This window comes from Salmo salar, chromosome 12 (genome assembly GCF_965601325.2).
Source record: "Salmo salar chromosome 12, fSalSal1, whole genome shotgun sequence".
In the NCBI taxonomy this organism is placed as follows: Eukaryota; Metazoa; Chordata; class Actinopteri; order Salmoniformes; family Salmonidae; genus Salmo; species Salmo salar.
The window spans coordinates 92,508,835-92,635,750 of NC_138302.1; the positions used below are offsets into that span (position 1 = coordinate 92,508,835).

Below are 126,916 nucleotides of genomic sequence, written 5' to 3' on the forward strand. Positions count from 1 at the left end.
GAAGAAATGAGGAGCTACTCCAGAACATTATGGACACACTTACTCATTCAAGGTTTTTTCTTTATTTTTACTATTTTTCGACATTGTAGAATAATAGTGAAGAGATCCAAACTATGAAATAACACACATGGAATTATGTAGTAACCAAAAAAGTGTTTGATATTCTTCAAAGTAGCCACCCCTTGCCTTGATAACAGCTTTGCACACTCTTGACATTCTCTAAACCAGCTTCACCTGGAAAGATTTCGCACATATGCTGAGCACTTGTTGGCTGATGAACTTCACAGGGTGGTGAAAGTCCACTTGTATTCTTGATGCTTCATTCCAATAAATATCGAGGGTCTTATTCTGGTGACATGATGCCAAGACTAGCCTAGCCGCACAGTCTACCTGCACTGTATCTGCAAGCTGTTGGCTAGAGCTCACATGGCAAAACCAGAGTAGGCACATTTCCTATTTAACGCAACAGTTTTTGTGAGAAAACTATTGGTATAGTTGAAAACGTTATGGAAACACATTAAACTTGATATTTTTACTGAAGCAAAAAAGTACATTTTGTGTGCACTAAATCATCACGCACTGAGTTTTATCTGCAACAAGTCAGTTTGGTGGAAACACACCACTGGTGGGAAAATGCTCATATATATGCGGATTTTAGAATATTTGCATGAAAATCTGTCGCCATTTGTGTGGAAAACTATTTTAAGAGGTTGAAATAATACTGTGAAATTGTGAAAATTATGATAATGCCCTTTCAGTGTAAGAGGTGTTTGAAAATACATTTCAGCATGTTGTGGTGAGATGACATCATCAGGCAGTAAATTAGTTAATAGACCAATAAGAGAGTTCCAAATCTTTCTGCCATTAACAGCTAGTTTTCAGTTTTCACTCCCCACTCAGATGACTCCCAGACCGTCCTGTCAAAATTCCTGCTTGAGAAATTGCTCTTTGCTAAGAAGCAATTTATGTTTGTTTGACCATTCTTTTTGACCACAGTAAGATACTTAATTGTCACCCAGAAATGATTTATATTGAGATAAAAAATGGCTGCTTAATTGGACCTTCAAGAAAAGTGCAAGGGTGCCAGTATATTTGGCCAACTGTAGATGTCCCCCCCTGGCCCAGCGCCTCTTTAATACCGCTGTAGTGGTCTTCATATGAGCTTGACAGTGCTTGAGCATGGTAGAAATGGCTGCATGCCACTCCTTCCAATACCTGAGAGCTCACACATTTATCCATGGCTACTAATACCCACACCTTGTTTCCATAGGTTCTGTCCAAGTAGGACCAATCAGGCTCTGTCAGGGGAAAGTTCTACTGTTAGCATGATGATAATTACAGAAGGCCCAGTTCCCACACAATGTGACCTAATAAATACAATTAAATACAATTTTATTGGTCACATAAACATATTTAGCAGATGTTATTGTAGGTGTAGCGAAATGCTTGTGTTCTTAGCCACAACAGTGCAGTAGTATCTAACAATTCACAACAATACACAAATCTAAAAGTAAAAGAATGGAATTAAGAAATATATACAGTGCATTCGGAAAGTATTCAGACCCCTGGATTTTTCCCACATTTTGTTATGTTGCAGCATTATTCTGAAATGGATTAAATTGTTTTTTTCCCTAATCAATTTACAAACAATACCCATACTGAAAAAGCTAAACATTTTTGCAAATGTATAAAAAATAAAAAACTGAAATATTACATTTACATAAATATTCAGACCCTTCACTAAGTACTTTGTTGAAGCACCTTTGGCAGCGATTACAGCCTCGGCTCTTCTTGGGTATGACTCTACAAGCTTGGCACACCTGTATTTGGGGAGTTTCTCCCATTCTTCTCTGCAGATCCTCTGAAGCTCTGTCAGCTTGGATGGGAAGCATCGCTGCACAGATATTTTCAGGTCTATCTAGAGATATTTGATTGGGTTGAAGTCTAGGCTCAGGCTGGGTCACTCAAGGACATTCAGAGACCCCTGCGTTGTCTTGGATATAGTAATCCTTCTAACCCCCCCCCCCCCCCCCCCCCCCAAAAAAAGATATAGATGTACTATTGTAAAGTGGTTGTTCCACTGGATATCAGAAGGTGAATGCACCAATTTGTAAGTCGCTCTGGATAAGAGCGTCTGCTAAATGACGTAAATGTAAATGTAAAAATGCTTAGGATCATTGTTCTGTTGGAAGGTGACTCTTCGCCCCAGTCTGTGGTCCTGAGCACTCTGGAGCAGGTTTTCATCAAGAATCTCTCTGTACTTTGCTCTGCTCATCTTTCCGTCGATTCTGACTAGTCCCCCAGACCCTGCCGCTGAAAAATATCCCCACAGCATGATGCTGCCACCACGATGCTTCACCGTAGGGATGGTGCCAGGTTTCTTCCAGACATGACGCTTGGCATTCAGACCAAAGAGTTCGATCTTGGTTTCATCAGACCAGAGAATCTTGTTTCTCATGGTCTGAGAGTCTTTAGGTGCCTTTTGTCAAATTCCAAGTGGGCTGTAATGTGCATTTTGCTGAGGAGTGGCTTCTGTCTGGCCACTCTACCACAAAGGCCTGATTGGTGGAGTGCTGCAGAGATGGTTGTCCTTCTGGAAGGTTCTCCCATCTCCACAGAGGAACTCTGGAGCTCCATCAGATTGACCACTGTGTTCTTGGTCACCTCCCTGACCAAGGCCCTTCTCCCCCTATTGCTCAGTTTAGCCAGGTGCCCAGCTCTAGGACAAGTCTTGGTGGTTCCAAACTTCTTCCATTTAAGAACGATGGAGGCCACTGTGTTCTAGGGGATCTTCAATGATGCAGAAATGTTTTGGTACACTTTCCTAGATCTGTGCCTCGACACAATCCTGTCTTGGAGCTCTACGGACAATTCCTTCGACCTCATGGGACCTTATATAGACAGGTGTGTGCCTTCCCAAATCATGTCCAATCAATTGAATTTACCACAGGTGGACTCCAATCAAGTTGTAGAAACATCTCAATGATGATCAATGGAAACAGGATGCACCTGAGCTCAATTTTCGAATCTCATAGCAAAGGGTCTGAATACTTATGTAAATAATGTGGCAGACCAGGGGGTTTGGTCAAAATGTTTACACAGATCAGACACGGACAGAGTAGGATTAGCTCGGTTTCAAGGGTGTTTATTTGAATAACAAACCAAAATAAAAGAATAGGTCTCCCCCATGAGATCCTCTCCGGGATACCGTCTCTGGGCTCCGGGTCTTGCTGTATTCCGTGGGGAACAAAAACTGAACTCCCTCCTTTTACCTCTGGAACCGTCCCCAACTATACAGGAGTAACCTTTCTTCCCCCAATCCCTTCACCCGTGTGCTGCCCTTCTGGCAGCTTTATAGGACCCATCCAGCTGGTGAGCAATCAGCCCTTGATTACTCATGAACCATAATCAGCCCCAATTAGTCCTGGCCGGAGAGCCCATCGAGAGCTGGCATGTCTAGCAGAGGGAGCCATCGCCTCGTGATGTACCGGGCCTTTCCCAATCGATCAATGAGCTCGTCCAACCTCGGCATGAGGTAGGCGTCGAACAAGCTGATGTCGTTCACACCCCGGAAATCATTACAGAAGCACAGGCTATCGTCCAGTTTGGGCACCAACACGATGGGGCTGCACCATGCACTGTTGGACTCTTCAACAACCCCCATCCTCAGCATAGCCTCCACTTCCTGCTTCACGGCCTTCCTTCGGGCCTCAGGAATCCGATATGGCCTCTTTCGTACCGTTTCCCCGGGCCGGGTATGGATGTGGTGTTCAATGAGGGTCGTGCGGCATGACCCACCTGTAGTTCACTATGTAGTTCACCACCTCACCTCTGGGACTTGCTGATGGCATCGACTCCTCTCGAGCCGGGCAATTCCAGGCAATTTGCCCCCGGGCGTCACACCCAAAACACCTTCTTTGGTCTCTATCTACCTGGGGTCGTCGGTGGCGGGTCGGCCCTACCCCAGCCGTCTCTCCACGGGTTTGCGGTCCTTTGGCCCTGCTGACTGTTAGTTCAGGGTACACAGCAGTGGGGCTGTCCTTCCGTCCCCTCAAATGGGTCGCCGACTCGGCCTGGCTCCCACTCAGCAGGGCCTGAGTGTTCTGATGCATCTCCACTGCTTCCAGGAGGGCCTGCAAGGTCTGGGGCGCGCATAGACTCACTGCCCTCTTCATGTCGGGGGGTAGTGCACGCAAGAAGCAATCCAGGACCACTTTGTCTAGGATTAGAGAGGGTGGATACAACGGTTAGGAGCCATGCCGTCATAGTTATCCACCTGTTCATTGTTCAGGTCCCAATACACCTTTTGGGCATTCCCAGAGAGGAACGGGGCCAGCAGACTTTCCCACTTCTGCGATGGCCATCCTTCCCGTAGCGCTGTCCATTCAAACGTACAGAGGTATGTTTCGATGTTATCATCTTCCCTTAGCTTGATTAAAAACTGGTTTGAATGTGATTCAGTAGATGCTCCTCCTTGTAGCTTCCTGATTTCCTCAACGAGGCGGACATTTTGTAGCCGCTGTTCCTCCAGCGTTCTTTCCTGATCCGCCTGTTGTGCTTGTTGGGCCTGGACGAACTGAGCTATCTACTCGTCCATGATGATGCTACGTAAACGTCAACCCTGATCTGACCAAGTTATCAGATTGCCCGCATTCTCCACCACTTGTGGCAGACCAGGGGGTTTGATCAAAACGTTTACACAGATCAGACACGGACAGAGTAGGATTAGCTCGGTTTCAAGGGTGTTTATTTGAATAACAAAACAAAATAAAAGAATAGGTCTCCCCCATGAGACCCTCTCCGGGCTCTGGGCTCTGGGTCTTGCTGTATCCCGTGGGGAGCAAAAACTGAACTCCTTCCTTTTACCTCTGGAACCGTCCCCAACTTTACAGTAGTAACTTTTCTTTCCCCAGTCCCTTCTCCCGTGTGCTGCCCTTCTGGCCGCTTTATAGGACCCGTCCAGCTGGTGAGCAATCAGCCCTTGATTACTCACCAACCACAATCAGCCCCAATTAGTCCTGGCCGGAGAGCCCATCGAGACCTGGCACGTCCAGCAGAGGGAGTCATCACCTCGTGATGTATACTCCGTCTGTCACCAAGCCTTGACGAGTCTCCCCCTGGTGGCTGACCTGTTGTACGTTACAATAAGGTATTTCAGTTTTTTATTTTTAATACTCAAAAAATTCAAAAAAACTGTTTTCGCTTTGTCATTATGGGATATTGTGTGTAGATTGATGAGGATTTTTTATATTTTATTTACTCCATTTTAGAACAAGGCTGTAACGTAACAAAATGTAGAAAATGTAAAGGGATCTGAATACTTTCCGAATGCACTACATATATTAGGACGAGCAGTTGAAGTGACATTGACTAAAATAAAGTAGAAAAGAATACAGCATATACGTATGCAATGAGTAAAGCTAAATGTAAACATTATTAAAGTGACTAGTGTTCCATTATTAAAGTGGCCAGTGATTCCATGTCTATGTACATAGGACAGCAGCCTCTAAGGTGCAGGGTTGAGTAACCGGGTGGTAGCCGGCTAGTGATGGCTATTTAACAGTCTGATGGCCTTGAGATAGAAGCTGTTTTTCAGTCTCTCGGTCCTTGCTTTGATGCACCTGTACTGACCTCGCCTTCTAGATGGTAGCGGGGTGAACAGGCCGTGGCTCGGGTGGTTGATGTCCTTGATGATCTTTTTGGCCTTCCTGTGACACCGGGTGCTGTAGGTGTCCTGGAGGGCAGGCAGTGTGCCCCCGGTGATGCGTTGGGCAGACCAATAATAATAATGGCACAAACCAACCTCTGCTGGGATGTGTTCTGGAGAGTGCAATTCTATAGATATACATTTTATAGAACAGACATCACACTCTATCATGAAGAATAATGAATACTGTCAGCTCTATTCAACACAATGTCATTTCTGTCTTGCCAGAACGAGTGTCTGAGTAAAATAACTATTAAAAAGTCTCATGCTATTTCAAAATGTATTCCACAGGTCTCAAGATGAGTCCACTCCACAGAAGGTAAAAGTCCACCATAACAAAAACCACATCTAGGTAGCTGGGCGTGCCTTTTTTGTCCATTGTTAAGACACTAGCTGTCCATCTACATGTCTATTTGTGCCACTTTTTTTGGTCATGTGAGCATAAATTGTTGTATTCAAGACACAGTTGGTTGGTTATGAGTCACATCGACCATGACATCCAGGAGGGGGGTGTCAAGATGTATATAGTGGACCTGTGCTTGTCCTCTGTGTACTCGTAACACACTCCTCACCCCTAGTCCCACGCCATGTTGGTTCGTCCTGTTGACGTGTCTCTGAAGAACAGATGGCTTTACACATAAATCCTATTAGCAACTTTCTGCTGATGGTGAATCATTCAGTTCAAGGCTCCTCACTCTCTTAATTAACCTCCATTGTGTTGAATTGCCTCCTTTTGTGTTTCTTTTTACTAATAACGTTTTCGGTAAAGAGGAGTTTGTAGTTTATTAGAGCCGAAGTCACTGGCCACACCATGTCTGCAGAGAAGGTAACGTTATAGAAACTGAGTTTTGAAGAGCTTTTGTTGTTGAAAGGATGTGAGAGAAGGAATAATGGTGATGAGCATTTCTTTATGTAGCATTTTGATTCAGATATACCATCATGGTGTTTAGATCGTTAGACAATTCACTGGATATCAGACCAGTTGACCAGTAATCAGATTATTACAACAGAATGCTGCTGTGGTATTGTTACAGTTATTTTTTTATTTAAATGTTTTATTTAACCTTTATTTAACCAGGCAAGTTTATTTAACTAGGTATTGTTACAGTTGTACAGTTGTAGATGATTTCCCCCAGCCTGGCCTGTTGTGCATAGTAGTGCTGGTTATGTGGAATTAGCCACTGAGTTGTGTGGAGGTTCTGGGATAATTGTGCTGTAGTGTGGGAAAGACTTGGGAGGGGGTTCTATGTTGTCTGTCATTCACGAAACAACCAATCATGTCTCTCTTCCTATTTTATGGACATACTACCCAGATTTATTTCAGAAAAAGTGTTGTTAATGGACTGTGGTTGTCCTTGGCTATCACGTCATGTTGAAAAACCCACAGGTGGTAAGATGAGAGTGGATAATTTGCCTCTTCCTTCTCTGCCCCACTGTCAGAGGCCTCATGTCCATTAAAACTGAGGGGGAAGGATTTACCCATCTGAAGGATACAAAAATATGAAAAATATTGTTTCCTTAAACATTTTGATGCAGTTGATGCAATGATTTTGAATTCGGTCATCGGTTTCCCCCCTCACAATTGCCTGACGGCTTTGCCTATAGGCTGCCATTACTCAAGTGACAGCTTGTCTAAGGTGAGGACAGAAATAGAGCCACATCTTAATCGGATTACCATGGACATCCATCGCTGCACCCCGTCAGTCAGTGTTCAAATGACCAGCAGGATCACAGTGGCTGACATCCTTCTTATTCTCGGTGTCTTGGGATGCTGGGTTGTGGTGTGTTGTTTTGTGGTGTGTTGTGTTGAAAGGGATTTCTGGGAGGTTGTTTCACATAATACCAGATCAAGGCTCATGTAGTGGGACAACTGTCTGGTTACTGTGGGACATGGGACTAATTGGGAGAGAAGCTGTATGTGCTTGTGTTTGAATAGAGTTGGGTTGTCCAGTGCACTTCCAACTGCACAAGAGTGATTTTAAGAATGCAAGTAAAACATCTGCCCAATTTCAATTACATTTGTATTGATTTAAAAGTCCAGAGCCATTACTTTCTATACTTGTTTTCCAGAACAGCCTTGCGCAGTTGATATGTAAATCTCTAAAACACTATTACTACAACTAATATACAACTACATAACCTCTGTAACACTGGATGTGATGCAACATGTTCACGTGACTGAGGCAGCTGACTGTGATTTTCTCAGTCCTGACCAGTTTGTTAGGTCACTGTGTCATTAGGACAGGTTACATAAAATAAATGAACTTGAATATTCTAATGATTATTATCTGTTCCAAATGAAGATATTAATGGATTGATTACTATTTCCTTTTTGAAAGCAAATCAGTTTTAAGAGAATGTCTTGAAACTCTGTACTAAGAAAATATGCATTTTTGGATAATCAAGTGTACTGTATTTATAGTAGTGTGATTTGAAATGTACAGTGCTTGACTTGTTTCTGTCTCCATACCTTTCTGCTTGCACATTCCACTGTCTTTTGAATGGTAAGTCACTAAAATCATCATGCTCCTAAGCACACATTTCCAGTGGTGGGAAAAAGTACATGCATATGCAATAAGTGAAAACACATTATCTAACTGGGGACAGCTAGCTAACATAATGTCAGAAAGCATGATGCACTTGCCAGTTAACTTTCATCATATTTCTGAGTTAGTCAGATATTAGTTTAGAAAGACTTGAAATTGGCATGGGAGCTAACTAGCTAGCAAGCCACCAGCTAGCTGCTTATCAAAGGTAGATAGCTTGTTGGTTAATTTTACAAAAGAAATCGACCAATATACAGTACCAGTCAAAGGTTTGGACACACCTACCCATTCCAGCTTTTTTTGAATTTGTACTATTTTCTACATTGTAGAATAATAGTGAAGACATCAAAACTATGAAATAACACATATGGAATCATGTAGTAACCAAAATAAAAATGTATATTTGAGTTTCTTCAAAGTAGCCACCCTTTGCCTTGATGACAACTTTGCACACTCTTGACATTCTCTCAACCAGCTTCACCTGGAATGCTTTTCCAACAGTCTTGAAGTAGTTCCCACACATGCTGAGCACTTGTTGACTGCTTTTCCTTCACTCTGTGGTCCAATTCATCCCAAACCATCTCAATTGGGTTGAGGTCAGGTGACTGTGGAGGCCAGGTCTTCTGATGCAGCACTACATCACTCTCCTTCTTGGTCAAATAGCCCCTACACAGCCTGGAGGTGTGTTGGGTCATTGTCCTGTTGAAAAACAAATAATAGTCCCACTAAGCGCAAACCAGATGGGATGGCGTATCGCTGCAGAATGCTGTGGTAGCCATGCTGGTTAAGTGTGCCTTGAATACGAAATAAATCACAGACACCATTTTTTATTGTATTTTTTATTTTACGGATAGCCAGGGGCACACTCCAACAGTCAGACATAATTTACAAACAAAGCATGTGTGTTTAGTGAGTCTGCCAGATCAGAGGTAGTAGGGATGACCAGGGATGTTCTCTTGAATTGGACCATTTTCCTGTCATGCTAAGCATTCAAAATGTAACAATAACTTTTGGATGTCAGGGAAAATGTATGGAGTAAAAAGTACATTATTTTCTTGAGGAATTTAGTGAAGTAAAAGTACAGATAAAGTACAGATACCCCCAAAACTACTTAAGCAGTACTTTAAAGTATTTTTACTTAAGTACTTTACACCAGTGCCCATTGACATAAATGCATGCTTCATGCAAAAGGTAGAGTTACAGAGTTTAATGGTTGTGATAGGATGATTAAAAATATTGTAGTTATTCCACAATACTAACCTAATTGACAGAGTGATAAGAAGGAAGTAGTATATTTGTACAGAATACAAATATTCCAAAACATGCATCCTGTTTGCAACAAGGCGCTAATGTAATACTGCAAAAAATGTGGCAAAGCAATTAACTTTTTGTCCTGAATACAACGCGTTATGTTGGGGGCAAATCCAATACAGCACATTACTGAGTACCACACTCTATATTTTCAAGCATAGTGGTGGCTGCATCATGTTATGGGTATGCTTGTAATCGTGAAGGACTGGGGAGTTTTTCAGGATAAAAAAGAACCCGGAATGGAGCTAAGCACAGGCAAAATCCTAGAGGAAAACCTGTTCAGTCTGCTTTCCACCAGAGACTGGGAGATGAATTCACCGTTTAGTAGGACAATAACCTAAAACATAAGGCCAAATCTATACTTGAGTTGCTTACCAAGAAGGCGGGGAATGTTCCTGAGTGGCCGAGTTACAGTTTTGACTTAAATCAACTTGAAAATCTATGGCAAGACCTGAAAATGGTTGTTTAGCCATGATCAATAACCAATTTGACAGAGCTTGAATAACTTTGATAATTATAATGTGCAAATGTTGGAAAATCAAGGGACTAACCCAGAAAGACTCACAGCTGTAATCACTGCCAAAGGTTCTTCTACAAAGTATTGACTCATGGGTGTGAATATTTATGTAAATTAGATATGACTGTTTTTCTTTTTCAATAAATGTGCTTCATTTTCTAAAAACATGTTTTCACTATTTCATTATGGGGTATTGTGTATAGATGGTTGTGAAAAAACATATATTTAATCAATTTTGAATTCAGTCTGTAACACAACAAAATGTGGAATAAGTCAAGGGGTAAGTCAACACTTTCTGAAGGCAATGTAGATCTGAAATTAGGATTTTCTCCTTACTTCATATCTGTGTCATCTGTCTCTGGTGTCTGACCCTCTCTCCTCTCCTCATCTCATACCTGACTCTTCTTCCTATAGATAATGTTTTCTAGAAGCCAAAGAAGAAGAAGGCAGAGACAGCGAGCTCAGCCACCAATGGTGTCGACGCAAAGCCCAAAAAGACCAAGAGCAAGAAGAGCGATGACCTGTCTGAAGAGGAGAGTCCTGCAGTTCAAAGTACGGACAGTTCAGATGAGATATCTTCCAAAGAGATATATGGAAATTATTGTGTAAAAGATCACCAATATTTTGGCAGCAAACAGACTGTCCGAGAACCCAGGCGAAGTCAACTTGCTGCCAAAATGTTGATTCTTAAACAAATCATTTTTATCTGAGATAGAGTGAGCGGCTTAAAAATGTAAAGAATAAATATATCAAAACATTACATTTCTTTGGAGGTCATCCCTCTTTCAATCTTCTTAACGATGTTGTTTCTTTTCATTACGTTTGTCAAATAGATGGAAAAAAGGTAAAGAAAAAGAAAGCAGATGAAGAAAAAAATGAAAAAGAAAAAGACAAAGGGAAAGGGATAGAAAAAGAGAAAGACGAGCCAAAGAAGAAAACAAAAAGTGTGCCAAAGAAAAAGAAAGGTGAGCAGTCAGAAACATAACTGGTATTATGCTCAAGGTGAACTGCATGTTACAGCATCAAAACTTCTGCAAAACCCAATAAAATGTACTCTTCTTTTCTGCCCAAGGTTCAGATACAGAAGATGATGACGATGATGAGGAAGAGACTCCACAAAAGAAGACAAAAAAAAAGACCACAAAGGAAGGTTCTGACAAAGATGGCAAAGAGAAGAAATCCAAAGCTAAAGGTGGGCAGATGTATAGGAAAGCAATTTTCTTAAAGGAGTTAGTAGACAACAAGAATAAGACCTGTTTTAAGAGGATTAGGTAGGAGATTGAATTGTAATGTTGAGTGAAAGGAAACACTAGTCCTGCACACGAGGCGGAAGGCCACAGCCTTATGCTGTCATCACCTAACAAGCTGTTGCAGATTACACAACAAGACAGTGTGCAAAACATACAAACAAAATAGCATCACTAATAGAAGTATTTTCGTCTCACGTCTTTTTTCAGATGACAAAGAGTCTGACAAAAAAACAAAGAAAGACACCAAGAAAAAGGAACCAGCTTCTCTGTTCTCTGTAAATGGAGATAAGGATAAGTCAGACTCCAAGAGCAAGAAGAAAGGTACAGTAAGCCTTAACACTATAGCTTTAAGTACTCATTTTAAACTGCTGCAACTTTAGGGATAATGATTGACTTTGTGGTTGAGAATCAATAACCCATCGTCATGTATGATTTGTGTCTAAACATCTCCAACATCGGAAGTCTCACACCCCTTGTGACGTTTGGCGTAAGGAGTAGACCAAGGTGCAGCGTGTTGAGTGCTCGTGATAAATATTTATTATTATTATTATACTCAGAACACTATACAAAAATAATAAACAAAAAAACACGAACGTCACGTTCTGCAGGCTTCACTGAGCAATACAAAAACAAGATCCCACCACTGAAAGTGGAAAAAGGGCTGCCTAAGTATGATTCCTAATCAGAGACAACGATAAACAGCTGCCTCTGATTAGGAACCATACTTCGGCTCAACACAAAGAAATAGAAAACATAGAAATGAACTACAAAATCTAGAATGCCTACCCAAATCACACCCTGACTTAACCAAAATAGAGAAAACAAACGGCAATCTAAGGTCAGGGCGTGACACCCCTTTTGCAAGAGCACATACTGCAGTGTCACAGTACCATTGGTAAAGCACTGTAGGTGCACTGTGATACGATCATAACCTGAAGTGTATTCTCTTAAACCAGCCAAATCAGATAGTGAAGACAGCGAACCAGAAACCAAGTCCAGCAAGTCAAAATCAAAGAAGAAGGAGAACGCCAACCCAGCATCCATGTTCTCAGCAGGGGGGGAAAAGGACAAGGACAAAGACAAGGACAAAGACAAGGACAAGAAGAAGAAGAAGAAAGGCAAGTGTTTTCTGTTATAATTAAATACAGCTCCGATGTTTGACCGTATTCCTGCTGGTCAGTAAAATAAAGTTGTCTGATATTTCCCTAACGTTCTATTTTCTACCAGCCAAAGCATCAGACAGTGATGATTCTGACTCCGAGGCAGAAAAAGGAAAAAAGAAAAAGGGAAAAGGGAAGAAGAAAAAGGTTTGTGTCTGTTTAGTTAGCTAGGTCATAGTCTGTTTAGTTAGCTAGGTCATAGTCTGTTTAGTTAGCTAGGTCATAGTCTGTTTAGTTAGCTAGGTCATAGTCTGTTTAGTTAGCTAGGTCATAGTCTGTTTAGTTAGCTAGGTCATAGTCTGTTTAGTTAGCTAGGTCATAGACTGTTTAGTTAGCTAGGTCACAGTCTTGCCACAGTGATGGAGGGTGGGGTATACAATTCTGAAATCCTCTGATAAAGTATTATGTATAAATTAACCTAAAAGGTCCCCAAATGAACATTGGTTAAAGATGCTGATAAGCTTATAACCATATTCTTTCCAGGAGGAGAGGCCTCCGTCCCCGGACATTGAGTTTGACAGCCTGGAGGAGTTTGTTCTGCAGCCAGCCCAGCAGGGGGTGACTGTCAAATGCAAGGTGACCCGGGACCAGAGGGGCTTGGACAAAGGCCTATACCCCACATACTATCTCCACCTGGACAATGAAAAGAAGGTGAGGCACTCTCAGAGGACAGGTTTAGGGGGTTTACTGTCACACACAGCTTTAGAGATTTGAGATTCATTTTGAAACCAATCCGAGATGGAGCCAACGAGCATAAAACCAAGTTGTGGACTTGTGATACAGCATGATATTCATTTGAGGAATCATTGTCCAAGGGATTAATTATGTGTTTTTACAGGTCTTTCTACTGGCTGGGAGAAAACGAAAGAAAAGCACAACCTCCAATTACCTTATCTCCATAGACCCCACAGACTTGTCTCGGGGTGGAGAAAATTTCATTGGAAAGTTGAGGTATGCTGTAACCTACATTCATAGATCAAACTGTAACATTTCCATAAAACATGTTTTTTATTGCAACTGTAATCAGGCATTTCATAAACTTGTGTAATTCATGGAGCGATTCTTTAAGCTTGTGTAATTCACGGAGTGATTCTTTACACTCCATAGGTCCAACTACTTGGGCACGAAGTTCACAGTGTTTGATAATGCACTGCACCCAGACAGAGCTCTACCAGACATGTCCAACGCTCGCCAAGAATTAGCAGCCATTATTTACGTAAGGCTTTGAAATGTACATTAATGAACCATTTATAAAGGTTTTTCCACAGGGTTAATAAGTATTTTATAAACTGCTAATTATTATGGTATAGTAAAATGGGTTACAAGGTGTTTGTAAAGGGGCTATAAGTATACTGAACAAAAATATAAACGCAATATGCAACAATTTCAAAGATTTTACTGAGTTACAGTTCATATTAGGAAATCAGTCAATTGAAATAAATTCGTTAGGCCTTAATCTATGGATTTAACATGACTGGGAATACAGATATGCATCTTTTGGTCACAGATACCTTAAAAAAAAGGTAGGGGCCTGGATCAGAAAACCAGTGTGACCCCCATTTGCCTCATGCAGCGTGACACATCTCCTTCACATAGAGTTGATCAGGCTGTGGATTGTGGCCTGTGGAATGTTGTCTCACTCCTCTTCAATGGCTGTGTGAATATGCTGGATATTGGCGGGAACTGAAACACGCCGTTGTACACATTGATCCAGAGCATCCCAAACATGCTCAATTGGTGACATGTCTGGTAAGTATGCAGGCCATGGAAGACATGGGACATTTTCAGCTTCCAGGAATTGTGTACAGATCCTTGCGAAGTGGACCGTCCCTTATCATGCTGAAACATGAGCTGATGGCGGCAGATGAATGGCACGACAATGGGCCTCAGGATTTCGTCACGGTATCTCTGTGCAATCGATAAAATGCAATTGTGTTTGTTGTCTGTAGCTTATGCCTGCCCATACCAGAACCCCACAACCCACCATGGGGCACACTGTTCACAACGTTGATGTCAGCAAACCATTCGCCCACACAACGCCATACACGTGGTCGACGGTTGGACATACTCCCAAATTCTCTAAAACGATGTTGGAGGCAGCTTATGGTACAGGAATGAACACTAAATTCTCTGGCAACACCTCTGGTGAATATTCCATGAGCCAGCATGCCAATTGCACGCTCCCTCAAAACTGTGTTGTGTGACAAAACTGCACATTTTAGAGTGACCATTTATTGTCCCCATCACAAGGTGCACCTGTGTAATGATCATGCTGTTTAATCAGCTTCTTGGAATGTCACACCTGTCAGGTGGATGGATTATCTTGGTAAATGAAAAATTCTCACTAACAGGGATGTAAACAAATTTGTTCACAAAATCTGAGAGAAATAAGCTTTTAGTGCGTATGGAACATTTCTGGGATCTTTTATTTCAGCTCATGAAACATGGGACCAACACTTTACATGTTGCATTTATATTTTTTGTTCAATGGAGTTCATAGACTGTTCATTATTAGATTTTTATTACAAAATCTTTGTTTAAATTGATCTATGATGGAATCCAACTTCCCTAAAAATGTCATTCCTAATTCCGCTTCTTATCTCTCTGACCTTTGGGTATAGGAAACAAATGTCTTGGGAATGAAGGGTCCCAGAAGGTTGACCGTTATCATCCCAGGGATGGGCAAGAACAGTGAACGAGTACCCATCCGACCTCGCAGTGTAAGCAAACCGGTGTTATACAGATGTCATTCTGTCAGAGTTATGGATGAGGACAGAACAGCAGTGCTGTTCATCATGATTTCGTCTTTGTAGGACGTTACATGCTGTGTAAGCTACATACAATATGGTACAGTATATCTGATGATTTTATCACCTTATTCCTCATTATCCATATTGTTATTGTGACCAGCTGGGTCATTCCACCAATTTGGTGCTTTTTGAGATGTGTAACTTGGTAAAACAATTACTTGATGTCACCTAATTTTAACATTCTGTCATAAAGACCACATGTTCAACTTCATAAAATACATATTTTCCTATTTCAAGATGTTAAATAAAAATGTGACTATAGTAAGTGCTTAGTAATAAGTGCTAAATAAAGTAAAAGGGTTGACCGAAACAGGTTTGACCGAAACAGGGTTGACCGTAACAGTGTTGACCGTAACCTGGTTGACTGTAACAGGGTTGACCGTAACAGGGTTGATTATATCATCTTAAATCATCCATAAATCCCCTTGTGACATGGAGAATGGAAGCTTGTTGTGTACAAAAGGAAGAGGTAATTGAATTTAAGCGTCACAATTATGATTTTTTTTACATTCTAGCCTGTCTATGTAACAGTATTGCTTCCGTCCCTCTCCTCGCCCCTACCTGGGCTCGAACCAAGGACACTCTGCACACGTCAACAACTGACACCCACGAAGCATCGTTACCCATCACGCCACAAAAGCCGCGGCCCTTGCAGATCAAGGGGAACAACTACTTGAAGGTCTCAGAGAGAGTGACGTCACTGATTGAAACGCTATTAACGCGCACCACCGCTAACTAGCTAGCCATTTCACATCGGTTACATCTATCTATGGGTAACAGTGTTGACGTGTTATGCTCGACCCGCCCAGTTTTCCACCAGAAAATGGCCAAAAAGAGTACAACCAGCTCACCTGCTTTTACTCTATGATTTCACTATTAGATGATAAATGTTTCTTTTGAAAAAAAATATTTCAAAAGGAAGTTTCACCATGTTAAAATGGGAGCTCAGTTCACGTAACAGGGTTGACCTTAAAATGAGGGACAGACGTAAATAAATCACTAATCACGTGAAATAAATAATCTTCAGAAATGACTGTGTCAAAGCAACAAAATAACTCGGGCTTTAAACATTTTTGAATTTTGTGGTCTATATTAAAGGACACTTAACTGAATATAACAGGCTTTTGAAATTCTATATTTGTGCAAAATTTCTACTTAAAATATAAATGGGAGGCAAAAGGCACTAATTTCATGGAACGACCTAGCTAATGTTGCTGCGTTTATTCCACCCCCATTTCTTCAGGACAACGATGGTTTACTGATGAAGTTCCAGAATAGAAAGTTGGACAATCTAATCGAACTCCACAACAAGACCCCCACGTGGAATGAGGAGACGGCGTCCCATGTGCTGAACTTCAACGGCAGGGTCACACAGGCCTCCATCAAGAACTTTCAGATCGTCCACAGCAAGGATTGTGAGAAGAGACTCAAACCAAAAATTCTCATCCGCAATCATTACATTATTTACATATTGTTTATTTCTAGTACATATCATAAATAATACAGGTGAACAAAAGTCTAAGAATAAAACAAGTTGAATAAGGTTGAATAAAGTCACAAAACTCCCAAATACAGTATATTTTCTGAGAGTTTTTAGCTAAAATGTAATTTGCCATTTTCCTGTTAAAAATGTAAATGTTAAATGTTTTTTTGTGTGTTTAAAATATTTTCTTTATTTTCTTATTCTAGTGGACTATATTGTGATGCAGTTTGGACGAGTAGCAGACGATGCCTTCACTCTGGACTATAGCTACCCTATGTGTGCAGTGCAGGCCTTTGCCATCGCTCTATCAAGCTTCGATGGCAAAATAACCTGTGAATAAGAGGAAACCATTTAGGCTCTGGTGCCTCCTCAAGCTGCTGCAACTCGTTATTGGCATACAGATGTCAACTACCAGAAACAAGAATTTCCTTCACCATTACTCAACATCAGTGCAAGGCACATAAAAGAACGGAAGTCCTAGATGAGATGGGGGTCCAAGTGTATTTCATATCACATGGACTGCCTCGGGATTGTTTTGTTTGTTTGTGTCTCATTGCAATGATAATCATGAGCTTTTCAGGGAACAAGATTATTTTTGACCAATTGGTGATCCTTGAGTGCAGTGACGGACGTGAGGGGATGCTGATGCACCATGCAAGTCTGAGCACTGGAGCTTTGGTGCTTTGGCATTGGCATTACACCATTTCAGTGTAGGGGGATGTGGACCAATTGGGGGATGAAAGTGACATCTGAAGAGTGAAAGCCTATTTTCCACCTACATCAATGCTTTTATAGCATAGTACATGCCCATTATTCATTCATTCTGTTGCGTTTAATTTGGAATACAAATACAGTAATGTGTTGGTAAAAAATGAATCTATTTGTAAATTTTTTTATATATTGGTAAAACAAAACTGTGTCTACGTGGACTTATAGAAAATTAATTTCAAAATATGTCAAAGTATATTTATTTAGGCCTACTTGTTCTTATTATTTTTAGGGTTATGTTTGTTTCCATGCATTATTTGTGGTATTTCCAGATTATGAAATTGACTTAATTTGACAAATTAGAGGTTTCTTTGTGAACAGTTATGAGGCAGAGGTATAAAGGCAATATGCTTGTACCATGTGACTGTGGACAGTCACAAGTGTTTCTCTAATCATCTCATTTGCTGTTCACATTCCACTCAAGTGACAATTTTGTTGTTGTTCTGATACCTGCCTTTTTAAGTTATATGTTCTCTCTTAGGCTAGATTCTGTCTTGTAAGAATCATGTGGACAAGAGCCTTATATTGACAGATATTGACAAATATAAGGCACTGATGTGGACCATTGTTGTTTTGATAAGGATAGTTAATATATGTTCCAAAGGTAAACAATGCATTTCAGTCTCTTGTGAACTTCTCTTGAATGAAAGTCAAAGTGCAGAATTGAAGATAACATGCTCAATAATGAATTCATCTGCAAATAAAGTATGACATGTTTAAAATGAATTCTTACAGGATAAATGTATATTGCATACAGTAAACACCCAACATTATGCTGTATAGTTTACTGTGCATTTGACACAGTACTATATTAGTGTTAACTTGATAGATAATTGGCAACTCAATGCTCCCTGGGAACCTGCATTGATTCGACCTCTTTCATTTGAATGACAATGCTTTATGACACAATGTCAGCAGTTATGATGAGAACATTGGTTTCAAATTAATCAGTTGTTCGTTTTCTAGTTTTCTGAGACAGTCGTACTGTTCTGCAGATGTTGTTGCCTTACAAAATGTGGAGTGAGAGAAGAAACTTCAATTTAGGATGAAAAACCTGTTTGGGCTGACAGCTGAGGATCCTGAGAGCAAGTGGAAGGTGTGTTCTCTGCCCGAACCTGCTCCGGCAGTTGTCCAAACTCGCAGAGGCAATGAAGCTAATCACAGACAAGGTTTTTGGACAGATGCAGTGCAATGATGTGCACACTTCCTCAGAGTTGACTTAACAGAAAGTTGTCTTCTTGAAGTGTCCATGTTTAGTTAACAGAGCGAGTTATAACTATTAAGCTGTTATTTTACCCACACGTTTTCTTTGCCGTCTACATTTCTCTGGAGGAATGCTACTTTTTTAAAACATATTTTCAGCAGCAACCAATTCTATTAGCCCCGTAGGCCTACTTACAATGCCAACAATCGAAATCATTATTTTTACCAACAGAGGGAGCTATTCTATTGTCAGATGTGAATAGGCCTACATGTTCAAATGAAAGCTTCTAAAACATTTAATGAATTCGAACCTGAAAGGGTTACATCATGGAGTTTGACACTCTTGACATGCATAATGACATTTTCGACCTATATTCGACCTTACTTCAGTGGAATGTGTAAATTCTTCGGCAGGAAACATACACTAATATAATAATAATAATAAGGATACAGTTTAATGTTTGTGTAGACTAAATGTTAACAAGGATATTATTATTGTTGTTGTTGTTGTGTAATTATTAATATTGTTGTTGTAATTATTATTACTTTATTAATTGTAGCCTACAGGTCTCATATAACACACTTCATTTTGTATGCATTATCTATTCCACCGGATTTGTAGCAAAGTAGTCTAATAATAGACATAGAAAGTTTCACACTGAGCAAAACAAGTCATGTGATATTTACTGATACTATAAACATGTTACTGCATAGCTCATGTTGTCATTTTATGTGGCACGGCCAGAGAACAAAAGGCAACTTCAAAGAATAATTATATATTGATAAAGACTTCTCTGGAATATCCTGCAGTAAAAGTCATGGGGGTGGAGATTTGAGTGGAGGCACTGCCCCCAAGTATTTTGATTGACGGTACCCAATGGCTCCTCCTTGAAAGTTTTTTTCTTCGTTTTCCAGTGTAGTGCGTTCATTGATTTCATACCAAAGTCATACTTAACATTCCACTTACACTGTCAAACCAGGAGAAATATTACTGAAAACTATAAGGCGCCAAAAAAATATATAGTATAAAAATAAGTAAGTTATCTTCGCTTTTGTCAGGAGGGGTGACTTCAAAAAAAAGGTGAGTAAGCATGAATTTGTTCCCTTTGTTTAAGAGCTTTCGGTGAAGTTTTCATGCTCTCATGGTGAAGTTTTTAGATCATTGTCATTTTTTGCATTTTTCCATGGAACTCCTTGCCTTTGGGAGGGAAGAAAATGACGGATTCATCGGCTATATAAATTGTGTGTGACTTTTTTTGTGTGCAGGACATCTTTGCTAAGATTTAACTTTATTGACTCTACTCATTGACAATCATAAGACGTTAGTAGGCTATTGCTTTCTTTGTCATAACTATGGGACAACAAGCATGTTTCCTTTCTTTTTCATACAGCTGCTTGGATCCTGATCACTTTCCTCCTAACTTGTTCTCCAGAAGAATCAAGTCTTTACATACCCGAGGATTGACAGACAGAAAAAGGCAAATTGGAGGAATACATAACTCGATATTTTACGCGCTGTTTTACTGCACCCCATAGGTAAGTGAATCACCCAATTTGGTAACATTGTGTCGAAGAGAAGAGGCCATATACGAGCCCCCCAACCAATTCATATTGCTAGCTGCTGTTGCATTTTTAGAAGTTGACATTTCAGTAACCAAAAACATATTGTGTCAATTAACCAAAAACATATACGCGCTACAAGGCCTAGGTCAAAAATACACATTTATTTCGTCGTATTCTTCATCTTATTACAGTAATCTATTATGTTATGTTCAATACAGGTTTACAGTTGTTTTTTTTTCTTCAGAAAATGGAAACACTGACAAAACGAATCTGTTTCACGCAACACATATATACTGCTGATCTGGCTACATTTTGACATGGTTATTTATCCATGTTAATAATATATGTAAATATACAACAGAGACTAAATATAGCAATCATATCATAACGTATCATAGCTTTAGGACACACACCAGAACACACTCTACACGCACTGTTGTCTACAAACTTTCAGATTTACTTAGGACACTTGGAAAGTATTTCCTGTTCTTGTCCAAAACACATTAAATGTCTGTTTTTATTTTTATTTAGTATTCATTTGTATTTGGATGTGCCTTAATGAATGATTTATTATTAAGTTATGTGTATCCCTTACTGACTTTGATGAGAAGGATTCTAGTATGTTACATGTATTTTCAAGACACTACTCCACAGTCTAAACAGTCTGACAAATAGACAGTAGTATTTTTATTAATACTTGTGAAATGATATCATCCAATAGTTTAGAGTCTCAGGTAACAACCCTATTACAGCTGTGTCAATGCTCAATACATGTATGCTACATGACAATTAGATGCATCATCATCTCACTTGTAATAAGAGTTTGGACAGCCAAATTAGTGCAGATTTCTAATCAAAACATTTCGCGGTAGCCTACTGACGGTATTTGAAGAAAACCGGATTCTTTCCAACAGTTTCTTTCAACCATCCTTTCTGTTGTATGGGTAAATAATGTTTAAGTAAGGGGTTTGTATTTTAGAGTTGTGGATCTTTCTTGATCTCTTCCACAGGGACCAGTGACGTTTCACTGGACATTTTTATATTAGGATTTTCAATGCATGGAAATTGTTTGTAATTATAATTGTATGACTGTATAAATACCTCTTCAAGCATCACACATTCATGGTGTACTATTGGTTAAGATTGGGTAAACAGACTTTTCCTTTTTCGCTTATTAGAAATCCAAAAATCTGTGAGATCCTTTACTTAGGATTTATTATTGTTGTTCTTTCTTAACAATCGTGTAAACAGGTGCACACAACAATGCTACAGTACAATCAGTGTCATTCAACAGGTTTGGCCAAAAAATAGAATGTTGTCTTTCAGGTTTCTCGCTACGTCATTTTAATAGCCTGTTAACATTTACGGTTGACATTATAGGCACGTTCTGTGTCTTTGTAATATCTCAGACTTTCCTCTGTTACATTCAAATGGTAAATAAGCCATTCACTCTGAAACGAGAACAGATTATTACAAAATATTTGACACGAAAGATGCAGCCAGTCAGTCACCATTTGGTGAAACGATATGAAGCAATCACACCAAATCACAATTTAGGGCTTGCTTATAATTGACATACGAACACAGTTGACATAATGGATCCATACAAAGTTACAAACACTAGTTCCAGGTCATCTGCATCCTGTATGCCCAACTGTAAATCTTTCAGATGGACTGAGTAGTCTAGCTAAGTTGTTGAAGCACTGCAGGCACTCCCAGTCACAGTTACATGTTCTCTGACTCTCGAGGAGATAGACCAGTGTTTGCCTATACAGTCTCCAGTACAGATTGAAGTTGACATACAGTATTTGGTTGAGATTGTGATAAAAGTGTTGCCTAATAGAACTAGTACTCCAGCTACAATATAGTAAGTGTAGTGTGTGATATCTGTTGGAGCATTGTGGCAATATGAGTTTCAGTATAGGGAAACAGTATTTATTCTGACAGAGGGTCATAGAGTCAGGTTGAAGGGACATTTTTGGAATTGTTTTTATTAAAAAAATATATATATTTAACTAGGCAAGTCAGTTAATGACAGTCTACACCGGCCAAACCCAGACGATGCTGTGCCAATTGTGCGCCGCCCTATGGGATTCTCAATCACAGCCGGTTGTGAAACAGCCTGGATTCGAACCAGGATGTCTGTAGTGACACCTCTAGCACTGAGATGCAGTGCCTTAGACCGCTGTGCCACTCTGGAGTTCATACCCTAAAACAGGGGAGTATGTCTTCCTCTGGTGAATCACACTGAACAAAAATATAAATGCAACATGTAAAGTGTTGGTCTCATGTTTCATGTTTCATGAGCTAAAATAAAAGATACCAGAAATTTTACATACGCAAAAAAATTGTATTTCTCTCAAATTTTGTGCACAAATTTGTTTATGTCTCTGTTAGTCAAATAAAATAAAATAAAATGTGTTTATATAGCCCTTCTTACATCAGCTGATATCTCAAAGTGCTGTACAGAAACCCAGCCTAAAACCCCAAACAGCAAGCAATGCAGGTGTAGTGAGCATTTCTCCTTTGCCAAGATAATCTATCCAACTGAGAGGTGTGGGATATCAAGAAGCTGATTAAACAGAATTATCATTACACAGGTGAACCTTGTGCTGGGGGACAATAAAAAGCCACACTAAAATGTGTAGTTTTGTCACATAACACAATGCCATAGATGTCTCATGTTTTGATGGAACATGCAATTGGCATGCTGACTGCAGGAATGTCCACCAGAGCTGTTGCCAAATAATTAAATGTTAATTTCTCTACCATACACTGCCTCCCAACGTCGTTTTAGAGAATTTGGCAGTACGTCCAACCGGCCTCACAACAACAACAACAACACGTGAATGGCGTCGTGTGGATGAGTCGTTTGCTGATGTCAGTGTTGTGAACAGAGTGCCCCGTGGCAGTGGTGGGGTTATGGTATGGGCAGGCATAAGCTATGTACAAAGAACACAATCGATGACAATTTGAATGCACAGAGATACTGTGATGCAATCCTAAGGTCCATTGTCGTGCCATTTATCCACTGCCATCACCTCATGTTTCAGCATTATAATGCACGGCCCCATGTCGCAAGGATCTGTACACAATTCCTGGATGCTGAAAATGTCCCAGTTCTTCCATGGCCTGAATACTCACCAAACATGTCACCCATTGAGCATGGGGATTGGGATGCTCTGGATCGACGTGTACGACAGCGTGTTCCAGTTCTCGCCAATATCCAGTAACTTCTCACAGCCATTGAAGAGGAGTGGGACAACAGGCCACAATAAACAGCCTGATCAACTCTATGCGAAGGAGATGTGTTGCTTTGCACGAGGCAAATGGTGGTCACACCAGATACTGACTGGTTTTCTGATCCACACCCTTACTTTTTTTACGGTATCTGTGACTAACAGATGCATATCTGTATTTCCTTATATAAACTGTTGCATGTTGTGTTCGTACTTTTGTTCAGTATACTTCCATATATTAGAGGTGATGCCTTACATGCTGACTACACCGCTCGCGTCGCGTGTCTGAGCGATATATACATTTACACATACATGTTATTCAGTCATTGCACCCACACTGCTCGCGCGCGTCAACGAGCGTCTGCATAGCCAGTCACTAAAATAGAACTTGGTTTGATTTGTGAGGCTTGACACGCTGTGAATCACGCCTCTGCCATCTCCTCATTGTTTTTTAGGAGCATATACCCATGTGCCATCTCCTCATTGGTTTTTAGGAGCATATACCCACATGGGTGATTGAAAGATGAACTGAGGTCCACAGTCCAGGCCAGTTGGTAGTGGTAATGCACCTTAAAGTTGGTTGCCAACCGCCATATAAAGTCCAAAGAAGAAGAAGCCTGAAGGAGGAGAGGTGACTAGAAACTAACCCTTTTATCTGTGGATTAATTGTCGGAGTAGAGGACCTTGTGCATTTCAGGTAAAATAACAACCCAATGTTTATATCCCAGGACAAATTAGTGAGCAACAGCAAGCTAGATAGCTAATATAGTTGGAATTTCAACCTGGTTGTCCTGATCGCGTCTGGTGTTCGTGGATAAATTCAACATGTGCTGGATGGTAGACACCAGGGCGCGAGCTGTCTGGCCCACATGTTATAGTGCAGCCTGCTTTGTATCATAGTAGTGCAACCAATAGTGCAACCAAACAAAAAAACAATCAGGCATATTTTACCCTACACTCTTAGAAAAAAAGGTGCTATCTAGAACCTAAAAGGGTTATTCGGCAGTCCCCATAGGAGAACCCTTTGAAGAACCCTTTTGAGTTCTAGTAGAACCCTTTTGGTTCCTGGCAGAACCCTTTTTGGTTCCATGTACAACCCTTTCAATATAGAGTTCTATATGGAACCCAAAAGGGTTCTACCTAGAACCGTAAAGGGTTATACCTGCAACCAAAAAGGGTTCTCCTATGGGGACAGCCGAATAACCCTTTTGGAACCCTTTTTTTCTAAGAGGGTAGATAGTATTTGGGATTTTTTGCGGCTTGACAGTGAAGTAATTGGAGCTACATGCACAAACAAGTAAAATACAGTTTTGTGAACGTTATTAATAATTTATACACTTTACTGGCAAAACATGGTGAAATGAAACTAGGGGAATCAACAATTGTCTTAACCTATTTTGGGTGGTCCGTTACAAAACAGAACCCATCAGACCATAATTTGAAGTTACATATTGTTGATTTCAGTTTCCTGTGTTAGAATTGTTTACTGTACTGTTGGAACTAGGAACACAAGCACTTCGCTACACCCGCAATAACATCTGCTAAATATGTGTATGGGACCAATAACATTTGATTTGAAGTGAAATCCAACGAAGTGAAATCCAACGAGGACTTGGGTGAACGTTGAGATTGAAGATTGATCACACTTAATACCCTTTAATATCTACAAAGCTGGACCAAAATACTTTCTCTCTGAACATGTGGAAATAGAAGAAAGCAATTGAAGCATCCTTGGTGAATGAAGGTGTGATATTTTAGATGGTGATCGAGGATGGACAAGAGGAGGGTAAATCTGCTGCTCTAACAGATCCCTTGTTCTCAGTGTGTTTATGCAATATGCATGTAGTGGGCTAGTGCTCTTGCTCTGCTCTCAGTCCCAACACAATCAGCTCTTCTCAAACAAACTGCAACACTGCAACTCACTCTGAATCTAGTCCATGGGCTAAGTAATTTTTTTTTAACGTCTTGCAGCTTTACTTTTAAGGCAAAAGGCCATAGCTGCCTGTCTGCTTTAAGGCTCCTGGTCAATTATTAGATTATTTGAACAATATCCTGTTAAAGTGTCTCGTTTCTTTGTTGGTCTTCCTTTCTGTAGTTCCTCAGGCCATCGGTTGAAGCAATAATTTAATTAACCTGTTCCATCCCAGGTTAGTGAACAAGCACTGAGCAGGGGCTTTTGTTTCAAGACAGAATGGTGGTAAGACTGTTAAGTGCAGATATTAAAAATACAGTTAGATCTCGAGATATTATTTTTGACGAGATATCGTATCGTTTTGTCAATATCGCAATATTATTTTTACTCTAGTTGGCTGTACCTGCACCATACTGCAGTATTATTCCTTCATAGCTTGTTCTCCCATGTTATTTTTAAATTGGGAGCCAATTTGTCTTTAGCATTTTTATTTCCATGACTGATCAAAACTTGTTTTCTCATGGCTCCCTCTTGGCCTTCTGCAGCAGACATACTTGGAACATCGAATCGCAGAAAACCACAGTATCGAATTGCAATTAATATAGAATTGTAAGAATCGTGAGAATCGCAATACATATCAAAGTGGCACATAAGTATCGTTATAAAATCGTATCGTGATGTCCCTGATAATTCCCAGCCCTACTTACAACATGTCCTTTTCCAATGCAAAAGCTGATAATATACAGTACCAGTCAAAAGGTTGGACACACCTACTCATTTAAGGGTTTTTCTTTATTTGTACTATTTTCTACATTGTAGAGTAATAGTGAGGAGATCAAAACTATGAAATAACACATGGAATCATGTACGAACCAAAAAAGTGTTAAACAAATCAAAATATATTTTATATTTGAGATTCTTCAAAGTAGCCACCCTTTGCCTTGAAGAGAGCTTTGCACACTCTTGGCATTCTATAGCTTCACCTGGAATGCTTTTCCAACAATCTTGAAGGAGGTCCCACATATGCTGAGCACTTGTTGGCTGCTTTTCCTTCACTCTGCGGTCCAACTCATCTCATACCGTCTCAATTGGGTTGAGGTCGGGTGATTGTGGAGGCCAGGTCATCTGATGCAGTACTCCATCACTCTCCTTCTTGGTCAAATAGCCCTTTGGGGGGTGATGATGTGGCTATTTCATATTAAATTAGAACACAGTTACCGTAATTTCCGGACTATTGAGCGCACCTGAATATAAGCCGCACCCACTGAATAAAAAAAAAATACAAATATTTTGAACATAAATAAGCCGCACATGTCTATAAGCCGCAGGTGCCTACCGGTACATTGAAACAAATTAACTTTACACAGGCTTTAACAAAACATGGCTTGTAACAAAAATAAATAAGCTTTAACGAAACACGGCTTGTAACAAAAATAAATAGGCTTTAACGAAACACGGCTTGTAACAAAAATAAATAAGCTTTAACGAAACACGGCTTGTAACAAAAATAAATAGGCTTTAACGAAACACGGCTTGTAACAAAAAATGTAAAATTAGCAGTAAACAGTAGCCTACCAAGAAAGTCATTGGTCACTATCTTCCTCCTCCTGTACACTGAAACCACTGAAGTCATCTCCTTCGGTGTCGGAGTTGAATAGCCTCAGAATTATTATTATCATTATCATCAACTCATTAAGACCAAGCTCCCGTGCAGCAGCTCTATTTCCTTTTCCAACAGCCAGATCAATCGCCTTCAACTTGAAAGCTGCATCATATGCATTTCTCCGTGTCTTTGCCATGATGAGGGTGACAAAATGACTACCGTAATCAGAAGGATGGGAAGTTTGAGAGCGCTCGATTTAATCTAAACACTAAACAAAAAAGTTGTTTGACCTTAACCTGTTCGGAAATTTCATTGGTCTAATGAAAGCTTCATTCCACCAAAAAACTGAGCACGTCACAGAATGTGTTTTATTGAAAGCGGGAAAAATCCATATATTGTTTAAGCCGCGAGGTTCAAAGCGTGGTAAAAAAGTTGCGGCTTATAGTCCGGAATTTACGGTACTGTCCAGGCATTCACTCAGATCTTCATGCATTTTGCATTGGCATGGGTATGCTGTGTCACTCTCTTGGGTAATTTAACAATGTAATCAGAGAAATCTTTTTTATGTTGCCACAACTGTGGTTTTAATGGTCATGAATAAAATGGGCTATTTTCTGTACTGCAATATAAACAGAGTCTATAATATTTGTGTTTTTTAAATCAACTTGCTCAGACAGCATATAATTTGAACATTTTATATTTTTTGTACTACTGTTCATCTCCTATATTCATCTACTATTTTGAAATGTACCTTCCTTGAAAATACAGTAGGTAGTTGTTTGTAACAGAGATTCTGGGCTGTTTCTAGGTCTATCTTTGGTTATTTGAGAGCAACTTCACTGTAGGGCTGACCCCATTTAGTCGACTGGTCGATTGTTTGGTCGATAGGCTGTTGGTCGACCGAGATATTTTTAGTCGAGCAGTCACAAATATATATATAAAAAATAATATATATATATATATATATATATATATTATTTTTTATGGCAAACGAGACACCTGTCTGATTCATGCCTGTCTGAGTGGACTAATCCATTGAGGAGGCCACGGAGATGGCACACCAGTATCACCAGTAGTACATTTACCATTAATTACCACCATTTCTAATCTACAATGTTCGTTTGGTTAAGGTCATTTATGTTAATGCATTCAATATATTACTATTAAAGTCTTCTACCGTTCTCATTGTCGGAGTGGACACGTTATTTGCGGACTGCACAACCAAGGCTACACTTGTGAGGAACACGTTTTGGTTTATTTCATTCCATTTACGAGTTGTCAATTTATTCATTGTCTTTTGTTTGTAGTGCTCCTGTCAATGTTGAGTAAGGACGCGCACCTGAATTATACATAGAAGTAGGCCTAGGCTACCTGGCAAATGTAGGCCTATAAATGTGCCCGTTTGGCAGTGGTGGAATTTGTACTCAATTGTCATTCTTGAGTAAAAGTAAAGATACCTTAATAGAAAATAAAAGTAAAAGTGAATGTCACCCTGTAAAATAGATACCCCAAAAACTACTTAAGTAGTACTTTAAAGTATTTTTACTTAAGTACTTTACACCACTGCCATTTGAGGTTCTGATAGTATTTCTGATTGTCTTAACTCACCACCACTGTGGAGCTTCTTTTCTTCACCTCAAACAGCAAGTAAACAAAGCCTGTTTTTACATATGTTGAGAATGACAATAGTTCCTCAAGTTCCTTGCAGACAGGCCATGCATAGCCAATGTGATTTATAGTCTATTTATTTTTATCAGGATATTTTCTACTTACAGGCAGCAATGCTTTTATTTGTTAGCTTTATGTAGGCTATTTTTACATAGTTGGTAATGGCAATATACGTTACTTTTAGAATTTTGATTAACCATATGATAAGGATTTTGAGATACAAAGATTTTATTGTAAATGAAATGAAACTGTTCCACGAAAGTGTGCATACTGTTGCAAAATCATAACTGGCACGCAGATCGGTAGAAATGGCAAGGTAAAGTGGCCTATTATCTACCGGCAACTTCAGGAGTGTAACAGCAGAATCTGCGAAGGCCAGCAGCAGCGGGAGGAGGAGGGTCGGGAACTGTTTTTTTTCTTCTGGTTAGGCTATCTTGATTTCTGGTTCCATCTTGAGTCATTTGTGTGTCTTAATTATTTAATCACTGTATGCTTAAAGCATCAGACAAGCTCAGTAGCATACATATAGTTGATTTTATTAAAACACATAGGGTGTGTCGAAAGAACACAGGTCAACCAAGTTTTTTTTTCTTCGGGACAACCCTACTTCACTGGTTTGTGTTGAAGCCATAGAAGAATGACTAATGAGCTCTGCCCATTTGTGCAGATGTTGGTTGCCTTTTAGCACCATCCCCAGAAGTGGTCTTCCAAATGGTGGCACTTACCCTTCTGTCAACAGAGGTCTGAACAAATACCACTTGTGACTGTTGCAAACACACAGAGAGAGCCTCAGAGCAAACTGGCCTTTACAACATAGTATAACATCTAACTTAGGCCTCAAGAGTGCAAATTAGTTGTATCATTAAGAATATTAATTTGGGAAACTTAATCTAACCTTTTACTGCAATGGGCTAAATCAGGATAACACAGTGTTTGTTTGTAGTCTTAAACAAATCTACTTTGAAACAAAAGTATACACCTCACACACATGGTTATGGGCTTAAAAAAGACACCTGTACCATGTGAGGTATAGAGTTTAAATGTATTACATTCTAAGTTTGCATCCCAATATTACAACGGAAGTTTACACACACTTAGGTTGGAGTCATTAAAAATTGTTTTTTAACCACTCCACAAATTTCTTGTTAAAAAACTATAGTTTTGGCAAGTCGGTTAGGACATCTACTTTGTGCATGACACAAGTAATTTTGCCAACAATTGTTTACAGACAGATTATTTCACTTATAATTCACTGTATCACAATTCCAGGGGGTCAGAAGTTTACATACACTAAGTTGACTGTGCCTTTAAACAGCTTGGACAATTCCAGAAAATGATGTCATGGCTTTAGAAGCTTCTGATGGGCTAATTGACATAATTTGAGTCAATTGGAGGTGTACCTGTGGATGTATTTCAAGGACTACCTTCAAACTCAGTGCCTCTTTGCTTGATATCATGCAAAAATCAAAAGAAATTAGCCAAGACCTCAGAAAAAAATTGTAGACCTCCACAAGTCTGGTTCATCCTTGGGAGAAATTTCCAAACGCCTGAAGGTACCATGTTCATCTGTACAAACAATAGTGTGCAAGTATAAACACCATGGGACCACGCAGCCGTCATACCGCTCAGGAAGGAGACGCGTTCTGTCTCCTAGAGATGAACGTACTTTGGTGCGAAAACTGCAAATCAATCCCAGAACATAAGCAAAGACCTTGTGAAGATGCTGGAAAAAACAGGTACAAAAGTATCTATATCCACAGTAAAACGAGTCCTATATTGGCAAATCCTGAAAGGCAGCTCAGCAAGGAAGAAGCCACTGCTCCAAAACTGCCATAAAAAAGCCAGACTACGGTTTGCAACTGCACATGGGGACAAAGATCATACTTTTTGGAGAAATGTCCTCTGGTTTGATGAAACAAAAATAGAACTGTTTGTCCATAATGACCATTGTTATGTTTAGAGGAAAAAGGGGGAGGCTTGCAAGCTGAAGAACACCATCCCAACCGTGAAGCACGGGGGTGGCAGCATCATGTTGTGGTGGTGCTTTGTTGCAGGAGGGACTGGTGCACTTCACAAAATAGATGACATCATGAGGATGAAAAAGGATGTGGATGTATTGAAGCAACATCTCAAGACATCAATCAGGAAATTAAAGCTTGGTCGCAAATGGGTCTTCCAAATGGACAATGACCCCAAGCATACTTTCAAAGTTGTGGCAAAATGGCTTAAGGACAGTAAAGTCAAGGTATTGGAGTGGCCATCACAAAGCCCTGACCTCAATCCTATAGAAAAATGTGTCGGCAGAACTGAAAAAGCGTGTGCATGCAAGGAGGCCAACAAACCTGACTTACACCAGCTCTGTCAGGAGGAATGGGACAAAATTCACCCAACTTATTGTGGGAAGCTTGTGGAAGGCTACCCGAAACATTTGACCCAAGTTAAACAATTTAAAGGCAATGCTACCAAATACTAATTGAGTGTATGTAAACTTTTGACCCACTGGGAATGTGATAAAAGAACTAAAAGCTGAAATAAATCATTCTCTATGCTATTATTCTGACATTTCACATTCTTAAAATAAAGTGGTGATCCTAACTGACCTAAAATAGGGAATTTTTACTAGGATTAAATGTCAGGAATTGTGAAAAACTGAGTTTAAATGTATTTGACTAAGGTGTATGTAAACTTCTGACTTCAACTGTATACTATATATGCAAAATTACGTGGACACCCCTTCAAATTAGTAGATTTAACGTCATTTTGTACACCTGTCAGCAACAGGTATGGCTAAAATAGATGAATCCATACATTTGAAGGGGTGTACACATACTTTTGTATAAATAGTGTATGACAAAACTGTTTGACATAGAAACACAGGATTTTCGTCGGGTTGAATTATTTTGTTTTATTCATTATGACAAATATGAATAATATTCCACCCATGAGGCCACGAGGTCATTTGCCTGCAGGAACGGGCTACAGCCCAGTTCAATCCTCTATGATTCGGTTATAAACATACCGTAAATGATGCTATCCTTTTTTCCATGGTCCAATAAATGTACCCCTCAGCAATTTCTGTGTCTTAGTAGCCTAATTAAAATACCATTAATCAACATTTGATTAAAGTTAATGCATTGAGTGCATGGGCTTGTTTACATATTCTCCAAATTCAGCCAAGGTCCTATCTAACAGATAAGACTTCTGGCCTCCCCGACTACTCAATGGAGGCGCTTGGGAGTGACCTAGAACAGGAAAGTCTTTGTGTCCGTTTGTCCCAAATGGCTAAAAATTTCAGTTGCTCTTGTTGCGACCAGCTCCAACCCTCTAATGTACGTATCCAGAAAATGACAACAGAACTCTGTGGGCCCAGTGACCCATGCTTCATACAGCAGTAAACAGGAGAGTATGCATCTGTTTGTTAGTTTGGGTTTCTAGCTGGTGTCCATTATAAATGACGGGGGCAACAAACTGGTCCTGGCTATCTGGGATCTAGTCCTATGCCTGATGTGTGTGGCCATTGTGTTGGAGTGGTTCTCCATTGACTTTAAGGGGCACTCACTCATACGAAGCCTTGCTCTTAATCCCTACCTCCAGAGTGTGGATTTGGAGGACGACCCCTTTAAAACCAAACCACACACTTACTGAACAATTTAGACTATACTAAGCATACTTGTCCAGAAGTGTTGTTTAAAGGATCAACATGATTTGTCTGTTAAAAGAGTTCTAGGCTACACAAAGGCTGTGAAGTCATTTTAAAATGATGATCACCTCTGGGTTTGGGTTTGAAAGTTTGTTCCTTTATTTATAAAAAACCCCTCTCTCTTCTCAACCTCCTTATTGTTCTTGCGAGGCAAGTACCACATCTTAGCTATGTAGCAGGACTCCATAATTGATATGGGTAGATGAGTGGCTTTATTAGCGTGTATACTTGTGCATAAATTACGCATGTCGTAAAAGTTTCACAGATTAAGCCACCAAACCGCTGGTCTCACCACAGAATGACCAACTTAGGCTAGGAGGAGAGGATGACTGCGCTGCAACGCTCCCTGGAAAATGTAAGATTAAACTGCTGAATCAGGCTGTAAAAGAAGCAGTCTGGCGCTCTCTCTGCTTTGTCAGTCTTTCCTCTGTTTGTGGGCCAGATTAAGGCTTTACTCCATGGGGCCCGTAGGTAGCCTAGCGGTTAAGAGGGGGCAGTAACCGAAAGGTCGCTGGTTTGAATCCCCGTGCCGACTAGGTGAAACATCTGTAGATGTGCCCTTGAGCAAGGCACTTAACCCTAATTGCTCCTTTACGTTGCTCTGGATATGTGTGTCTGCTAAATGACTAAAATAAAATAAAAAGACACTGAGGTAGACCCTAGTCTGTGTTGTACTAGGAAAGGGGTATACCTAGTCAGTTACACATCTGAATACGTTCAACCAATCTCTGAATCAGAGAGTTGCCTTAATTGACGTCCACTTCATCAGTGCCCAGGGAGCAGTTGTTGTTGGGGGTTAACTGTCTTGCCCATGGGCAGAACGGCAGGTTTTTATACCTTGCTGGCTTGGGGATTCAAACCAGCGACTTTTCGCTCTCAATGCTCTTAACCGCTAGGCTACCTGCTGCTATTAGTCAATTACTGCCCCATTCAGGCCCTGGGTTGATGTTTTGTACTTCAAGGAATACTTTTTTTTATGTGTCAAGGAAGATTGTGAAAGATAGAAATGTTATATCTCCTTCTGTCAGACTTGGAAATATGTTGTTTGATTTCAGACTTTTCCAACTCAAACATGCCTTTTTGGGGGAATTCGAAATGGTATCAAGCTGTGAACTGCCTTACTGACTGTAAATATAAGCCCCTCTACCCTCTCTCTCTTTCTGCCTCACTCTCTCTTTTCCCTACTCTCTCTCTCTCTCTCTCTGTCTCTCCTTCTCTCTCCCCTTCCCTCCCTCTGCCTCTTACCGTGTGAGCTGTTGGTCGTCCAGCCCTCCTCTCACCCTCAGCTCTGATTGTTTCCTGAGAGCTGTGCCAAAGAGGAAGTAGGAGGAAGTTATTGGAGGAGCTGGAGAGAATTTATTAGGGCCAAACACAGACAGGGGAGGGAAGAGGAGGGGGAGGGGGAGCTCCTCTAGTGCTCTGAGATGGGGCTCTCATACTCTTGGGAGTCTAGGAGGGGAGGGAGTTAGGGAGGGAGGGTTGGCAGGGTCTTGGCCCTCTCTCCGTCTCTTTCCTCTCAGAGGCAAGACTCGACTAGGCTACTCAATAGGCAGCTCACTTTCCTTTTCAACTGTTGAAATGGAACATTTTTAAATGGATTTAAACCTGTGTGTGTACTGTAACCCAGTGGTAAAATAAGCTGCCTTTGAGTAGAGAGAGGAAGAGCAAGAGTGTGTGTCTGTGTGTGTCTGTGTGTGTGGGCTGGTCAAGGGTAAGGCAGTGTCTCCAGTCCTGTCAAGAGAGTCAAAAATGTTTACTGTAACTGTAATCTGACCTAAGAGAGCAGCTGCTCCTTCAATCGCCAAGTCCTGTTGTTCTCTTCGTCAAGTGTGTGTTTGTGAGGCCCGGAGTGTGTGGGTGTCTCCGAGAAAGAGAGAGAATGCGCATCTGTGTGTAATTGTGTTTGAGAATATGCCCTTCAGCCATGAGAATGGGATTTATTTTCTGGGATTGTGTGCAGAAAGAGAGAAAAATCTGGTCTGTCTGTCTGTCTGTCTGTCTGTCTGTCTGTCTGTCTGTCTGTCTGTCTGTCTGTCTGTCTGTCTGTCTGTCTGTCTGTCTGTCTGTCTGTCTGTGTGTGTGTGTGTGTGTGTGTGTGTGAGTGTGTGTGTCTAGTATTGGTGAAAAATGGGTGTGTGCAGGGCTTGGGGTCTGACCTCAGGGGTCATCTCTCCCTCACCAGCAAGTGTCCCAGCTGCAACAGCAGTCCTAACAAAGCCTGCATTCTGACAGACAGGAACAATCTGACTAAAAGCATTATGAATAAATGGGAGGGAAGACCATGCAGTCCATCAACATGTACCATTTTTAAGTTGTTTAGTAGACACTCTTATCCAGGGCAACTAGGGTTATGTGCCTTGCTCAAGGGCACAGCCACAGATTGTCCACCTTGTCAGCTCCAGATTCAAACCAGCAACCACACAGTTACTGGCCCAACACTCTAAACCACTAGACTACCTGCCGCCCTTTTTCCCTGCAAACAATAATGTGTCGTTAGGACATCACGAAATGGTCATCTAAAGCCATCAGGACATTGTGTCATTGTCCTCTGGAGGTTTTAGTCTAGTTCCCGGTTTGTCCCAGAGACATCACCAGATGGTCACAAAGAACCCCCCCCCCCCAAAAAAAATATATGTTTTACCCAATGCATGCGCACCCTAGTTTCATTACACATCACACCATGCGGAGCTTGTCATCCAAGATGGCGTAGCAGTTCAGACGTCTTCGTCTTGTCGTGTCCCGTGTATATATGTTTTTTTTCCCTTCGTATATATATTTCGGATATATTTTTTTATATTTTTAACCTCAGTTTCAACATACTCTCCTGCAACCCGCCTCACCCAATGTGGTATGGATCTGCTATTTTCTATACTTTAGAACCGGAACCCCCAACAGAAGCTAGCCAGCTAACTAGCTACCAGCTAATAGTCAGTTAGCCACTGCTAGCGGTCATTAGCTAACCTTAGCCTGGTCAACTCCTGCCAGTCTGCACAGCACAATTCAACCCAGAGCATACCGGACTGCTTTTTCTCCACATCTCCGGTTTCCTACCGCAAGCTCTGAACCTTTTCACCTGGATCGTCGCAGCTAGCTAGCTGCTATCCAAGTGGCTACCCCCTGGCTAAAGTCTCTGTCCCGAAGCAAGCACCAGTGAGCCTGGAACTAGCCTTATGCTAGGCCCATCTCCCGGCTAGCTGAAGAGGTCCATCAGCCACTCCTTGGGCTGCAATAAAAAAAATTGCCAATTGGCCTGGACCACTCTTACTGCCGACATCGAGACCCGCCGATCCATCACGACTGGTCTACCGACGTTATCCGCCTGAGGGGTTTCAACAGGCTCCGCCGTCGCGACGTCCCCTGAAGGCCCATCCGCTAGCCTGCTAACCGCAGCCCGCAAGCTGTCTAGAGCATATTGGACTGTTAGCTGAAGAGGACATTCAGACAATTTCTTGGTCTACAATACCTATTTTGCCAATTGGCCTGGACCCTTTTACTGCCTACACGGAGCCCTGCCAATCCAACACAACTGATCTGCCGACGTAACCGTCCGAGGGGGCTACAACAGACTTCTTCCATCACGACGTCCCCCTAAGGCCCTTCTGCTAGCCTGCTAGCCCCGGGCTGCTAGCTGTCTGAATAGCTGTGTTTCCAGCTCGCATAGCCTCCCACTGGTCCCTATAATCACTCGGCTACGCATGCCTCTCCCTAATGTCAGTATGTCTTGTCCATTGCTGTTTTGGTTAGTGATTATTGTCTTATTTCACTGTAGAGACTCCAGCCCTGTTCAGTATGCCTTAGTTAGCCCTTTTGTTTCACCTCCCACACATGCGGTGACCTCACCTGGTCTAAATGATGTCTCTAAAGACAAAACCTCTCTCATCGTCACTCAATGCCTAGGTTTACCTCCACTGTATTCACATCCTACCATACCCTTGTCTGTACATTATGCCTTGAATCTATTCTTCCGCGCCCAGAAACCTGTTCCTTTTACTCTCTGTTCCGAACGCACTGTAACCGTAAAAGCCTTGGTTTCATGCATGTTAACATTAGAAGCCTCCCCCGTAAGTTTGTTTTAGTCACTGCTTTAGCACACTCTGCCAACCCGGATTTCCTAGCCGTGTCTGAATCCTGGCTTAGGAAGGCCACCAAAAATCCTGACATTTCCATCCCTAACTATAACATTTTCTGACATGATAGAACTGCCAAAGGGGGCGGAGTTGCAATCTACTGCAGAGACAGCCTGCAGAGTTCTGTCATACTATCCAGGTCTGTGCCCAAACAATTCGAGCTTCTACTTCTAAAAATCCACCTTTCTAGAAACAAGTTTCTCACCGTTGTCGCTTGTTATAGACCACCTTCTGCCCCCAGCTGTGCCCTGGAAACCATATGTGAATTGATTGCCCCCATCTATCTTCAGAGCTCGTACTGTTAGGTGACCTAAACTGGGACATGCTCAATCTCACACAAATTATCAATAAACCTACCAGGTACAACCCCAAATCTGTAAATACGGGCACCCTCATAGATATCATCCTGACCAACCTGCCCTCTAAATACACCTCTGCTGTCTTCAACCAGGATCTCAGCGATCACTGCCACATTGCCTGCGTCCTTTATGGGTCTGCGGTCAAATGACCACCCCTCATCACTGTCAAACGCTCCCTAAAACACTTCAGCGAGCAGGCCTTTCTAATCAACCTGTCCCGGGTATCCTGGAAGGATACTGACCTCATTCCATCAGTAGAGGATGCCTGGTTATTCTTTAAAAGTGCTTTCCTCACAATCTTAAATAACCATGCCCTATTTAAAAAATGTAGAACCAAGAACAGATATAGCCCTTGGTTCACTCCTGGCCTGACTGACCTTGACCAGCACAAAAACATCCTGTAGCGTACTGCATTAGCCCCTGCGATATGAAACTTTTGCCGCGGCCACCCCCTCTTCAAAGGAGGAGACACTCTAGACCCAAACTGTTACAGACCTATATCTATCCTACCCTGCCTTTCTAAGGTCTTCGAAAGCCAAGTTAACAAACAGATCACCGACCATTTCGAATCCCACCGTACATTCTCCGCTATGCAATCTAGTTTCCGAGCTGGTCATGGGTGCACCTCAGCCACGCTCAAGTTCCTAAACAATATCATAACCGTCATCGATAAAAGACAATACTGTGCAGCCGTATTCATCGACCTGGCCAAGGCTTTCGACTCTGTCAATCACCACATTCTTATCGACAGACTCAACAGCCTTGGTTTCTCAAATGACTGCCTCGCCTGGTTCACCAACTACTTCTCAGACAGAGTTCAGTGTGTCAAATCGTTGGCCTGTTGTCCGGACCTCTGGCAGTCTCTATGGGGGTGGCACAGGGTTCAATTCTCGGACCGACTCTTTTCTCTGTATAGATCAATGATGTCGCTCTTGCTGCTGGTGATTCTCTGATCCACCTCTACGCAGACGACACCATTCTGTATACTTCTGGCCCTTCTTTGGACACTGTGTTAACTAACCCCCAGACGAGCTTCAATGCCATACAACTCTCCTTCCGTGGCCTCCAACTGCTCTTAAATGCAAGTAAAACTAAATGCTGCCCGGCCGTCCAGCATCACTACTCTGGACGGTTCTGACTTAGAATATGTGGACAATTACAAATACCTAGGTGTTTAGTTAGACTGTAAACTCTCTTTCCAGACTCACATTAAGGGCATCTCCAATCCAAAATTAAATCTAGAATCGGCTTCCTATTTCGCAACAAAGCATCCTTCACTCATGCTGCCAAACATACCCTCGGAAAACTGACTATCCTACCGATCCTTGACTTCGGCGATGTCATTTATAAAATAGCCTCCAACACCCTACTCACCAAATTGGATGCAGTCTATCACAGTGCCATCCGTTTCATTAGCAAAGCCCCATATACTGCGACCTGTATGCTCTCGTTGGCTGGCCCTTGCTTCATATTCATCGCCAAACCCACTGGCTCCAGGTTAAGTCTTTGCTAGGTAAAGGCCCGCCTTATCTCAGCTCACTGGTCACCATAGCAGCACCCACCTGTAGCACGCACTCCAGCAGGTATATCTCACTGGTCACCCCCAAAGCCTATTCCTCCTTTGGCCGCCTTTCCTTCCATTTCTCTGCTGCCAATGACTGGAACAAATTGCAATGATCACTGAAGCTGGAGACTCATATCTCCCTCACTAACTTTAACTTCTTACGGCTGAAATCCCGTTAACCTCTCTGGGAAATGTGGGATGCTTGCGTCCCCGCCAACAGCCAGTGAAATAGCAGAGCGCCAAATTCAAAACAACAAAAATCACATAATTCAAATTTCTCACACATACAAGTATTATACACCATTTTAAAGATAATCTTCTCGTTAATCCAACCGGAGTGTCCGATTTCAAAAAGGCTTTACGGCGAAAGCATAGCATTAGATTATGTTAGGACAGCACCTAGACAAGAAAAACCACCCAGCCATTTTCCAAGCAAGGAGAGGCGTCACAAAAACCAGAAATACAGCTAAGATTAATCATTAACCTTTGATGATCTTCATCAGATGGCACTCATAGGAATTCATGTTACACAATACATGTATGTTTGTTCGATAAAGTTCATATTTATATCCAAAAATCTCAGTTTACATTGGCGCATTATGTTCAGTAATGTTTTGCCTCCAAAACTTTCAGTGACTTTGCAGAGAGCCACATCAATTTACAGAAATACTTATCATAAACTTTGATAAAATATACAAGTGTTTTGCACAGAATTAAATATACACTTCTCCTTAATGCAACCAGTGTCAGATTTCAAAAAAGCTTTACGGCGAAAGCAAACTTTGCAATAATCTGAGTACAGCGCTCAGACATCAAAACAATCCATACAGATACCCGCCATTTTCGAGTCAACAGAAGTCACAAATATCATTATAAATATTCACTTACCTTTGATGATCTTCATCGGAATGCACTCTCAGGAATCCCAGTTCCACAATAAATGTTTTTTTTTGTTCGATAAAGTCCATGCTTTATGTCCAAATACCTCCTTTTTGTTTGCGCGTTCCGTCGAGTAATCTAAATGCACTGTGCTCGCGCAGTAAGTTCAGACGAAAAGTCAAAAAAGTTATATTACAGTTCGTAGAAACATGTCAGACGATGTATAGAATCAATCTTTAGGATGTTTTTATCATAAATATTCCATAATATTCCAACCGGATGATTCCTTTGTCTTCAGAAATGAAAAGGAACACACCTAACTCTCACGGCAGCGTGCACGATTGAGCTCATGTCATTTTCTCAGTCATCTGATTCCAATGGCTCTTCTTCTCTCTCCATTCACAGTAGAAGCATGAAACAGCGTTCTAAAGACTGTTGACATCTAGTGGAAGCCTTAGGAAGTGCAAAATGACCCCACAGACACTGTATACTGGATAGGCAATCACTTGAAAACTACAAACCTCAGATTTCCACACTTCCTGGTTTGATTTTTTTCTCAGGTTTTTGCCTGCCATATGAGTTCTGTTATACTCAAAGACATCATTCAAACAGTTTTGGAAACTTCAGAGTGTTTTCTATCCAAATCTATTAATAATATGCATATCTTAGCTTCTGGGACTGAGTAGCAGGCAGTTTACGCTGGGCACCTTCTTCATCCAAGCTACTCAATACTACCACCCATCCATAAGAAGTTAAGCATCAGCTGTCAGAGCAGCTCACAGCTCACAGATCACTGCACCTGTACATAGCCCATATGTAAATAGCCCATCCAACTACCTCATCCCCATATTTTGATTTTTGATTTTTTTCTCCTTTGCAACCCAGTATCTCTACTTGCACATTCATCTTCTGCACATCTATCACTCCAGTGTTTAATTGCTAAATTTTAATTACTTCGCCACTACGGCCTATTTATTGTCTTACCTCCCTAATCTTACCTCATTTGCACACACTGTATATAGATTTTTTCTATTGTGTTATTGACTGTACATTTGTTTATTCCATGTGTAACTCTGTCTTGTTGTTTGTGTCGTACTGCTTTGCTTTATCTTGGCCAGGTCGCAGTTGTAAATGAGAACTTGTTCTCAACTGGCCTACCTGCTTAACTTCATATGGAACAGTGGGCTAGCGTCCCACCTCGACAACTTCCGGTGAAATTGCAGAGCGCCAAATTCAAATTAATTTACTATAAATATTTAACTTTCATGAAATCACAAGTGCAATACATCAAAATAAAGCTTAACTTGTTGTTAATCCAGCCGCCGTGTCAGATTTCAAAAAGGCTTTATGGCAAAAGCAAACCATGCGATTATCTGAGGACAGCGCTCAGCACACAAAACATTACAAACAGTTAGCAGCCAAGTAGATAAGTCACGAAAGTCAGAAATAGCAATAGAATTAATCACTTACCTTTGATGTTCTTTGTATGGTTGCACTCACAAGACTCCCAGTTGCACAATAAATGTTTGTTTTGTTCGATAAAGTCCATGCTTTATGTCCAAATACCTCCTTTTTGTTTGCGCGTTCCGTCGAGTAATCTAAATGCACTGTGCTCGCGCAGTAAGTTCAGACGAAAAGTCAAAAAAGTTATATTACAGTTCGTAGAAACATGTCAGACGATGTATAGAATCAATCTTTAGGATGTTTTTATCATAAATATTCCATAATATTCCAACCGGATGATTCCTTTGTCTTCAGAAATGAAAAGGAACACACCTAACTCTCACGGCAGCGTGCACGATTGAGCTCATGTCATTTTCTCAGTCATCTGATTCCAATGGCTCTTCTTCTCTCTCCATTCACAGTAGAAGCATGAAACAGCGTTCTAAAGACTGTTGACATCTAGTGGAAGCCTTAGGAAGTGCAAAATGACCCCACAGACACTATATACTGGATAGGCAATCACTTGAAAACTACAAACCTCAGATTTCCACACTTCCTGGTTTGATTTTTTTCTCAGGTTTTTGCCTGCCATATGAGTTCTGTTATACTCAAAGACATCATTCAAACAGTTTTGGAAACTTCAGAGTGTTTTCTATCCAAATCTATTAATAATATGCATATCTTAGCTTCTGGGACTGAGTAGCAGGCAGTTTACGCTGGGCACCTTCTTCATCCAAGCTACTCAATACTACCACCCATCCATAAGAAGTTAAGCATCAGCTGTCAGAGCAGCTCACAGCTCACAGATCACTGCACCTGTACATAGCCCATATGTAAATAGCCCATCCAACTACCTCATCCCCATATTTTGATTTTTGATTTTTTTCTCCTTTGCAACCCAGTATCTCTACTTGCACATTCATCTTCTGCACATCTATCACTCCAGTGTTTAATTGCTAAATTTTAATTACTTCGCCACTACGGCCTATTTATTGTCTTACCTCCCTAATCTTACCTCATTTGCACACACTGTATATAGATTTTTTCTATTGTGTTATTGACTGTACATTTGTTTATTCCATGTGTAACTCTGTCTTGTTGTTTGTGTCGTACTGCTTTGCTTTATCTTGGCCAGGTCGCAGTTGTAAATGAGAACTTGTTCTCAACTGGCCTACCTGCTTAACTTCATATGGAACAGTGGGCTAGCGTCCCACCTCGACAACTTCCGGTGAAATTGCAGAGCGCCAAATTCAAATTAATTTACTATAAATATTTAACTTTCATGAAATCACAAGTGCAATACATCAAAATAAAGCTTAACTTGTTGTTAATCCAGCCGCCGTGTCAGATTTCAAAAAGGCTTTATGGCAAAAGCAAACCATGCGATTATCTGAGGACAGCGCTCAGCACACAAAACATTACAAACAGTTAGCAGCCAAGTAGATAAGTCACGAAAGTCAGAAATAGCAATAGAATTAATCACTTACCTTTGATGTTCTTTGTATGGTTGCACTCACAAGACTCCCAGTTGCACAATAAATGTTTGTTTTGTTCGATAAAGTCCCTCTTTATATCCAAAAACCTCATTTTTGTTGGCGCTTTTTGTTCAGTAATCCAATGGCTCAAATGCGGTCACAACGGGCAGATGAAAATTCCAAATAGTATCCGTAAAGTTCGTAGAAACATGTCAAACGATGTTTATAATCAATCCTCAGGTTGTTTTTAGCCTAAATAATCGATAATATTTCAACCGGACAATAACGTCGTCAATATAAAATAAAAACAAGAAAGGTGCGCTCTCGGTCCCGCGCAGTAACCAGCTCTGGGGACATCCCAGGGTCCACTCACTCAATGTTGTCATTCTCCCTCATTTTTCAGAATAAAAGCCTGAAACAATGTCTAAAGACTGTTCACAACTAGTAGAAGCCATAGGGAATGCAATCTGGGTCATAACCATTTATTTGGTGGACAGGCTTTCAATGGAAAAACACCCATTTCAAAAATAATGGCACTTCCTGATGGATTTTCCTCCGGTTTTCACCTGCCATATCAGTTCTGTTATACTCACAGACATTAATTTAACAGTTTTGGAAACTTTAGAGTGTTTTCTATCCAAATCTACAAATGCATATCCTAGTTTCTGGGCCTGAGTAGCAGGCAGTTTACTTTGGGCACGCTTTTCATCCAAAATTCCGAATGCTACCCCCTATCCTAGTGAGATTAAATAAAGGTGAAATAAACATTTTTAATAAAAATGTTACTCTTACAAAGCCCCTCTAGGCCCAGATTGGTGAACCGCAAAGCCAGCTGACGAAAACCCTGCTGTAGGACTATTTACACTTTGCACTTCAAAGTAAATCTCACCTTTGTTAAAAATACACTGAAGAAAGACTATTATATTTATCATTGTGATTCAGGAGTAACATTAAAACAGAATAATATACCCCACCAACATTAACAACTACACTGAAAACCCAAACTCAAATTGCTCAAATGAATAAATGAAATCAATGAGTGAATAGTCAGATTAACTGATATCTAAAATGACTTTTTCCAAACACCCCAGTATACAGTATTTGCGGTATACCGCCCAAGCCTAGCAGATTGCACTCTTTCGCTAAATGCAGAGAGGTATTATAGGTAATGAATGTGTAGGGCACTTCTGAAGTTCTGCAGGCTTTGTGGCACAGCAGAAAGGTCAGCCTACCCCAAATCCAGAGGTTGTGAGTTCAAATCCCAGGTGTGGTCATATTGAGAAGTTAGTACTAAGTGATAATTTCAAATAAAGTCATTGATTAAAGATTTGTACACTATTTTAGCTGAACAGTGTACCACTTACTTTAAAAACCCACACCATTTCATTACTTTACTTATAATGGTTTGGGACACTTGGCACCATCACGTGACAAAAACCTTCAGGGGACCATGACACAACGTCCTAGAACGTCCACAGGACAAACCAGGAACTATAAAAAGGTCCACCATCACACGACGTCCTAAGGACTAGTAAAATTAAAGTCCTGAGTACGTCCTGATATGGTCCTCAGTGACGTCCTAGTAACTTACGGGGAACTTCACAAATGTCCCCTGAGAATGTTCCCTTGGGACCATCACGAAACCTTTAAGGGGCTTAATGTCACTGTTGACTATGTGAGATACAATTTCATGGCCTTTGTATCTATCTCTAAAAATACAATTATTTTATTGTTTATGGGCATGACGTTGAGCAAATGCATATCACTTCAGTATTATTATCCCATTCAAGTTCAATTTGTAGTGTCACAGTTGAGCGTTGTGTGTTTGTCGAGCGCATTTTACACATTAACTTGAAGTGACTTCATGGTAAGATGACTTCATTTGATTGACAGCGTTGGTTGGCTGTCCAGTCCTTATCTACCTTGTGAGGATGGTGTCTGTCTGACGCTGGTTTCCTCATCAGTTACACTATTGTCCCAGCTCAAAAGGCAGACTTCTTCCTCTCAGGGTATGTTTAGTCTCTGTAAAACTATGATTTATTTCTGAAATAAATCATGTTTGTTTCAAAGTGCAGCGTATGAATGAAACGTGACTCTTCCACCACTTTTGGAATGGAGCAAGGACAGTCCCCATGTCATAATGTTACAGCCCTCTTTAGAGTCAGGTTTGTCTGTTCCTTTTCATCCCCCTTTCTCCCAACAAAAACAACCAACAACAAACGGATCATATTTTGAATGTATCAGCATGATCTCATCTACATGCACTGTGTGAGTGAATAAATCACTGGTTATCCATTTACAATCCTCCACCCACAGCCAAAACACACACAACCTCTATTTGTTTTACTGTCTGTGGCTGACTGTGGGGGTTTTCCCACGTTGACTGTGGACAGTAATACACATGTTATAACACGCATATTTTCAGGACTCTCATGGAATCACTTCCTGTGTTTATACCTACAACTTTCCATAGAAGAAAGACATATCAATAACATATCAAGAATTACATGGGATGTATGAGTGGAATTATGCAGTTTAGGAAGAAAAGGATACCAAACTTGCTGAGGCTTTGTAGAAGAGGCCTGTGCAAAGATATACCAGATTGCTGAGGCTTTGTAGAAGAGGCCTGTGCAAAGATATACCAGATTGCTGAGGCTTTGTAGAAGAGGCCTGTGCAAAGATATACCAGATTGCTGAGGCTTTGTAGAAGAGGCCTGTGCAAAGATGTACCAGATTGCTGAGGCTTTGTAGAAGAGGCCTGTGCAAAGATATACCAGATTGCTGAGGCTTTGTAGAAGAGGCCTGTGCAAAGATATACCAGATTGCTGAAAACGAAGTGCAACGTGATAGCTCTATGAGGCCTGGGAAAACAGGATTTTTGGGCTGTGAATGGTGGAGTTTGAATGAATGTGCGAGGTGCATAGCTTTCCATTGGTATTTACATTCCTGCTGCACATTGGAATTCTGTAGCATGATGGTCTCAGTCAGGTCTGTGGCTGGACACACTCCCAGAGAGTGTAGGAGGGGAAGTGTGTGCATGCGTGCTTGTGTGTGTCTCATCTGACTTTGTGCTCAATCTGAGCGTACCATGTCATTCAATCAAGGCGCCTAATATCCCATCTGGCAACAGGCGAAAGACTCCATTCATGGAAAGTATTCTAGAAGAGTTTATGTGTGATGTTTGTAAGTGTGTGCTCATATTTGTGTCCGGATCAGTGTGCCTCCCATCACAGGACTGTTGTGTGTCACCCATAAGGAGTCAAAGGGCCTTTCATCTGTGTGAGGAACAGCCGATTTGATATACAGCCTGTGTCTTCTAAAGGGTTTTGAGGGATTTACATTTTCAAAGGCCCACATGGTCATGGAGTGCCGAGGCACTGATTTACAGTGTTCTTCCAATACTGTTGCTATGTTGGCATTCCAGGTCAAAGTCATATTGTAGTCTCCTTCCGCCTAATGTAACCTTATGTTACAAAACTCCTTATAATCCCTATGAATGGTTGGGTGTTTTAATAACGGTAACACTGCCTAATTACGGTAACATTGGCTGATAACGTTAACATTGTCTAATAACGTTAACACTGTCTAATAACATTAACACTGTCTAAGAACGTTAACACTGTCTAATAATGTCACTGTCTAATAACGGTAACATTGTCTAATAATGGTAACATTGTCTAATAACGTTAACACTATCTAATAACGTTAACACTGTCTAATAATGTTAACACTGTCTAATAATATTAACACTGTCTAGTAATGTTAACATTGTCTAATAACATTAAAACTGTCTAATAATGTTAACACTGTCTAGTAATGTTAACATTGTCTAATAACATTAAAACTGTCTAATAACATTAAAACTGTCTAATAATGTTAACACTGTCTAATAACGTTAACACTGTCTAATAACGGTAACACTGTCTAATAACGGTAACATTGTCTAATAACATTAAAACTGTCTAATAACATTAACACTGTCTAATAACGTTAACACTGCCTAATAATGTTAACACCTAATAATGTCACTGTCTATTAATGTTAACACTGTCTTAATAACGTTAACACTGTCTTAATAACGTTAACACTGTCTAATACCGTTAACACTGTCTAATAACGTTAACACTGTCTTAATAACTTAACACTGTCTAATAACGTTAACACTGTCTAATAATTTCACTGTCTAATAACGTTAACACTGTCTAATAATGTTAACACTGTCTAATACCGTTAAGTTTTTAGGGTATGGGGGCAGTAATTTCGATTTCGGATGAAAAGCATGCCCAGAGTAAACTGCCTAATACTCGGGGCCAGAGTCAAATATTTGCATATTATTAGTAGATTTGGATAGAAAACACTCTGAAGTTTCTAAAACTGTTTGAATGATGTCTGTGAGTATAACGGAACTCATATGGCAGGCAAAAACCTGAGAAAAATCCAACCAGGAAGTGTGGAAATCTGAGAATTGTATTTCTTCTTTTGAATCCCTATCGAAACTACAGTGTCTGTGGGGTCACGTTGCACTTCCTAAGGCTTCCATTGGCTGTCAACAGCCTTCAGAAAGTTTTTCCATCTTTCTCCTGTTACTGGGCAGAGAATAGTAGCTCAGTCAATGAGTGGACTGCCTATGGACAAAGGACTTGGGGATGCGTGATCCCGCGAGTGCGCCCCTCCTTCTTTTTCTTCTGTAATGAATACACTATTGTCCGGTTGGAATATTATCGACGTTTTATGTTAAAAATACCCTAAGGATTGATTGTAAACAACGTTTGACATGTTTCTATGACCGGTAATGGAACATTTTGACTTTTCATCTCTGGTACTGCGCCCGTGCGTTATGCCTTTGGATAGTGATCTGAATGCACGAACAAAACGGAGGTATTTGGACATAAATATGGAGTATTACGAACAAAACGAACATTTTTTGTGGAAGTAGGAGTCCTCGGAGTGCATTCTGACAAAGATCGCAAAGGTAAGAGAATATTTATAATACTAATTCAGAGTTTTGTTAATGCCAGAACTTGGCGGGTAGCTGTATAGCTTGCTTCGATGGCTGAGCTATGTACTCAGAATATTGAACAATGTGCTTTCTCCGTAAAGTTATTTTGAAATCTGACAAAGCGGTTGCGTCAAGGAGTAGTGTATCTATAATTCTTTCAATAACTGTTGTAAATTTTATCAATGTTTATGATGAGTATTTTTGTAAATTGATGTGCACATTCACCGGGGGGTTTTGGTGGGAATACATTTTCTGAACATCACGCGCCAATGTAAAATGCTGTTTTTGGATATAAATATGAACTTTATCGAGCAAAACATACATGTATTGTATAACATGAAGTCCTATGAGTGCCATCTGATGAAGATCATCAAAGGTTAGTGAATATTTTAGCTGTACTTTTGGTTTTTATGATGCATGTCCTTGCTTGGAAAATGGCTGTGTGGATTTTCTTGTGAAGTTTATGTCCTAACATAATCTAATTTTATGCTTTCGCCGTAAAGCCTTTTTGAAATCGGACAATGTGGTTAGATTAACGAGAGTCTTATCTTTAAAATGGTGTAAAATAGTTGATTGTTTGAGAAAATGAAATGATGAGATTTTTGCTGTTTTGTATTTCGCGCCATGCTATTTCACTGGCAGTTGAATAGTGTGGGACGGTCACGTCCCACCTAGCCCAGAGAAGTTAATACTGTCTAATAACGTTAACACTGTCCAATAACGTTAACACCTAATAATGTCACTGTCTAATAACATTAACACTGTCTAATAATGTCACTGTCTAATAATGTTAACACTGTCAAATAACATTAACACTGTCTAGTAATGTTAACACTGTCTAGTAATGTTAACACTGTCTAATAATATTAACACTGTCTAATAATGTCACTGTCTATTAATGTTAAACCTGTCTAGTAATGTTAACACTGTGTAATAATGTTAACACTGTCTAATAACGTTAACACTGTCTAATAATGTTAACACTGTCTAATAATGTTAACACTGTCTAACGTTAACACTGTCTAATAACGTTAACACTGTCTAATAACATTAACACTGTCTAATAATGTTAACACTGTCTAGTAATGTTAACACTGTGTAATAATGTTAACACTGTCTAATAACGTTAACACTGTCTAGTAATGTTAACACTGTCTAGTAATGTTAACACTGTCTAATACTGTTAACACTGTCTAATAACGTTAACACTGTCTAATAATGTCACAGTCTAATAACATTAACTGTCTAATAATGTCACTGTCTAATAACGTTAACACTGTCTAATAACTTTAACACCGTCTAATAATGTTAACACTGTCTAATAGCGGTAATACTGTCTAATAATGTTAACACTGAAATTGTTGATTGCCTTGGTCCCAGGAGTTCCCAATTTTCGTAGTAGGCTAATTGAAATAGGTATATTGTAGCATTTGATCTGATTTGTAAAACCTTTGTTGATAGTTAAATACACAATCACACAGTTAAATGCAGCTCTCTCAGTTTCCTTTGTTGTGTCTATTCTTCACTGTTCTACTGCATCAAATTGAATTACCCAGTAATATAGTGAAACATTCTATATGGGCATAGCGTTGACAACGCCTTCTCTCTCTCTCTCTCTCTCTCTCTATCTCTCTCTCTCTCTGCTAGTTAACGTCAGGCAGTGTCATGGAGAGGCTGTGAGTGTGGTTGTGTCTCTCTCTGTCTCTCTCTGCTGATGTTGCATTCCAGCAGAAACAATCCTACTGTTTTCCAGACCCTGAAGTGGACGCCTAAATTGGACAATCCGCCCCCCTCCCCTCTTTCCCCTCCTCTCCCTCCCCCTTACATGTATCCCCTGGTCTCCCGTCCTTATTTGGGCAGAGACGTTCTGAGCGCTGGGCGGAGGGGTGGAGTGGGGGAGGGGATGGAGGGCGTCGGGTTGACACAAGGGAGGCAGAAGGAGAAACAGTGAACGCTCACAGCCCTTTCTTAATAAGGACATGTCTGGAATTTAAGCCTCGCTCTCCATGATAGCTCTTTCACACACAGCACAGCAGCACCCCACTAAACTCATGTACTACTATAGCCCACTACCCAGGGATTCTGATCAGTATTGTCAAATCCCCATAACAAATCCCTCTCACTATTCCACAAGTTAGTCCCTGTTAGCTAGGAGACTCTTACTCAATACCTATACGTCTATGATCCTACACCTCGTGTGTGTCGGAGAGAAACAGCTTAGTTAATATCTTAATATCTAATATCTTTACACATTCTAAATGTGTCTTAACACATAGTGAGTGGTCTTGCTGACCACCCGGACAGTGTTAAAGAAGGGTGGGTTTGTGTGTCTTCACTACCAACAAAAAAAATGGGACTGCCACCAAATAAGAACACACAATTGGACACATTTGACACAACATTTCTGGTCTTAATAGACCTGACATGCAATGGATTCTTCTAGACCAGTGCATGTGCATTATGCTATAAGCACCCACACTTTTCTTCCACAGTGGATGTTTACTGTAGTGATTGTGGATGTTTCTGGTAATTGGATCTGCTCATCTTGAGTTTTGTTGGGGTAGATGTCTAGCTGCAGCCTGATCTCTGTGGACTTTTAGCTTTGAATACTTGAGCTGCTGACCTACCTGCTGACTGCTGGGCGAGAGATTCTCGAATTTTGCCGTGATCTCCACATTCAGTCATTGGGTTTAAGACCAACCCTGGTCCTGAGGGGCCCAAAGCTCTCAGCTTTACCTCAAAATCTCATACTGTCCCTCAACCAGACTTTCCCTCAACCAGACTTAGGCACTAGACTTAGTGGTGGTGCTAGGTTTGTGTCTAGCCTACTGCGTTACATTCAGGCCTAGTCAGACTGGAGGGTTTTCCTTCAGGAGGTAGAACTGGTTTTCCTGCCTTTGATCTGATGTAATTTGAAGTGCTAGACTGTCATATACACTGAGTGTACCAAACATTAGCAACGTTCCATGACATAGACTGACCAGGTGAATCCAGGTGAAAGCTAGGATCCCTTATTGATGTCACTTGTTAAATCCACTTCACTCAGTGTAGATGAAGTGGAGGAGAGGGGATAAAAAAATATTTTCACGCCTTGAGATAATTGAGACATAGATTGTTTGTGCCATTCAGAAGATGAATGGGCGAAACAAAATATTTAAGAGCCTTTGAACGAGGTATGGTAGTAGGTGCCAGGCGCACCGGTTTGTGTCAAGAACTGCAATGCTCCTGGATTTTTCACGCCAACAGTTTCCCGTGTATATCAAGAATGGTCCACCACCCAAATGGTCCACCACCCAAAGGACATCCAGCCAACCTGACACAGCTGAAGCATTAGAGTCAACATGGGCCAGAATCCCTGTGGAACGCTTTCGACACCTTGTAGTGTCCATGCCCAGATGAAAAAGCATATAAATATGTCTGGATTGGATTAGAGCTTTGATTGGCATGGAAATTCAAGCCTGATGAGCCATAAATTAAAGACATTTAATGAGCCAAGCCCAAAAAAGCCCAAATTATTGTACCGTTATCCAATACATAGCCTATGATATATAGACTACCGCACATTACACACGACAGAAAAACACAAAAGCCCATAAATGTAGCTCTCTATTTTTGGGTAAATAACTGAAACAAGCTCCAGTAGGCTAATCTTTTTGAGTGTAGACTGTATTACTGTACTGTATTGTATGGACTGAATTACACACCACGTTCAAACCATGAAGCTGGGAGACAACATACAATGCTGGTGCAGGACATGCAGCCTACAACGTTACAATTATAGGCTAGTGAATTTGATTTTAATTTTGAAATGTAATAGTGCCTATTTAAAATGTTCATAATTAGTAGGCTGACACATTAATACCTTTCATAATATTTGCCCTAATGTTGCCCTAATGTTGTGTGACGGATGTATTAGCCTACCTCCTCTTTCTCTCTCAATTGTTGCTTCATTCCTTCCTCACTTTCAACAACATTGTAATGACATGCCTGAATAATAGAAGAATAAGATGCAGCAGGCTTTCACTTCTCTTCAGTAGACTGAATGGTTACGGGTCTGAATAAATACGCACTGCTGATACGCCTAGCCGGCCATCTGAATGGTGATGGGTCTGAATAAATAACTGCTATAGCCTAGCGCCATCTGAATGGTGATGGGTCTGAATAAATAACTGCAATAGCCTAGCGCCATCTGAATGGTTATGGGTCTGAATAAATAACTGCTATAGCCTAGCGCCATCTGAATGGTGATGGGTCTGAATAAATAACTGCAATAGCCTAATGCCATCTGAATGGTTATGGGTCTGAATAAATAACTGCTATAGCCTAGCGCCATCTGAATGGTGATGGGTCTGAATAAATAACTGCTATAGCCTAATGCCATCTGAATGGTTATGGGTCTGAATAAATAACTGCTATAGCCTAATGCCATCTGAATGGTGATGGGTCTGAATAAATAACTGCTATAGCTTAGCGCCATCTGAATGGTTATGGGTCTGAATAAATAACTGCTATAGCCTAATGCCATCTGAATGGTTATGGGTCTGAATAAATAACTGCTATAGCCTAGCGCCATCTGAATGGTTATGGGTCTGAATAAATAACTGCTATAGCCTAATGCCATCTGAATGGTGATGGGTCTGAATAAATAACTGCTATAGCCTAGCGCCATCTGAATGGTTATGGGTCTGAATAAATAACTGCTATAGCCTAGCGCCATCTGAATGGTGATGGGTCTGAATAAATAACTGCTATTGCCTAATGCCATCTGAATGGTTATGGGTCTGAATAAATAACTGCTATAGCCTAATGCCATCTGAATGGTTATGGGTCTGAATAAATAACTGCTATAGCTTAGCGCCATCTGAATGGTTATGGGTCTGAATAAATAACTGCTATAGCCTAATGCCATCTGAATGGTTATGGGTCTGAATAAATAACTGCTATAGCTTAGCGCCATCTGAATGGTTATGGGTCTGAATAAATAACTGCTATAGCCTAGTGCCATCTGAATGGTGATGGGTCTGAATAAATAACTGCTATAGCCTAATGCCATCTGAATGGTGATGGGTCTGAATAAATAACTGCTATAGCCTAATGCCATCTGAAAGGTTATGGGTCTGAATAAATAACTGCTATAGCCTAATGCCATCTGAAAGGTTATGGGTCTGAATAAATAACTGCTATTGCCTACCGACATCCTGCCTTCTATTGACTGCTGTATTTAACATTCAGCAAACAAGAGCTTGCGTCCCTCTTCCAATAATAAGAAGTATACGAAATGCATTTAGTCTAGCTTTTCCTGGGACTCCAACTCCAAGAGCTAAGGAGCGTTTTTTAAGGAGACAGGCCAGTTGAGCGCCGGTGCGTAATGCGCAAGTGACAGAGGCTATAAATTATAAGCTTATGAGTAACCCATCATTCATTAGCTAAATATAAGGCTAATACTGCATTGAATTTATTACCTGAAAGAGGTAGGCTAGGACATCTATCTATATACACTGAACAAAAATATAAACTCAACATGTAAAGTGTTGGCCCCATGTTTCATGAGCTGAAATAAAAAATCCCAGAAATGTTCCATATACACAAAGTGTATTTACATCCCTGTTAGTGAGCATTTATCCTTTGCCAAGATAATCCATCCACCTGACAGATGTGGTATATCAAGATGCTGATTAACCTCTCTAGGGTATGTGGGACGAAATCGTCCCACCTACTCAACAGCCAGTGTAATCCCGTGGCGCGATATTCAAATACCTTAGAAATGCTATTACTTCAATTTCTCAAACATATGACTATTTTACACCATTTTAAAGACAAGACTCTCGTTAATCTAACCACACTGTCCGATTTCAAAAAGGCTTTACAACGAAAGCAAAACATTAGATTATGTCAGCAGAGTACCCAGCCAGAAATAATCAGACACCCATTTTTCAAGCTAGCATATAATGTCACATAAACCCAAACCACAGCTAAATGCAGCACTAACCTTTGATGATCTTCATCAGATGACACTCCTAGGACATTATGTTATACAATACATGCATGTTTTGTTCAATCAAGTTCATATTTATATCAAAAACCAGCTTTTTACATTAGCATGTGACGTTCAGAACTAGCATACCCACCGCAAACTTCTGGTGAATTTACAAAATTACTCACGATAAACGTTCACAAAAAAACATAACAATTATTTTAAGAATTATAGATACAGAACTCCTTTATGCAATCGCTATGTCCGATTTTAAAATAGCTTTTCGGCAAAAGCACATTTTGCAATATTCTGAGTAGATAGCTCGCCATCACGGGCTAGCTATTTTGACACCCACTAAGTTTGGCACTCACCAAACTCAGATTTACTATAAGAAAAATTGGATTACCTTTGCTGTTCTTCATGAGAATGCACTCCCAGGACTTCTACTTCAATAACAAATGTTGGTTAGGTTCAAAATAATCCATAGTTATGTTCAAATATCCTCTGTTTTGTTTGTGCGTTCAAGACACTATCCGAAGGGTGACGCGCCCGGCGCGTTTCGTGACAAAGAAATTCTAAATATTCCATTACCGTACTTCGAAGCATGTCAACCGCTGTTTAAAATCAATTTTTATGCGATTTTTCTCGTAAAAAAGCGATAATATTCCGACCGGGAAACCCTGTTTTCGTTCAAAGACTAAAAGTCTAAAATGGACTCTTCATGTGCACGCGCGCCCCCGTCTCATTGTTCTCTGATCGACCACTTACCAAATGCGCTACTGTTTTTCAGCCATGGTCTGCAAAGTCATCATTCAACGTTCTGGCGCCCTCTGAGAGCCTATGGGAGCCGTAGGAAGTGTCACGTTACAGCAGAGATCCTCAGTTTTCAATAAAGAGAGTGTAGAAGGCCAAGAAATGGTCAGAGAGGGCACTTCCTGTTTGGAATCTTCTCAGGTTTTTGCCTGTCATATGAGTTCTGTTATACTCACAGACACCATTCAAACAGTTTTAGAAACTTTAGGGTGTTTTCTATCCAAATCAAACAATTATATGCATATTCTAGTTTCTGGGCAGTAGTAATAACCAGATTAAATCGGGTACGTTTTTTATCCGGCCGTGCAAATACTGCCCCCTACCCTAGAGAGGTTAAACAGCATGATAATTACACAGGTGCACCTCGTACTGGGGACAATAAAAGCCACTGTAAAATGTGCAGTTTTGTCAAACAACACAATGGCACAGAAGTCTCAAGTTTTGAGGAGTGTGCAGTAGGCATGCTGGCTCATGGAATGTTCACCAGAGCTGTTGCCAGAGAATTTTATCTTCATTTCTCTACCATAAGCCGCCTCCAACGTCATTTTAGAGAATTTGGTAGTACGTCCAACCTGCCTCACAACCGCCGACCACGTGTAACCACACCAGCCCAGGACCTCCACATCCGGCATTTTCACCTGCGGGATCATCTGAGACCAGCCACCCAGAAATCTGATGAAACTGAGGAGTATTTCTGTCTGTAATAAAGCCCTTTGTGGGGAAAAACTAATTCCCAGGCCCACCCATGGCTGAGCCCCTGCCCGGTCATGTGAAATCCATAGATTAGGGCGTAATTCATTTCCTTATATGAACTGTAACTCAGTAAAATTATTCAAATTGTTTCATGTTGCATTTATATTTTTGTTCAGTAATATATACTGCATATTAATCTTGAACAGGATAAGGCCTATCTATTTTGGATGCAATTTTAATGGAATTGATGGAGAGAGAGAGAAATACTGTGAGAGAGTGCTTGAGTGCACACTGATTCCAAGCAACGATATCTGAGTGATAGGGTGTTTTAAAACTCTGCAGATTCAAAAAAATCTTTACAATAAAATAAAAAAACAGATGGCGATGTGTTAATTAGACGCACATTAAGTCCCTTTATTACTGTAGCATAGCCTAGGATAGGCTATAGTCTTAACTTTCACAAGAAAAAAAGTTACCATAATGAGGTGATACATGCATTGAGAACTGTGCTCAATACTGAGATGCGCTGTCTGTCTCCACCCTGGGCGTTGATGATTGATTCTGCAGATAAAAAAAAATCGAAATCCAACTTTATTTGCAACATGCGCCGTGTAGCCTTTACCGTGAAATGCTTACTTACAACCCCTTAACCAACAGTGCAGTTCAAGAAGAAGAAAATATTTACCAAGTACGCTAAAATAAAAAGTAATAATAAAAAGTAACACAATAAGAATAACAATAACGAGGCTATATACAGGGGGCACCGGTACTGAGTCAGTGTGCAGGGGTACAGGCTAGTTGAGGTAATCTGTACATGTAGGTGGGGGTGAAGTGACTATGCATAGGTAACAAACAAACAGTGATTAGCAGCAGTGTACAAAAGGAGATTTTTATGTATTGTTCAGCGGTCTAATGGCTTGGGTGTAGAAGCTGTTAAGGAGCCTTTTGGTCCTAGACTTGGCGCTCCGGTACCGCTTGCCGTGCGGTAGCAGAGAAAACAGTCTATAACTTGGGTGCCTGGAGTCTCTGACAATTTTATAGGCTTTCCTCTGACACCGCCTATTATATACGTACGTTCTGGATGGCAGGAAGCTTGGCCCCAGTGATGTACTGGGCCGTTCGCACTACCTTCTGTAGCACCTCACGGTCAGATGCAGAGCAGTTGCCATACTAGGCGGTGATGCAACCGGTCAGGATGCTCTCGATGGTGCAGCTGTAATAACTTTTGAGGATCTGGGGACCTATGCCAAATCTTTTCAGTCTCCCGAGGGGGAAAAGGTTTCATCGTGTCTGCTTCATGACTGTCTTGGTATGTTTGGACCATGATAGTTCGTTGGTGATGTGGACACCAAGGAACTTGAAACTCTCGACCCGCTCCACTATAACTGCGTCGATGTTAATGGGGGCCTGTTCGGCCCTCCTTTTCCTATAGTCCACGATCAGCTCCTTTGTCTTACTCACATTGAGGGAGAGGTTGTTGTCCTGGCACCACACTGCCAGTTCTCTGATCTCCTCCCTATAGGTCGTCTCATCGTTGTTGGTGATCAGGCCTACCACTGTTGTATTGTCAGCAAATGTAATGATGGTGTTGGAGTTGTGTTTGACCACGCAGTCGTGGGTGAACAGGGAATACAGGAGGGGACTAAGTACACACCCCTGAGGGGCCCCAGTGTTGGCCCATCAGGAAGTCCAGGATCCAGTTGCAGAGGGAGGTGTTTAGTCCCAGAGTCCTTAGCTTAGTGATGAGCTTAGTGAACAGCATTCTCACATAGGTATTCCTTTTGTCCAGGTGAGAAAGGGAAGTGTGGAGTGCGATTGAGATTGCGTCATCTGTGGATCTGTTGGGGGGTTATGCGAATTGGAGTGGGTCTAGGGTGTCCGGGAGGATGCAGTTGATGTGAGCCATGACCAGCCTTTCAAAGCACTTCATGGCTACCGACGTGAGTGCCACAGGGTGGTAATCATTTAGGCAGGTTACCTTCACATCCTTGGGCACAGGGACTATGGTGGTCTGCTTGAAGCATGTAGGTATTACAGACTCAGTCAGGGAGAGGTTTAAAATGGCATTGAAGACAGTTGGTCCGTGCATGCTTTGAGTACACATCCTGGTAATCCGTCTGGCCCAGCAGCTTTGTGAATGTTGACCTGCTTGAAGGTTTTGTTCACATCGGCTACCGAGAGCGTTATCACACAGTCATCCAGAACAGCTGGTGCTCTCATGCATGCTTCAGTGTTGCTTGCCTCGAAGCGAGCGTAAAAGGAATTTAGCTCGTCTGGTAGGCTCGCGTCACTGGGCAGCTCGCATCTGGGTTTCCATTGGATGAATCCCGGAACATATTCCAGTCTGTGCTAGCAAAACAGTCCTGTAGTGTAGCATCCGCGTCATCTGACCACTTCCGTATTGAGCGAGTCACTGGTACTTCCTGCTTTAGTTTTTGCTTATAAGCAGGAATCAGGAGGATAGAATTATGGTCAGATTTGCCAAATGGCGGGCGGGGGGAGCTTTGTACGCATCTCTGTGTGTGGATTAAAGGTGGTCTAGGATTTTTTTCCTCTCTGGTTGCACATGTGACATGCTGGTAAAAATTTGGTAAAGCTGATTTAAGTTTGCCTGCATTACAGTCCCTGGCCACTAGGAGCGCTGCTTCAGGGTGAGCATTTTCTTCTTTGCTTATGGCCTTATAGAGTTGGTTGAGAGCAGTCTTAGTGCCAGCCTTGTTTTGTGGTGGTAAATAGACGGCTACGAATAATACAGATGAGAACTCTCTTGGTAGATCATGTGGTCTGCAACTTATCATAAGGTACTCTACATCAGGCGAGCAATACCTCAAGACTTCTTTAATATTAGACATCGTGCACCAGCTTTTATTGACAAAAAGACACACACATCCCGCTAGCTCTATATTATCTGTATCTTCGTTCAGCCACGTCTCGGTGAAACAAGATGTTACAGTTTTTAATGTCCTCTTGGTAGGATAATCTTAATAGTAGGTCATCAATTTTATTTTTTAACGATTGCACGTTAGCAAGAAGAATGAAAGGCATTGGGAGTTTACTCGCTCGCCTCTGGATTCTCAGAAGGATCCCCGATCAGCGTCCCCTTTTCCAGCGTCTTTTCATCATGCAAAAGACGTGGATCTGGGCCTGTTCCAGTGAAAGCAGGATATCCTTCTCGTTGGACTCATTAAAGGAAAAAGCTTCTTCCTGTCCGTGGTGAGTAATTGCTTTTCTGATGTCCAGAAGTTATTTTTGGTCATCAGAGATGGTAGCAGAAACATTATGTACACAATAAGTAAAAAAATAAGTCACATAAAACGCAATTTCTTTTACAAAATAGCACAATTGGATGGGAGAATGTAAAACGTCAGCCATGTTATTCGGCGCCATCTTCAAACAGAGATAGCAGAATCGCCTTAGAGATTTAGACATTGCATATCATTTACCAGTTACATTTCATGTCATGCTGTTCATATACATAATTTATTTCTCGCAGTTATTTATCCCGGGAAAAGGGAGAGGGTTTGGTAAGGAAATCTTGCTAAATCTCGGTAACCCGGTTCCCTTATTCAAAACGTATGTGCATCTTTTGTTGTTTAGTGCAGAGACATGTTCATGTGGTAGTTGTGATTTTTTGTAAACAATTCAATAGCTTTACTTTTCACATCTCTTTTAATCCTCCACTTCATATTTTTTAAGTTGCATTATGGAAGTTTTCAACACCGCAACTTTAAAATGTTCCATTGATGTCCTCATGAATTTGTTTTTCAGCGGAACCTCAAAATGTTCTTGTAACGTGAGGAGTTGAGTTAACCCATAGAACCATCCCAAATGGCCTTCCCCATATTTGTCCAATATGTGTATTTTTTTCAACATCGGCCATATTTCAAATATAAAAACACACGCATCATGGAATGATGGATACTTAGGGGACACTGCAATACAATGAAGAAGAGGCAGCTTGAAAAATACTTAAGATCTCGGGCCTGCTCTCAGCCATAAAGCGACCACACTGGGAAGCATTCCCCTAACCACAATAATTCTTTGAGGTCACTGCTGATTAGTTTGCTATTAAAACAAGGTTTTATAGAATAGCTTGAATTCATTTGGCAGTTTTAGACACATAAAACTGTGTCAATGATATCAATAATCAAGGGCTGTATTGTTTGTTCATACACATTTAAAGATTTCAAAACGGACAACCAAAGGAGCCTTCTTTATACGACGAATTTGAAATGTACTCGCCTGCTAATGGTAACAATGATGATGAAGTTGTTGACAGCAGTTACAATGATGATGATGATGATAATGACTGTGTATTCTTCTCTCTTTCTCTTTCTCTCTCCCCCAGATCCTCTGACTGTGGGGCTCGTCGTCGGGCCCAGGGGGAGCCGCCACCATTGCTTCCAACGAGTGGAGTGCCAACGGTAGCCCGGAGGATGGGCTGGAAGAGGGGAACGATGAGCTGGACAAGGCTATGGACGGGGACGCCGAGGGGGTGTGGAGCCCAGACATAGAGCAGAGCTTCCAGGAGGCCCTGGCCATCTACCCTCCCTGTGGACGGAGGAAGATCATCCTCTCAGACGAAGGCAAGATGTATGGTGAGTAAGACACAAGCAAGCAATCCCACACTCACACACAATACATTTTTTATGTTACTGTTTTTCATCATGGGCCATTTATGGTCTTAAAAACATCAAGTATAATTTTTGAAATGACTTGATGTGTCAGGCAGTCAATGTACTGATGCCAAAACAGAGTGCTATGGTTTGATTGCCACATCATTGATGTTTGACCTTGAAAGACACGTTCTTTGTCATCAACCAATACAGTCTAGACAGTAGTTTATTTGTGTAGTTATACCTAACAAACTTTTTCTAATTCTTATTTAACTAGATATAGAACTGGTACGTACACACACACACACACACACACACACACACACACACACACACACACACACACACACACACACACACACACACACACACACACACACAGAAACAAAAATCCAACTCATTCCATGTGTTAATCTGCCCTGCATCACTTTCTGGCTCATGTATGGAAACACCTGTGGCTTAATGTGTTTGGATCCCATTCCCTTCTGTAGTCAGGAAGGAAAATTAAATCTCAGCAGTTTGTAGTCTATTGGTTATTATCAATAAATGTCACAATAAGGTACATCTCCAGCTCTGCTAAAACCTGAGCTGTGTGTGATTTTCAAATAAATGTTACAATTATTTTGTTGTAATATGATCACCTCTTGGAGAGCATATCAGAACTACTAATTTCCAATTATTCCATGCAAAACAATTGTGCACATTAAGCTCTAGGTCAGGGGTAGGCAACACCCTGGTCCTATGTTTTTGATTTAACCGACCTGGAAGACCAGGTGTGTTCAATTGAACTGATCAGTTGGTCAGGTGTGGTGTTGAGTTGAAACAAAATCGTTTAGTACCTGTGGCACTCCAGGGACAGGGTTGCTTAGCCCCTGCTAGGGTCTATATCATAGTTATAAAGCAAGTAACTGCATGCTTTTTATGATCAGTAAACATTCGGGGTGTAACGGTACACATATTTGTACCGAACCGTTCGGTATGGGGACCTCGGTTCGGTATGAGGACCTCGGTTCGGTCCACACTGAATGAATACATAAAAAAATTATAAAATAAAAACACTAGGCCTATAGCAGTGGGGTCCTGGGGACCCCAAGGGCTGCACATTTAGTTTTTTGCCTTAGCACTATACAACTGATTCAAATGATAAAATCTTGATAATGAGTTCATCATTTGAGTAAGCTGTGTAGTGCTAGGGCAAAAACCAAAACATTCACCCCTTGGGATCCCCAGGACCGTTGTAGGCCTATGCCTCTTGAGTAAATCTGAGCTGAAAAAAACATTTCAGGCTATTCTGTTAAAACAACTAGAGCCTATGCATACATTGTAATCCAAATTAAAATCTTAATTGCCGCATTTCAAACAGTCCTTGTGTGAGGCGCAACTAGGAACTTGTTCTATACGATTGTGGTGAGTGGTGGGGTCGATAAACCAGAATTGGAGGATCCTCCAGTTTGGAAACATTTTGGCTTCCAGGAGATTAAAATGGCGATGGACAGAGAGTTGTGGATAAAACGATAACAGTATGTTGCCACACTCAATGAGAATAGTCTATGCAGCTGCCAACACCTCAAATATGTTGACACATTTACACCGACATCACCCCAGTAGCCTATATCCCGGAGCAAGATGGAAACGCAAAGAGACAACAACACAACATCTTCTCCCCCCTGCATTCAAGCAGCCCTTGGCAGCTGATTCTGATCGGGCCAAAGAAATTACAAGAACGATAGGTTGACTATGTTTAGATTTTTTACAGTCTGGTTTATAGCTGCGGATATACAGTATGCCTATTCTCGGTTGTTGAGAATAGGATGTTTCAGGCAGCACCTCGTGAAAATGCTAAGTTACGAACTTCCCTCTTGTACCCATTTCAGAAAACAGGTATTACCCTTTCTTGCAAACTGATAGAGCTTGCAAGAAAGGCAGTCAGAGCTTGCAAGAAAAGGCATTTCACTGTACTTGTGCATGTGCCATTAAAACTTGAAGCTTGAAACTATTTAAGCAAGCCAAAGCCGAAGTTTTCAATGAATTGTCCAATGCACCCTGTGTTGTGCTTACTTAACAGTGACAGCCCATCACATTACCCCGGAGTGGGAGATGTACCGTACTACAGACACACCCCGTGTATGAGTCACACGTGCAAATCTGGCCGTGAAGGAGGCAGTGTCATGGTGTGTTCTTAACCAAGATGGAAGTGGGAATTTACCCATAGAGATAGATAAAGGACTTATCTTTGTATCTGTGCCATTGTCGCGCCCGTGACAGCAGTGGCAGCGCCATTCAGGCAATCTTCATTTTGAAGTAGTGAGTTTTCTTCTTCACGATTGGCTGATCCCTCCTGATGTCCCGGTTGGACATGACTCCAACAGAGTCACCAGGAGGGACCAGCCAATGAAGTTGTAAGTCCCACCCCACCGCACACACACTGGTTGATTCAATGTTGTTTCCACATAATTTCAATGAAATTACTTTGAACCAACGTTGAATAGACGTTGAATTTACGTCTGTGCCTAGTGGGATCCAGTTTCCCATTTTAATACGGCATTTTGCCCACTAGAGGCCTCTATCATTCTCTATGGAGTTTACCACATATGACTGGGAAAACTCCACTTGAACATCCCTGCAACTGGTATTTACTTGTGCAAATCTCGTTTATCATCTTGAGCGCCCACTTCTCCCACATGGTGACCTCTGACGTTACCTACTAAGGAAATGGCCTCTATAACACTATTTCCGGCAGTTAAATGCAACAACAAAACCTTATTTATAAAAAGCAACGTATTAATGTGGTTTTGTTAACTCTATAATTTGTTTATAAGCATGATAGCTGTACTTTTAGTTTATGGTTGACGCAGCTTGTTGGCCATTAGCCAATGCCATTAGCCAATCTGCATTTCTCAACTAGTTCAAATCAGATGAAAGCATCCAACTGTTATTTAGGACTTCACAACTGGTAAATTCCCACCTCCCACACGGAGAGGAAACTCGAGAGGCCTAACATCACAACAGACTATGCCAGGAACATTGTTAATGCTCAACATTGTGGATAGCATGTAGTACTTTCCTGCAATCAAATGAATATTTTTCATAATTTCATAATTAATAAACATGATAAAATAATATAAAACACTGAAAATCTGGTGTTACTAAGTCAAAGTTTTTGTTATATTTCAGTCTTGTGATAATATTGGCACGCTAACTCAAAATGTAATACATTCCAACTCTATATCTGACATGCTACAGGTGTCTTCCTTTTTTAAAGCCCATAACCATGTGTGTGAGGTGTATGCTTTTGTTTCAGAGTAGATTTGTTTAAGACTACCGATTGTTTAAGACTACCGATTGTTTAAGACTACCAATTGTTTAAGAGAGGCTACGTGAGGGTAGCATATCCATTCGGCATATAGCTAAGCTTGTGTCATTTAGCTTGCTTCATCAGAGAAGGCTTTTGTAAAGAGCTTGACATCGGCAAGTAGCCTATATTTTGAGTCTAAACTTGTCCTGGTAAAGTTGTCTGTCTTGACTACTGTCAATACTACTATCGGCAATAGGTATAGCTGGTCCATTATTCAATATCTTTATAAGTTGGTTTCCAGCAGCAATCGTGGTTAAACAGCCTTAAAATCAATGCTGAAAGAGGTATAATATTAGCTAGCTAAGGTACGTTGGTTGGAGATAAAAAGTATAGAGCTTAACATAATGTTGAGGCGACTTTACAAAGTTGCTAGCTGGCAAACATTATTTCTAGCTAGCGTTACATGGGCATTTGCGCCCTTCTGCTGCTTTACAGGCAGAGGCCACTATGGACGGAAAATGTACCTAAACCACACATAATTGTCAGGTAAAGTACAGTTTAATATTATGTCACTCAAATTTCCAATTAAATGGGGGCCAATATATTGAGAGCTGTAGGGTCTATTCCAGCTGTGTTCTGCTGTAATGCATTGGAGCGTGCTGCGGCTTGCCCCCAGCTGGGAATGGAATGTTTCAATATGATGTTATTGATAACAACCTATAGAAAGAAACATCCTGTTTTTTTATGTTTAATATTACTTGATATTTTTTCATCATTCTTATCACAACATCATGGTGAGGCTCTAGCTGTCCTTGCTCAATGCATATATGCTCTCCCATACGATGTGTCACAGCAATTTTTTCTGATAGTGCTCAGAAACCAAACAGGTCTGAGCCTGTCGTCCCCTGACCCAGGGGCTGGTTGTTCCAGTCTCACTAGAAACATAGCATCAGAGCTGGAGCTGAGTTACCCAGAAGACACCACAGGCAGCGCCCCTTAGCTTGGTTTTCACCTGGCTTTCCTTAGCGCTTCAAACCGGTTCTGTCAGTGTCATCACCTGTCAGTGCTGTCTCCAGCTATTTGCCACCTGCCATTTATTGCTCTTCTCTTCCTCATCTGCAGTCCTTAGACCTACTGTGAATTAGGAAAGTGGCAAAACCAAGTGTCCTTTATAACTTCATGTCAGTCTAACACACTAAGGTGCTTCTTACAATAACCAGTTATGCACTGTCTCTCACCTGGTCTCCAGAATAGCTTTTGCTGCTTCTTGAACCAGTTGGACCGACTTTGCAATTGAAATCTCAACGCCATAAATCAAACCATGGAAACAAAAACATTGCAAAGAGTGCTATAAAACCATCACAAGGTCCTATAGGGATCTAAGCTATTTCCTCCACCAGCATGTTTATTAAATCGCAGGTGGAGAGAGCATGTTCCTTGCTGAAATCCACTGCATACAGATGGAGAAATTGGCAAGTTGCTGATTAGAATCATAAAACATTCAGGTGTTAGACAAATGCAACCAGTTTCTAAAGTTACTTTTTCTCCCTATGATGGGTGAGAAAACAGGGGATTGGCTGGCTGGGCTGCTGATGGGTGAGAACTCAAAGGAATGGCTGGCTGGGCTGCTGGTTTTGAATAAGACAGCCAAGTTGGAGAACATAAAACAGATTGAAATGTGAATAGTCAGGAAATGCATGGAGCATGGGTTGAGATGTGGGCTTATTCAGGGGGTTTGACTTCACAATGTCCTCACACAACCTCTTGGTTTTGGGGAACAATGTTATGTTAACCAGCATGATATAGGCTGAGGATATGATATAGGCTGAGTCTCCTCAAGTCCTGTTGTGTAACCATCAAGTCCTTTAATTATTGTTCATGTCCCATAAACTTAAATTCTATCCTGCACTGTTGAAACCATTTGAAATCCAACATCCGCTTCTATCAGAACGTTTTTCAAGACTATATATATTTAAGGGATTTTTTTGTTGTTTTATTTTCATGGTTGTCTGCATTGTTGTTCTGTCCTTGCTGCTGTAAAATGGAATGTTTAGCATGCGTCTATCAGGAATGTCATTCTTTGTGTTCTGAGACAGATTTGATTGTTAGTGGACAGACAGATGACTAAGCTGCTAGCTGCCGTGGGCTAGCTTCTGTTGTGTTAACCGCCGCTGTGCTAGCTGCCGCTGTGCTAGCTGTTGTTGTGCTAACTGCCGCTGTGCTAGCTGCCATTGTGTTAACTGCCGCTGTGTTAGCTACCACTGTGCTAGCTACCGCTGTGCTAGCTGCCGCTGTGTTAGTTGCCGCTGTGCTAGCTGTGTTTCTGGCTAGGCTGGCTGCGGTCTAAACAAGGCCGGAACTCTGACTAGCTCTCCTCTCCTGGGGGATGTGGTGTCTAGTCTGCCTCCGGTTACAGTTACGTCATTTTAACTGTATCTGATCTGACTGGATGGCTAGCTAGCTAGCTAGAGCGTATTCATTGACCTGGCTATATATCAGAGGGACCTGTTGCTAAATGCTATTTCATAGTTGGTGTGCTGGGTGTTACAGGTAACCTACTATGAATGCGAATGGACCAGAATAGCACCTCTTTCATTTGTCTGTGAATTTGTTAATGTGTTGCCAATTACGCGATAATGCATTAATAGCACTGCAGAAGTGCACAGTTTCCTCTGACAACATTGCCATGGTTTAACCTCTGTCTGTCTATTGACCTTCCCTCGAGTCTATTGAAGAAGAGACTTTAATGGAAAAGCAAGATGGTGGCTCCTCTCCTGGTTTAGCAGGACAGTGAAGTGTTCAGAACCTATATCTCAGTGTTGTTTCTCAGAAAAGGAGTACAACAGAAGTGGCAGGTCGAACCGTAGCGTGTTCCGTCCCTTCGCAGCACACTGTCAGGACCCCCAGTAGAGGTCAAGAAGAGCGGCTGCTTTCTTTTTTCCAAACCAGTAAACACCCTATCCATTTACGTCATCTGAGGCCCTCCTGGCAGCGAGGCATGCCCCCAACCCAGAAGAAGCATTCTCACAAGGCGATGACCTCAGACATCTAAATTCTGCCCTGACGTGAGGCCGGGGGAATTTTAACGATTGCACTGTGTGTAATACTGTCTACTCCACAGTCTCTGACTGGGGAAGCGCTGCAAGTCCAATGCCGTGGCCTCCAAAACCAGGCAAGTCATCATCATCCCTCCTGTTGGGAATTCCATCTGGATCTTTCCACAAGGAATGTTCTTGTGGGAAATCGGTAGTGTTCCCTGATGACTACTGACCACAGATATCATGTGGCACTCAGAATTGCCCAGGTTTCCCCCTATGGTCAGAATGTCAGATGACCTTAAGATGAAAAATATAATTTGGAATGAAAAATCAATAAGTAGAACACCCCCAAAATGGTTGGAACATGGAGGCCATGGTTCGTCTGTGTGTATTGGGCCACCACCCAGCAGAGTTCAGGGGTCAGGAGGAAGAGGATGAAGGGAGGAGGGTGTGTCTTGTTTTGTGGTGGAGCACGGCTAAAACATTGTTCACCTGTGTTATCTTGCTGGAGAAAGGCATGCTGCCAAGCCCTGAGCACACCTCCTCCTCCTGCAATGCACTCTGGGTAAGAAGGAAAAAACAGCAAAATAGGGCACTGGAGGGAAACACATGTCTCCTAGTGACCTTTGCACACTGCGCTAGGAATGAGCGATGGGTTCATTGCATGCAGTAGAAGTCAGTAGAAGGACAGAGTTATATATGCAGCAGTTGGTAGATAAGTATGCTAGTATGGCTGAACTTGAGTTTCATAGACAAGAGAGGAGTGGAAAGGAAAGGAAAGCAGCGTGTGATGACTAAGAGGGCCTGGTGTTTCCCTGTCATTCTCTAGCTGAGATGTCAGGAATGTTGTCTGTCATGGCCAAACAGTATGTTAGCAATTTTAGGATTACCTCAATGTGAAAGGTGGGAGAGAGGGAGGGAGATAGACAGGGAGCGAGATAGAGATGGAGGGAGAGGGGGAGACAGAGGGAGAGAGGGAGAAAGATAGATAGACAGACAGAGGGAGAGAGAGAGGGAGGGCGATAGAAAGACACAAGGGAGAGGGGGAGGGAGAGAAAGAGGGTGGGAGATAGATAGACAGAGGGAGAAAGGGAGGGAGAGAGAAAGAGAGGGAGGAGATAGATAGAGAGAGGGAGGGAGAGAGAAAAACATAAGGGAGAGGGGGAGGGAGAGAAAGAGGGTGGGAGATAGATAGATAGATAGACAGAGGGAGAGAGAAAGAGAGGGAGGAGATAGATAGACAGAGGGAGAGAGAGAGGGAGGGAGAGAGAAAGACATAAGGGAGAGGGGGAGGGAGAGAAAGAGGTTGGGAGATAGATAGATAGATAGATAGATAGATAGATAGATAGATAGACAGAGGGAGAGAGAAAGAGAGGGAGGAGATAGATAGACAGACAGAGGGAGAGAGGGAGGGGGAGAGAAAGACATAAGGGAGAGGGGGAGGGAGAGAAAGAGGGTGGGAGATAGATATATAGATAGATAGATAGATAGACAGAGGGAGAGAGAAAGAGAGGGAGGAGATAGATAGACAGAGGGAGAGAGGGAGGGGGAGAGAAAGACATAAGGGAGAGGGGGAGGGAGAGAAAGAGGGTGGGAGATAGATAGATAGATAGATAGACAGAGGGAGAAAGGGAGGGAGAGAGAAAGAGAGAGAGGGAGGAGATAGATAGAGGGAGAGAGAGAGGGAGGGAGATAGAAAGACACAAGGGAGAGAGGGAGGGAGAGAAAGAGGGTGGGGAGATAGATAGATAGATAGATAGATAGACAGAGGGAGAGAGGGAGGGAGGGAGAGAAAGAGGGTGGGAGATAGATAGATAGACAGAGGGAGAGAGGGAGGGAGGGAGAGAGAAAGATAGGGAGGGAGGAGATAGATAGACAGAGGGAGAGAGAAAGAGAGGGAGGAGATAGATAGAGGGAGAGAGGGAGAGAGAAAGAGAGGGAGGGAGGAGATAGATAGAGGGAGAAAGGGAGGGAGGGAGAGAGAGAGAAAGAGAGGGAGGGAGGAGATAGATAGACAGAGGGAGAGAGGGAGGGAGGGAGGGAGATAGAAAGACACAAAGGAGAGGGGGAGGGAGAGAAAGAGGGTGGGAGATAGATAGATAGATGAGATAGATAGATAGATAGATAGATAGATAGATAGATAGACATAGGGAGAAAGGGAGGGAGGGAGAGAAAGAGGGTGGGAGATAGATAGACAGAGAGAGAAAGGGAGGGAGGGAGAGAGAAAGAGAGGGAGGGAGTAGATACGACAGACATCGTTACAACACTGTACATAATATGACATTTGTAATGTCTTTATTATTTTGGAACTTTTGTGAGTGTAATGTTTACTGTTCATTTTTATTGTTTATTTCACTTTTGTATATTATCTACCTCACTTGCTTTGGCAATGTTAACATATGTTTCCCATGCCAATAAAGCCCCTTGAATTGAATTGAATTGAGAGAGCAAGCAAGACAGACAGACAGACAGACAGACAGACAGACAGACAGACAGACAGACAGACAGACAGACAGACAGACAGACAGACAGACAGAGGGAGAGAGGGTAGCGGTGAGTTAACTCTGCTCCCCATCTCAGTGTGTAAGTGGAACATTCCAGTGGACATGCAGTAAAAGAGGAGGATAGTCATGGCAGGGAAGAGGTTCATCACGGCAGAGTCAGCCTGCGGGGCTCTGCAAACTGAGTGTTGAGCAATCTGAGGGAGGGAGGGAGGGAGGGAGCGAGAGAGAGATGGAAACAGGGTGAAATAGAGTGGTTGCCGATTGATTGAGATAGAGGTAAGATGGCAAGCGAGGGAGATGTACAGAAAGTTATTGTGTGAGCATACACTTGTGCATGTGTGTGTGTATGTGTTAGCTATCCTTGTTCGTAACTTGGACTGTGAGTGTGTGTGTGTGTGTGTGTGTGTGTGTGTGTGTGTGTGTGTGTGTGTGTGTGTGTGTGTGTGTGTGTGTGTGTGTGTGTGTGTGTGTGTGTGTGTGTGTGTGTGTGTGTGTGTGTGTGTGTGTGTGTGTGTGTGTGTGTGTGTGTGTGTGCCAACCTGTCCACCACCTGACTTGAGGCCTTGAAGGGAGACCCCGTCTCTTCCGCCTAGCTGAACCTTCTGTCTAGTCTGAACAGGCCTAGCCAGTCTGCCTCTCTAAATCAATCTTCTACTTTGCAAAAGTCTTGTCTAAAAGACTTGGTAATTCCATGGCTCACAACCCCAGTCAGTTACTTACAACCGTTAATGAAGAAACACAGAACAGACTTCTTAGAACTGCCTTTGTAAATTAAGCTAATTTCCAGTTATTTTTATGTTGAAAATATGTATTCGGTACAGAGGGAACAGATTCTAGAAGCCAGTTGTTTGATAGTTAGTTCCACAGCTCCTCAATCTAGAAGATTGATCGTAGCAGTTGGGCTGAAGAGGGTAGGGGGCCAGGGGTGTAGGGGGGTTGTAATTGTTCTCTCCCACCTCCTGACTGCGACAGTCAGTGGCAGGTGTTACTGTCCGTTGGGTAAGGGGTCACACACAGGGGTTATTTTGGGAAGGGAGGGGTGTGTGTGTGTGTGTGGGGGGGGGGGGGGGCAGCCCTGATGCCAGGTGGCAGTTGTTGGTAAAGACAGTTATGGCTTTGTGTCTCCTCCAAGAGTTACAGCCTCAGCTGCCCACCTACCCCCCCACCACCAACTCCTCACCCTCCACCCCAACCCCCCCAGCTACCCAGCTACCCCCCACCCCCAACTCCTCACCCTCCACCCCAACCCCCCAACCCCTCACCTTCCCCCCAAACCCTCACCCTCCACTCCCAATCCCTCCCCCAACCACTCACCCTCCACCCCCCACCCCAACAACTCACCCTCACCACCCAACCTACCCCTCACCCCCCCTCCTCAACCCCGCACCCTCCACCCCAACCCCGCACCCTCCACCCCAACCCCTCACCCTCCACCCCAACCCCTCACCCTTCCGCCCAACCTACCCCTCACCCCCCCTCCTCAACCCCGCACCCTCCACCCCAACCCCGCACCCTCCACCCCAACCCCTCACCCTCCACCCCTACCCCTCATTCCCTATCCTCCCTCCTCAACCCCTGACCCTTGACCCCGTACCTCTCACCCCCAACCCCTCGCCCCACCCTCAACCTCCACCCCAGCCAGCTAACCCTTGCTTAGCGCTGTGTGCATGTGTGTGTCCGCAGTCCGCACCGACTGCGCTAGTAGGGACCTGACCAATCAGACTGGCTAGCACAGATGTGACAGGCTGGGAGGAATGCTAGGAATGTGGAGGCGCTGGGGCGGGCGTGTCCCTCCTAATTCAGGGGGAGGGGCCGGCCGGCTGGCTGACTGACTGGCTGCTTCAGTTCAGTATCGGCTGGCCAGGCAGCTCATCTCAGTAGAGAGAGAAAGAGACAGAGAGATAGGGGGAGAGAGAGAGAGGGAGACCGAGAGATAGGGGAGAGAGAGAGAGATAGATGGGGGGAGCGAGAGATAGACAGAGAGAGAGGGGAGAGAGACAGAGAGAGATAGATGGGGGAAGAGAGAGAACAAAAAGAGAGAGAGAGAGGGCACAGAGGGCTCAAGTCCTGCCAGCACTCCTCTCCTAACATGTAGTACTTTTATGTTAATTACACCAAGCAGAGCAGAGCCTAAAGAAGTCCAAGGACCAAGGAAAAAGGCATATTGTCAGCTTTTCTTCTGTCATTGTGTCTGAGGTGCTGTCTGAAGTCAGTTGGCTTGGCCTGTCACAGGGTTTTTTTTCAACATGGGTTTGCAATAATGTAAAGCGTTGGCTATCCTTTGTTCGTAACTTGGACTGTGTGTGTGTGTGTGTGTGTGTGTGTGTGTGTGTGTGTGTGTGTGTGTGTGTGTGTGTGTGTGTGTGTGTGTGTGTGTGTGTGTGTGTGTGTGTGTGTGTGTGTGTGTGTGTGTGTGTGTGTGTGTGTGTGTGTGTTTTGTTTTACTATCCTTGTGGAGACCAGAAATCCAAAACAAGGAACATTCGGACAAGTGTGGACATTTCGCTGGTCCCCACAAGGAAACAGGCTATTTCAGGCTTAGGGGATAGGTTTAGGGTTAGGGTTACAATTAGGATTAGGGGTTAGGGATAAAATGACTTTGAATGGGAATAAACGTGACCTGTTTCATCAAACTAGGCGTATGTCACTACTTCACACGAGAGCAGTTTGAACGTAATATTTTTTTATTTTGATAAAAATACTTTTTTTGGCAGAACATGCGAACTTTCATGTGCCTTTCAGGCTCCCGAGTGGCACAGCGGTCAAGGCACTGCATCTCAGTGCGGGAGGTGTCACTACTGACCCTGGTTTGATCCTGGGCTGTATCACATCTGGCTGTGATCAGGAGTCTCATAGTGTGGTGCACAATTGGCCCAGTGTTGTTCGGGTTAGGGGAGGGTTTGGCTGGGGTTGGCCGTCATTGTGAATAACAAACTTGTATGCCATCTGTAAATACAAATATACTTCTGTCTATTTGAGCTGGTTAGTATGTGTAGGTAATCCTGTCTAACGCTGCTTTTTAAAAATATATATTGCTTTGTAGAACTGCATAAGTATTGCTCTCCACTTTCTGGAGGACCGAGTTTTGAAATCTGTGGAATTAGAGTATGATAGCTAAGGAGATGGAGAAAACACCTGTCTCCGGATTACATCTTCAAACTAAGGGAAAGCATAGCATCCGTGACAGGGAGAAGCATCCAACCATGAATACGACGGGTAAGATAGTCTAACTAGCTACATTTTTTAGGTATTACACATTTCTAATTTCGACAAAGTGGTTTTCATTTCAAGTTAAAGTGTACTGTTAGCTAGCTAGCTAATGTTAGCTGGCTGGCTCGCTAGCTAACGTTATGTGTATGATCTTATTATTCGTATCGCAGAGCCATTTGCTTGTTATAGCCTATTGTTAGCTAGCTAACGTTGAACCTGGTTGGTCAGCTACCTGCAGATTCCTGCAGGGTAGTAACGTCATGAGTTGTGATTATGGTTAACCTTTCTGGCGCAGGCGTTCCGCTAGCGACCCACCTCGACAACATCCGGTGAAATTGCAGCACGCCAAATTCAAAATACAGAAATAGTCATAATAAACATTCATAAAAATACAAGTGTTAACCTGTTAGGGCTAGGGGGCAGTATTGACACGGCTGGATAAAAAACATACCCGATTTAATCTGGTTACCACTCCTACCCAGTAACTAGAATATGCATATACTTATTACATATGGATAGAAAACACCCTAAAGTTTCTAAAACTGTTTGAATGGTGTCTGTGAGTATAACAGAACTCAAATGGCAGGTCAAAACCTGAGAGATTCCTTTACAGGAAGTGGCCTGTCTGACCATTTCTTGAACTTCTTTTCCATCTCTATCTTTTACTAAGGATCTCTGCTCTAACGTGACACTTCAAAAGGTCGTCCATAGGCGCTCAGAGCCCGAGAAAAAACAGAATGTCGTCATTCCAGCCCCAGGCTGAAACACATTATCGCCTTTCTCAAGTGGCCGATCAAGGGACTCTGGGCTTATGCGCATGACCTGACCGCCCCCGCCTTTGTGATTTTTTCCTCTGTTTGCCGAAAAGGAGATTCCCTGTCGGAATATTATCGCTTTTCTACGAGAAAAATGGCGTAAAAATTGATTTTAAACAGCGGTTGACATGCTTCGAAGTACGGTAATGGAATATTTAGAATTTTATTGTCACGAATTGCGCCATGCGCGCGACACTTCTTTACCATTTCAGATAGTGTCTGGAACGCACAAACAAAACGCCGCTATTCGGATATAACGATGGATTATTTTGGACCAAACCAACATTTGTTATTGAAGTAGCAGTCCTGGGTGTGCATTCTGACGAAGACAACAAAAGGTAATGAAACTTTTATAATAGTAAATATGATTATGGTGAGTGCTAAACTTGCCGGGTGTCTAAATAGCGAGCCCGTGATGCCTGGGCTATGTACTTAGAATATTGCAAAATGTGCTTTCACCAAAAAGCTATTTTAAAATCGGACATATCGAGTGCATAGAGGAGGTCTGTATCTATAATTCTTAAAATAATTGTTATGCTTTTTGTGAACGTTTATCGTGAGTAATTTAGTAAAATGTTAGCGAATTCCCCGGAAGTTTGCGGGGGGTATGCTAGTTCTGAACGTCACATGCTAATGTAAAAAGCTGGTTTTTGATATAAATATGAACTTGATTGAACAAAACATGCATGTATTGTATAACATAATGTCCTAGGGTTGTCATCTGATGAAGATCATCAAAGGTGAGTGCTGCATTTAGCTGTCTTCTGGGTTTTGGTGACATTATATGCTGGCTTGAAAAATGGGTGTCTGATTATTTCTGGCTTGGTACTCTGCTGACATAATCTAATGTTTTGCTTTCGTTGTAAAGCCTTTTTGAAATCGGACAGTGTGGTTAGATTAACGAGAGTCTTGTCTTTAAATAGCTGTAAAATAGTCATATGTTTGAGAAATTGAAGTAATAGGATTTTTAATGTTTTGAAAATCGCGCCACAGGCTGCAAGTGGCTGTTACGTAGGTGGGACGAATTCGTCCCGCATAGCCCAGAGAGGTTAAACATCGGCTTAAAGATTAACTTCTTGTTAATCCAGCCACTTTGTCAGATTTCAAAAAGGCTTTACAACGAAAGCATATCATGCGATTATCTGAGCACAGCGCCCGCTTACAAAAGCATACAAACATTTTCCAACCAAGTAGAGGAGTCACGAAAGTCAGAAATAGCGATAAAATTAATCACTTACCTTTGAAGATCTTCATCTGGTTGCAGTCACAAGAGTCCCAGCTACACAATAAATGTTTGTTTTGTTCGATAATGTCCCTCTTTATATCCCAAAAACTCAGTTTTGTTGGCGCGTTTTGTTCAGTAATACACTGGCTCAAAGGCGGTCAAAACATGCAGACGAATACATCCTAATAGTACTGGTAAAGTTCGTCGAAACATGTCAAACGAGGTTTATAATTAATCCTCAGGTTGTCAATTGTCTAAATAATCAATCATATTTCAACCGGACAATAGCGTATTCAATAGAAAGGAAAAACGACGAAGGGCACACACTCAGTCACACGCGCAAACCATTCTTCTGTATTTTTCAGAAAACAAGCCTGAAACAATGTCTAAAGACTGTTGACATCTACTCGAAGCCATAGAAACTGCAATCTGGGTCCTAACCCATTAGATACTCTAATTTTTCAATTGAAAATACCCACATCAAAAAAATCCCACTTCCTGGATGGATTTTCCTCGGGTTTTCGCCTGCCATATCAGTTCTGTTATACTCACAGACATTATGTTAACAGTTTTGGAAACTTTAGAGTGTTTTCTATCCAAATCTACCAATTATATGCATATCCTAGCTTCCGGGCCTGAGTAACAGGCAGTTTACTTTGGGCACGCTTCTCATCCAGACCTCAAAATACTGCCCCCAAGCCATAAGAAGTTAATTGTTTAGCTAGCTAGCTACATGTCTTAACAAAAGACTCCACTAGGCAAGTGTCCATTTTAATAGAATGTCACTGCGACAACTGTTAGCCAGATAGCTTGGATGCTTGACTGCTGTTGTTAGGACAGAAGGCTTGGATCAACCCTTAAAGAGATTGGTGGAGCTAAAGCTTAACCTGTTAGGGCTAGGGGGCAGCATTGACACGGCTGGATAAAAAACATACCCGATTTAATCTGGTTACCACTCCTACTCAGTAACTAGAATATGCATATACTTATTACATATGGATAGAAAACACCCTAAATTTTCTAAAACTGTTTGAATGGTGTCTGTGAGTATAACAGAACTCAAATGGCAGGTCAAAACCTGAGAGATTCCTTTACAGGAAGTGGCCTGTCTGACCATTTGTTGAACTTCTTTTCCATCTCTATCATTTACTAAGGATCTCTGCTCTAACGTGACACTTCCCACGTCGTCCATAGGCGCTCAGAGCCCGGGAAAAAGCAGAATGTCGTCATTCCAGCCCCAGGCTGAAACACATTATCGCCTTTCTCAAGTGGCCCATCAAGAGACACTAGCTTATGCGCGTGACCCCGACCGCCCCCGCCTTTGGGATTTTTTCCTCTGTTTGCCGAAAAGGAGATTCCCTGTCGGAATATTATCGCTTTTCTACGAGAAAAATGTCGTAAAAATTGATTTTAAACAGCGGTTGACATGCTTCGAAGTACGGTCATGGAATACTTAGAATTTTATTGTCACGAATTGCGCCATGCGCGCGACACTTCTTTACTATTTCGGATAGTGTCTGGAACGCACGAACAAAACGCCGCTATTCGGATATAACGATGGATTATTTTGGACCAAACCAACATTTGTTATTGAAGTAGCTGTCCTGGGTGTGTATTCTGACGAAGACAACAAAAGGTAATGAAATTTTTATAATAGTAAATATGATTATGGTGAGTGCTAAACTTGCCGGGTGTCTAAATAGCGAGCCCGTGATGCCTGGGCTATGTACTTAGAATATTGCAAAATGTGCTTTCACCAAAAAGCTATTTTAAAATCGGACATATCGAGTGCATAGAGGAGGTCTGTATCTATAATTCTTAAAATAATTGTTATGCTTTTTGTGAACGTTTATCGTGAGTAATTTAGTAAAATGTTAGCGAATTCCACGGAAGTTTGCGGGGGGTATGCTAGTTCTGAACGTCACATGCTAATGTAAAAAGCTGGTTTTTGATATAAATATGAACTTGATTGAACAAAACATGCATGTATTGTATAACATAATGTCCTAGGGTTGTCATCTGATGAAGATCATCAAAGGTGAGTGCTGCATTTAGCTGTCTTCTGGGTTTTGGTGACATTATATGCTGGCTTGAAAAATGGGTGTCTGATTATTTCTGGCTTGGTACTCTGCTGACATAATCTAATGTTTTGCTTTCGTTGTAAAGCCTTTTTGAAATCGGACAGTGTGGTTAGATTAACGAGAGTCTTATCTTTAAATGGCTGTAAAATAGTCATATGTTTGAGAAATTGAAGTAATAGGATTTTTAAGGTTTTGAAAATCGCGCCACAGGATAGCCGTGGCTGTTACGTAGGTGGGACGAATTCGTCCCGCCTAGCCTAGAGAGGTTAAGAAGGTGTGAACTATGCTGAATGGGTGTTGACAAAGAAAAGTTCTCCAGTAGGTCTACCAAACATTCAAAGGCCATTTTCTCAAAAGTGAGGTTACAAGTTCATCAACTTTCAAAGCAGAATTACTTTCCCATTGTTCCTCAAATGCAGTGTATGATATACAATTTTGTATCTGGGTTTCTCAGCTTTTATCGAAAGTAAAAAAATAAATAAATAAAAACTATTTAAAATGTTGCTACATGAGACCGAATCAAGGCGGTCAGTCACAAATTGTTTGGTCCTCACAAGGATAGTAAAACAAACGAGTGTGTGTGTGTTTTAGAGAGAGTGCCATGAGCGGATGGCTGGTTTGTGGGGGAGTTTAGGTCATTATTCATGATACTGTTGTCTCTCTTTCTCCCTTTCTTTCACTCTCTTTTTCTCCCTCTATTTATATGTCTCCTTCTTTCACATAAACACAGATATATACTGATGCACATTCACACCGATCCTCTTGGGGGAACTTCCTATCATTTCTCTTACTAGTCAGCAAATGTTAAAATGAGATGTTTAGAAATGCAGACCTCCCTACCTAGTACAAAGAAACACAAACTGTACCTGGAAAATCCAACAAACTTGACCTGACAACCCTGGAAAATACTAATCACTTTGAGCATTGATAGATTCCACTGTTCGGTTGCTCTCTCATTTGAAAAACATTCAGATAAGTTGCATTCAGAGAAAAGTAACCCCTTTAAAGCCCCTGTCTTCTGTCTGAGATAAAGCCATTAATGCCAAGGATAGAAGGCCCTGCTCTGCCCGACCTGTTTGTGCAGAATGTCAAGTGTAGATGTTACATAATGAACAACATGTTCCTTCTATTTTTTTTATAAGTACTGTGTCTGTAATTATGTGACGCATGAGCTGAAAGTCAGGAGGTGTCAGACGAGCTAATGAAATCAAAGCTCCTGAACTAGCCAGTTGTCGTTCTTTTATACGCCTGTTGAAAACATTTTGGAAGTGGTGTCCCAGGGTCAGTGATATAAAGAAATGTTCACCTACTGACTGAGAGGTTGAGTAATGTGTGTGTTCCTAAGAAGAACCTTTTGGGAGGTCGACGTGTGCAGCACCTAGCATTCTGTTGAGATCCTGTAGATATTTAGCAGCAGACCTTTAGCTCCACCTTGTGTTTGTTGTGAATAATCATGTTAACGTAGAAGTAGCCCACAGACACAGATCTAGGATCAGCCTTTTCTTTCCAAATATGAACAACCTTTTGGGTGAAAAATGCTTAACTGACCATAGTTCAGAGCATACTCCTTTATCATCTGTGTACCAGCTATAGAAAAGCTGTATGGTTGTTAAATGTGTCAATGAGATGTGTCTTTGTTTCCAGGTTGTATTCTTCATGGTGTTGTTCACCTCTCTGTTCCAGGTCGCAATGAGTTGATAGCTAGGTACATCAAGCTGAGGACAGGCAAAACCCGGACCAGAAAACAGGTAACAATACTTTTTTATTTTACAGCAATGGGTTGATAAAAATGTTTTACCACTCAGACTTTATAATGACTTGATTTTACATTACATTTACATTGAAGTCATTTAGCAGACACTCATATGCTGAACGATTTTACCTACATTTATTATTAGAAGTCAAATTAAATCAAATGTTATTTGTCACATACACATGTTTAGCAGATATTATTGCGGGTGTAGCGAAATGCTTGTGTTTCTAGCTCCGACAGTGCAGTAATATCTAACAAGTAATATCTACCAATTTCACAGCAAATACCTAATACACACAAATCTAAGTAAAGGAATGGAATTAAGAATATATTAATATATGGACGGGCAATGTCAGAGCGGCATAGACTGAGATACAGTAGATAGTATAGAATACAGTACCGTAATTTCCGGACTATTAAGCGCACCTGAATATAAGCCACACCCACTGAATTGTAAAAAATATATATATTTTGAACATAAATAAGCCGTACATGTCTATAAGCCGCAGGTGCCTACCGGTACATTGAAACAAATGAACTTTACACAGGCTTTAACGAAGCACGGCTTGTAACAAAAATAAATAGGCTTTAACGAAACACGGCTTGTAACAAAAATAAATAGGCTTTAACGAAACACGGCTTGTAACAAAAATAAATAGGCTTTAACGAAACACGGCTTGTAACAAAAATAAATAGGCTTTAACGAAACACGGCTTGTAAAAAAGAAAATAGCAGTAAGCTTTAGTTGTTTTTTTGTACTGAGTCAATTCCTCACGCTGCTGTTTCCAACGTCTTATCATCGACTCATTAAGACCAAGCTCCCGTGCAGCAGCTCTATATCCTTTTCCGACAGCCAGATCAATCGCCTTCAACTTGAAAGCTGCATCATATGCATTTCTCTGTGTCTTTGCCATGATGAGGGTGACAAAATGACTACCGTAATCAGAATGATGGGAAGTTTGAGAGGCTCAATTTAATCTAAACAGTAAACAAAAAAGTTTTTTGACCTTAACCCGTTCGGCAATTTCATTGGTCTAATGAAAGCTTCATGCCGCCAAAAAACTGAGCACGTCACAGAATGTGTTTATTTTTTTTTATATTTTTTGAAAGCGGGTAAAATCCATATATTAGCTGCGTCATTGTTTAAGCCGCGAGGTTCAAAGCCTGGGAAAAAAGTTGCGGCTTATAGTCCGGAATTTACGGTATATACATATGAGATGAGTAATGCAAGATATGTAAACATTATTAAAGTGACATTATTTAAAGTGACTAGTGTTCCATTTATTAAAGTGGCAAATGATTTCAAGTCTGTGTATGTAGGCTGCAGCCTCTCTGTGCTAGTGATGGTTATTTAACAATCTGATGGCATTGAGATAGAAAAGTCTACAAGACGTATTAGATATCCTGTAGCTGTAACATTTGGAACATGGGAACTACAGTTGAAGTCGGAAGTTTACATACACTTAGGTTGGAGTCATTAAAACTCATTTTTCAACCACTCCAAAAATGTCATGTTAACAAACTATAGTTTTGGCAAATCGGTGAGGACATCTACTTTGTGCATGACACGAGTAATTTTTCCAACAATTGTTTTCAGACAGATTATTTCACTTATAATTCACTGTATCACAATTCCAGTGGGTCAGAAGTTTACATACACTAAGTTGACTGACTTTAAACAGCTTGGAAAATTCCAGAAAATGATGTCATTGCTTTAGAAGGTTCTGATAGGCTAATTGACATCATTTGAGTCAATTGGAGGTGTACCTGTGGATGTATTTCAAGGCTTACCTTCAAACTCATTGTCTCTTTGCTTGACATCATGGGAAAATGAAAAGAAATTGATCTCAGATTGACCAAGACCAAAATTGACCAAAACCTCAGTAGGAGGTACCACATTCATCTGTACAAACAATAGTACGCAAGTATAAACACCATGGGACCACGCTGCCGTCATACCGCTCAGGAAGGAGACGCGTTCTGTCTAAATCATTCTCTCTACTATTATTCTGACATTTCACATTCTTAAAATAAAGTGGTGATCCTAACTGACCTAAGACAGGGAATTTTTACTAAGATTAAATGTCAGGAATTGTGAAAAACTGAGTTTAAATGTATTTGGCTAAGGTGTATGTAAACTTCAGACTTCAACTGTAGATGTACTGCAGTAACAGCTCAGCCAATTGTGTCAGTATTTTATTAATTTGTAGAAATTACATTTGTCTGTCTTTTCTATTTGTACTGAAGACAAGTAACACCATCCAAATCAAAGATACAAAAAATACAAATAACGTAGCGTTATGTGAATCGCCTTCATATAATGTTTGAGGAGCTGTATAATTGTGTGTGTTTGTGTTTGGTGTGTGTGCGGGGGTGCGTGCGTGCGTGTGTGCTTGTATCCATGTGTATGTACGTGTGTGTGTGTGTGTTTGGTGTGTGTGTGCTTGTATCCATGTGTATGTCCGTGTGATTGTGTTTGGTGTGTGTGTGCTTGCATCCATGTGTATGTCCGTGTGTGTGTGTGTTTAGTGTGTGTGTGCCTGTATCCATGTGTATGTCCGTGTGTGTGTGTGTGTGTGTGTGTGCTTGGTGTGTGTTTGCGTGTATTCATGTGTATGTCTGTCTGTGTGTGTGTGTGTGTGTGTGTGTGTGTGTGTGTGTGTGTGTGTGTGTGTGTGTGTGTGTGTGTGTGTGTGTGTGTGTGTGTTTGTTTCTGTTTGTATCCATATGTATGTCCATGTGTGTGCATACTCTATGATTTTTATAACTGTCTCGCACCCCTTTAGGTATCTAGTCACATACAGGTGTTAGCACGGAAGAAAGTTCGAGAATACCAAGCAGGTATCAAGGTAGGTGCTACTGAACAGGCCTCCTGCCAACTGTGACTGGGCTTCTCTTTCCTCCTTGGTTACGGCCTCTCTTGTCGTCTCTCTCTCGGTCTCCTTTTCTCTTCTTCTCTTGGCTCTTCTCCTCTTGGCTCTTCTTCTCTGCAGGTTTCTAGCCATTTGCAGGTTCTCGCCCGGAGAAAATCTCGCGAGATCCAGTCAAAGCTGAAGGTATGCGCTTCTCTGCGGGCTGGGCGGGGCTGGTCAAGGCTTGGCTTTGCGCTAACCAATTAGCACTTTTGTTCTTCTTACAGCCGTAGATGGATAGGTTCTCCATGACTAGAAAATACCAACACTGGTAAATAGTACTGTAGGAGACCCTCAGTCTGCATAGGGGTGTATTGGCTTGAGGTCACTGTGTGACTCATCATGTAGGCTAACGTGTCTGGGAGAGACTATAGCAACAAGTCTTAGCTAGTAGCTACCATGCATGCACGGCACAGGGCGCAACGGGCTAAAAGTATGGTCATCTGTTGACCACTGAAATACTTCTCAATGCTTAGTACAGTACTGTAGTGTAGCCTAGAGGAATGCTGTGAGCAGTATGATCTGTCTGTGGTGAACGGTGTTGCTGCATGATGGCCTTGTCGCTACAGCTGCACGCCTGTCCCTACTGTACCTATGCCAGCCATGCTTCTGCCTATAGGCTTTCCTCAAATCTTCTTCTGCCTTCAACCCTTCTCTCCGCTCTGACCCCAATCTCCATTGGATGTCTCTGAATGTTCTTCTGTATGAGAGTTAACTACTCCAATCGTATGCAAATACCTACATGTTAGAATTAAACCATCATACTCTATACACTACTATAGCAGTATGCTTAGAACACGTGTCCTACTGTATACTTCTGCTATATTTCTACTATTTCTAGATAATATTGGGTGTGCCCTATTCCTCATCATGCTCCTTCTGCTTATATTCAGCAGAATATATATACATATACAGTGCATTCTGAAAGTATTCAGACCCTTTGACCTTTTCCACATCACGCTACAGCCTTATTCTAAAATTGATTAAATTAGCATTTTCCGCATCAGTCTACATACAATACCCCATAATGACAAAGCTAAAACAGGTTAAACATTTTTTTTAAACAGAAATACCTAAGTATTCAGCCCCTTTGCTATGACACTCGAAATTGAGCTCAGGTGCATCCTGTTTCCATTGATCATCCTTGAGAAGTTTCTACAACTTGATTGGAGTCCACCTGTGGTAAATACAATTCATTGGACATGAATTATATAGACACACCTGTCTATAGAAAGACCCACAGTTGACAGTGCATGTCAGAGCAAAAACCAAGCCATGAGGTCGAAGGAATTGTCCATAGAGCTCCGAGACAGGATTGTGTCAAGGCAAAAAATGTCTGCAGCATTGAAGGTCCCAAGAACACAGTGGCCTCCATTATTCTTATATGGAAGAAGTTTGGAACCACCAAGACTATTCCTAAAGCTGGCCGCCAGGCCAAACTGAGCAATCAGGGGAGAAGGGCCTTGGTCAGGGTGACCAAGAACCCGATGGTCAATCTGACAGAGCTCCAGAGTTCCTCTGTGGAGAAGGGAGAAACTTAAAGGACTGTCAGACAATGAGAAACAAGATCCTCTGGTCTGATGAGACCAAGATTGAACTCTTTGGCCTGAATGCCAAGCGTCACGTCTGGAGGAAACCTGCCACCATCCCTACAGTGAAGCATGGGGGTGGCAGCATCATGCTATGGGGATGTTTTTCAGTGGCAGGGACTGGGAGTCTAGTTAGGATAGAGGAGAAAGATAAACAGAGCAAAGTACAGAGAGATCCTTGATGAAAACCTGCTCCAGTGCGTCAGGACCTCAGACTGGGGCGAAGGTTCTCCTTCCAACAGGACAATGACCCTAAGCACACAGCCAAGACAACATTTTCTAAAAACCTGTTTTTGCTTTGTCATTATAGGGTATTGTGTGTAGATTGATGAGGGGGAAAAAACAATTTAATACATTTTAAATTAAGACTGTAACGTAACAAAATATGGGAAAAAATCAAGGGGTCTGAATACTTTCCCGAATGCACTATATATATATATATATATATATATACAGTGCCTTGCGAAAGTATTCGGCCCCCTTGAACTTTTCGACCTTTTGCCACATTTTAGGCTTCAAACATAAAGATATAAAACTGTAATTTTTTTGTGAAGAATCAACAACAAGTGGGACACAATCATGAAGCGGAACGAAATTTATTGGATATTTCAAACTTTTTTAACAAATAAAAAACTGAAAAATTGGGCGTGCAAAATTATTCAGCCCCCTTAAGTTAATACTTTGTGCGCCACCTTTTGCTGCGATTACAGCTGTAAGTCGCTTGGGGTATGTCTCTATCAGTTTTGCACATCGAGAGACTGACATTTTTTCCCATTCCTCCTTGCAAAACAGCTCGAGCTCAGTGAGGTTGGATGGAGAGCGTTTGTGAACAGCAGTTTTCAGTTCTTTCCACAGATTCTCGATTGGATTCAGGTCTGGACTTTGACTTGGCCATTCTAACACCTGGATATGTTTATTTGTGAACCATTCCATTGTAGATTTTGCTTTATGTTTTGGATCATTGTCTTGTTGGAAGACAAATCTCCGTCCCAGTCTCAGGTCTTTTGCAGACTCCATCAGGTTTTCTTCCAGAATGGTCCTGTATTTGGCTCCATCCATCTTCCCATCAATTTTAACCATCTTCCCTGCCCCTGCTGAAGAAAAGCAGGCCCAAACCATGATGCTGCCACCACCATGTTTGACAGTGGGGATGGTGTGTTCAGGGTGATGAGCTGTGTTGCTTTTACGCCAAACATAACGTTTTGCATTGTTGCCGAAAAGTTCGATTTTGGTTTCATCTGACCAGAGCACCTTCTTCCACATGTTTGGTGTGTCTCCCAGGTGGCTAGTGGCAAACTTTAAACGACACTTTTTATGGATATCTTTAAGAAATGGCTTTCTTCTTGCCACTCTTCCATAAAGGCCAGATTTGTGCAGTATACGACTGATTGTTGTCCTATGGACAGAGTCTCCCACCTCAGCTGTAGATCTCTGCAGTTCATCCAGAGTGATCATGGGCCTCTTGGCTGCATCTCTGATCAGTCTTCTCCTTGTATGAGCTGAAAGTTTAGAGGGACGGCCGGGTCTTCGTAGATTTGCAGTGGTCTGATACTCCATTCCATTTCAATATTATCGCTTGCACAGTGCTCCTTGGGATGTTTAAAGCTTGGGAAATATTTTTGTATCCAAATCCGGCTTTAAACTTCTCCACAACAGTATCTCGGACCTGCCTGGTATGTTCCTTGTTCTTCATGATGCTCTCTGCGCTTTAAATGGACCTCTGAGACTATCACAGAGCAGGTGCATTTATACGGAGACTTGATTACACACAGGTGAATTCTATTTATCATCATTAGTCATTTAGGTCAACATTGGATTATTCAGAGATCCTCACTTAACTTCTGGAGAGAGTTTGCTGCACTGAAAGTAAAGGGGCTGAATAATTTTGCACAGCCAATTTTTTAGTTTTTTATTTGTTAAAAAAGTTTGAAATATCCAATAAATTTAGTTCCACTTCATAATTGTGTCCCACTTGTTGTTGATTCTTCACAAAAAATTACAGTTTTATATCTTTATGTTTGAAGCCTGAAATGTGGCAAAAGGTCGAAAAGTTCAAGGGGGCCGAATACTTTCGCAAGGCACTGTATATATATATATATATATATATATGGTCATTGCTTAGGGCCATTGTCTTATCTCTCTCTCTCTTATATATATATATAATGAATATATGCCACTTGTCTTCATTCCATCAGAGGACGGCAGGCAGAGGTGTTACAGTTACACTAATCCTCATCCAGTTTAGATCTTCATTAAATCCCTCAACCCCAAAACAAACACAAAGTGAATCAGCGTACAGTTAAAGTGTGCCCGTGTGCAGTTAAATTGTGTTCAAGTGTATATTACCATCAGTTAGCATACTGTATAAAGCATTTCCCAAAAATGTAGTTGGTAGTTCACCCTTTACCTTCATTGAAGTTTATTGGCCCTTCTTTATTTAGACTTCTCTATTTATTTTCTAGTAGACTGTATCTAGTAGACTGATTATTGTAACCACCTCAATGTTTGGACATTTATTTGAATGAGAGGGAAATACTGTACCTTTCCCTACATTATTGTCCATTGCGTAGTTCCTGTCCCAGATAAATTCAGCTCCCATTTCCTTACATCAGGTCTCCTTATGGAGTATTAAGATATAACTACAAAAGGGATGTTATAGTTAGTTTAGCATTCTGCTCTTGCTTTAGTGTTCATTTTGCTGATGTGAGATATATGCGGCCCACCTGTCATATGTTTAACACCCCTGGCATAGAGCCAACAGATATATTGCATTATCACTTGTTATAAATCCTTAGAATGAGTTAATAATAAAACATTATATGTTCTGCCTTTGTATGTAACAGTTTTTCAACAGGCTCAAAAAGAGATGATACTAAGTCATTATAAAGTCTTGCAATACATTTATGAGTACATCATAATGTATTATACCTTCTATCGCTATAATGAATAATACCTGTTGTCTTTCAGTTAGTTACCTAACTCTATCTCTGTAATGAATTATACCTGTTGTCTTTCAGTTAGTTACCTAACTCTATCTCTGTAATGAATTATACCTGTTGTCTTTCAGTTAATGTTAGCTAACACTATCTCTATAATGAATTATACCTGTTGTCTTTCAGTTAGTTACCTAACTCTATCTCTATAATGAATTATACCTGTTGTCTTTCAGTTAGTGTTACCTAACTGTATCTCTATAATGAATTATACCAGTTGTCTTTCAGTTAGTTACCTAACACTATCTCTGTAATGAATTGTACCTGTTGTCATTCAGTTAGTTACCTAACACTATCTCTGTAATGAATTATACCTGTTGTCTTTCAGTTAGTTACCTAACTCTATCTCTGTAATGAATTATACCTGTTGTCTTTCAGTTAATGTTAGCTAACCTTTCTTCAGGGATAAGAATATTCATTTTATGTCAACATCCTAGTGGCCTACAGTACATCTAGAACTTGTACATTATTGATGTTTTTAGTTTGTACTGACACAGCCTATTAGCAAACCCATAGTCTATCACAATATCCCTATAATTATATGCCTTTAGATGTGTATACTAATGGTTTCTCTTTCCTTTGATTTAGGCCATGAATTTGGTAAGTGGATTTGACTTATACGATTTGCTTCCCACCTGCTTGGGGGTGCCAGTGCATTGTCCACTCTGCTAATGCCCTCTGCTGGCATGGCAACCCAACCTCACTGCTATCCCATAATAAAGCAGATCTTAGCCATAGGAAACGTGTGTGCTTGGAACCACATTGCTGTGCATCGTACCTGATCATGATAATCATTGATTATCATGTTTTTGCAGGGTGGTTCTGCTTCTCTGAGGACACACTTCTTTGTAACACTTGTTTAGTGTATGCTACGTACAAAAATAAGTCTGCAACAGCATTAGCAAACATTCCATGTCAGTTCCAAATCAAATCAAAATGTATTGGTCATGCACACACATTTAGCAGATGTTATTGCGGGTGTAGCAAAATGCTTCCATGTCCGTAGGCTATTATTGATACAAATTGTGATCCGAGAGGATGTTGAGTCATGGTGGAATTTGGATGCAAAACCAGAAAGTTTTTCTGATCAATACTTTGAAGGACCAATATCACAATCTGATTGAGCATCCCCAAGATAATATTGTAATTCATTTCACTGTGATATTTTGGTCCAATTATGAGGCAACGCATTTATGTAGCGCATAGGTTCAGAGATCTTCTATACTGTTCGCAGTTCTATGACCCCATCCACTACCAATATATACCTTACTACTTAACCTAGGGCTGCGCTAACACTGTTTAGTGCTAGAATCGTCACATTATGATACTGTAGAGAAACATAAACATTGCCTGTGTTCCTCTACCTGGTCAGAGTCTATAGTCAGTTGTGGCTCAGTAAATCACTGCTACCAGTTTCGCACAGTGCACTCGCTGTGTTTTGGTACTTTCATTTCACTTTGTTTACACTAAAGATTTGGCATTTGGAGATTCTTTAGGTCAGCTTTCTGCTGCTTCTACAGGTACATGTCTTTCCTATTTCAAGACGTGAAGTAATACTACCAACAAGGCAAATGTAGGATATGTTGTTTCCTTCTATGAAATGTCACATAGTTGCACAGTGATAAGAATACACCAAAAGGTGTTGGCCTTTAGAGATACTTCACTTTTCCCTCTTACTCTGCTTTGTACAATGACAATATGATTGCAATATTGCTATGAGGGTTGAGATACTGGTTCAAGTGTGATGAGGCACACACAAAGTGCTGTTTCTGATGTTTCAGTATTTTTTTGTTGCTGGTAGACATACAGTAAAGTTGAATGCTCTCGATTGTCCAGGTACAAACATGCCAAGCTTAACCATAACCATCTACGCTTTGCTTTTCTATCTCTGACCATTACAATCAGCAGAACGTTCCAGACAAATCAAATTCATACCAATTGCAATCTGACCACATACAGTGCAGTGTACTGGTCAATGCGGCCATTAGTCCTACAGTATATATTCATCAAGAGTCCTGTTTCTCTGTATTGAAACAAGAGGAACTTTTTGTTCTATTTTACTGTCGTTTTCCATAATAAGAGTGGTTGTGTCAACCACAGTTTCTCAGACAGTCTGTCTTTCTGCAGGAGGCTTTTCCTTCAAGGTCTCTACTAATTAGAATCATGTGACTCCTGGAATGTTCTCTTTGATTATGTGGCTTAAAATCTTTTTGATCTGCTTCGTTGAATTAATCATATACATGTTCTCTTCACGTCTTCTTTTTCATTATTGTAGCCTAGTAGTACTCCAAACGTAGTTGCAGTTAAGACTCAAGATGTTTTATTTATTTATTAGATTGGCTGTTTGTTTACTAAAGATCCTAATGGGAGTACATAAGAAGATCAGAGAATGTTATATTTACAGTATAAATATAGTAGTGATAGCTAGTAGTAATAGTTGTGTTGTTTTTTTGAAAACTATTTAACCAACTGTGTTCCTCTCGGGGCACTGTGAGTAGCCTAATAGTTATGTCAACAGGTCAGTGTATACTAGGTGTGAGACTGTCCCCTAGTGGTGCATCTCCTTCACTTCCCCCTCCTCGTCCACAGGACCAGGCATCTAAAGACAAGGCCCTCCAGAACATGGCAGCATTGTCGTCTGCTCAGATCGTGTCTCCGAGCCTGATCAAGAGCCAGCTACCCCCACTGCCCCACTCTCCCTACCCCCCGCAAGCCAGGGTGAGCCCTTCTACACTGGGTTTGGGGTTGCAATGGTTGCTTTTTCTCTGCATTGACAGTATTTACATTATTGTTGTACTAGTAATTGATGTAGGCTATGGGAATACAGTACAGTCCCTGAGCTACTTCATGTAAAGCTTGACCAAATGAGCCTGTGAATATATAACTTGTGGACAGAGCTTTTGTGAAACTCTGTGAAACCGACTCTGTTATCTTTGCCTTCCAGTTTTGGCCAGGCCCTATCCCAGGACAACCCGGCCCCTCTCAGGAGTGAGTATGACTGTGTTTACTATCTGTTGAGTGACAGGTTCAGGTGTTTGGACTGTTCGTTTGATTGGTTGTTTATTTGATTGACACTTGTGACTGGAATTGGAATGGCGGGTTCTCTTTGGCACGTTTAACGGATCGCATTTGTGCACATCAGGCTGATTCTAGAGCTCAACCAGGGAAGGACTCCTGGGTTTGGCCGCACCAGCTATGCGTAAGTTTCCTCCTGGTCCAGCTGTAGCACAAGGCAGCACTAACTCTGCTTCAGTATGTGTCCTGCTCCTGCACTAACTTTACGACCAGGGCACAACCAGCTTTACGTCTGAGAGAGAGAAGACCAAACATGCTGTGAAGTTGTTTGCAAAGTCGTTCCGTTCTGGCCATTTGGGATGTAAAGACGTTTCACGATAGGGTGATTTCATGACAAACTGGGAGCATAATGTTACATTAGTCTATGACAGCACCTAACTTGATATCCATATTTGTCACTCCAAATTTAAAGCAAATCTTCCATTGACATCTATGCATGACTTACACAAAAAGCGTATCTGAAGTTAGGATTTGGCCCATTGTGAACGTTCACGTGTCACACATAAGCATCCCTCTGAAATCACACACAGAGAAACACCAATCAAATAATCAATCCACCAACCAATCAGTGTATGTAAATAGCATCACTAAATGTATGGTGTAGAGTGGTGACAGAGTGAAGCAGAGGTGGACTTACGTCTAGCTGGTGCAGCCACAGACATGCCTATGTTGAGAAACGTGTCATATACCGTGGATCCACGTCTGTCTGACATGCCAATGAAGCCCAAAGCCACATGCCACTAGCATAACCAGGTTTCACATGGAATTTCACTTTTGGAAATATGTGGAATAAACACAGCTGGATGAAAACTGAAACGTTTGACTCCTCAACTGTGATGTGATAATCATTCTCTTTCAGTATCAAACCTTTTGCACCGTCTCCATACACAACTCTACCAGGCCCTCCCCCTCCCCCTATATCAAGTGAGTATGGAGTCAAAGTCAGTTAGCATTCATACAGTACATCCTCATTCATGATCCCTAAAAGACGGAACTGTCCAATGATGACAGTAATGATACACGTGATATAACATACACATCAGCACTATATATGGTGCTTAACATTAATACAGAAATGAAACATCAGCTTTGGAGACCTCAGCCTGAATGCTTCTCTCTCTCTCTCTCTCTCTCTCTCTCTGTGTGTTCTGTTGTTCTTTCTCTCTCTCTCTCTGTGTTCTGTTGTTCTTTCTCTCTCTCTCTCTCTGTGTTCTGTTGTTCTTTCTCTCTCTCTCTCTCTCTCTCTGTGTTCTGTTGTTCTTTCTCTCTCTCTCTGTGTTCTGTTGTTCTTTCTCTCTCTCTCTCTCTGTGTTCTGTTGTTCTTTCTCTCTCTCTCTCTCTCTCTGTGTGTTCTGTTGTTCTTTCTCTCTCTCTCTGTGTTCTGTTGTTCTTTCTCTCTCTCTCTCTCTCTCTGTGTTCTGTTGTTCTCTCTCTCTCTGTGTGTTCTGTTGTTCTTTCTCTCTCTCTCTCTCTCTGTGTTCTGTTGTTCTTTCTCTCTCTCTCTCTCTGTGTGTGTGTTCTGTTGTTCTTTCTCTCTCTCTCTCTGTGTTCTGTTGTTCTTTCTCTCTCTCTCTCTGTGTTCTGTTGTTCTTTCTCTCTCTCTCTCTCTGTGTTCTGTTGTTCTCTCTCTCTCTGTGTGTTCTGTTGTTCTTTCTCTCTCTCTCTCTCTCTGTGTTCTGTTGTTCTTTCTCTCTCTCTCTCTGTGTTCTGTTGTTCTTTCTCTCTCTCTCTCTCTGTGTTCTGTTGTTCTTTCTCTCTCTCTCTCTCTGTGTTCTGTTGTTCTTTCTCTCTCTCTCTGTGTTCTGTTGTTCTCTCTCTCTCTCTCTGTGTTCTGTTGTTCTCTCTCTCTCTCTGTGTGTTCTGTTGTTCTTTCTCTCTCTCTCTCTCTCTGTGTTCTGTTGTTCTTTCTCTCTCTCTCTCTGTGTTCTGTTGTTCTTTCTCTCTCTCTCTCTCTGTGTTCTGTTGTTCTTTCTCTCTCTCTCTCTCTGTGTTCTGTTGTTCTCTCTCTCTCTGTGTGTTCTGTTGTTCTCTCTCTCTCTCTCTCTCTCTGTGTGTGTTCTGTTGTTCTTTCTCTCTCTCTCTCTCTGTGTTCTGTTGTTCTTTCTCTCTCTCTCTCTCTGTGTGTGTGTTCTGTTGTTCTCTCTCTCTCTCTCTGTGTTCTGTTGTTCTTTCTCTCTCTCTCTCTCTCTCTCTGTGTGTTCTGTTGTTCTCTCTCTTTCTCTCTCTCTCTGTGTTCTGTTGTTCTCTCTCTCTCTCTGTGTGTTCTGTTGTTCTTTCTCTCTCTCTCTCTGTGTGTTCTGTTGTTCTTTCTCTCTCTCTCTCTGTGTGTTCTGTTGTTCTTTCTCTCTCTCTGTGTGTTCTGTTGTTCTCTCTCTCTCTCTGTGTTCTGTTGTTCTCTCTCTCTCTCTCTGTGTTCTGTTGTTCTCTCTCTCTCTCTCTGTGTGTTCTGTTGTTCTCTCTCTCTCTCTCTCTGTGTGTTCTGTTGTTCTCTCTCTCTCTCTCTCTCTCTGTGTGTTCTGTTGTTCTTTCTCTCTCTCTCTGTGTTCTGTTGTTCTCTCTCTCTCTGTGTGTTCTGTTGTTCTTTCTCTCTCTCTCTGTGTTCTGTTGTTCTCTCTCTCTCTCTCTCTCTCTCTGTGTTCTGTTGTTCTCTCTCTCTCTGTGTGTTCTGTTGTTCTCTCTCTCTTTCTCTCTCTCTCTGTGTGTTCTGTTGTTCTCTCTCTCTCTCTGTGTGTGTTCTGTTGTTCTCTCTCTCTCTCTCTCTCTCTCTCTCTGTGTGTTCTGTTGTTCTCTCTCTTTCTCTCTCTCTCTCTCTGTGTGTTCTGTTGTTCTTTCTCTCTCTCTCTGTGTTCTGTTGTTCTCTCTCTTTCTCTCTCTCTCTCTCTCTGTGTGTGTTCTGTTGTTCTCTCTCTCTCTTTCTCTCTCTCTCTCTCTCTCTGTGTGTGTTCTGTTGTTCTCTTTCTCTCTCTCTCTCTCTCTGTGTTCTGTTGTTCTTTCTCTCTCTCTGTGTGTTCTGTTGTTCTCTCTCTCTCTTTCTCTCTCTCTCTCTGTGTGTGTTCTGTTGTTCTCTTTCTCTCTCTCTCTCTCTCTCTCTCTCTCTCTCTCTCTCTCTCTCTGTGTGTGTTCTGTTCTCGCTCTCTCTCTGTCAGACTATGAGCCGTTGGCCCCCCCCCTCCCCCCGGCTGCTACGGCGGTGCCCGTGTGGCAGGACCGGACCATCGCCTCCTCCAAGCTGCGGATGCTTGAGTACTCTGCTTTCATGGAGGTGCAGAGGGACCCTGACAACGTGAGTCACCAAACCAACTACACCACCAAACCACATTAACCAACCAGTGCTAATCAAAGTTGTTGATAAAGGCCTTTGTTTTGTTTTACAGTCCACATAGTCACGCGAGACAGACTCAATTTCTAGCGCTAACTCAGTATGGCCAAGCTAGACTTCTGTCATGGCGGCTGGTCTGACCATCTTCCTCTCTCTCCACCCTGCAGTACAGCAAACACCTGTTTGTCCACATTGGCCAGACCAACCCGTCCTACAGTGACCCTCTGCTGGAGGCAGTGGACATCAGGCAGATCTACGACAAGTTCCCAGAGAAGAAGGGCGGACTCAAAGAGCTTTATGAGAAAGGCCCACAGAACGCCTTTTTCCTAGTCAAATTTTGGGTGGGTGACAAATCACTTTTATTATTGTGTAATCCTCACCTTTTTACTGGGCAGTGTATGGATTTTATACATGGTTGAAAGCAGAAAAATATATCTTTCACACATTTAAACCTACACTGTCACACAATCAGACTGTCACACAGTCACACAATCAGTCACACTGTCAGTCACACAGTCACATAGTCAAACTGTCACACTGTCACAGAGTCAGTCAAACTCTCACACAGTCACACTGTCATACAGGCAGTCAAACTCTCACACAGTCAGACACTCTCACACTGTCACAGTCAATCACACTCTCACACAGTCACACAGTCAAACTGTCACACTGTCGCACAGGCAGTCACACTGTCACACAGGCAGTCACACTGACACACAGTCACACAGTCAGTCACACTCTCACACATTCAGTCACTCTCACACTGTCACACAGGCAGTCACACTGTCACACAGTCACACAGGCAGTCACACTCTCACACATTCAGTCACTCTCACATAGTCACACAGTCAAACTGTCACACTCTCACACAGTCAGTCACACTCTCACACAGTCAGTCACTCTCACACTGTCACACTGTCACACAGTCTGTCACACAGTCAGTCACACAGTCACACGACCAGTCGCACTGAAAGTCACACTCACACAGTCAGCCACACTATCACACTCTCACATAGTCACACAGTCAGTCACACTGTCACACAGTCAGTCACACTCTCACACTGTCAGTCACACTCACACTGTCAGTTACACTCTCACACAGTCGCACCGTCACATAGTCAAACTGTCACACAGTCAGTCACACTCTCACACTGTCACGCAGTCAGTCACACTGTCCCACTCTCACACAGTCACACTCTCACACAGTCAAACTGTCACACAGTCAAACTGTCACACAGTTATGCTGTCACACAGTCAGTCACACTGTCAGTCACACTCACACTGAAAGTCAAACTCTCACACTGTCACACAGTCAGTCACACTGCCACACAGTCACACTGTCAGTCACACTGTCACACAGTCACACAGTCAGTCACACTGTCAGTCACACAGTCACACTGTTATACAGGCTATCACAGTCAGTCACATAGTCTGTCACACTCTCCCACAGTCACACTGTTACACTCTCACACAGTCAGTCATACTGTCAGTCACACAGTCATACTGTCAGTCACACAGTCATACTGTCAGTCACACAGTCATACTGTCAGTCACACAGACAGTCACACAATCACACTGTCACAGTCTCACACAGTCAGACACACAGTCAGTCACACTGTCACACAGTCACACTTTCACAGAATCACGCTCTCTCACAATCAGTCACACAGTTTCACTGTCACACAGTCAGTCACACTCTCACATTGCCAGTCACTCAGTAACACAGTCAGTCACACTGTCACTGTCACACAGTCAGTCACACTCTCACACAGTCACACTTTCACGCAGTTACACAGTCACACTTTCAGTCACACAGTCACACTGTCAGTCACACTCTCACACAGTCACACTGTCACACAGTCCCTTTTGGTAGTTTGAGTATTCTCTCATTTAGAGTAGAATAAAAAGGGGTTAGGCCTGTTAGTCTCTCGTTAATCTGACTTGTCCTGTGTGTGTCCTCTCTGCAGGCGGATCTTAACAGCAGTGGCATGCAGGACGGCCCAGGCTCCTTCTATGGAGTCAGCAGCCAGTACAGCAGCTCTGAGAACATGACCATCACCGTCTCCACCAAAGTCTGCTCCTTCGGCAAACAGGTGGTCGAGAAAGTAGAGGTGAGCCCATTATCCACTGGGTCTGCTTTATAGTCACAAAACAGCTGACTTACCAGGTTAGATAAAGGTAAAATAAAATGTAATGTCAGACACTATAATTGCATTTCATGCAATCACAATGTTTACCTCAAGTCAGATGTTGTTTTGCTGAGTTTTAAAATCTCTCCTTTTGTGAATTTCAGACGGAGTATGCCCGGATGGAGGGAGGGAAGTGTGTCTACAGGATCCATCGCTCTCCCATGTGCGAGTACATGATCAACTTCATCCACAAGCTCAAACACCTGCCAGAAAAATACATGATGAACAGTGTTCTGGAAAACTTCACTATACTTCAGGTAACATTATGCTTTATTACAAGATAATAAGATAGTAACTCATTTACTATTTGGGAATACACTGTCACTGTATTTCAACCAAGAACAATAGATTATGTTTTTGACCTCATTGTTTTGCTTCATTGTTCCTCCTTTTGTTGTGCTTTGTGAATTGATTGATATTTCACCTACTGTATAGGACTACAGTTGGATGATATGTATTTGACCTGTTGTTGACCTACTGTTCCTTCTCCAGGTGGTGACAGACCGTGACACTCAGGAGACCTTGTTGTGTATAGCGTTTGTGTTCGAGGTCTCAACGAGTGAACACGGGGCACAGTACCACGTCTACAGACTCGTAAAAGACTGACCCACCCACCGCTCTACCACGTCTACAGGCTCGTCGAAGACTGACCCACCCACCATTCTGCAGGGAGGTTTGGGAATCAGCTGACGAAGCACTGCGTGACAATATGTACAGTACAGACTGCTCAACTGCCAAGTAACATTCAAAACGACGTTAGAATGAACTGACATGAAAACATTTTAAACTTCCACACATTTATGTGAAATAGGAAAAAGGAAGAAGTCTGTCAAAATACAAGAAAGGAAATTATAATTCATTGTTTTGTTTTAAAGGCAACTTTTTAACCCATATAGTTAAATATGCTGAGACAAGTGGGTCAAATTGGTAATGACAGTAAATGTACAGTAGGTTGAGATTCACTGAGGGCATGAGAAAGTGAACAAGGTTAAGAGCGTTGTCTCCAAGGGAACACACTCTAAGCAATATAAGAAGAAGTGGATAGATTGGAAAGGTACAGGTACAACAACCATGGAAGAAGAGCAAACACAAAATAATCCAAATGTAGAAGGGTCCTACCAAGGGTTGTTTATAAATTAGATAGGATGGCAACCAAGTGCCTTTCTCCAAAGACATGTATTGATCAGTTGCCAGCCACTCTGGAATGCCTTATTTACTACCTCTTGTCTTTAAATAAACAGAAAGAAACCGGACAGATGTAAATGCATCATTGAATAGGAGAATAGGAAACTGAACATGACTATGCAGTTCATCCTTTCTCATCTAGATCCTTGAAGCGCACTTCTGATCCAGCAATATTATATTATGGATTAAACTATTACTCATTTTTCTCGTGATGTGTTATCATGAATGGTTACAAGTTTAACTGCAGTCCAAGTGTACAGCAAGGGCATAGCATGATCAGATCACTCAGTTTCCAATCCCTGGGCTTTTACGGGTCTCTAGACAACAACACATCAATGTGCTGTGGTGCACTTAAAAGATCAAGAAGGGGTGAAGCAACAAATATGTTTATTTTCAGCCGTTAGTTATGTTATTGAAATTAACCGTTTCTGTACTGGGAGTCAATGGAGGCTACAGGAATATGTGTTACATAGGATTCTTTTGGGGACGTGTTTATATTTGTGATTAACATTAACACTGTTTTCTTAAAAACATGGCTTGAGAATCAAATCAAATTAAGCTGTATTTGTCACGTGCGCCGAATACAACAGGTGTAGACCTTACTGTGAAATGTTCACTAGATTAGAATTTGCCAAATTGGAACTGACCAAATTTTACAGTGAGTTTTAACTAATTTAAGAACTCATGGTATTCTAATCCAATCTCCCCATTCAAGAGATCCCAATTGATGCATATCACTTTCAATCTGGCAAGGCGGCAGGTAGCCTAGTGGTTAAGGGCGTTGAGCCAGTAACCGCAAGTTTGCTGGTTTGAATTCCTGAGCCGGCACGGTGGAAGAATCTGCTGTTTTGCCGATGATGTTGCTTAAGGCAGCCCCCCCACACCTCTCTGATTCAGAGGGGTTGGGTTAAATGTGGAAGACACATTTCGGTTGAATGCATTCAGTTGTACAACTGACTACGTATGCCCTTTCCCTAACCCTACATGGTGTAAAATAAGTTTCTCTTTCCTAAATTGAATTAATAAAAACAAAAGCTATCTCTTATTTTATGAGCAAACCTTCAAGAAATGAATCTTAATTTGCCAATGCCATCAGCCAATGAAAAACAGATTTTATGTTTTGAAAGAGAGCTATCTTCTGTGCTGTGGTGTTTGACCATTGATTGTTATTTATATTGAAAAGAATGGTGGGAGGGCAGGGCTGGGCTGGGATATGGGCCATGTGTTTATCCTTTGCCATTGAAATGGTGGTGTTACAAGTATTGCTGAGCTGAACTTTATACTAAAGACACAATAACTGTCATCCACTAGCTAGGGGATGGGTCTCTGCCTTGGACGGTTCACTGGACTTCTGTCATAAGAATTCATACATCAGACTTTGTATGGTGGATTTAGTACACCAGGCTTTGAATGTCACACTTCAAGAGCTAGACTTAAAACAACTGCTAAATCTTTACTAGTGGATTTCTCAATTTTATCTTTTTTTACAGGCCCATGTTTTTTATTATCATTATCATAATTAATTGTTTTCTGTTCGTTTTTGTGACTTTCAGCAGCCGTTGAAAACGTGTGTTTTTGTTGACATTGATGATGAGATACTGTGTCTTATGTATCATAATCTGAATGGTATGGGCAAGTTTGTTTGGTTAAAAGGTGGTTTATTGTGGCCTTGGTTACCAATTGTGCATTGCATTTTAGTATTTTCTGTTATCTTCAAACTAAGGTGGTTGTATTATATAATCAAATCAAAATGTATAATCTAACAATAAAAGACGCATGGTGCCTTTGGGGCCATTTTCCCCTGAAAACTCATTAAAACAGGTTTGTTCATTTGATTGGTCAATACAGTTTCCTTCACAGATTAAATACATTGTAAACTACTGTAGATGGCAGTGTTATACTGTTCAAACAGTATTGCATAAACAGTAGGCCTATGTTGTACTGTATACTTTCCTTGGTCCTCTGTTACATTTCTACTGATGACCAGGAGACCACAAGAGTAGGCCTAGTAGGCCCAAGCAGGCCTATGATATTAGCACACTCTTAGAAAAAAGGGTTCCATTAGGGTTCTTCGGCTGTCCCCATAGGGGAACCCGTTTTAAAAAGGTTTCTATATGGAACCAAAAAGGACTCTTCAAAGGGTTCTCCTATGGGGACAGCCGAAGAACCCTTTAGGTTCAAGATAGGACCTTTTTTAAGAGTTTATGGCTTTATTCAGGTATATTGTCAAGATACACTATATATTTTTTTTTTATTATTGGCCCCAGATTCTCAGAGGCTCAAGCCCAGACACATAGAGTGCATTCGGAAAGTATTCAGACCCCTTGACTTGTTCCACATTTTGTTACATTACAGTCTTATTATAAAATGGATGACATAATTGTTTTCCCCCTCATCAATCTACACACAATACCCCATAATGACAAAGCAAAAACAGGTTTTCAGAAATGATTGCAAATGTATAAAATAAAAATGAAATATTACATTTACATACAATAACAGTCAAAAGTTTGGACACACCTACATAAAAACAATGAAATAACACATATGGAATCATGTAGTAACCAAAAAACTGTTAAACAAATCAAAATAGATTTTAGATTCTTCGAAGTATCCACCCTTTTCCTTGATGACAGCTTTCCACACTCTTGGAATTTTCTCAACCAGCTTCACCTGGAGTGCTTTTCCAACGGTCTTGAAGGAGTTCCCACACTGCTTTTCCTTAACTCTGCGGTCCAACTCATCCCAAACCATCTCAATTTGGTTGACGTCGGGTGATTTTGGAGGCCAGATAATCTGATGCAGGACTCCATCACTCTCCCTCTTGGTCAAATAGCACTTACACAGCCTGTAGGTGTGTTTGGTCATTGTCCTGTTGAAAAATAAATGTTAGTCACACTAAGCGCAAACCAGATTGGATGGCATATTGCTGCAGAATGCTGTGGTAGCCATGCTGGTTAAGTGTGCCTTGAATTCTAAATAAATCACTAACAGTGTCACCAGTGTCGTGTCTTTGGCATCATTAAAACTGAAGACTTATTATCAAATAACTCTCTGTAATTATTATTACGTGATTAAACTGATTAATCATGTAACTGTAATTAACTAGGAAGTCGGGGCACCAAGGAAAATATTCAGATTACAAAGTTATAATTTTCCTAATATAACTTTCAGATATTTTAATATCTGATCAATTTGTCTTCGAATTAATGAATTATTATTTACCTCACGTTAGTCTCAAGCCAAACGTCGTAAATTGTTGGTTGTCTGCAAGAACCCAGTCTTCACTATGAGTCATCCATACATCAATTGTCTTAAAATAATTAATTTACTAACTAAGTAATTCTCAGAAATGCATAACACAAACAAACAAAGTAGATATGGTTACAAAGAAATGATAGAGGAATGTGCCCTAGTGGGCTAAACCGGTATGCCGGCTTGTTAGACAAAAGGGGAGTGGGGCTCAGCTGAGAAGGCACTACAGAGTTGAATATTATAACAATTGAAATGCTGATCCTTTGCACATGAACGCTCACTCATTCGGGAACAATTGCAATCAATATATATATTTACGCTCAGTGTGTCGTCGGGATCTCTGTTGAAAGTTTGTTTCTGTTGGAGAGTCTGTCCGCCCTATCGTGCTCTCGGTCGTGGTTAGAATGGCTAGTTCAGAGTGACATTCATTCATCAAATTCAATCAAATTTATTTTTATATAGCCCTTCGTACATCAGCTGATATCTCAAAGTGCTGTACAGAAATCCAGCCTAAAACCCCAAACAGCAAGCAAAGCATGTGAAAGAAGCACGGTGGCTAGGAAAAACTCCCTAGGAAAAACTCCCTAGAAAGGCCAAAAACCTAGGAAGAAACCTAGAGAGGAACCAGGCTATGAGGGGTGGCCAGTCCTCTTCTGGCTGTGCAGGGTGGATATTATAACAGAACATGGTCAAGATATTAAAATGTTCATAAATGACCAGCATGGTCAAATAATAATAATCATAGTAGTTGTCGAGGGTGCAACAAGCACGTCCGGTGAACAGGTCAGGGTTCCATAGCCGCAGGCAGAACAGTTGAAACTGGAGCATCAGCACTGCCATGTGGACTGGGGACAGCAAGGAGTCATCATACCAGGTAGTCCTGAGGCATGGTCCTAGGGCTCAGGTCCTCCGAGAGAAAGACAGAGAGAGAGAGAGATTAGAGAGAGCATATTTAAATTCACACAGGACACCGGATAAGACAAGAGAAATACTCCAGATGTAACAGACTGACCCTAGCCCCCCGACACATAAACTACTGCAGCATAAATACTGGAGGCTAAGACAGGAGGGATCAGAAGACACTGTGGCCCCATCCGATGATACCCTCGGACAGGGCCAAACAGGCAGGATATAACCCCACCCACTTTGCCAAAGCACAGCCCCCACACCACTAGAGGGATGTCTCCAACCACCAACTTACCGTCCTAAGACAAGGCCGAGTATAGCACACAACGATCTCCGCCATGGCACAACCCAAGGGGGGGCGCCAACCCATTCATGTTGTTATAGAATAGGTGTTTCGGCGGTTGTCGGTCTTCGCGTTCAATGATACCGAATTCCTAGCTGCAGACTAGTAATTAATATCAAAGACTTGTTCTTATTCTGTCGGTATCGATAGTCTAAGAGTTTAACCACGTGGTATGGTTAAAAGATTCAGCCATCTACTCAAACCTTAGCTTATACTCAGGTTTATGGTCTCTCCTCAAACCTTGGCCCTCTCGTGGTAAGCTGGTCTGCAACCTTTAGCCATCTCGTAATTGAGGTAAGCTCAGTCTCCTCTCAAACCTTGGCCCTCTTGTTATCGAGGTAAGCAGGTCTGCTGATAGAAAACCCAGGTGGGGGGTTTTATTCGGAACATCGAGAAGGGCTGTCTCATGACGCCAGGTCCTGTCTGTGCCCCTGGGGGCGTGCCAATGACTTAGTGAAACTTTAAACAGAAATACAATTCTCTCACATTAAAATCATTACATAGCATCCCATCATCTCACAAATAGCTTCATCGTTATTCATTAATTTTATACAACCATTAGATAGATGTAAGCCTCATAACTGAGACTCTTCTATAAACATGGTCATGGTAATGTGGCGGTATTGTCTCTCATGAGTTTCACAAAATTGTACCAAACGGACCAGTTCGTTGCTGGATTCTTCACCGGTCTTTTATACCTTCTCCAGAACCTGAATATTGTGCGGTTATCAAGTCCTGTGAGGTGGAAGAAATTCCTTTGTTCTCTCTATGAAAACTCACTCTCTCTATACTGTCTGGCCATGAGGCAGGATCTTCTCTAGGAATTTACGACCTCTTCTGACCACAGCAGCCTGGGTGTGGGAGACAGAGGTTGGGGGATGGTGCATAGAAAAGGGCTGGTGCAGAGGGAGGGGGGGAATAGTGCTCACTGTACCCAAAGAGGGCAACGTCATGACACCAGCAAAGCACTCCCACACCATCACACCTCCTCCTCCATGCTTCACGGTAGGAACAACACATGCGGAGATCATCCGTTCATCTACTCTGTGTCTCACAAATACACGGCGGTTGGAAACAAAAATCTCAAATTTGGACTCATCAGACCAAAGGACAGATTTCGACTGGTCTAATATCCACTGCTCATGTTTCTTGGCCCAAGCAAGTCTCATCTTATTATTGATGTCCTTTGGTAGTGGTTTCTTTGCAGCAATTCTACCACGAAGGCCTGATTCATGCAGTCTCCTCTGAACAGTTGATTTTGAGATGTGTCTGTTTCTTGAACTCTGTGAAACATTTATTTGGGCTGCAATTTTTGAGGCTGGTAACGCAAATGAATTTATCCTCTGCAGCTGTTTAACTCTGGGTTTTCCTTTCCTGTGGTGGTCCTCATAAGACCCAGTTTCATAATAAAACTTGATACTTTTTGTGACTGCACTTGAAGAAATTTTCAAAGTTCTTGTAATTTTCCGTATTGACTGACCTTCATATCTTAAAGTAATGATAGACTGTCGTTTCTTTTTGCTTATTTGAGCTGTTCTTGCCATAATATGGACTTGGTCGTTTACCAAATAGGGCTATCTTCTGTATACCACCCCTACCTTGTCATAACACAACTGATTGGCTCAAATGCATAAAGAAGGAAAGAAATTCCACAAATGAACTTTTAACAAGGCATACCTGTTAATTGAAATGCATTCCAGGTGACTACCTCATGAAGCTGGTCGAGAGAATGCCAAGAGTGTGCGAAGCTGTCATCAAGGCAAAGGGTGGCTACTTTGAAGAATCACAAATATAAATATTTTTTGATTTGTTTAACACTTTTCTGGTTACTACATGATTCCATGTGTTATTTCATAGTTCTGATGTCTTCACTATTATTCTACAATGTAGAAAATAGTAAAAATAATGAAAAAACCTTGAATGGGGTTTTTCTTTTGACTGGTACCGTAAGTATTCAGACCCTTTACTCAGTACTTGGTTGAAGCACCTTTGGCAACGGTTACAGCCTTGAGTCTTCTTTAATATGACGCTACAAGCTTGGCACACCTGTATTTGGGGAGTTTTCCCATCCTTCTCTGCAGATCCTCTCAAGCTCTGTCAGGTTGGAAGGGGAGCGTTGCTGCACATCTATTTAAGGTCTCTCCAGAGATGTTCGATTGGGTTCGAGTCAGGGATCTGGCTGGGCCACTCAAGGACAATCAGAGACTTGTCCTGAAGCCACTCCTGCGTTGTCTTGGCTGTGTGCTTAGGGTTGTTGTCCTGTTGGAAGGTTGACTTTCGCCCCAGTCTGAGGTCCTGAGCGCTCTGGAGCAGGTTTTCATCAAGGATGTTTCTGTACTTTGCTCCATTCATCTTTCTCGATCCTGACTAGTCTCCAAGGCCCTTCTGCTGAAAAACATCCCCACAGCATGATGCTGCCACCACCATGCTTCACCGTCGGGATGGTGCCTGGTTTCCTCCAGACGGGACGCTTGGCATTCAGGCCAAAGAGTTCAATCTTGGTTTCATCAGACCAGAGAATCTTGTTTCTCATTGTCTGACAGTCCTTTAGGTGCGTTTTGGCAAACTCCAAGCGGGTTGTCATGTGCCTTTTACTGAAGAGTGGCTTCCTTCTGGCCACTCTACCATAAAGGCCTGATTGGTGGAGTGCTGCAAAGATGGTTGTCCTTCTGGAAGGTTCTCCTGTCTCCATAGAGGAACTCTGGAGCTCTGTCATAGTGACCATCGGGTTCTTGGTCACCTCCCTGACCAATGCCCTTCTCCCCTGATTGCTCAGTTTGGCTGGGCGAACACCTATAGGAAGAGTCTTGGTGGTTCCAAACTTCTTCCATTTAAGAATGATGGAGGCACTGGGTTCTTGGGGACCTTCAATGCTGCAGACATTTTTTGGTACCCTTCCTCAGATCTGTGCCTCGACACAATCCTGTCTTGGAGCTCTATGGACATTGTCTTCAACCTGGTTTTTGCTCGGACATGCACTGTCAACTTTGGGACCTTATATAGACATGTGTGTGCCTTTCTAAATCATGTCCAATCAATTGAATTTACCACAGGTGGACTCCAATCAAGTTGTAGAAACATCTCAAGGTGATCAATGGAAACAGGATGCACCTGAGCTTAATTTCGAGTATCATCGCAAAGGGTCTGAATACTTATGTAAACAAGATAATTCCGTTTTTTTTATACATTTGCAAAAATGACTAAAAATCTGTTTTCACCTTGTCATTATGGGGTATTGTGTGTAGATTGAAGACGAAAACATTAATTTAATCAATTTTAGAATAAGGCTGTAACGTATTAAAATATGGAAAAAGGGAAGGGGTCTGAATACTTTCCGAAAGTACTGTATATATAGACAAGGTGTGTATGTCCAGTCAGTTGAATGTGAGGGCTGATGAACAAATATAAATTGTTGTTATTATTGACTTTACTGATTTGTGATATGTCTATGCATTTTTGTTTTGACACAAATCCTCAAATGCAAACACGGGCAAACAAATTTCCATCGAAACTTAAAGTCCCACAATGCAAAGCGAGCAAGTGTCCCTGGTGTCACCACCACCACCACAGATTATCCCTTATATTGACCAAATACTCAAGTGGCAGCTCTAACAATGAAAATAAATGTCACAATTAAAAATGTCTTAGAAAATGGATGGCAGTCGGGAGGAGGCAAGATCAGGTGGGACCATTCTAGCCAATGACAGGGTAGATACGCATGTGAACCACAGCTATAAAATGAACAACAGACACAACTCCGATATAGTGTTTTTTCTCAAAGTTGCCAGGATGTCACTTGTCCTACTTATATCTACGGAAGTCCAGAGAGAACATATGAATTAAAAAAAGTATAATTCCCTAGATATGTCAAGATCACAACTTATTTATCTCATGATCACTACATAACAAAAGTTGTTTTGTCGAGATCAGGAGATAAACAAAAGTACCAGGTATCACGCATTCATTTGTTCAGCTGCTTGATACCACCTAGGGTGACCAACATGTAAAATTCCCAAATGCGGGACAAAGAGATGATTTTGCTGGACATTCACAGTACAGTGATGTTTTTTTTTGTGGCAGCACCCCCCACAAAAAAAACCTGGTGCACCGAAGTAACTCATTGAAGTGCGCATATAGGCTACTCTTTGCGTTGCGCAAAATTTGGACATGCAGAAACAAGACACAAAATGTGTGGTTGTTTTATGAAAATCTGGGAATTCTTGGCCAATTAAAATGTTCTGGTTGGTCTCAGGGGATGTAAAATAGTTAGGAAGGGAGACTTTGAAAGCCAGATTGAGTGAAGTAGAAGCAAATGATGTTGAATGAGCAACTAATTAGCATGGAGAGCCTCACAAGTTGAACGAAATCACCTTATATCTTTTTAGTCTAATACGGTTATTTACTTACTTTTGTAGCTCTTCATCAGAAGCATGCTTTTTGTAAGTAGTTAATGGTCCTCTCCATGTTTAACTGGAATTTAGACCGAAAGGATTTGACAAATGTGATTGGTTGACGATATTTTACATTGCCTACATCTCGTCTTGCGCTGTGCAGAATATCAGATTTCAAGAAAGATTGGAGAAGTGTTTAACATCATCAGTACCACATTCTTATGATATATATCTTGTCAAACGAGCAACGTGACTGCAAATAGAGATCTGTATTATAACGAGATCATCTTGACCATAGAAACGCATTGGGCACATTTTGGACATATTTTGGCGAGAATGAAACCTCTTGCTTTGCCTCTTCCTATCTGCTGCAAAAGATACAGGTGTCACGTTCTGACCAGTAAAGGGGTTATTTGTTATTGTAGTTTGGTCAGGACGTGGCAGGGGGTGTTTGTTTTATGTGGTTCAGGGTTTGTTGGGTTATGTTATTATGTAATAGGGGTGTTTGTTTAGAGTGTTCCGGGGTTTTTGGGCTATGTTCTTGTTAGTTTATTTCTATGTTAGTTCTAGTCGTTCTATGTCTATGTTTAGTTAATGGGGGTTGACCTTCAATTGGAAGCAGCTGCTCCTCATGGCTTCTAATTGAAGGTCTTATTTAAGAGGGGTGTTTGTTCTATGGTATTTGTGAGTAGTTGTCTCCTGTTTAGTGTCTGAGCACCTGATAGGACTGTTAGGGTCGGTCGGTCGGTCGGTCGGTCGGTCGGTCGGTCGGTCGGTCGGTCGGTTTGTGTACGTGATTTGTTTGTTTTTCCTTCATCACATTAAAAAAGAAGATGAGTATACACGTTCACGCTACGTTTTGGTCTGATCCTTACGACACCTGTTACAACAGGTTAGAATGTGTTACGGAAAGACTGGACAAATCAACTTTTTTTGTAAGTTAGTGGTGTTTGAATTTGTTTGAATTTGTTGATAAAATGCAGGACACCCACCTTAAGGAGCCCGTGGCTACGTTGATCGCAATGTGGGGCATTTAACCGCTGAAAATACCTGACAGGCAGTTTTTTCTCCCAGGCTGCGTTCCGCCCCCAATGCCACAGCCAATCACATGCAAGGAACAACGCAGCTAACTTGGCAAGTCTTCCGAGCTTGCTAGGTAGTCTTGTTGGCTGGCTCGCAAGCTACCTTGTGATCTATGCTGGTTGTTAGCATGCATAATAACTGATATGTGTATACTTATAAGGGACACTTTATGTTTTGTGGATAATATTTGCATTTACACTGGGTGAGCTCCATTCCTTACAGGCTGAAAATATACAATTTCAGCCTCAGAGGCTGATAAGTTAGGATGCTGCCTTGTAGGCTGTTTCAAGGACCGTGGTGCGGTCAGCCCAACACATTACCAGGGGCACACTGCCAGCCATCCAGGACATCTACAGAACCTGGTGTCACAGGAAGGCCAAGAAGACCATCAAGGACCTCAGTCACCGAGCCACGGCCTGTTCACCCCACTACCATCTAGAAAGCAGAGAAGGTGGAGGTGCATCAAAGCTGGGATCAAGAGATTGAAAAACAGCTTCTCCCGGCCATTAAACTGTTAGTCACCACTAACCGCCTCCGCCCAGTACCCTGCCCTGAATTTAGCCACTGTTACAAGCCGGCTACCACCCAGTACTCTACCCTGCAGCTTACATAGTCATTGAACACTGGTCACTTTAATGATGTTTAAATATACTGTTTTACCCACTTCATATGTATATACTGTACTCTAGTCAAGCGTCATCCTATATAACTTCTACTGTACACACCTTTTCTATTCATATACTGTCCATACTGTCTAAACACATGTCATATACATATACACTACCGTTCAAAAGTTTGGGGTCCCTTAGAACTGTCCTTTTTTGTGAATGAAAAGCACATTTTCTGTCCATTAAAATAACATCTAATTGGTCAGAAATACAGTGTAGACATTGTTAATGTTGTTAATGACTATTGTAGCTGGAAACATCCGATTTTCTATGGAATATCTACATAGGCGTACAGAGGCCCATTATCAGCAACCATCACTCCTGTGTTCCAATGGCATGTTGCGTTAGCAAATCCAAGTTTATCATTTTAAAAGGCTAATTGATCATTAGAAAACCATTTTGCAATTATGTTAGCACAGCTGAAAACTGTTGTTCTGATTAAAGAAGCAATAAAACTGGCCTTCGATGAGAGGCTCAAAATGGCCAGAAACAAAGAACGTTCTTCTGAAACTCATCAGTCTATTCTTATTCTGAGAAATGAAGGCTAGAAATGCGAGAAATTTCCAAGAAACTGAAGATCTCGTAGAACGCTGTGTACTACTCCCTTCACAGAACAGGGCAAACTGGCTCTAACCAGAATAGAAAGAGGAGTGGGAGGCCCCGGTGCACAACTGAGCAAGAGGACACGTACGTTAGAGTGTCTAGTTTGAGAAACAGATGCCTCACAAGTCCTCAACTGGCAGCTTCATTAAATAGTACCTGCAAAACACCAGCCTCAATGTCAACAGTGAAGAGGCAACTCTGGGATGCTGGCCTACTAGGCAGAGTTGCAAAGAAAAAGCCTTATCTCAGACTGGCCAATAAAAATAAGAGATTTAGATAGGCAAAGAACAAAGACACTGGACAGAGGAACTCTGCCTAGAAGGCCAGCATCCCGGAGTCGCCTCTTCCCTTCTTCCTTTCTGGCTAAGTTCATTGAAATCACTGGCCAATGACCAGCTAGCCAGCTACAATAATTAGCTAGCTAGCTATTTGTTAAAGTTTACTAGCACCATATTGACACCCAGCGCCTCAATGTATGTAGCTATCTAGTAGCTAGCATTTATAGGGGCGGTTTCTGTGTCGTTATGAAAGTCAACGTTAGCTAAAACCTTTTTTGGTGCAGTTTGTTTATGTTGTGGTACACTGACATCAATGTATTCTGTAGTGGTCAATAGCCAGCTAAGGGTAGTGTTAGCAAGCTTGTCTAAAGCCAGTCCTCCCTGAAGAATCTCACTCGAGCTCCCTGGTGCCTAGCTAAGACTTTTACTCCAGTGTTTGAACTCCAATTATAAAACATCTAGTTAAAAACCTACTCTTTTTAGCCATAGATATGGCTAACTGTAAGGGGTGCATACTGGCGGCAGGGAAGTCAGGCGCAGGAGAGCAAAAACTGTTTACAATGGAGCAGTTTAATACATAAAACCACTGGCAATCCAGAACAAACAATCAATGGGTACAAAACCCGTTGCACACCAGATAAATGTGCACATGCACATGCACTTACAATAAACAATTCCAGACAAGGACATGGGGGGAACAGAGGGTTAAATACACAACATGTAATGAGGGAATTGAAACCAGGTGTGTGGGAAGTCAAGACAGAACAAATGGAAAATTAAGTGGATCGATGATGGCTAGAAGACCGGCGATGCCGACCGCCGAACGAACAAGGAGAGGAACCGACATCGGCGGAAGTCGTGACACTAACTGCCACCTAGGGAGGGCAAGCAGTTGGCTGTGTCTAACTTTAGGATCCTAAGCTTATGTTGCCAGCAAAGTCCTCTGTTTTGAATACGTAGTAGCTAACGTGCTTGCGTGAACAAGTTTACATACCAGATACCACACACACACACCCCTTACAAAAAAAGATTGCCTTTTTGAAACTGCTGTAAATTTGCAGTAACTGCAGTCAACTGTGGTATTTTGGATGCAGTAATTGCTGCATACTGCAGTTATACTGCACTCTAACTGTAGTTATACGGCACTCTGACTGCAATCTTTTTTTGTTAGGGACACACACACTTAACACTGAAACTGTCACAGGCGTCGATGAACGGTGACCAAAATGCAGCGGGTATAGTGCTCATCTTTCCTCTTTATTTGAAAGAACACTCAAAACAAAAATAAACAGACGACGAAACAGTTCCATAAGGCACACAGGCTATACAGAAAATAACCACCCACAAAACACAAGTGAAACAAACACAACTAAATATGGCCTCCAATTAGAGACAACGACAACCAGCTGCCTCTAATTGGAGGTCATTGCCAAAAACCCAACATAGAAATAGAAAACATAGAACCTAAACCAAAAACACACAAAACAAACACCCCCGCCACGCCCTGACCAGACTACAATGACAAATAACCCCTTTTACTGGTCAGGACGTGATAGTAACCCCCCAAAAGGTGCAGACCCCGAATGCACCTCAAAAACAAAAACCTCACAAAAACAACCCCAAACTTAAAGGGAGGGAAGGGAGAGTGGCCACCGTCAATGACGGTCCCTGTGCTACACCCCCCCTTCCCAATCCTCCCACTATGGAGGTGGCTCTGGGCGTTGCTCCCGTTCAGAAGACTCTGGGCTACGCGGCATCGCTGGAGGCCCCTGGCTGAGAGGCGTCGCTGGAGACCCCGGGCTGAGGGGAGTCGCTGGAGACCCCGGGCTGAGGGGAGTCGCTGGAGACCCCGGGCTGAGGAGCGTCGCTGGAGACCCCGGGCTGAGGAGCGTCGCTGGAGACCCCGGGCTGAGGAGCGTCGCTGGAGACTCCGGGCTGAGAAGCGCGCTGGAGACTCCGGGCTGAGGAGCGTTGCTGGAAACTCCGGGCTGAGGAGCGTCGCTGGAGGCTCCGGGCTGGGGAGCGTTGCTGGAGGCTCCTTACTGGGGAGCGTCGCTGGAGGCTCCTGACTGGGGAGCGTCGCTGGAGGCTCCTGACTGGGGAGCGTCGCTGGTTGGAGAGTGCGCGGAGCAGGCACAGGACATACTGGGCCTTGGAGGTGCACTGGAGGTCTGGCGCTCAGGGCTGGCACAACCCGCCCCGGCCCAATGCAGACTATAGCCCGGTAAGGGCGGAGCGCTGGCACCGGACGAACTTGGCTGTGCTGGGGAATGCGGCGCACCGTACCTGGAGCAAGCGTAGGATATCCTTGACCCAGGATTCTCCCTGGAGGTCTGACACTTACAGCCAGCATAACCCGTCCTGGCTCCATGCTCACTCTAGCCCGGCAAGGGCAAAGCACTGGCACAGGACAAACTGGGCTGTGCTGGGGAATGCAAGGTATCGTGCGTGGAGTAGGCGTGGGATATCCTGGGCCGAGGATCCGCACTGTAGGCCAGATACGCTGCGCCGGTGCACTTCTCCCTGGCTGCCGGCTAGCTGTCGCACGACGTCGCGGAGCCTGTATCGACCGCACCGGGCTCTGAGTGCTTATGGGCGACATAGTGCGTATACCCCCATGCTGCCTAGCTCCTCCCTCTGTGCGTCTGCTCCGTCGTGTGTGCTCTCCACCGGTCCCTTTCTCCGGAATCCAGCGTCGTCATCCGCTCTTGACTCCTCGACCGGCTCTGGTTTCCTCCATGGCTCCCTCCGAATAGCCCGGGGTTCCCACCTGACCTAGCAAAACTCACCTTATGCCCCCCCCCCCCCCAATTTTTGGGGGGGCTGCCTCTCCACCTCCTGAATATGAGAATACAACGCCTCGTACCTCCGTCGTTCACTCTTTGCTTCCTCCAGCTCCGCCTTCGGGCGCTTGTACTCCCCAGCCTGGCTCCATGGACCCTTGTCATCGAGGATCTCATCCCACGTCCATGACTCCAAATACTTCTCCTGCTGCTCCTTCCTCTGCTGCTTGGTCTTCTTCTGGTGGGTGGTTCTGTCACAGGCGTCGATGAACGATGACCAAAATGCAGCGGGTATAGTGCTCATCTTTCCTCTTTATTTGAAAGAACACTCAAAACAAAATAAACAGACGACGAACAGTTCCATAAGGCACACAGGCTATACAGAAAATAACCACCCACAAAACACAAGTGAAACAAATACAACTAAATATGGCCTCCAATTAGAGACAACGACAACCAGCTGCCTCTAATTGGAGGTCATTGCCAAAAACACAACATAGAAATAGAAAACTAGATTTAAACATAGAAATAGAAAACATAGAACCTAAACCAAAAACACCCCCTGCCATGCCCTGACCAAACTACAATGACAAATAACCCCTTTTACTGGTCAGGAAACCCCTTTTACTGGTCAGAAACACACTTAACAAACATTACTGCATGGCAGTAGTTATTTCATGTAATATTCATCTCAGTGTGGCAATTTTAGCAAAAAAAAAAAAACATTTTCTAAATTCTCAATTCACTTAGACATATTGTTCCATTTTAAACCATAGGTCAAATGTGGGTATCGACATGTATTAAACCATAGGTCAAATGTGGGTATCGACATGTTATCGACATGTATTAAACCATAGGTCAAATGTGGGTATCAACATGTATTAAACCATAGGTCAAATGTGGGTATCGACATGTATTAAACCATAGGTCAAATGTGGGTATCAACATGTATTAAACCATAGATCAAATGTGGGTATCGACATGTATTAAACCATAGGTCAAATGTGGGTATCAACATGTATTAAACCATAGGTCAAATGTGGGTATCGACATGTATTAAACCATAGGTCAAATGTGGGTATCGACATGTATTAAACCATAGATCAAATGTGGGTATCGACATGTTATCGACATGTATTAAATCATAGGTCAAATGTGGGTATCAACATGTATTAAACCATAGGTCAAATGTGGGTATCGACATGTATTAAACCATAGGTCAAATGTGGGTATCGACATCTATTAAACCATAGGTCAAATGTGGGTATTGACAATGCCAGAACAGTTTTGGGTTTTCACATGATGTTTGTATGGCCTACCTGTAAACTAAAGGCCTCTTTTAGGAATGTGTTTTGCTTTTGTTGACTAAGGCAGTAAGTATTGACACTGGGTAAAGCTTAGGCTCACCCTTTGTATTCAGTGGAAGACCCCTCATTCTGACTGTGACCCTCCTGGTCTTTCCACCGGCCCCCATTCCTCTGTCCTGTGTCAGTGTGTGTCCTATGTCAGCAGTGTGTTAGTAGGGTCAGTCTGCAATGGTCCACTGCAAGAGAGGAGATAGACAGTGTGGTGGCCCTCTGCATTGTTAGTCTGTGTGGATTCATGATTTATAGTGCTGCCAGGTGACAGGCAGGTGCCTTCATAGCTGTTTTATTGAACCTCTGTATAATGTTCTCACCTCTATCTCACATAGGACTTTGAGCATAGACTGTGACCATAAAAGTTGATTAGTCTGGCTATAGACAGTGGTGAGCATTCAGCCTCAAAGTTGACTCTCAGTTGCTCTGTGAATGTCTTGTTGAAGGAGTTCCAGTCATAGTTTTCAGTTCTCACTGCTGATCCTAACCAGGGATGTGGCTCCATCCTCACACAGCAAATCAAATCAAATCCAAGTTGATTTGTCACATGCGCTGAATACAACAGGTGTAGACCTTACAGTGAAATGCTTACTTACAGGCTCTAACCAGTAGTGCAAAAAAAGGTATTAGGTGAACAATAGGTAGGTAAAGAAATATAACAACAGTAAAAAGACAGGCTATATACAGTAGCGAGGCTATAGAAGTAGCGAGGCTTCATACAGACACCGGTTAGTCAGGCTGATTGAGGTAGTATGTACATGTAGATATGGTTAAAGTGACTATGCATATATGATGAACACAGAGTAGCAGTAGCGTAAAAGAGGGGTGGCACACAATGGAAATAGTCCGGGTAGCCATTTGATTACCTGTTCAGGAGTCTTATGGCTTGGGGGTTAAAACTGTTGAGAAGCCTTTTTGTCCTAGACTTGACACTCCGGTACCGCTTGCCATGAGGCAGTAAAGAGAACAGTCTATGACTGGGGTGGCTGGGGTCTTTGACAATTTTTAGGGCCTTCCTCTGACACTGCCTGGTGTAGAGGTCCTGGATGGCAGGCAGCTTATCCCCAGTGATGTACTGGGCCGTACGCACTACCCTCTGTAGTGCCTTGCGGTCAGAGGCCGAGCAATTGCCGTACCAGGCAGCGATGCAACCAGTCAGGATGCTCTCGATGTTGCAGCTGTAGAAGCTTTTGAGGATCTCAGGACCCATGCCAAATCTTTTTAGATTCCTGAGGGGGAATAGGCTTTGTCGTGCCCTCTTCACAACTGTCTTGGTGTATTTGGACCATTCTAGTTTGTTGTTGATGTGGACAGCAAGGAACTTGAAGCTCTCAACCTGTTCCACTATAGCCCCATCGATGAGAATGGGGCGTGCTCGGTCCTCCTTTTCCTGTCGTCCACAATAATCACCTTAGTCTTTTTTACGTTGAGGGATAGGTTGTTATTCTGGCACCACCCAGCCAGGTCTCTGACCTCCTCCCTATAGGCTGTCTCGTCGTTGTCGGTGATCAGGCCTACCACTGTTGTGTCGTCTGCAAACTTAATGATGGTGTTGGAGTCATGCCTGGCCATGCAGTCGTGGGTGAACAGGGAGTACAGGAGGGGACTGAGCACGCACCCCTGGTGAGCTCCAGTGTTGAGGATCAGCGTGGCAGATGTGTTGCTAGCTACCCTCACCACCTGGGGGTGGCCCATCAGGAAGTCCAGGATCCAGTTGCAGAGGAAGGTGTTTAGTCCTAGGATCCTTAGCTTAGTGATGAGCTTTGAGGGTACTATGGTGTTGAATGCTGAGCTGTAGTCAATGAATAACATTCTCACATAAGTGTTCCTTTTGTCCAGGTGGGAAAGGGCAGTGTGGAGTGCAATAGAGATTGCATCATCTGTGGATCTGTTTGGGCGGTATGCAAATTGGAGTGGGTCTAGGGTTTCTGGGATAATGGTGTTGATGTGAGCCATTACCTACCTTTCAAAGCACTTCATGGCTACGGACGTGAGTGCTACGGGTCTGTAGTCATTAAGGCAGGTTGCCTTTGTGTTATTGGGCACAGGGACTATGGTGGTCTGCTTGAAACATGTTGGTATTACAGACTCAATCAGGGACATGTTGAAAATGTCAGTGAAGACACCTGCCAATTGGTCAGCACATGCCCGGAGCACACGTCCTGGTAATCCGTCTGGCCCCGCAGCCTTGTGTATGTTGACCTGTTTAAATGTCTTACTCACATCAGCTATGGAGAGTTTGATCACACAGTCGTCCGGAACAGCTGATGCTCTCATGCATGCCTCAGTGTTGCTTGCCTCGAAGCAAGCATAGAAGTGATTTAACTCGTCTGGTAGGCTTGTGTCACTGGGCAGCTCGCGGCTGTGCTTCCCTTTGTAGTCTGTAATAGTTTGCAAGCCCTGTCACATAAGATGAGCGTCGGAGCCGGTGTAGTATGATTCAATCTTAGTTCTGTATTGACGCTTTGCCTGTTTGATAGTTCGTCGCAGGGCATAGCAGGATTTCCTGTAAGCTTCCGGGTTAGAGTCCTGCACCTTGAAAGCGGCAGCTCTACCCTTTAGCTCAGTGCGAATGTTGCCTGTAGTCCATGGCTTCTGGTTGGTTTATGTATGTACAGTCACTGTGGGGACGACGTCCTCGATGCACTTATTGATAAAGCCAGTGACTGATGTGGTGTACTCCTCAATGCCATCGGAAGAATCCCGGATAATGTTCCAGTCTGTGATAGCAAAACAGTCCTGTAGTTTAGTATCTGCTTCATCTGACCACTTTTTTCTAGACCGAGTCACTGGTGCTTCCTGCTTTAATTTTTGCTTGTAAGCAGGAATCAGGAGGATAGAGTTGTGGTCGGATTTACCAAATGGAGGGTGAGGGAGAACTTTGTACTCTGCGTGTGGAGTACAGGTGATCTAGAATTCTTTTCCCTCTGGTTGCACATTTAACATGTTGATGGAAATTTGGTAGAACTGATATAAGTTTCCCTGCATTAAAGTCTCCGGCCACTAGGAGCGCCGCCTCTGGGTGAGTGGTTTTCTGTTTGCTTATTTCCTTATACAGCTGACTGAGTGCAGTCTTAGTGCCACCATCTGTCTGTGGTGGTAAATAAACCATCACGAAAAGTATAGCTGAAAACTCTCTAGGCAAGTAGTGTGGCCTGCAATTTATCACAATATACTCTACTTCAGGGACTATAACCTCCGCTGCCACAGAGGCTAGTCTAACCACACTGGTTCTAGTCTAACCACACTGGGTCTAGTCTAACCACAATGGGTCTAGTCTAACCACACTGGGACTAGTCTAACCACACTGGGACTAGTCTAACCACACGGGAACAAGTCTAACCACACTGGGACTAGCCTAACCACACTGGGACTAGTCTAACCACACTGGGACTAGTCTAACCACACTGGGACTAGTCTAACCACACTGGGTCTAGTCTAACCACACTGGGACTAGTCTAACCACACTGGGACTAGCCTAACCACACTGGGACTAGCCTAACCACACTGGGTCTAGGTTAACCACGCTGGGACTATTCTAACCACACTGGGACTAGTCTTACCACACTGGGACTAGCCTAACCACACTGGGTCTAGTCTAACCACACTGGGACTAGTCTAACCACACTGGGACTAGTCTAACCACACTGGGACTAGTCTAACCAAACTGGGACTAGTCTAACCACACTGGGACTAGTCTTACCACACTGGGACTAGCCTAACCACACTTGGTCTAGTCTAACCACACTGGGACTAGTCTAACCACACTGGGACTAGTCTAACCACACTGGGAATAGTCTAACCAAACTGGGACTAGTCTAACCATACTGGGTCTAGTCTAACCACACTGGGACTAGTCTAACCACACTGGGTCTAGTCTAACCACACTGGGTCTAGTCTAACCACACTGGGACTAGTCTAACCACACTGGGTCTAGTCTAACCACACTGGGACTAGTCTAACCACACTGGGTCCAGTCTAACCACACAGGGACTATTCTAACCCCACAGGGACTATTCTAACCCCACAGGGACTATTCTAACCACACAGGCAGCTACTGACCTCTGCTAATGTCTGCCATCAGCTCATTCATTCCTATAAGCATGGCTGACAGCAACACCACCAGGCTTTTTTCCTCAACTGCTGGGGAGTGTTGTTTTGAGAGTATGCATCTCATGTTGCATGGCACACATAGGCTTTTAGGCTTAGAATGTTGTGATGTCTGTCCTTCCTCTTCACAGGGGTATTCGTTACCTCAGCAAGCACTGTCTGCAGCGCTACGCCATGATCGGAGAGCTGTTGAGCACACACACACACACACACACACACACACACACACACACACACACACACACACACACACCACACACACACACACACACACACACACACACACACACACACACACACACACACACACACAGGTCTGTTGTATTCATATTTTGGTGAGGGAGGTCCACTATGTTACACCCCATTCCACTAATCTCACAGCTCTCTACAACGCCTGGGCATTCTGCCAAAGCTGTAGAGTCACCCTTACATTCATATCATGTACTGTATACATGTACATACATGTACCACATCCATACCGCAAATTCACCCCAGAGCAATCCCTTTCTATTGAGCAAGCTTTTCAGCACTTGATGATTTTAATCATTATTAAGTTGCTGGATGCTCATCTTCTCGTTTTAAAACAAAAACTGTTTTACCTTTCGCGGATCCTAGCTTTAAGGCCTTATGTCAATCAGAACCCAGCATACACATAGTGATCTCTGCTCTGTATTGTACACTGCATTCTAATGTCAACCACAAGAAACATTCATATTCATTTGTGAGGTAATTAGTTTGTAATAGAATGACCTCAAAGCAGGATTAGCTAGGTAATTTTTTTTTAAATACTTGTTTGACCACTGTACCAAGGCACAAGATGGAGATTAGTTCAAAGGCCTTGCATTTCTAATCCACTCAGTAATTCTCTAAAAGAGTGGAGCAAATGTTAAAGTCAGCTGATTTTAGTCAGTTTGTTCTTACAGTTTATTCAGAAGTCACATACACTTTGCAGCACATAGACTATATCTGGACTGGTGTAGTTTGCAGTCTTATTATTACTAGAGGTTTGTAGCCGTAAAACATGATAAGACAAATAGGACTAGCCTAAACCCTTTACTTGAACGATACATACGTTAGGACATTATGACTCATACCACATTCATAAGCAGTACATAGGTATATCGGTTATGAATGTGTTATAAAGTCCTTCTGTAGGAAGCATACCCTTATAGGTGCACTATGCAGAAATCGCTCTGACATTTCCTGGTTGCTAAAATTCGAATAGTTTGCCTAATTTCAGTTTATCTGACAAAACAAGCAAGTATAGTATAGAAAATCATTGTACCATCTAAACCAGTGGTCTCCAACCGGTCGATCTTCAAGGCATACCTAGACGATCACCAAATAGTTCTGTAGAAAAGCCAACGAACGATAAAGGCTTAGCCAAATTAGCTAGCAACAGCAAGCTAGCTAAATAGGACAAATTACCTAGCAAGTGCAAGCTAACTAGCTAAATTGCCATAAATGTTTAATGCTTTTCGACCTGTCCCCAAATTAATGTAATTGGTTCAGAGTTTGTTTTGATATTTTAACCTGCGTGTCGTGATCGCGTTTGGTGTAAGGGGATAAAATACATTTATGCCCACACGCGTCCGGTCTGGGCATGGTGTAAGGGTGAGTAATTCAGCATCAGAGTGCCCTGCAGGACAAGAGATGCTGTGACATGGCCAGTTTCAAATGTACAAAACAACTGGGGACAATGCACAGTTCCCATCTTAACCTGTACAGAAGGCTTTTATTTCGTAGACGTGTTGGAGGAGATGATCAGATCGCTGACTGGTGCGCTGTCTCAAAAGGAGAGATTTGGATGCATTAGCTTGTTTTATGCAGTGTTTAGAAACCATTGATTTATCAAGTCACTTGCTCTAATCATTATTTATGAAATTAACACATTTTATGGTAACCAATCAATGCACACGTATATAAAGATTCACAATATCTGATAAGATCAAGTTGTTTGGGTACTTGCACTTCATTAGGAAGATAACACTTTTAATGTATCTACCTTGTAATTGAATGTACTGTAAAATGAAGACCAGTGCAACCATTGCTGCATATGCAAATATAATATGCAATTTTAAAAAGAACAGAACTGTAACCCTGTCATGCTTTTGTCAGGGGTTCAGTTTAATGCAAAGAATGATGGAAAAATACTGAATATTTTTCATTTTTTTTGTATATTACATTCCTAAATTAATGATGGAAAAGGTCTGAATTATATGTTTTTTTTATATATGTTACACTCCTAAATTAATGATGGAAAAAGTCTAAGTGATATATGTTTTATATATACAGTATACAAGTCAAAAGTTTGGACACTGTGACGTCTGCTTCCAACTCACACTCTCAAACACGTAGATACCCTGAACGCAGCTCACTTTCCAGATCCCAATCACCTGAATTCTGATCACCTGTTCACACACCTGTATGTCATTATCACACACTATTTAGTTCAGTTCTTTGCACCCCATCATTGTGAGGTATTGGTTCTTTTGTGACACACTTCTAGTTGGAGTGCTGTTTTTACTGTAATTTTATCCTCCTGTGTGTGATAGTTTTTGCCTGCCTCACTAACGACGCATTTTGCCTATTCCCTGCCTGTACCTTAGCCTATCGGATTTCCTGTTATCAACCTATTGCCTGATCTCCCGGACGATGTTACTAGCCTTTTCCCTGCCTGTACTGTTGCCTTTTTGGACCCCCTGTGTATGACCTTCTGCCTGCCCCCGGACCCAGCTACCTGCCTCTTCCTGTGTATGACCTTCTGCCTGCCCCTGGACCCAGCTACCTGCCTCCTCCTGTGGTCCTTTACAAATTAACACCTGCTGCGCCCTGCGCTTGAAACAGCTCTCTGTCTCCCATCGTGTTCATCAGACACACCTACTCATTCAAGGGTTTTTATTTATTTTTACTATTTTCTACATTGTAGAATATTGAAGACAAAAAATGGGTTTGAGTCAATCAGTTGTGTTGTGACAAGGTAGGGGTGGTATAAAGAAGATAGCCCTATTTGGTAAAAGACCAAGCCCATATTATGGCAAGAACAGCTCAAATAGCGAAGAGAAATGACAGTCCATCGTTATTTTAAAACTTGAAGGTCAGTCAATACGGAAAAAGTCAAGAACTTTGAAAGTTTCTTCAAGTGCAGTTACAAAAACCATCAAGCGCGATGATGAAACTGGCTCTCATGAGAACTGCTAAAGGAAAGGAATATCCAGAGTTACCTCTGCTGCAGAGGATAAGTTCATTAGAGTTACCAGCCTCATAAATTGCAGCCCAAATAAATGCTTCATAGAGTTCAAGTAACAGACACATCTCAACATCAACTGTTCAGAGGAGACTGCTTGAATCAGGCCTTCATGATCAAATTGCTGCAATGAAACCACTACTAAATGACATCAATAATAAGAAGAGACTTGCTTGGGCCAAGAAACACGAGCAATGGACATTAGACCAGTGGAAATCTGATAATGGGCATAATGCCAATCTAGAGATGGCGCTAGTGGGGCACCTATCTAGGATATATAAACAGGTGCGTTATGAGTGTCTGATTAAGATGTCGTGACCTGTAACATGTAATACCTGAGTAAAGGATTATGCTTGAACTTTACCAAACTCTCCGATGTGAGTTATTCACATACACATAAAAACATGGTCAGAGCTATGAACCCAAAGCCAAGCGCTATGGAAAAGAGGATAAGGTATGTGGATAATGTAATCGCTGTCGGATAAACGCAAACGAGTGGAAAAGATGAGCGAGGACGAAGAGCCTGCAATGTCTCTCAGTCAAATTCCGGTGCCTAGCGCCATGGACATGAATGCCGATTTGTATCAAAACTGGTTGTTTTTCCGTCATCAGTGGGAGAATGATAAAATTGCTACAGGCTTAGATTAAAAAGACCTGCATGTGCGATTGGCAACACTGCTCAGTGTTATTGAAAGAGAGTGCAATATGCCTCAGCGTCACCTAGAAAATCCTTGACGTTTTACAAAGACATTTTGAACCCACTCGTAATGTGATTTATGAAAGATTCATTTTGAACCCACTCGTAATGTGATTTATGAAAGATTCATTTTGAACCCACTCGTAATGTGATTTATGAAAGATTCATTTTTAACACGTGAACAAACTCAAGCAGAGATGTCTGGTCAATATGTTGTGACGCTGCATCAATTGTCTGATTCATGTGATTTCAGGTAAATGAGAGCTGAAATGATCATTGGCTGTAAAGATAACAGAGTTAGAGCAAGTATCCTGCGCGAACAACAATTTATGCTAACTAAAGCCATATATGCAGAGCAAGCAAACAGACGCAGATCCAATTAAAAAAGATGAACACTGTCTCTGAACAGGCAGAATCTGTCAATTATGCCACTCAGAACAAATACAGAGACTATGTCGATAGAAAATGTAAATATAATTCATCGGACAGTGATGCATGGCAGAAAAATACTAAAGATGGGTGCATGTACTGTAGTAAAATATACTAAAGGCTGTTGATTCAATGGAGGAACAGGTTGTCATTACGAAGGTCACCAAACCTACTAAGTGGATAAGCAACATAGTTGTGGTGGAAAAGTCTGGCAAAATAAGAGTCTGCCTCGATCCAAGTACCCTAAACAAAGCCTTATGTAGGGCACATTACCACATTCCTACCATTGAAGAGGTACTGCCAAGCTTGGAGAAAGTTAAAATCTTTTTGGTTATGGATGGAAAAAATGGGTACTGGCAGGTAAGTTTGCATGAAGAGAGTAGTTACCTCACCACATTTTGAACACCTAATGGTAGATACCGGTGGACAAGGTTATCTTTTGGAGTGAAACCAGTTGCTGAGGAATATCAGCGAAGGCAACTTGATGCACTTCAGGGACTGCCAGGAATAAGCGTCATAGCTGATGATGTCTGTGGTGCTACAATGGAAGAAGCAGTGCAGGACCATGACCACAACCTGACTCAGCTCTTACAAAGAGCAAGGGAGATGAATGTAAAGCTGAATAAAGACAAAGCTAAGCTCAGGCTGACAAGAATTACATACATGGGACATCTTTCGACACCTGAAGGCCTGAAGCCAGACCCCAAGAAGGTGGAGTCAGTACAGCAAATGCAGCCACCTACAGATAAAAAAGCAGTGCAGCGACTGCTTGGTTTTGTAAATTACTTAGCCAAATTCTTACCTCACCTGTCTGACGTATGTGAGTGTAGGGGGTAGGGTCCCAAAAACCCTCCCCATTATTGATTAAGGGAACCTTAAGATTCATATGTTTTGCTGCAGGCCTTAAAATAGATACTGTGTCTAAAACTCTGCCACTATACGTTGCACAAGCGATCTATATTAGTCTTTGTGGTTATGCTCTAGCTGTTGCAAGAACGTGCCTGCAGGCTAGGTGTGAGTCAGACCAGAACTAGGTAAAGAGCTGTGAAGTAAACACTATCTGGTTTTGACATTTTGATCTTGTGTGACAGTGGACAATTCAGAGAAGCTACTGTACTAGGTTACCTCATAAGGTAACCTCAGCTTACTGCTGCACATATACACTGACGTAGATGATCACACCACCAGGGAAGTGATCACAGTATATAATCAGCTGCACCCTTTGGTTGGTTGCAGAACTTACTCTGAAACATTCATGCTGTGTTTCCGTTGTCAACTTCTGTCTGCAATTGCATTAATAAAGGTTTGATTGATTTACTTAAAGAAGATATTGTCTGACTGCTGATTTCACCAATAAGCCAATGATTGACAAGGAACAAGGAACCTACCCCAACATGAGCCATTGCGTCGGCTGATCAATAAAGATGTGCTGTGGGCATGGCTTCCTCAACATGATGATGCATTGGAGAAAATCAAGAAATTGGTAAACAACCAAACCAATACTGAGGAACTATGACCTCTCTGAGGAAGTGACCCTACAATGTGACGCAAGTGACAAAGGCCTAGGGGCAGCGTTCCTGCAGAAGGCGCAGCCCACTGCATTTGCTTCAAGGACATTGACACTCATGGATCAAGGATATGCCCAAATTGAAAAGGAGTGCCTAGCCATAGTGTTCGTCTGTGACCATTTCTATCAATACCTTCATGGTATGCTCACTGATCACAAGCCGCTTGAGGTTATCTTTAAAAAAAACTCTTCTTTCTGCCCTGAAGTGACTTCAAAGGATAATGCCAAAGCTTCAGCGTTATCAACTACAGGTAGTATTCAAGAAAGGAGTAGAGCTTCACATTTCAGATTTCTTGACTACAGCAGCACTACCAACAACTAGTCAGCCGCAATATAGGTCAAATGAGACTGTACATGCTCTACAGGCTGAGTTTGAAGATATGAACCATGCTACTGATGAAAACATGTCCCTGCAGACATGGGATACTATTAAAGCTCATTCAGCAGAGGACAAGACTTCAGTCTTTTATCCTGAGAGGCTGGCAGGGCACAAGAAAGAGTACGCCCATCCTGGTAAGGGACTACTGGACATACAGAGATGGACTCACAATGCAGGAAGAGGTTGTCTACAAAAGTTACAGGGTGGTAGTGCCAGAAACTCTATGCCCGATGATTCTCTCTCGTATCCATGCAGGGCACTCAGGGGCCAAAGTCAGTCTCAGGAAAGCTAGTGACTCAGTATTCTGGCCCAACATGACCCAATAAATCAAATATTTTGTGGCTGTGTGCAACATATGTAACGCTAATCTACCTAAGCAGCAAAAGGAAACGCTGCACCCACATGACGTACCAGCACGTCCTTGGTCTAAAGTGGGAATGGATCTGTTCACAGTCAAGAACGTTCCTTTTCTGATTGTAGTAGACTACTATTCAGATTTTTGGGAGGTGGAGAAAGTGCTTGACACAACAGCCGATTGCATCATTGACTGTTGTACGCAGCAGTTTAGCAGATATGGCATACCTGACAGTGGTGTAGTTACGAATAATGGGCCCCATTTCACGAGTCAAGACTTTGCTTTGTTTGCAAAAGCCTGGGAGTTCCATCATGTGACCTCCTCACCCTACCACAGTCAGAGTAATGGTATGGCTCATCACAGGCTATGAAGGAAGGCACAGATGTGTGGCAAGGCATTTTGGCGTGGAGAAATACTCCCACAGAGGGTTTCGTCAGCAGTCCTGTACAGTGCTTAATGTCTAGACGCACCCACTCTCTGTTGCCAACAGCTCCCAAGTTCCTCGCCCTAAAGGTCATTAGGGATGTTCAGGTACACAAGCGTGCACTTCAGGACAAGTCAAAACATTACTATGACCAGCATGCAAAAAATGTGCCTGTAGTAAAACAAGGCCAAGCTGTCAGAGTGCTCCTGTCACCTCATGCCAGGGATGCAACATGGAGTCTTGGCACATGCATAGGGCACACCAGCGCAAGGTCATATGAAGTGGAAGTAAAGGGCCAAAAGTATCGAAGGAACCGGAAGGACATACGCCCAGTTCAGGAGAACATAGGGCACAGGAGGGCCACAAGGGAAGACTGTGACTATCCTCTGGATGGTGTGGGCAGGACACATAACGAGGAGACGGGGTAGACCCCACCAGGGCATGTTATTTCTGCAGACCGTGCCTCCACAATTTCAGGAGGCTGTGGAAGAGGAAGGAGAGGCCCTGAGGCTCCCAGAGGTGCCCAACATCCCAGAGGTGCCAGGAGAGGCCCTGAGGCTCCCAGAGGTTCCCAACAACACAGAGGTGCCGGGAGAGGCCCTGAGGCTCCCAGAGGTGCCAAATAAGCTACCAGTGTGACAAACTAGGACAAGGGATAACATAAGACCATGTCCATAAAGAGATGGACAATTCATTTTTTTTATCTTACAAAAAAAACACATTGATAATGGAAATAAGTATTTTCACTGTGGTATTAAAATGGCATGAAGTGCTAAAACTAATTATATATGAAAAGGAAGATGTTAAGATAATGGGCATATGATGATTTCTGCATGTGTAATGCTGTGGGGGTGATTTGATGGGGACATTGTCTGTGATTTATTTAGAATTCAAAGCACACTTAACCAGAATGGCTACCACAGGATTCTGCAGCGATAAGCCATCCCATCTGGTTTGTGCTTAGTAGGACTTCCATTTTGTTTTTCAACAGAACAATGACCCAACACACTTCCAGGCTGTGTAGGGGCTATTTGACCAAGAGGGAGAGTGATGGAGTGCTGCATCAGATGACCTGGCCTCCACAATCACCCGACCTCAACCCAATTGAGATGGTTTGGGATGAGTTGGACTGCAGAGTGAAGGAAAAGCAGCCAACAAGTGCTCAGCATATGTGGGAACTCCTTCAAGACTGTGACCTAAATGTAAATTCAGAGTCATGCATCTGCATTGCTTGCTGTTTGGGGTTTTAGGCTGGGTTTCCGTATTGCACTTTTGTGACATCTGCTCCCTGAATAAATTTGAATGATTGATTGATCATGCAGTATGAAGCTCTCTCCATTTCTACATGTGCCTCTTGTTCACCACTAGAGAGCAATGTTGCACATATACAGAAGCCAACAGATACTGACCATCTGTGGATTGCAATCACGTTCAAATCTAAACAAATTAGGAGTGTAAGGTGATCCATATTTCAAATATGAACCATGTAATGTATCCTATCTGTGGTGTAGTCTTTGGAGGAAATGCACTTAAACAGGACATTTAAATGTCAAGTGAAATCAAGATTATGAATGCTATTTTTTAGTTTGTACATTCACTTACATTATTTAAATAGTATTTGTTGTCTGCCCTTTACATTGTCATTGGGTTTTGATTATAATGTAATGTAGCCTCGGTCTACTGCTGACTTTTGGAAACTACAAACTGTTAGTCTGTATCGAAAGCATGATGATTGACGGATGGAATTAGGTGTTGATGTTCAGGCATGTTTAAAGTGTCGTTAGAGCAGAGTTTTACTGTTGTATTGAAGTCACAGCACTTCTAAGGGTTCACCAAAGTGAGAAATGAATGCTTGGTGCAGATTGCCAAGTGTAGGTTGGACACCACCAAAATCTGTACCTTTGACTGTGGTGCCAAGCTATGCCAATACCCATGGGTGTGGTGCTTTTTCTTTCTGTCTACACCAGTGCATTTTTACAATGATGATGAGTGGCCGGGTTAACGCCATCAAATCTGACAATTTAATTAAACCATCGTGGTATTTTCCCAGGGTATTCTTACGGCGATTGTTCTTCAAAATGGAGTATGTTTAATCAACTGCCCTAAATAAATAATAGTCATTAGACAAATTTGGTTATCTACAACTCTGGCAAATAGGTTCACCATATTCAATAATTGGCAGAGTGCTTTTGAAAACACTCAGTGAAGGCTGAAATGGAATGTTATTCATTTGGATATGATTACTCCTGTCTGAACTCTTTCTCTCACGCATGCCTCATAAAAGTTTTTCTCACTGTGTTGATAGCAGTCATGTTGTTGTCTGTCTCACTGTGTTGATAGCAGTCATGTTGTTGTCTGTCTCACTGTGATGATAGCAGTCATGTTGTTGTCTGTCTCACTGTGATGATAGCAGTCATGTTGTTGTCTGTCTCACTGTGATGATAGCAGTCATGTTGTTGTCTGTCTCACTGTGATGATAGCAGTCATGTTGTCTGTCTCACTGTGATGATAGCAGTCATGTTGTTGTCTGTCTCACTGTGATGATAGCAGTCATGTTGTTGTCTGTCTCACTGTGATGATAGCAGTCATGTTGTCTGTCTCACTGTGATGATAGCAGTCATGTTGTTGTCTGTCTCACTGTGATGATAGCAGTCAAGTTGTTATATACAAATACAATCAGTGGGAATAGGGGCCAGGTGTGCACAATGAAAGTTCCAGAGAGATTCGTGACAGTTGTCTACCTCATCTTTATAATGGAAGTCAAGATGTTGTCTCTCACCTTTATAATAGCAGTCCAGTTGCTGTCTATCTCACCTTTATAATAGCAGTCCAGTTGCTGTCTATCTCACCTTTATAATAGCAGTCCAGTTGCTGTCTATCTCACCTTTATAATAGCAGTCCAGTTGTTTCACTGAGGCTTTGTTAGAAATGTGTCACAGGCTTGAGAGAGAGTGAATAATACAGTACAGAATGTTCTCTTCATGAACATGTTGAGGGTCAAAAAGGTGAAGGGTTGTCACAGTACAGTCAGGTGTGTGAAAAGGCAGAATTATTTTTAAATGATTTTTAACTAGGCAAGTCCGTTAAGAACAAATTCTTATTTACAATGACGGCCTACCAGGGAACAGTGGGTTAACTGGCTTGTTCGGGGGCAAAATTACAGATTTTTTTTTACCTTGTCAGCTCAGGGATTTAATCCAACAACTTTTCAATTACTGGCCCAACGCTCTAACCACTTGGCTACCTGCCATGGTGACTCAGCGTCTGGTCTGGTGTGGAAATCACAGTTTGTCATGGATGTTGGTATTATGATGAATGTAGTGATCACCATGGTGAATTCAGTAATTGTATTTATCAAATGTTATTATTGAGCATATTGTTATTATCACAACAGATCTCAGGGCCTAGTCTGGCAGCCCCCCACACCTCAAAAACACTAAAATAATATGAACATGTATATGTATGTGTATACAGTGCTTTCAGACAGTATTCATACCCCTTGACTTATTCCACATTTTGTTGTGTTACAGCCTGAATTCAAAGTGGATTAAATAGATGTGTTTTCTCACCCATCTACACACAATACCTCATAATGACAAAGTGAGAACATTTTAGAAATATCTCATTTACATATGTATTCACAACCCTGGGTCAATACATATTAGAATTTGGCAGTGATTACATCTGTGAGTCTTTCTGGGTAAGACTCTAAGAGCTTTGCACACTTGAATTATACAACATTTGCACATTATTCTTTTTAGAATTCTTCAAGCTCTGTCAAGTTTGTTGTTGATCATTGCTAGACAGACATTTTCATGTCTTGCCATAGATTTTCAAGCCGGTTTAATTCAAAACTGTAACGAGACCACTCAAGAACATTCCATGTTGTATTGGTAAGCAACTCCAGTGTATATTTGGACTTTAGGTTATTGTCCTGCTGAAAGGGGAATTTGTCTCCTAGTGTCTGGTGGAAAGCAGACTGAACCAGGTTTTCCTCTAGGATTTTGCCTGTGCTTAGCTCTATTTCGTTTATTTTTATCTTAAAAAACTCAAGCATACCCATAATATGATGCAGCCACCACCATGCTTGAAAATATGAATTGGGGTTTTCAGTGATGTGTTGTGTAGGATTTCCCCCAACCCCAACGCTTTGTACTCAGTACATAATGTACATTTCTTTGCCACATTTTTTGCAGTTTTACTTTAGTGACTTATTGCAAACAGGATGCATGTTTTGGAATATTTTTTATTCTGTACAAGCTTCCTTCTTTTCAATCATAATTTAGGTTAGTATTGTGGAGTAACTACAATATGGTTGATCCACCCTCAGTTTTCTCCTTTCACAGCCATAAACTCCGTAACTGTTTAAAAGTCATCATTGGCCTCATGGTGAAATCCCTGAGCAGTTTCCTTCCTCTTCGGCAACTGAGTTAGGAGTGACTGGGTGTAATTAAAGTGTAATAAATAACTTCACCATGCTCAAAGGGATATTCAATGCCTTCTTTTTATTTTTTACCCATCTACCAATAGGTGCCCTTCTTTGCGAGGCATTGGAAAACATCCCTGGTCTTTGTGGTTGAATCTGTGCTTGAAATTGACTGCTCGACTGAGGGACCTTACAGATAGTACGGAAGAAAAAAAAATGTATGAAATGTATGCATTCACTACTGTAAGTTGCTCTGGATAGGAGCGTCTGCTAAATTACTAAAATGTAAAATTTAAATGTAAATAATTGTATGTGTCGGGTACAGAGATGAGGTAATTCCAAAATCATATTAATAAACACTATTATTGCACACAGAGTGGGTCCATGCAACTTATTATGTGACTTGTTAAGCGAATTTTTACTCCTGAACTTATTTAGGCTTCCCATAACAAAATGGTTGAATACTTATTGACTCAAGACATTTCAGCTTTAAATGTTTTATTAATTTGTAAACATTTCTAAAATCATAATTCCACGTTGACATTATGGGCTATTGTGTATAGGCCAGTGACACATAATCAAAATGTTATCCATTTTAAATTCAGGCGGCGACACAACAAAATGGGGGAAAAGTCAAGGGATGTGAATACTTTTGAAGGCACTGTATGTCTTTCGAAGGGGTTGGGTTAAAAGCGGTAGTTACACTTCAGTTGGACCTTGTATGTAATTCACCAATACAGTGATCTTAATCTCAACATGTTATTATTGTATTGTTATAGGTCTACAACTGTAGGGTCATTCAAGCTCTCTTTTATATTTTTTTTATTTTTTTCAACATTTGAAACAGTGCTGTAGGGTAAAATAGAAAAAAACATTTGCACACAAGAAAATACAAAACAATAGGCCTATGATCATCAGAGGTCAACATTTTACTGCAGTGGGCTAAATCAAGTTCACACAGAGTGATTCTTGGTAGTCTTAAACAAATCTACTTTGAAACAAAAATATACTCCTTACACACATGGTTATGGGCTTAAAAAATAAGACAT

The 126,916-nt window shown here is 41.9% G+C and overlaps 2 protein-coding genes across 11 annotated transcripts; both read left to right on the forward strand.

The window, feature by feature from the left end:
* Positions 1-6,371: 6,371 nt before the first annotated feature.
* LOC106566029 (tubby-related protein 1) lies at positions 6,372-18,278 on the forward strand. The gene is made up of 13 exons (XM_082959434.1): positions 6,372-6,533; positions 10,510-10,633; positions 10,915-11,046; positions 11,154-11,273; positions 11,539-11,652; positions 12,288-12,455; positions 12,565-12,638; positions 12,975-13,142; positions 13,330-13,442; positions 13,599-13,707; positions 15,113-15,211; positions 16,545-16,716; positions 16,991-18,278. The coding sequence occupies exons 1-13, from the start codon at positions 6,519-6,521 to the stop codon at positions 17,122-17,124; spliced, it is 1,542 nt and encodes a 513-aa protein (XP_082815560.1). The 5' UTR covers positions 6,372-6,518; the 3' UTR covers positions 17,125-18,278.
* A 1,379-nt stretch (positions 18,279-19,657) lies between these two features.
* LOC106566028 (transcriptional enhancer factor TEF-5) lies at positions 19,658-96,400 on the forward strand. 10 transcript variants are annotated; one of them, XM_082959426.1, is made up of 16 exons: positions 19,658-19,836; positions 20,147-20,291; positions 59,115-59,364; positions 77,234-77,298; positions 80,090-80,152; positions 80,297-80,359; positions 85,386-85,397; positions 87,387-87,515; positions 87,742-87,785; positions 87,940-87,996; positions 88,732-88,796; positions 91,019-91,155; positions 91,359-91,532; positions 93,159-93,302; positions 93,485-93,637; positions 93,873-96,400. In XM_082959426.1, the coding sequence occupies exons 3-16, from the start codon at positions 59,241-59,243 to the stop codon at positions 93,984-93,986; spliced, it is 1,344 nt and encodes a 447-aa protein (XP_082815552.1). In that variant the 5' UTR covers positions 19,658-19,836; positions 20,147-20,291; positions 59,115-59,240; the 3' UTR covers positions 93,987-96,400. The 10 variants fall into 10 exon arrangements, with proteins under 10 accessions (XP_082815552.1, XP_082815554.1, XP_082815553.1 ...); XM_082959428.1 differs by lacking the exon at positions 87,940-87,996 and having other exon boundaries at positions 19,659-19,836; XM_082959427.1 differs by lacking the exon at positions 85,386-85,397 and having other exon boundaries at positions 19,659-19,836.
* The last annotated feature ends 30,516 nt before the right edge of the window (positions 96,401-126,916 follow it).

Bases quoted from the DNA above. Each gene is read 5' to 3' on its own strand.
- LOC106566029 (XM_082959434.1), top strand. The intron at 12,639-12,974 runs GTTTGTGTCTGT...TATTCTTTCCAG, and splicing joins GAAAAGGGAAGAAGAAAAAG to GAGGAGAGGCCTCCGTCCCC. The intron at 13,143-13,329 runs GTGAGGCACTCT...GTGTTTTTACAG, and splicing joins ACCTGGACAATGAAAAGAAG to GTCTTTCTACTGGCTGGGAG.
- LOC106566028 (XM_082959425.1), top strand. From the start codon at position 88,924: ATGGTGCTTAACATTAATACAGAAATGAAACATCAGCTTTGGAGACCT. The intron at 91,533-93,158 runs GTGGGTGACAAA...TCCTCTCTGCAG, and splicing joins TTTTCCTAGTCAAATTTTGG to GCGGATCTTAACAGCAGTGG. The intron at 93,638-93,872 runs GTAACATTATGC...TTCCTTCTCCAG, and splicing joins AAAACTTCACTATACTTCAG to GTGGTGACAGACCGTGACAC.